Source organism: Orcinus orca, chromosome 13, assembly GCF_937001465.1.
Source record: "Orcinus orca chromosome 13, mOrcOrc1.1, whole genome shotgun sequence".
In the NCBI taxonomy this organism is placed as follows: Eukaryota; Metazoa; Chordata; class Mammalia; order Artiodactyla; family Delphinidae; genus Orcinus; species Orcinus orca.
Genome location: NC_064571.1, coordinates 24932383 through 25076561, shown reverse-complemented (window position 1 = coordinate 25076561; position 144179 = coordinate 24932383). Strand labels below are relative to the sequence as shown.

At 39.8% G+C, this 144179-nt stretch overlaps 1 protein-coding gene across 1 annotated transcript; it reads right to left on the bottom strand.

Annotated features, from left to right (window-relative positions):
• Positions 1–43995: 43995 nt before the first annotated feature.
• TACR1 (tachykinin receptor 1) lies at positions 43996–142813 on the bottom strand. The gene is made up of 5 exons (XM_004277124.3): positions 141776–142813; positions 120096–120290; positions 55999–56149; positions 48713–48909; positions 43996–47162 (listed from the first exon to the last, which is right to left on the bottom strand). Exons 1-5 carry the CDS (start codon positions 142162–142164, stop codon positions 46871–46873), a joined length of 1224 nt encoding a protein of 407 aa, XP_004277172.1. The 5' UTR covers positions 142165–142813; the 3' UTR covers positions 43996–46870.
• Positions 142814–144179: the final 1366 nt, after the last annotated feature.

Sequence of the window (144179 nt, the reverse complement as noted above, 5' to 3'; positions counted from 1 at the left end):
TTTTTGCTCTGATCTTTATGATTTCTTTCCTTCTGCTAACTTTGTGGTTTTTTTGTTCTTCTTTCATTAGTTCCTTTAGGTGTAAGGTTAGATTGTTTACTTGAGATGTTTCTTGTTTCTTGAGATAGGCTTGTATAGCTATAAATTTCCCTCTTAGAACTCCTTTTGCTGCATCCCATAGGTTTTGGATCATTGTGTTTTCATTGTCTTTTGTCTTGAGGTGTTTTTTTATTTCCTCTTTGATTTCTTCAGTGATCTCTTGCTAATTTGTTAACGTATTGTTTAGCCTCGATGTGTTTTTTACCTTTTTTCCCTGTAATTGATTTTTAATCTCATAGCGTTGTGGTCAGCAAAGATGCTGGATATGATTTCAATTTTCTTAAATTTACTGAGGCTTGATTTGTGACCCAAGGTGTGATCTATCCTGGAGAATGTTCCATGCGCACTTGAGAAGATAGTGTAATCTGCTGTTTTTGGATGGAATGTCCTATAAATATCAATTAAATCTATCTAGTCTATTGTGTCATTTAAAGCTTCTGTTTCCTTATTTATTTTCATTTTGGATGACTGTCCATTGGTGTAAGTGAGGTGTTAAAGTCCCCCACTATTATTGTGTTACTGTCAATTTCCTCTTTTATAGCTGTTAGCAGTTGCCTTATGTATTGAGGTGCTCCTATGTTGGGTACATATATATTTATAATTGTATCTTCTTCTTGGATTGATCCCTTGATCATTATGTAGTGTCCTTCCTTGCCTCTTATAACATTCTTTATTTTAAAGTCTATTCTATCTGATATGAATATAGCTACTCCAGCTTTCTTTTGATTTCCATTTGCATGGAATATCTTTTTCCATCCCCTCACTTTCAGTCTGTATGTGTCCCTGGGTCTCACGTGGGTCTCTTGTAGACAGCATATACATGGGTCTTGTTTTTGTATCCATTCAGGAAGCCTGTGTTTTGGTTGGAGCATTTAATCCATTCACATTTAAGGTAATTATCAATATGTATGTTCCTATGACCATTTTCTTAATTGTTTTGAGTTTGTTTTTTTAGGTTCTTTTCTTTTCTTCTGTTTCACACTTAGAGAAATTCCTTTAGAATTTGTTGTAGAGCTGGTTTGGTGGTGCTGAATTCTCTTAGCCTTTTTTTGTCTGTAAAGCTTTTGATTTCTCCATCGAATATGAATGAGATCCTTGCTGGGTAGAGTAATCTTGGTTGTATGTTCTTCCCTTTCATCACTTTAACTATATCATGCCACTCCCTTCTGGCTTGTAGAGTTTCTGATGAGAAATCAGCTGTTAGCCTTATGGGAGTTCCCTTGTATGTTATTTGTCATTTTTCCCTTGCCTCTTTCAATAATTTTTCTTTGTCTTTAATTTTTCCCAATTTGATTACTACGTGTCTCGTCATGTTTATCCTGTATGGGACTCGCTGCGCTTCCTGGACTTTGGTGGCTATTTCCTTTCCCATGTTAGGGAAGTTTTCGACTATAATCTCTTCAAATATTTTCTCTGGTCTTTCCTCTCTCTCTTCTCCTTCTGGGACCCCTGTAATGTGAATGTTGTTGTGTTTAATGTTGTCTCAGAGGTCTCTTAGGCTGCCTTCATTTCTTTTCATTTTTTTTTCTTTATTCTGTTCCGTAGCAGTGAATTCCACCATTCTGTCTTCCAGGTCACTTATCTGTTCTTCTGCACCAGTTATTCTGCTATTGATTCCTTCTAGTGTAGTTTTCATTTCAGTTATTGTATTGTTCATCTCTGTTTGTTTCTTCTTTAATTCTTCTAGTTCTTTGTTAAACATTTCTTGCATCTTCTCGAGCTTTGCCTCCATTCTTTCTCCGAGGTCCTGGATGATCTTCACTATCATTATTCTGAATTCTTTTTCTGGAAGGTTGCCTATCTCCATTTCATTTAGTTGTTTTTCTGGGGTTTTATCTTGTTCCTTCTTCTGGTTCATAGCCCTCTGCCTTTTCATCTTGTCTATCTTTCTGTGAATGTGGTTTTTGTTCCACAGGCTGCAGGATTGTAGTTCTTCTTGCTTCTGCTGTCTGCCCTCCGGTGGATGAGGCTATGTAAGAGGCTTGTGCAAGTTTCCTGATGGGTGGGACTGGTGGTGGGTAGAGCTGGCTGTTGCTCTGGTGGGCAGAGCTCAGTAAAACTTTAATCTGCTTGACTGCTGATGGGTTGGGCTGGGTTCCCTCCCTGTTGGTAGTTTGGCATGAGGCAACCCAACACTGGAGCCTACCTGGGCTCTTTGGTTGGGCTAATGGCAGACTCTGGGAGGGCTCACGCCAAGGTGTACTTCCCAGAACTTCTGCTGCCAGTGTCCTTGTCCCCACAGTGAGCCACAGCCACCCCCTTCCTCTGCAGGAGACCCTCCAACACTAGCAGATAAGTCTGGTTCAGTCTCCCTTGGGTCACTGCTCCTTCCCCTGGGTCCCGATGCGCACGCTACTTTGTGTGTGCCCTCCAAGAGTGGAGTCTCTGTTTCCCCCAGTCCTGTCAAAGTCCTGCAGTCAAATCCCACTAGCCCTCAAAGTCTGATTCTCAAGGAATTCCTCCTTCCTTTGCCAGACCCCCAGGTTTGGAAGCCTGACGTGGGGCTCAGAACCTTCACTGCAGTGGGTGGACTTCTGTGGTATAAGTGTTCTGCAGTCTATGAGTCATCCACCCAGCAGTGATGGGATTTGATTTTACTGTGATTGTGCCCCTCCTACCAACCCATTGTGGCTTCTCCTTTGTCTTTGGATGTGGGGTATCTTTTTTGGTGAGTTCCAGTGTCTTCCTGTTGATGATTGTCCAGCAGCTAGTTGTGATTCTGGTGTTCTCGCAAGAGGGAACGAGAGCACGTCCTTCTACTTCACCAGCTTGGTTCAGGCTCTGCTCCTAGTGCTCTTAACACTTAGGAAATTCTAAGGGTTTTAAGAGCTCTGTGCCAGGAATGGGGACAAAGACCAAATATACAAATTATTATAAATTACAATATCACATGCACTTACTTCTTCAGAACTGTATGTTCTCTGAGTCATTACATGTCTGAAAATGTCTTTATTCCAGCCACATGTTGACTTGATAGTTTGGCTCGGTACAGGCTAGGTGCTAGGTTGAAAGTCATTTTACTTTTCAATTCCTATATTCCCAGAAAAGAAATCAATTGTATCTGCTGGGATAGTGGGGGATATTATTTACCTTGGCAGGCTTGGGGAAGGGATGTAGGGGATTTGGATCTCCCTGTAAATAAAATTTCAACTAATGTCTATGTTTTTAGCCCCTTGCCTCATCTTTGCCTTCCTTAGAACTTTGTTCCTCTGTGTCCTGAGGTTTTCCAGGGTCTATAGGGGAAAACCCCTCCTCATTCTTATCCCCCTCTACTCCATAAAGCACCCATTTTATAGCTTCCTCTCTTCCTCCCATTCTCTTTGGATTTTTGGTTTATAATTTTATTACTTCACTGTTCTTTTGGTGGTGTTTCAATGGTTGTGTTTGCTCAGAAGTTTGTCAAACGGTTTTAATTACCAGAACAATACAAAATTTTCTGCTCTCTGGTTGGCCTAAAAGAGTTTTCCTAGTCCACCTTTAATTTTTATTTTGTATATGAATTTTATAATCAACTTGCCTAGTCTCCCCCCCTTACATCCCTCCAAAACCCATTGGGATTTTATTGAGATTGTATACTTTTATTGTTTAATTTAGGGAGAATTGACATCTTTAAACTATTAAGTCTTTCAAGAACAGAATATGTTTTTCCATTTATTCAATTATTCTATTATGTTCTTCAGTAGAATTTTAAAGTTTACTTTTGACAGATTTTGCCCTTGTCTTGTATTTTATCTCTTTGGTTGCTATTATAAATGAGATCATATTTTCTAATATATTTTGTAATTGTTTGGTGTTTTACTTACCATTGTATCAATGAAGTTTTCTTTGATCTTGAGGTATAAAAATCTCTCTAGTATTTTAAAATGTACTAACTAGATTTTTGTTTAGTTTTAAAAGTAATACATGCCATTATAAAAATGATTAAAAATATAGAAGGGTATACAATGAAAAGTAAATTTCCCTCTCATCCTGGTCCCCCAGTTAACCCTCAGAGTTTATCACTGTGGGTGATTTCTTGTATAATCCTTCCAGAACTTTTTTTCTTTTTTGCTTATACATGGATATATGGATATGCAATAAGATGTTGAAGTAGTACTCTTTCTTCCTTTTGAGTGAGGCCTAAAGGCCTGCAAAAGTACTGTAGATGCTTTATACTTACACTGGGTCAACTGCCTTTGTAGGTTGTGCTGAGAGATGGTGAGAGAGGGTTGGCTGTATTAGCAGCCTTCTCCTGGCCAATAAGAGTAGTGGGCGTAGAGGCTGAGAGGTTTCTTCAGAGGGTGTTGTCAGTGTGCTTGGCCAAGTGAGAGGGCTTTAAGTCCGTCTCCCAGAGGGCTGGACCTTGTTACCTGGTATCTGTTAGAAATAAAGATGCATCTGTTTCTGTCTGCAGAAGGTGAGAAGGCTGTTTTGAACTGTCTACCTGGGGGTTGAATGAAGAGAGGTGGCTACCTTAGAACTGGGCTGCCTTTTCAGTAGCTGTGTAGCAAAAATGCATGTTTTGAGGGGACCAGACGTGGATTCTCTTGGGTTTGGGAGTAGCTTAGGGTTGCTTTGGGTTTCACCAAGGAAGATTTCCTGGTAGGACCATGAGATCCCAACAGAGTGAATGTGTGGGCCTGAGGAAGACGTCTACAGCTAGATAAGAGACAGCTCCTAGAGTAAGGGAGCCATAACTATCAGTCCTCAGTGCGAGGAGCTTCAAAAAGGGAGGGAAAAAAAGAAAAATCAAATCTTATAATAGCTCTCTGTAAAACATCTGGAAACTGCATCTGTCACACTCAGAGAACCAGGCTCCATTACCTCTGCATCAGCCACAGAAGACTACCCTCTCCCTATAGGCCCTCTTCCCCTGCACTGTAACGTGGGGTGGGTGGGCCAGAAACTGCAGCTAGCAAGCGACTGGGGAAGGTGAGTGGGGAAGAGAGAGCAGCCAGATTCGCCCCACCATAGCCCCACCCCCAACAGCACCGACCGGCAGACAGCAGGCCTAGACTGCCAGAGAAGGGAAGTTTGACATTGGATGAGACTGGAGTTTTAGCTATTATACTCGATGGATTGTTAAATGACTAAAATGAGGTTTTTCTTACAACTGAATGTGACTGGGGGCTTTTAAATTATCTAGGAGTGGCTGGAAACTATAGGACCTGCCAGCAATTTCATCTGGAGTGCAGAAAAAGAACAAGTACACAAGGTGAGTTTAAGCAGAAGTGGTGGGAAAAAATGAACTTACTTTTTTCATGGCCCATATTCTACTTGATTATGGCTCCATCCCCAAAAAACCAACCTCCACCCCCCCACCCCAAAACCCAAAAACCTCCACAAATAGGGCCGTACTATACCTATTGTTCTGTACATTGCTTTTTATGTAATAACATATCTTAGAGATGTTTTCTCACAAGTACAATATGTATCTATTTTTTGAGACTGTTATGTAGTATTACATTGTATGTACAAACCATATTTATTTAAACATTCCTCTATTTTTAAACAATTAGGATTTTTCCAATCCTAATCCCAAATCCTTATTTCTACATACAATTTGGAAACGAATATCCTTCTTGAGTTTTTTGCTTGCAGGTGGGAGAGTATTTATAGAAAACCTTTCTGGAAGTAAGATTGCTAAATTAATGAATATGTAAATCTTAAATTTATGATCCTCCAAAGAAATTTCATCAATTTATATTGCTACCAATAGTTTCTTCATAACCATGCAGGTATTGTGTATCATTGAATCTTTTAATCTTTTCCAGTATGAGAGGTTTAAAAAAATAGTACCTTAGCAATTCATAAATTATGAGATTGAGCATGTTTTCATATGTTGGTAAGTCATTTGTATTTCTTTGTCTATAAATTGCCTATTTATGTCTTTATGGGTTGATTTTAAAAATTGTGTTATTAGCACTATTTTTGAGTGGGAAATCAGCCAGTGAGTGAGAGGGTAGGAAAGGAGAGAGGGAGCTGTACCCAGTGCTGGGAGCACTAAATGTGGCCAGGAAGATCTGTCTTGCTCAGATCTTTAATCTGCCTTCTTTGGGTTTGTGTCTCAGTGTCTGGGTTTGAAACTCTCATAGGTTACCTTAGTCTTCCCTCCCCTTCCTACCCTGTCACGAGCACCGTGGGCACATATTAGTCAGCACTATGCAGGTGAGTGATGTTCAGTTACCAAGGGCAGGGGCACCGTGCTGGTTATCATCCACCTGCACCCTTCTCCATGCTGCCCTGTGCCCTGGGAAGCTGACCTGCATGCCCTTACATCAGTTCGCTTCCTTCAGTCTCCACAGGAGATGGGAGGGAGAGAGCGAGAGTCAAGCCAATGGACATTTCCTTTCTCCCTGTGTGATCGCCACAAGTAGCTGTGGCCCTTGACCAAAGGCCTCAGCTTTTGACAGACCTCCTCTCAACTTAGCCTCCTCATCTTCGAGTTCCGTTAATTACACCTCCTTCACCCCTTCAGTCCTAGGGGTGAGATGATGGCTGTTTCTGACTTGGGCTACCACACTACTCCTTGTGAAGTCCTTACTCCTTGCCTACACTTTTGTAAATAGTCCCTTAGTAAACTGCTCTCAAATTATCCAAAGTTGCATGTGACATCTCAGTTCAGGATGCTGGGGCCTTGACTGATACAGGCATCTCATGCTTAGCTGTATCCAGGGAGTCCTAAATAGGAAGAAAATTAAGCAGCACCCAAGGCTGGTTTTAGATCCTTCAGCTACTCTCAAAAGGGGTCACACAGAGTGGTACCAGGGACTAGTCAGCCCCACACTACACCATATTAGAGGGACCCTAAGAGCTGTATTTTGATAATGATGGCACCTAGGACCAGGTGGAGGAAGGTTATAGTACCTGAGCAGTGAGATGCTCCTGGATTTACTTTAGCCCCTGGTGACCAACATAATTGAAAAAATTGTATTGGATGGAGCTCTGGGCCAACAGAGGTGGCTCTGTGCTTGAGGAAGAGGTGTCAACCACAGTAGAACTCTGTGATCCATCCCTGGGGCTTGGGTGAAGCTGGCTTCAGTGGGGATCCTAGGAGTGAGGGTGGCAATAACTCTAGGAGGGGCAGGGCATGAGGAAGATGGGATGGATTGGGGGATGGAAGGTGACCAGAATGTCTCAGCTGTAGGAGGACTCTGGGTAATGTTGGATTCAAGTCCAAAGCGTCCCCAAGAGGCTGCCTGTGCCACAGTGCAGGTAGTGGAGCCTGGCTGGGTAGAAATCTGAGAAGATGCTGGGGTCAGGGAAGAAGTTAGGGTTGTAGCCAGTGGTCCAGCCTTTAGTACGTGGCTCACAGCCTGTGGGAGTCCAGGCTGTGAGAGAATTCCTTTCATTGCTGTTTCTGAGAGGTTCCAGGGAATGCTCACATGTCCTCCATATCCTTTCATTCCCACATGCAGCCGTAGCCAATAGCTGCTCTGCTGGTCATTACTTCTCATTACTCTTTTTCCAGGTGACTGTGCTTTCATCATAGTCCAGAAGTGACCTACTTTTTCTCTCCAAAGAACAGCCTAGAGCAGGCTTTACCTGAAGACTTGGTGAGAACAGGTGGTAATTACCATGCAGAAAAGGAAAATTCAGACTGCATGGTAGAGATCATGCCTCCTAGAGTTCCTTCCCGGAGGTTTTTCCCTTCCTCCACTCTGTCTTTAGCTCCTTAGCTGGGCTGCCTTTTAATCTTTAATTAATTAATTAGTTTATTTTTATTGTGGTAAAATGTACATAACATCAAATTTACCATTTTCATCATTTTAAGTGTACAGGTACAATTTAGGTGGCATTAGTTATATTTACTATGTTGTACAACCATCACCACTATCCATTTCCAGAACTTTTTCATCACCTGAACAGAAATTCTATATGCATTGAACAGTGACTTCTCATTTCTTCATCCCTGCCGCCTCTGGTGACCTTTATTCCACCTTCTGTAACTGGGTCATCATTTTGCAGGATCCACCTCTGCTGGGTCTCGAGAGAAGAAAGTAACTTCTTCCTCCTTTCTTCAAGGATAAAATAAAAAGATGAAAATAAAACAAAAAAGAGATACGGCTTAGCACATAAACCAGTATCTTTAATCTCTGAATTATTATGACAAATCTGTGATTTAAGCGGAGAAAACTGGACATAATATAATCATTTTGCGCTAATTACTGGAAGCTACTGTTAGGAAGTGGAATAGTTTAATGCTATACTACATGGCCGCAACTTGTGCTTTGTGAGTTGACCTTATGTCTCTTTTATAATGTTTGGTCTCCTTTCCCTGATTTTTTGCTTCACATTTGCTGTGGACTGATAAACCAGACAGTTAAACTTGTTACTGTGTGGTGTAAAATAAGATCAATAAATTCTGAATGAGAGATTGAAGACTAATCCCATAAGTAGAATGCAGTAACTTTAACACCATTATTTTTGTTGTTTGGAGACCTTTATGCATGTATTTTCTCAGACTTTATTTTCACCTATATTCCAAGGAGGTGAGGTTACCAGCTAATCTAGTTCTAGATTCGGGATTTGCACTGTACACTCTAGAAGGGACATGACTATGATGGAATGGAGGGAGAGCAAAGAAAAGCCCCAAAGGTAGCTCCTGGCTTTGTTGACTCTGTATATTGGGTACAGGATATGATTAACTATTATGGCCAAAGGGCAGTGTGGCCAACAGATTTAGAAGAGACACTGTGGGCAGATGACCACCCTGACAGACTGGATCCCCAAGCACAGTTCTGTGGGGGTCCTGGGCTGTTTGTTTTGGTGCACTCCTTAGTACTGATGACATATTTAAGATCATTTAAAAATCAACATGGAGTAACTGTGGTTCAGGCATCCAAAATGGAGCCAGGTAGCCATTGTGGATATGGTTTCAGACATGTTTCTGCATCACTGAGAAGTTGAATTTTCTCTAAACTGTATCAAACTCAAGGACACTACCAGCCATTTTCAAAACAATACCTGTTAAGCTGCTAGTTATAACCTTGTAGTTTCAAAGTCACCCCAATTCTGTCCTTTGCAACTATGTAATCATTTCAGACCCCAGCCAATCCTTGTTTAACAAGCACCCATACTTCTTGCCAGCTCCAATCCTAATTCTTGACAAACAACTTATGCAACCTTGTGTTTTTTTGCCTTTATAAACCTCCTCCGTTTTGTAGTTCAGCAGAACATAATTTAAGTGCTTTTTGGATCTCCTGGGCTGCAGTCCTAACAAACCTCAAATGAATGCCTCTTTATTTCAATCAGGTCTCCATTTCTGAAGTTTTGGTTAACAATACCTAGGCCATCCACCTCTGTTTTTTTTTTTTTTTAATATGTCCCATCTTTTGTCCTGGTCCTTGGTTCCTCACCTGAATCTTCTATTTCTGAGTCATATCTGTTTCTATATATCTCATTACCTTCCTAGTTCATTTTGACTCCAGCCTTCATAGTAATGCACAAACAAATCACTGCTTTTGGCTCTGATGTCTTGGCACTTGCTTGGATCTGGTGGGCCTGACTTTCCTGGGCTGGGATAAAATCACATGGGACAGTCAACTGGTATATAAAAAGAGGTATATATCCCACAGGATGGTTGTGTTGTAAAGGTCCGTCAAGAAGATTGTCAGAAATGTGGGGGTTAATGAAAAATGGCTGATGCCACACAAACAAGCACTTATTTGTGGTCCCCGATCCAGATTCCCAGTAAGTGGGCAATGGAGCTTTGGTACCATCCTTCCTAATTCTGAGAGAAGAAAACACAAGTCTCTGGGAAGAAAGATACATGTCCTAAGGTGAAAGAGCAGAATCTTTCTTGAGGAGCTCTTTGTCTCTCCTTTAGTCTAATCGGTATTGCCAATTGGCCTTCTAAGACCTTTAAGGAATGGGTGAAGTTGGGTGGGGGGGCAAAGGACTTTTGAATTTCTATTTTTTCTTTTGGCTGCACCACATGGCATGTGGGATCTTAGTTCCCCCACCAGGGATTGAAGTCAGGCCCCCTCTAGTGGAAGCATGGAGTCTTAACCACTGGACCACCAGGGAAGTCCTGGACTTTTGAATTAGAATTGCATTGTCTGGAAAAGGGGAAGATATATCTCCAGTATTTACTAGGTAGCTTCCTTTTTAGCCACTTACCCTCCTGTGGGCAAATGCTATCCTATGGACTGGTACATGGTCTTCCTGTGGAGTCCGTAAGCAGATCTGTTAGCTCTACCACGTGAGGACTTGACTCAGAGTCACACCACTGCCTTTAGGGCCCAGGTAACGAGGGGACCCTGTTATCATCTACTGCCTAGATAATTTCAAATCTAGTCTAGACCAGCACTGTCCAGTAGAACTCTCTACAATGATGAAAAATTTTGTCTGCCACTAAAAGTGTTTTCCTAATACCCTAATCTGTGTTGGGGACTGCAAATGGGTATTTGCTGGTGTAGCTTCAGCAATTTTTCAGTAAACCCCATGTTTCTTAGAATCTTTTGGTTAGATCTTGACAACCCAACCATCCCCTGTCCAGCTGGCTATGAGATCAGTGGGCTGATCTGGCTCCTTGCAATGGCTTCCAGCATGCTCCTGGCACTTCAGTTCAGAGCCCACATGTGGAACAATTTGCTCTTCCCTCCTTGTACCCCACTTCTTGCCCAGTCCCTTATCTTCCTCAATTTCTAACCATGTTCCATCTTTTTTTTTTTCTTTTGGCTGCATTGGGTCTTTGTTGCTGCACGCAGGCTTTCTCTAGTTGCCGCGAGCAGGGGCTACTCTTCATTGCAGTGCATGGGCTTCTCATTGCGGTGGTTTCTTTTGTTGTGGAGCACGGGCTCTAGGTGCACGGACTTCAGTAGGTACACCACGCAGTCTCAGTAGTTGTGGCGCGCAGTCTCAGTAGTTGTGGCACATGGGCTTAGTTGCTCCGCATCATGTGGGATCTTCCTGGACCAGAGATTGAACCTGTGTCCCCTGCATTGGCAGGCGGATTCTTAACGACTGTGCCACCAGGGAAGTCCCTAACCATGTTCCATCTTGAATTCACTGGCAGGACCTTGGGAAAATTGTACCTCATAATGTGTAAAGCAGAAGAGTCTCTAAGGACAAAAACCACTTGCTCTCATGTGTATAAGGTGATTTGCCAGATTCTTCCAGCCCTGTCCTTGGTCTCTGTTAAGCAGAGGTAATAACCAGGATAATAACAATAACACAAATGGAAACAATCCTTCCTGCACTCCTGCTAGAAGAATACAAAGATATAATACATGTAAAATTACTTTGAAAATTTAGAAATGCTCTAAAATTTAAAGTATCATAGTTATTAAATCCTTGTTTTCCTCTTGGGTGGGCCAACAATAAGTACTGCTCATTTTAGCCATCCCTTTTTGCTTTTTATTTTTCTCTTCCTTATTTTTTCTGGGCCAAGTAGAAGGTAGCTGATTAAAAAGTATCTTGGATTGAATGAGCTTTCCCCTCATGGTCTCCTTCAAAGTGCTTTCCTGTTGTCTTCTTTTATCTGAGTCACATTCAGAAATAGTTGGCTTTCTAGCTGGTTTGAAGAAACCACTTTCAAATTACTTGATAGAATAAAAAAAATCCAGACTCTGAAAACCCGCAGGGCCTTGTGCATCCTATTGGCCATTTCCTTAAATGACATGAAGGAGGGTATGAATCTGATGACAAGCATGGCTTCAGTGAACAAATCCACCAAATTTGGACAAGTGACAGAGGACCCAGGATACTGAGGGTGATTTTAAAAGTACTCAGGGCTCCAGTAAACACATTTTGGAGGAGGGCATTTTATAGGGATTTTTATACTGAATGTCACCAGAAGTGCACTTTAAAAGATAAACAGAATATTATATTTTTAAATATTTTATAGCACAGAGCAAGAATTATTTTAAGTGAGTAGACACTGAGGTGCAGTGTATAAAGAAAGAAAATTCTCCATAACCCATTTATCTTGCTGGACTTAGAAGAGTTGAGTGACAGTTACAAATGACAGCCCTCTTAGGTATTCAGTTTCCTGTGGTATTTAAATGAGAAAATATATTTTGGGGAATATTTACACAATAATACTAAAGTGGTGTTCAATTGCAGATGACAAAAACCAGGGTTGATTAAAATATTTTAATATGTGAATTGGATTTGTAAATTTTGTTTAAATATTTTCTGTTCATTATTGACATTAAAGAGGACAGAAGTGAAATCAAGAGGAAGGAAGGCCATCTAGGTGCTGAGATCAGGACCCCAGAGGTGTCAGGCCATTATATTCCTGGTTGGGTCTTTGCTTTTTTTGCCAGAAATTCAGAGACAGTCTCAGAAAAACCAAGTCCAAAGGAGATTTATGCATATGAGCACTCCATACTCCTGCAAGAGTGAGGACCTTGAAGATTGTCCCTGCAGAGGGCTGTGGACAAGGATGAGTGTCAGGTGCAGTCCATTGCCACTACTGTGGCCCTTGGTCTACCTCTCCTTGGTCTAACTGGGGCTTCCTCTGGCTGAGGTCCCTGGCTGGGCCATTTGAAGAACCTGTGTCTTCTCCTTCATCTCAAGTTTCTGTAGCCAGTGTTGCCTAGGTTTCCTATCAGAATCTACCCTCTGCGCCCCATGCCAAGAATTCCAGATAAACATGCTGCCTAGGGGAAGATGTTCCCAGATATAAAGAGAAAGAAGTGACCTCTGTTCTGTTTAGGACTGTACAATTGATCTGGTGCTCCCTCCTGAGCTTGAGGCCAAGGTTATTGGCAAGTCATTTGCACTTGCTCATGGAATGGGCTCATCAGGCTTTCCCTTTCTGCTAGTCAAGATGCTGACAAGGTGTGGGAGCTTCCTGGTTAGTTGAAGGCGTCTAGTGATTCCTGGATAGGCTTCATGAAAATTATGGTGTTTTGTTCCTTACTTTCCACCCAGTCTTCTCTTGTAACCAAGATCCTTAAGAGAGAAAAGGTGGTGGTGGTGTTCTGCAGTTGCAGAATTCTAGTGGCCAAGACAGCTGAAAACATACAGATCTTCACTAATTCTAGTTTATCTGATCCCACCCAGGCTTGCATGGCCAAGGCCAATGCCCACAGCACAGCACTGGGAGCCATATTATCAAGGGAAATCTCAGGTCTGGCAGTCTCTGTCCTGTTGCTTCTTTTCTTGGGAGCTGGTCCTGGTAGAGGTCAACCATCTGGTGTGGGGCTGAGAGTTGCTTACTATCCAGCTTGCTTCCATCTTCCAAAGAGTCTACCTTGAGGGTACCTGAACCATGTAAACTGGGAGAGCCATGCTGGATATGGCCACAAGTTACAAGTCTTAGTTTCTTGAGTTCACTCTTTATTATTTGTGTGTATGTGTGTATGTGTGTGTGTGTGTGTGTGTGTGTGTGTGTGTATATATATGTAATATGACATAGTAAATACAGCCTATATATTATATATAATATATACAGTATATATATATATATATAATATATTTGGATAGTGAGGTTGTGAGAGAGGAGGGGAAGAATGCAGGTATACACTGTGTATATGTTATCATCTTATCTGAAATCAAGGATATATAACTTAATGTTTTTATTTATTTATTTATTAGTTCAAACAAGTATTTATTAAATGCTTGAAAGTGTATAACACTGTGCTAAGAATGAAGGTGGGATACAGGACTTCAAAAGGTAAAAACGACATGTGTCCTGTCTTCAAAAAGCTCAGCATCTATGGGGGAGACAGGCATGTAACTTATCAAATTTTACATCTTACAAAAATTAAGTATCAAAAGAGAGATATAAACTAAATATTGTGGCAGTTTTGATGAGAAAAGGATCAATTCTGTCGATGGGGATTAGAGGCCATGTTCCTGAGGAGGTAACCTTTGAGGTGGCCTTGAGAATATGAATAAAATTTCATTTCAATAGTTATGAAAAGAGTTAGTCTTGGCAGCAACACTCTTAACAACTTGTGTTTATTTAGCAGTTCCCCACTGACTGAGTAGCCTCACACACTTTGTTGTATTCAATTAGAACAATAACTTTGCAAAGTTAAGTAAGGGGGTATTATTATTATTTTAAGGTCAAATTTTGGCTTAGAGAAGTTGTATGACTTGCCTACGAGGACACATTATTTAGTCGGGGTGGGGAAATGTAGATGTGGAACCAATATCTTCTATCTGCAAGTACTGTGAGAGCCCTTCCCCTGCCCACCCCTGCTTTTAGCAGGCTAACTAGAGGTGCATTCCCGGAGTTTACCAACTGTTGGTCATTCACAGCCTTACTAACTAGCCTCAGCAACTACTGATGGTGCACAAAGTGTGGTCGCCAGACAGCAGTATCAACATCACCTGGGAACTTGTTAGAAATATAAATTCTCAGACCCCTTCCATACCTGCTGAATCAGAAATGCCAGCAATGTGTTTTAACAAGCCCCTCAGGTGATTCTGGTGCAAGTTTAAGTGTGACCTAAACACTACACATTTGAGGATTCTTTTAACTTAAAATAGATGATATGAAACCATGAGAGCTGACTCTAGAAAAAAAAAAAAAGCCCAATTAAACCTTACAGTATCTAGAAATTAAATTGTGTTCTCCTTTTCCTTCTGAGGATTGTTATTGAACAGGATGATGTGGCATATAGGGCTGGAATAAATTTGGCATTAAAACTGCATTTACTTCTTTCTCATTGAGAAAACAGATACATTCAAAGCCACAGGGAACATGGGACTCAGCCTGCAAAAGTCAAGGGCTCCAAGAGCTGAAGTACAAGGTCACACATTGCTTCAGAAAACAAAGGGTTAGATTTCTGACAGGGGTTACCCACAAAAGAGAGGCCTTAACCCTGAGAATTCATGAATCTGCTCTTGCAAACATGCAGTTTCCAAAGAAATTCAGCTGAAAATGGGAGACAGGCTGGTGTCATGGCATTTCATTCCTTTGAATAGTTTGTGAGAAAAAGCAAGAGAGAGAAAGTTATTCTGTTACCGTGACAACTTGGAGAGGCCCAGGCTGGATAATGATACAATGGAGCTGACAAAGCTTGGCATCCTGATTCTAGATGAGAAAAATGGGGCTGTGGAGGCCTGGAGATTATGTAGAATGAATATTCTTTTCTTCCCTTACAGTTCTGCCACATTGCCTGATTTTAAAAAAATAACCCATTAAACAGTGCACATAGTGACTATGACTGATGTACATCTATTCATGTGTTTTCCTGGAAGGCACTTCTCCCCTTTGTCTTGTTTCTATCTATCCTTTGCTGCATAGCTCCAAACGTGCTTCCTTAGGGAGGGTTCCTCATTGACTGGCCCTCAGTGAACCACAGCATTGAAAGGCTCAGTCATGCATTTAGTCCCATTTTGCAATTTTTTTTTTTTAACACATACAAACTCTTTCCTTCAGGGGAGAGAAAGACAATAATGTTACTTCCTTGTGACTTCAGGGTCTAAAAATAGCAAAACTGTCTATAATCATTTTTTTTCCTCTTTTGTTTACAATAAAAATAGCTAAGAGTTATTGAGTGCTGATTGTATACCATTCCAGTACTACTCTAAAGCGTGGTTGAAGACCAGCAGCAATAGCATCACCTGGGAACTTTTAAAAATGGAAATTTGAGGGCTCTACCCCAGACCTGCTCAATCTGAAACTCTAGAGGGTGGGGCCCAGGAATCTTTTTTTAATAAACGTTTAATAAATACCAAGTTTTCAGAATCACTGCATTAGACGCATCTAAGTGCATCATATTTTTTCTCACTTAATTTTCACAACAACCTGGGAATTAGTATCATCTCCCTGTACAGGTGGGGGAACTGAGGCACAGAAAGTATGAGTAAATTGCTCAAGGTCCCTGTAGTGTATTGTTTCCAAAGATTGTGGCAACAATCTCTTCTACTTTTTCAAAGTGACTTTGTCACTTCTATCAAGAGGTGTAGTCTATTTCTCTTTTCCTTAAACTGGACTGGTCTGTGACTTGCTTTGACCAATAGAATGCAATGAAAGAGATATGGTACAACTTCTTTTTTTTTTTAATTGAAGTATAGTTGATTTACAATGTTGTGTTAGTTTCAGGTATACACCAAAGCGAATCAGTGATTCGCTGTATATATATATTCTTTTTCAGATTCTTTTCCCTTTTAGGTTATTACAAAATATTAAGTAGAGTTCCCTGTGCTATATAGTAGGTCCTTGTTGGTTATCTATTTTGTACACAGTAGTGTATATGTGTTAATGCCAAATTCCTAATTTATCCCTCCCCCCATACTTTCGCCTTTGGTAACCGTAAATTTATTTTCTATGTCTGTGGGTCTATTTCTGTTTTGTAAATAGGTTCATTTATATCATCTGTTTTTTAGATTCCACATATAAGCAATATCATATGATATTTGTCTTTGTCTGGCTTACTTCACTCAGTATGATAATCTCTAGGTCAATCCATGTTGCTGCAAATGGCATTATTTCATTCTTTTTTATGGCTGAGTAATATTCCATTGTGTACATGTACCACATCTTCTTTATCCATTCCTCTGTCAATGGACATTTAGGTTTCTTCCGTGTCTTGACTATTGTAAATAGTGCTGTAATGAACATTGGAGTACATGTATCTTTTCAAGTTATGGTTTTCTCTGGATATATGCTCGGGAGTGGGATTGCAGGATCATATGGTAGCTCTACTTTTAATTTTTTAAGGGTCCTCATACTGTTTTCCATAGTGGTTGCACCAATTTATATTCCCACTGGCAGTGTAGGAGGGTTCCTTTTTCTCCACACCCTCTCCAGCATTTATTATTTGTAGACTTTTTGATGATGGACATTCTGACTCATGTGAGGTGATATCTCATTGTAGTTTTGATTTGCATTTTTCTAATAATTAGTGATGTTGAGCATCTTTTCATGTGCCTCTTGGCCATCTGTATGTCTTGTTTGGAGAAATGTCTGTTTAGATCTTCTGCCAATTTTTTGATTGGGCTGTTTTTTTGATATTGATTTGATTTTATTTTTGCTATGAGCTGTTTGTATATTTTGGATATTAATCCCTTGTCAGTCACATACTTTGAAAATATTTTCTCCCATTCTTGTGGTTGCCTTTTCATTTTGTTTATGGTTTCTTTTGGAGGCCTTGCAGAGTCTGTTTTCATTCTCCTACTAACTTGACTCCCATGTAAAGTCCAGGCTGCTGGAGACAGAGGCCATATGATAATAGGGACCATGTGGAGATAGAGACCATGTGGAGGAGAACCAGAGTGTGCTAGCTGACAGCCCCACCTAAGCCTTGTCCTGTGGGTGAAGCCATCTTGGACCTGTTAGCCCAGCCTAGTCACTAGCTGAATGCAGCCACGTGCAGGGGCCTTGCTAATGCCACATGGAGTAGAGACTTGCTTGCTGAGCCCTGCCCACATTTCCAACACGAAAAATTGTATGCAATAAAATGGTGGTGTTTTAAGCCACTGACTGTTGGGATAGTTTCTTATAGAGCAATAGATAATGGAAATAGTCATATAATTTGTCAACCATAGATCCTGGAGTCCAACCCATGTACCTTGAGCTTTAGAGGTATCCATCTTAACCATTGCTCTTTTTTTTTAATTTAAAAATTTAAATTAATTAATTAATTAATATTTTGGCTGCGTGGGCTCTCTGTTGCTGCACGTGGGCTTTCTCTAGTTGCAGTGAGCGGGGCCTACTCTTCGTTGCACAGGCTTCTTATTGCAGTGGCTTCTCTTGTTGCAGAGCACAGTCTTTAGGCACATGGGCTTCCATAGTTGTGGCATCCGGGGTCAGTAGTTGTGGTGCACAGGCTTAGTTGCTCTGCTGCATGTGAAATCTTCCTGGACCGGGGCTCAAACCTGTGTCCCCTGCATTGGCAGGAGGATTCTTAACCACTGCACCACCAGAGAAGTCCTTAACCATTGGTCTTTGCTTTGTTTCATTTTTTAAAAATTAGAATTGCTATTTTATTAACATATCAGGTTTTAAACTCACGTTCCAGGGCAGACAATCTGGTAAGTTTCTTTCAGTAAACCATGTAGCATATATAACACCCATTTTTACCCTAAGCTAGGTAATAATAATAGCTAACACTTTATGGTACTTGCTATATACCAGGCTAATCATGCTTTGATTATGTTTTAATTTGCTAATTTTTCTCTAACTTTTGAAATACATACTTAGGTAATCAATTTTCAGCCTTTTTTCTAATGCAAGTATTTAAAGGTCTACATTTTCTTCTAAGTACTACTTTAGCTGCACCCTAAAATTTTTGATATGTTATATATTAACTATCATTTCATTTAGAATAATTTTTTTCCATTTAGAATAATTTCTAATTTCCATTGTGATTTTTTTGACCCAGGAGTTTTGTTTTAGAAATATATTGCTTACTTTGGGATTTTTCTTACTGTCTTTTTATTAATATTTTCTTCCTAAAATAATTCCATTGTGGTTGGAGGATATATATTCTATATGATTTCAAACATTTAAAATTGATTGGTGGACTTTCCAAGATGGCAGAGGAGTAGAAGGACATGGAGTTCATCTCTCCCCACAAATGCGTCAAGAATACAACTACAAATGGAACAATTCTCACAGAGCCCCCGCTGAACACTAGCAGAGGACCTCAGACACCTAAAAGGACAAGAAAGATCCCCACGTAACCAGGTAGGATGAAATAAGGAAGAAATGAAAAGGAAGAGGAGAGGAAGCAGGATGGGACTTGAGCCCCTGGCAGAGAGCTAAAGGTGAGGAGAGGTTCCTGTATCTGTGGAAGCCCCCTCACTGGTTGGGGGATCAACTGGGACAGAAGGGGAGTTTCAGGGGCTTGGAGGAGATCCTAGCAACCAGTCTGTGGCAGACAGGACAGAGTGAGACCTACCCAGATTGTCCATGCCACAGCACTGCACACCCCAGGCTGAGACAGTTGTCTACCACTGTGCATGGGGGCTGAGTACTGGAACATGGGGTTTGGAGAGCAAACCCAGGGAGGGGACTGCTGTTGGCTGTGAGGAGAGAGCCTGAGGGTATGGTAGTGACGAGCTCCACAAATGGGAATGCTCGTGGAGGAAACCCAGACTGCCACAGAAGAGAAGTGCCATCATTGAGTGATGTACAAAGGGCTGGGCCACCATTGCAGCCTCTTTCCTCACATGCTGGCCCTGCCTCCATGGGCACTAGGGAGGGCTCCCACCAGAGCAGGCTCATGTTCCCCTGCCATTGCCTCCTCTGCCCCCACCTGCCCCGCCTGGGTGACCCACTCACCCTGATTGCCACCTCAGGTCCTTCCTGCCTGTTGGGCTTGTGTGCTCCAGCAACCTCTGGGGCAGACTGTGGTGGGAGGAAGACATGCAGAGGAAGGGCTGAAACCAGGGGTTGGCCATGTGACTAAGGAAGAAGAGCTGGAATCTCTCCTCATGGCTGCGCAAACTGTGGAGTTACACCTCCACTGACGGCTTCCTAAATTCAGCGCCTGAGAAATATTGAAAAGGACAACAAGTGCTCCAGCAGCTGGGATGGGTCTGGCTTTAACAGCTATGGGCTTTGTGGGCACATATATGCAGGGGTTGGGCTAAGCCAGAGTCTGAGCTGCCTCCATAGCTCTCACAGCAGGTCCAGATGCACAACTACTGCAGTCCTGGGACCTGATCTCAGTGTATCTGTGCCAGTGGCCTGGTGAAAACAATGCCTGAGAGACACCAGGGCCAATTGCCGGCACACCCACAGTTAAGGTGGGACCAAGAGCAGTGCCAACAACAGTATAATTTTTGAGCCCACACTGTGGGTGAAAGGGGACACAACAGAGCACATTCACAGGTGAACAGCTACAGAGGAGGAATACTCAGTGGCTTCTTTCACAGTGGAAGTACTGAAATCCCACCTACCTCACACGACAGATCAGAAACACAATGAAGACACGTATCTGGGGGCCTCTATTCCAATAACCAGAGAGCAGACCCTGACCCTGACAGGGCAGGGACAACCACAGAGCAAAGGGGAGGCCCCACTTAATATCCAGGGCAGACTCTTGTAACCACAATACCAGTCAAACCCTCTATCAAGGGGATAATGGCATAAGCCTCTGGACCAACCTCACCCACCAGGGGACAGACACCAGAAGCAAGAGGACCTATGATCCTGCAGCCTGTGGAAAGGAGACCACAAACACAGTAAGTTTGACAAAATGAGATGACAAAGAAATATGTTGCAGATGAAGGAGCAAGGTACAAACCTACAAGAACAACTAAATGAAGAGGAGATAGGCAATCTACCTGAAAAAGAATTCAGAGTAATGATAGTAAAGATGATCCAAAATCTTGGGAAAAAAATGGAGGCACAAATGGGAAAGCTCACTGGTAAAGGATTGAGAAGATACAAGAAACATTTAACAAAGGCCTAGAAGAACTAAAGAACAAATAGAGATGAACAATACAAAAACTGAAACAAAAAATACATTAGAAGGAATCAATATCAGAATTACTGTGGCAGAAGAACAGATAAGTGAGCTTGAAGACAGAAGGGTGTAAATCACTGCCATGGGACAGAATAAAGAAAAAAAGAATGAAAAGAAATGAAAAGAGTCTAAGAAACCTCTTGGACAACATTAAATGCACCAACATTTGCATTATAGGGGTCCCAGAAGGAGAAGGGCCTGAAAAAATATTTGAAGAGATAACCACTAAAAACTTTCCTAACATGGGAAAAGAAACAGTCACCCAAGTCCAGTAAATGCAGAGTCTCAGGCAGGATAAACCCAAGGAGGAACACTTTGAGACACATAGTAATCAAACTGACAAAAAATTAAACACAAAGAAAAAATATTAAAAGCAACAAGGGAAAAATGACAAATAACATACAAGGGGACTCACATAAAGTTATAGGCTGATTTCTCAGCAGAAACTCTGCAGGACAGGATTGGCACAACATATTTAAAGTGATGAAGTGGAAGAACCTTCAACCAAGAATACTCTACCCGATAAGACTCTCATTCAGATTCGACAGAGAAATTAAAAGCTTTACAGACAAGCAAAAGCTAAGAGAATTCAGCACCACCAGACAAGCTTTGCAACAAATGCTAAAGGAACTTCCCTAGGCAGGAAAGAGACCAGCAACTTAAAACAACCCTGTACATATATAGACTGCTATAGCAAAACCTCTTTGGAACAGCAAACCCCAGAACTACAATAGATACACACACAAAAAAGAAAAATCAACACCAACACAACACTAAAGATGGTCATCAAACCACACGAGAAGAGAACAAGAGAGGAAGGGAAGAAAAAAGACCTATGAAAATAAACCCAAAACAATTAAGAAAATGGCAATGGGACCATACATATTAATAATTACCTTAAAAACAAATAGATTAAATTCTCCAACCAAAAGACATAGACTGGCTGAATGGATGCAGAAAATAAGACCCATATATATGCTGTCTACAAGAGACCTACTTCAGACATAGGGACACATACAGACTGAAAATGAGGGGATGGAAAAAGGTACAGTAAGTCCCCTACATACAAACATTCAACTTGCAGACTTTCAAAGAGGCAAATGTGCGTTCACATGTCCAATCATGTAAGTTAGTTCATATGTCTGGTGTACATTGTCATGTGTGTGCATCCTCTACAAGTGGTTGTGCTTTTGTGTACCTTACTGTACAGTACTGTATAGACTACAATAGTACAGTATCTTTATTTCAAGCCAAGGATGTATGGAAGCAAGTGTAAAAGCAGTGGTGATGTAGTTGGTACTGCTAAGAAGCACCGAGTGCCAAGAAAGGATGAGAGAGACAGGAGGAAGAAGAAGTAACTGAAAAAAGAAGAGATTCATGACACAGAAAATGGCAAGGGGATTTTCTTTATTTGAGGAGGCACTGTTAGTTTTTGAGGCACCCAAACATAGAATGGTACACAAAGGTTGCAGCAGCTGTTCAGAATGCAATCCAGTGCTACCATGTCATTATGATGAGACAAAAAGATCTACTACCCAGACATCACTGGATCATTTTTTCAAGAGGGTAGATAGAATTGAATCCAGCAAGGAACCAGAACCTGTGCCATCAACGTCAGGTATGAGTGAAATTTCAGCTTGTCCTCCATCTCCTATTGCTGATGATCCTTCAGCTCTACCACCTCCCACCTCCTCTCCCTTCCAGTCAGTAACTCTTCTTGCCTGTTCACTCGCTGCCAGCCCCTGTATGCCAGCTGTTGTACTGTACTAGTCTACTTTTCAAGGTACTGTACTGTAAGATTTTAAATGTTTTCTTTATTTTTATCTGTTTTTTTATGTATTATTTTGGTGAAAAGTATTATAAACCAATTACAGTACAGTACTATATAGCTGATTGTGTTAGTTGGGTATCTAGGTTAACTTTGAGGACTTATGAACAAATTGGACTTATGAACGTGTTCTCGGAACAGAACTTGTTCATATGTAGGAGACTTACTGTAGTCCATGCAAATGGAAATCAAAGGAAAGCTGGAGTAGCAATACTCATATCAGACAAAATAGACTTTAAAATAAAGAATGTTACAAGAGACAATGAAAGGCACTACATAATGATCAAGGGATCAATCCAAGAAGAAGATAACAATTGTAAATATATATGCAGTCACAGGAACACCTCAATATATAAGGCAAATACTAACAGCCATAAAGGGAGAAATCAACAGTGACACAATAATAGTGGGGGACTTTAACACCCCACTTTCATCAATGGACAGATCATCCGGACAGAAAATCAATAAGGAAACACTGCCTTAAATGGCATATTAGACCAGATGGACTTAAATGATATTTATAGCGCACTCCAACCAAAAGCAGCAGAATACACATTCTTTTCATGTGCACATGAAACATTCTCCAGGATTGACCACATCCTGGGCCACAAAGTGAGCCTTGGTAAATTTAAGAAAATTGAAATCATATCAAGCATCTTTTCTGACCACACCGCTTTAAGATTAGAAGTAAACTACAAGGAAAAAAAAATGTAAAAAACACAAACACGTAGAGGATAAACAATATGCTATTAAAGAACCAATCACTGGAGAAATCAAAGAGGAAATCAAAAAATACCTAGAGACAAATGAAAATGAGAGCACAATGATCCAAACCTATGGGATGCAGCAAAAGCAGTTCTAAGAGGGAAGTTTATAGCAACACAATCTTACCTCAGGAAACAAGAAAAATCACAAATAAACAACCTAACCTTACACCTAAAGCAACTGGAGAAAGAAAAACCAACAAAACCTAAAATTAGTAGAAGGAAAGAAATCAAGAAATCAGAGCAGAAATAAATGAAATAGACATGAAGAAAACAACAGCAAAGATCAATGAAACTAAAAGCTGGTTCTTTAAAAATATAATATTTATAAACATTTAACAGGACTCATCAAGAAAAAAAGGGGGAGAACACAAATCAATAACATCAGATATGAAAAAGAAGTTACAATTGACACCACAGAAACACAAAGGATCATAAGAGAGTACAACAAGCAACTGTATGCCAAAAAGATGGACAACCTGGAAGAAATGGACAAATTCATAGAAAGATACAATCTCCCAAGACTGAACCAGGAAGAAATAGAAAATATGAACAGACCAGTCACAAGTACTGAAATTGAAACTGTGATTTAAAAACTCGCAGCAAACAAAAGTCTAAGGCCAGATGGCTTCACAGGTGAATTCTATCAAACATTTAGAGAAGAGCTAACAGCTATCCTTCTGAAACCATCCCAGAAATTTTCGGAGGAAGGAAAACTCCCAAACTCATTGTATGAGGCCACCATCACCCTGATACCAAAACTAACCAAATATATCACACAAAAAATTATAGGCCAATATCACTGATGAATATAGATGCAAAAATTCTCTACAAAATACTAGCAAACAGAATCCAACAACACATTAAAAGGATCATACACCATGATCAAGTGGGATTTATCCCAGGGATGCAAGCCTTCTTCAACATATGCAAATCAATCAATGTGATATACCATATTAACAAATTGAAGAATAAAAACCATATGATCATCTCAATAGATGCAGAAAAAGCTTTTGCCAAAATTCAACACCTGTTTATGATGAAACTCTCCAGAAAGTAGGCAAAAACGGAACCTACCTCAACATCATAAAGGCCATATATGACAAACCCACAGCAAATATCATTCTCAATGGTGAAAAGCTGAAAGCATTTCCTCTAAGATCAGAACAAGACAAGGATGTCTACTCTTGCCACTTTTATTCAACATAGTTTTGGAAGTGCTAGCCTTGGCAATCAGAGAAGAAAAAGAAGTAAAATGAATCAAAATGGGAATCCAAACTGTTACTGTTTGCAGATGACATGATACTATACATAGAAAATCCTAAAGATGCTACCAGAAAACTACTAGAAATAATCAATGAATTTGGTAAAGTTGCAGGATACAAAATTAATACACATAAATCTCTTCCTATACACTAACAACGAAAGATCAGAAAGAGAAATTAAGAAAGCAATCACATTTACCATTGCAACAAAAAGAATAAAATACCTAGAAATATGCCTACCTAAGGAAGTAAAAGAACCATACTCTGAAAACTATAAGACACTGATGAAAGAAATCAAAGATGACACAAACAGATGGAGAGATATACCATGTTCTTGGATTGGAAGAATCAATATTGTGAAAATGTCTATACTACCCAAAGCAATCTAAATATTCAATGCAATCCCTATCAAATTACCAATGGCATTTTTCACAGAATTAGGACAAAATTTTTACAATTTATTTGGAAACACAAAGCACCCAAAATAGCCAAATCAAGCTTGAGAAAGAAAAACGGAGCTGGAGGAATAAGGAATCAGGCTCCCTGACTTCAGACTATACTACAAAGCTACAGCTATCAAGACAGTATCATACTGGCACAAAAACAGAAATATAGATCAATGGAACAGGATAGAAAGCCCAAAGATAAACCCACACACCTATGGTCACCTAATCTATGACAAAGGAGGCAATAATTTACAATGGAGAAAAGAGAGTCTCTTCAGTAAGTGGTGCTGGGAAAACTGGACAGCTACATGTTAAAGAATGAAATTAGAACCCTCCCTAACACCATACACAAAAATAAACTCAAAATATATTGAAGAGCTAAAAGTGAGACCAGACACTTTAAAACTATTAGAGGAAAACATAAGCAGAAAACTCTCTGACATAAAGCGCAGCAAGATCTTTTTTGACCCACCTCCTAGAGTAATAAAAATAAAAACAAAAATAAACAAAAGGGACCTAATTAAACTTAAAAGCTTTTGCACATTAAAGGAATCCATAAACGAGACAAAAAGAGAGCCCTCAGAATGGGAGAAAATATTTGCAATCAAAGCAACTGACAAGGGATTAATCTCTAAAATATAGAAACAGCTCATGCAGCTCAATATTGAAAAAACATACAACCCAATCAAAAAGTGCACAGAAGACCTAAATAGACATTTCTCCAAAGAAGACATACAGATGGCCAAGAGGCACATGAAAAGATGTTCAACATTGCTAATAATTAGAGAAATGCATATCAAAACTACAATGAGGTGTCACCTCACACCAGTCAGAATGGCTATCATCAAAAAATCCACAAAGAATAAATGTTGGAGAAGGTGTGGAGAGAAGGGAACCCTCAGACACTGTTGGTGGGTATGTAAATTTGTATAGCCACTATGGAAAACAGTATGGAGGGTACTGAAAAAACTAAAAGTAGAACCACCATATGACCCAACAATCCAACTCCTGGGCATATAACCAGAGCAAACCATAATTTGAAAATATACTTGCACCCCAATGTTCATTGCAGCACTATTTACAATAGCTAGGACATGGAAGCAACCTAAATATCCATAAACAGAGGAATGGATAAAGAAGATGTGGTACATATATAGAATGGAATATTACTCAGGCATTAAAAAGAATGAAATTATGCCACTTGCAGGAACACGGATGGGCCTAGAGATTGTCATACCGAGTGAAGTAAGTCAGACAGAGAAAGAGAAATATCGTATGATATTGCTTATATGTAGATTCTAATAAAAATGATACAAATGAACTTATATACAAAACAGGAACAGATTCACAGACTTAGAGAAGGAACTTATGGTTACTGGGTGGGGGAAGGTGGGGGGGAGGGATAGTTATTGAGTTTGGGATTGACATGTACACTGTTATATTTAAAATGGATAACCAACAAGGACCTACTGTATAACACAAGGAACTCTGCTCAATATTATATAACAACCTAAACGGGAAAAGACTTTGAAAAAGGATAGATACATGTATATGTATAACTGAATCACTTTGCTGTGCACCTGAAACTAATACAATATTGTTAATTATACTGCTGGGCTTCCCTGGTGGCTCATTGGTTAAGAATCCACCTGCAGAGGGGGAGACCTTCAAGATGGCAGAGGAGTAAGACATGGAGATTACCTTCCTCCCCACAAATACATCACAAATACATCTACATGTGGAATAGCTCCTACAGAACACCTACTGGACACTGGCAGAAGACCTCAGACTTCCCAAAAGGAAAGAAACTCCCCACGTACCTGGGTAGGGCAAAAGAAAAAAGAGATAAGAGAATAGGGACAGTACCTACACCTCTGGGAGGGAGCTGTGAAGGAGGAAAAGTTTCCACACACTAGGAAGCCCCTTCACTGGCAGAGATGGTGGGTGGGTGGGGGAAATCTTCGGAGCCAGGGAGGAGAGCACACCAACAGAGGTGCAGAGGGCAAAGCAGAGAGATTCTCTCACAGAGAATCAGTGCTGACCAGCACTCACCAGCCCAAGAGGCTTGTCTGCTCACCCGCCAGGGCGGGTGGGGCCTGGGAGCTGAGGCTCAAGCTTCAGAGGTCAGATCCCAGGAAGAGGACTGGGGTTGACTCCGTGAACACAGCCTGAAGGGGACTAGTGAGCCACAGCTAGCCAGAAGGGAGTCCGGGAAAAAGTCTGGAACTGCCTAAGAGGCAAGAGACCATTGTTTTGGGGTGTGCGAGGAGAGGGGATGCAGAGCACTGCCTAAATGAGCTCCAGAGATGGGCTTGAGCCGTGGCTATCAGCTCAGACCCAGAGATGGGCATGAAACACTAAGGCTGCTGCTGCAGCCACCAAGAAGCCTGTGTGCAAGCACAGGTCACTAACCACACTTCCCTTCCTGGGAGGCTGTGCAGCCGGCCACTGCTAGCGTCCTGTGATCCATGGAAAATGTCCCCAGGAGACCACACAGCATGCCTCAGGCTGTTGCAACGTCACCCCAGCTTCTGCCATGGCAGGCTTACCCTGCATTCTGTACACCTCCACTCGCCCCACTTCCCCCAGACTGAGTGAGCCAGAGCCCCCTAATCAGAGGCTATTTTTACCCCGTACTGTCTGAATGGGGAACAGATGGCCTCAGGCAACCTACATGCAACGGTGGGGCCAACCCCAAGGTGGAACCCCAGGAGCTGTGCGAACAAAAAAGAGAAAGGGATATTTCTCCCAGCAGCCTCAGAAGCAGTGGATTAAATCTCCACAATCAACTTGATGTACGCTGCATCTCTGGAATACCTGAATAGACAACAAATCATCCAAAAACTGAGGTGGTGGACTTTGGGAACAACTATAGACTTGGGGTTTGCTTTCTGCATCTAATATTTTCTGGTCTTATGTTTATATTAGTTTAGTATTTAGAGGTTATTATCATGGGTAGATTTATTGATTTGGTTGCTCTCTTCCTTTTTTAATATATATATAGATATGTATATATTTTTTTCCTTTTTCTCTTTTTGTGAGTGTGCATGTGTATGCTTCTTTGTGTGATTTTGTCTGTATAGCTTTGCTTTTACCAATTGTCCTAGAGTTCTGTCTGTCCTTTTTTTTTTAGCATAGTTTCTAGTGCTTGTTATCATTGGTGGATTTGTTTTTTGGTTTGAGTGCTCTCTTCTTTCTTTTATTAAATTACTTTTTAGTTTTTTATTTTTAATAATTTTTTATTTTAATAACTTCTTCCTTTCCTTCTGTATTTCCTTCTTTCTTTCTCTTTATTTCTTCCTTCCTTCCTTCCTTTCTCTCTTTCCTTCCTTCCTTCCTTCCTTCTTTCTTTCTTTCTTTCTTTCTCTCTCCCTTCCTTTCTTTCTTTCTTTCTTTCTTTCTTTCTCTCTCTCTTTCTCTTTCTTTCTTTCTTCTTTCTTTCTTTCTTTCTTTCTTTCTTTCTTTCTTTCTTTCTTTCTTTCTTTCTTTCTTTCTTTCTTTCTTTCTTTCTTTCTTTCTTTCTTTCTTTCTTTCCTTTCTTTCTTTCTTTCGCTATTTTCTCCTGAGTTCTATGGCTGACAGGGTCTTCTTGCTCCAGCCAGGTGTGAGGCCTGTTCCTCTGAGGTGGGAGAGCTGAGTTCAGGACATTGGTCCACCAGAGACCTCCTGGCTCCATGTAATATCAAAAGGAAAAAGCTTTCCGAGAGATCTCCATCTCAATGCTAAGACCCAGCTCCACTCAACGACCAGCAACCTACAGTGCTGGAAACCCTATGCCAAACAACTAGAAAGACAGGAACACAACACAACCCATTAGCAGAGAGCCTGCCTAAAATCATAATAAGGTCACAGACACACCAAAATGCACCATTGGACAAGGTCCTGCCCACCAGAAAGACAAGATCCAGCCTCATTCACCAGAACACAGGCACCAGCCCACTCCACCAGGAAGCCTACACAACCCACTAAACCAAACTTAGCCACTGGGGGCAGACACCAAAAACAACGGGAACTATGAAACTGCAGCCTGTGAGAAGCAGACACCAAACACAGTAAGTTAAGAAAAATGAGAAGACAGAGAAACACACAGCAGGTGAAGGAGCAAGGTAAAAACTCACCAGACCAAACAAACAAAGAGGCAGGCTACCTGAAAAAGAATTCAGAGTAATGATAGTAAAGAGGATGCAAAATCTTAGAAATAGAATGGAGAAAATACAACAAACGTTTAACAAGGACCTAGAAGAAAAAAAGAGTAAACAACCAATGATGAAAAACACAATAAATGAAATTAAAAATTATCTAGAAGGGGGCTTCCCTGGTGGCACAGTGGTTGAGAGTCTGCCTGCCAATGCAGGGGACAAGGGTTCATGCCCCAGTCCAGGAAGATCCCATGTGCCGCGGAGCAGCTGGGCCCATGAGCCATGGCTGCTGAGCCTGCGCATCCGGAGCCTGTGCTCCGCAACGGGAGAGGCCACGTACAGAAAAAAAAAATTCTCTAGAAGGAATCAATAGCAGAAATACTAAGGCAGAAGAACGGATAAGTGACCTGGAGGATAAAATAGTGGAAATAACGACCACAGAGCAGAATAAAGAATGAAAAGAATTGAGGACAGTCTCAGAGACCTCTGGGACAACATTAAATACACCAACATTCGAATGATAGAGGTCCCAGAAGAAGAAGAGAAAAAGAAAGGGATGAGAAAATATTTGAAGAGTTTATAGTTGAAAACTTCCCTAATATGGGAAAGGAAAGAGTCAATCAAGTTCAGGAATCACAGAGAGTCCCATACAGGATACATACAAGGAGAAACACGACAAGACACATATTAATCAAGCTAACAAAAATTAAATACGAGGAAAAAATATTAAAAGCAACAAGGGAAATACAAGAAATAACATACAAAGGAAACCCCATAAGGTTAACAGCTGATCTTTCAGCAGAAACTCTGAAAGCCAGAAGGGAGTCGCAGGACATATTTAAAGTGATGAAAGAAAGAGAAAAACCTACAACCAACATTACTCTACCCAGCAAAATTCTCATTCAAATTCGACAGAGAAATTAAAACCTTTACGGACAAGCAAAAGCTAAGAGAATTCAGCACCACCAAACCAGCTTTACACAAATGCTAAAGGAAATTCTCTAGGCAGGAAACAAAAGAGAAGGAAAAGACCTACAATAACAAACACAAAACAGTTAAGAAAATGGGAATAGGAACATACATATCGATAATTACCTAAAATGTAAATATATTAAATGCTCCAACCAAAAGACATAGACTGGCTGAATGGATACAAAAGCATGACCTGTGTATATGCTATCTACAAGAGACCCACTTCAGACCTAGGGGCACATAGAGACGGAAACTAAGGGAATGGAAAAAGATATTCCATGCAAATGGAAATCAAAAGAAACCTGGAGTAGCAATTCTCATATCAGACAAAATAGACTTTAAAATACAGACTATTACAAGAGACAAAAAAGGACACTACATAATGATCAAGGGATCATTCCAAGATAATCCAAGATATAACAATAGTAAATATTTATGCACCCAATATAGGAGCACCTCAATACATAAGGCAAATGCTAACAGCCATAAAAGGGGAAAATGACAGTAACACAATCATACTAGGGAAATTTTAAAACCACACTTTCACCAATGGACAAATGGATGGACACCAAGGTGGGAAAGCGGGGTGGGGCATGGTGGTGGTAATGGGATGAATTAGGAGATTGGGATTGACGTATATACACTAATATGTATAAAATAGAGAACTAATAAGAGCCTGCTGTATAAAAAATTAAATTAAAAAAGGGTGAAAATAGCAAAAAAAAAGAAAAAAGAAAAGAAAAAAGAAAAGGTAGAGTATCTTATTAGACAAGAAATTGTTTAAACCAGACACATTGATAGACCCTAATCAAGCATTCTGAGCAGAGTTTTAAGAGGTGGTAAATTGGAAAAATCAGGTTTAAAATAAAACTCACAAATTCATGACAAATTGGACTGATCAGTTGAAGCATAAACTTTCAAGGGAAGAATCAGAACTCCTTTGACCTGAAAATCTGAAATCAATTTTCAGAATGCAAGCACCATTATGGAGAATGGTTAGAGCCTTTAGAGTGATCACAGATTTGATGTCATACAGAATTCTAGAAGTCCTGCCCCTAAGCCCAGTATGAACCGGCTAAGGAAAATCTAAAGGAGTCACAGGTTTCAAAGTCTTTCTCTCCGTTTGTGTTAAATGTTTTTTTCTGGTGAAATTTGGATAGTAATTGACATTTCTGATTAAACATTAAACTATCTCTCCCAAGGAATTTTTAGAGTCTTAATGAGGGGAAGGACATATTTCTGTGGTCACCACAGCTGCTAAAATGAAACAACTGAGGTAAACTGACAATACCAAACCTCTTTTAGATGAAAGGAAAGGGTTGTAGTATGCCTATTTTGTTCTGAATGCATTATTCTTTTTGGATTTTTCTCATATGTTGAATCTCATGGATAGCTGTACTCATTTGCCAGAGGAATCAGAATACAGTTGTTACCATGACCCCTGGGCAACACATGCATATTTAAGTTCAAGTTATTTTATAAATTAAAAAGATTCTTTTAATTACATACTCCTATTAGAGTAAGAGGCACATAATAGATGCTTATGTATAGCTGCTTCAAGAGTGGTTTCTATAATAGAGGATTCTTCCATTCTCTTTAAAGACCTCTAATGTTCTCACCAAAGATATTTTCATAGATTTCAGGGCTCTCCCTGGGTAGGAATCCAATAACTCCATTCTCCTTAAAACATATGAACATCCACCATATCCTGGAAGGTCCAGGAAAAGATATTTGGCTTCCAGAATTGTTTAAATGTTATCCCAAGTTGTGGGGTTTTTGCTCTCAATCTCCATTCACCGATTCCTCAGACAGTGCTCTCAGCATAAACTCAAAGTGTATTTTTTTTGTTTGTTTAATTAAACATGTCTACTCTTCCTCTTTCCAAAAAGTTTTGAAGCAATTAGTAGCAACAAAGCAAATAAAACGGAAATGGAAAGTGTTGACTGGAAGAAAAAGGCACAATGTGAGTGTTGTGAATAAAGGTTTATTCAGGGTCTTATTGAGGACCATAAACTGGGAGATAGCCTCTCAGATAGCTCTGAGGAACTGCTCCAAAGATGTAAGGGGGAAGCTAGTTTATATGTGATTTTTGTTAGGGAGTACATGCAGTTGAATATAATCTTGGTGAAAAATTACTGAGAGTCACAAAGAACAGATATCTCAAGTTAATGATTATAGTGCTTTTCTATGTATGGCAAGATGCAAGAAGTGAGGTTCATTAAAATTCTTCTTGAAAAGCATCTAACGATCTAAGGCCTGTTTGTCCAAAGCACAGACCATCCTGTTATCATCTTTAATTTCTTCTCTCTGAATCACAGAGTGCTTCATCCTGTTATTGCCTTAATCTCTTTTTCTGAAGCACTGAGTATATTGTCAGTCAGTGACTGCAGCAGGTTAATATTTGTAGACTTGGATAGTGAGTGAAAAGCTCTTTGCTTTTCTTTTGTTTGTAGTTCCCCCATTTTGGTCATAAATTCAGCCAAAGTTTGGGAGGCATTTCTTGACAAATTTGTCCCATGGCCCTAGGAAGGCTAATTCCTAGGTCAAGAGAGTACTTCATTGATAGACCACTCGATGTGCTATGACTGAACTGGGCCCTATTAATTGTAAATGTCTCTGGACCGCCTGTCTTACTAGTCTGTTATGGTCCAGGAAATGATTCTCCCTTGTTGCTTCTTCCCCTATCTAGAGTTTACACTATTACAATCAATCTTTTACTGTTATATAGAATTATATAGCTGGACAATTGTTTCAATTCACTTAGTCATCATTATTTTTGTCACAGATTCAGTTGCACATTGTGTAATACAAGAAAAACAGTGTTGAGAGGAGGGGAAGATGGAGGAGGAGTAAGACACGGAGATCACCTTCCTCCCCACAGATACACCAGAAAAACATCTACACAGGGAGCAGCTCCTACAGAACACCTACTGAACACTGGCGGAAGACCTCAGACCTCCCAAAAGGCAAGAAACTGCCCACGTAACTGGGTAGGGCAAAAGAAAAAAGAATAAAGAGAGACAAGGGGATAGGGATGGGACCTGCACCAGTGAGAGGGAGCTGTGAAGGAGGAAAGGTTTCCACACACGAGGAAGCCCCTTCACGGGCGGAAACTGCGGGTGGTGGAGGGGGGAAGCTTCGGAGCCGCAAAGGAGAGCACAGCAACAGGGGTGGGGAGGGCAAAGTGGAGAGATTCCCTCACAGAGGATCAGTGCCGACCAGCACTCACCAGCCCGAGAGGCTTGTCTGCTCACCCGCCGGGGCTGGCGGGGCTGGGACCTGAGGCTCGGGCTTCGGTCGGAGCGCAGGGAGAGGACTGGGGTTGGTGGCGGGAACACAGCCTGCAGGGTGTTAGTGCACCACTGCTAGCTGGGAGGGAGTCCGGGGAAAAGTCTGGACCTGCCAAAGAGGCAAGAGACTTTTTCTTCCCTCTTTGTTTCCTGATGCGCGAGGAGAGGGGATTAAGAGCGCTGCTTAAAGGAGCTCCAGAGATGGACGCGAGCTGTGGCTAAAAGCACGGACCCTAGAGACGGGCAAGAGACGCTAAAGGCTGCTGTCGCCACCACCAAGAATCTGTGTGCGAGCACAGGTCACTATCCACACCCCCGTTCCAGGGAGCCTGTGCAGCCCGCCACTGCCAGGGTTCTGGGATCCAGGGACAACTTCCCCGGGAGAACGCACGGCACGCCTCAGGTTGGTGCAACATTACGTTGGCCTCTGCTGCCGCAGGCTCACCCCACACTGCATGCCCATCCCTTCCCCCGGCCTGAGTGAGCCAGAGCCCCCAAATCGGTGGCTCCTTTAACCCCGTCCTGTCTGAGCGAAGAACAGATGCTCTCCGGTGACCTACACACTGAGGCAGGGCCAAATCCAAGGCTGAGCCCCTGGAGGCTGTGAGAACAAAGAAGAGAAAGGGAAATCTCTCCCAGCAGCCTCAGAAGCAGCGAATTAAAGCTCCACAATCAACTTGATGTACCCTGCATCTGTGGAATACATGAATAGACAACGAATCATCCCAAATTGAGGAGGTGGACTTTGAGAGCAAGATTTATGATTTTTTCCCCTTTTCCTCTTTTTGTGAGTGTGTATGTGTATGCTTCTGTGTGAGATTTTGTCTGTATAGCTTTGCTTCCACCATTTGGCCTAGGGTTCTACCTCTCCGTTTTGGTTTATTTTTAAATATTTTTTTCTTAATAATTAATTTTTATTTTAATAACTTTATTTTATCTTCTTTCTTTCTTTCCTTCCTTCCCTCCTTTAGAAAACGAATCATCCCAAATTGAGGCAGTGGACTTTGAGAGCAAGATTTATGATTTTTCTCCCCTTTTCCTCTTTTTGTGAGTGTGTGTGTGTATCTTCTGTGTGAGATTTTGTCTGTATAGCTTTGCTTCCACCATTTGTCCTAGGGTTCTATCCGTCTTTTTAAAATTTTTTTTTCTTAAGAATTACTTTTTATTTTAATAACTTTTAATATTTTATCTTATTTTATTTTACTATATCTTCTTTCTTGCTTGCTTTTTTCCCTTGCTTCCATCCTTCCTTCCTTCCTCCCTCCCTCCCTCCTTTCTTTCTTTCTTTCTTTCTTTCTTTCTTCCTTCCTTCCTTTCTTTCTACTTTGACTAATTCTTTCTTTCTACTTTTTCTCCCTTTTATTCTGAGCCACTTGGATGAAAGGCTCTTGGTGCTGCAGCCAGGGGTCAGTGCTGTGCCTCTGAGATGGGAGAGCCAACTTCAGGACACTTGTCCACAAGAGACCTCCCAGCTCCACAGAATATCAAATGGCAAAAATCTCCCAGAGATCTCCATCTCAACGCCAGCACCCAGCTTCACTCAACGATGAGCAAGTTACAGTGCTGGACACCCTATGCCAAACAGCTAGCAAAACAGGAACACAACAACACCCATTAGAAGAGAGGCTGCCTAAAATCATAATAAGTCCACAGACACCCCAAAACACACCACCAGACGTGGACCTGCCCACCAGAGAGACAAGATCCAGCCTCATCCACCAGAACACAGGCACTACTCCCCTCCACCAGGAGGCCTACACAACCCACTGAACCAACCTTAGCCACTGGGGACAGACACCAAAAACAACAGGAACTATGAACCTGCAGCCTGCAAAAAGGAGACCCCAAACACAGTAAGATAAGCAAAATGAGAAGACAGAAAAACACACAGCAGATGAAGGAGCAAGATAAAAACCCACCAGACCTAACAAATGAAGAGTAAATAGGCAGTCTACCAGAAAAAGAATTCAGAATAATGATAGTAAAGATGATCCAAAATCTTGGAAATAGAATAGAGAAAATGCAAGAAACATTTAACAAGGACCTAGAAGAACTAAAGATGAAACAAGCAATGATGAACAGAAATAACTGAAATTAAAAATACTCTAGAAGGGATCAATAGCAGAATAACTGAGGCAGAATAACGGGTAAGTGACCTGGAAGATAAAATAGTGGAACTAAGTACTGCAGAGCAGAATAAAGAAAAAAGAATGAGAAGAACTGAGGAGAGTCTCAGAGACCTCTGGGACAACATTAAACACACCAACATTCGAATTATAGGGATTCCAGAAGAAGAAGAGAAAAAGAAAGGGACTGAGAAAATATTTGAAGAGATTATAGTTGAAAACTTTCATAATATGGGAAAGGAAATAGTTAATCAAATCCAGGAAACACAGAGAGTCCCATAGAGGATAAATCCAAGGAGAAACATGCCAAGACACATATTAATCAAAGTGTCAAAAGTTAAATACAAAGAAAACATGTTAAAAGCAGCAAGGGAAAAACAACAAATAATACACAAGAGAATCCCCATAAGGTTAACAGCTGATCTTTCAGAAGAAACTCTACAAGCCAGAAGGGACTGGCAGGATATATTTAAAGTGATGAAGGAGAAAAAGCTACAACCAAGATTACTCTACCCAGCAAGGATCTCATTCAGATTTCATGGAGAAATTAAAATCTTTACAGACAAGCAAAAGCTGAGTGAGTTCAGCACCACCAAACCAGCTTTACAACAAATGCTAAAGTATCTTCTCTAGGCAAGAAACACAAGAGAAGGAAAAGACCTACAATAACAAACCCAAAACAATTAAGAAAATGGGAATAGGAACATACATATCGATAATTACCTTAAATGTAAATGGATTAAATGCTCCAACCAAAAGACACAGACTGGCTTAAAGGATACAAAAACAAGACCCATATATATGCTGTCTACAAGAGACCCACTTCAGACCTAGAGACACATACAGACTGAAAGTGAGGGGATGGAAAAAGATATTCCGTGCAAATGGAAACCAAAAGAAAGCTGGAGTAGCAATTCTCATATCAGACAAAATAGACTTTAAAGACTATTAGAAGAGACAAAGAAGGACACTACATAATGATCAAGGGATCGATCCAAGAAGAAGATATAACAATTGCAAATATATATGCACCCAACAAAGGAGCACCTCTATACATAAGGCAAATACTAACGGCCATAAAAGGGGAAATCGACAGTAGCACGTTCATACTAGGGACTTTAACACCCCACTTTCACCAATGGACAGATCATGCAAAATGAAAATAAATAAGGAAACTCAAGCTTTAAATGATACATTAAACAAGATGGACTTAATTGATATTTATTGGACATTCCATCCAAAAACAACAGAATACACTTTCTTCTCAAGTGCGCATGGGACATTCTCCAGGATAGATCATATCTTGGGTCACAAATCAAGCATTGGTAAATTTAAGAAATTTGAAATTGTATCAAGTATCTTTTCTGACCACAATGCTATGAGACTAGATATCAATTACAGGAAAAGATCTGTAAAAAATACAAACACATGGAGGCTAAACAATACACTACTTAATAACGAAGTTATCACTGAAGAAATCAAAGAGGAAATAAAAAAATACCTAGAAACAAATGACAATGGATACACGATGACCCAAAACCTATGGGATGCAGATAAAGCAGTTCTAAGAGGGAAGTTTATAGCAATACAAGCCCACCTTAGAAAACAGGAAACATCTCGAATAAACAACCTAAACTTGTACCTAAAGCAATTAGAGAAAGAAGAACAAAAAAACCCCAAAGTTAGCTGAAGGAAAGAAATCATAAAAATCAGATCAGAAATAAATGAAAAAGAAATGAAGGAAACAATAGCAAAGATCAATAAAAGTAAAAGCTGGTTCTTTGAGAAGATAAAAAAAATAGATAAACCATTAGCCAGATTCATCAAGAAAAAAAGGGAGAAGACTCAAATCAATAGAATTTGAAATGAAAAAGGAGAAGTAACAACTGACACTGCAGAAATACAAAAGATCATGAGAGATTACTACAGGCAACTCTATGCCAATAAACTGGACAACCTGGAAGAAATGGAGAAATTCTTAGAAATGCACAACCTGCCAAGACTGAATCAGGAAGAAATAGAAAATATGAACAGACCAAACACAAGCACTGAAATTGAAACTGTGATTAAAAATCTTCCAACAAACAAAAGCCCAGGACCAGACGGCTTCACAGGCGAATTCTATCAAACATTTAGAGAAGAGCTAACACCTATCCTTCTCAAACTCTTCCAAAATATAGCAGAGGGAGGAGCACACCCAAATTCATTTTACAAGGCCACCATCGCCTTGATACCAAAACCAGACAAGGATGTCACAAAGAAAGAAAATTACAGGCCAATATCACTGATGAACATAGATGCAAAAATCCTCAACAAAATACTAGCAAACAGAATCCAACAGCACATTAAAAGGATCATACACCATGATCAAGTGGGGTTTATTCCAGGAATGCAAGAATTCTTCAATATATGCCAATCAATCAATGTGATAAAACATATTAACAAATTGAAGGAGGAAAAACCATATGATCATCTCAATTGATGCAGAGAAAGCTTTCAACAAAATTCAACACCCATTTATGATAAAAACCCTCCACAAAGTAGGCATAGAGGGAACGTTCCTCAACATAATAAAGGCCATGTATGACAAACCCACAGCCAACGTCATCCTCAATGGTGAAAAACTGAAAGCATTTCCACTAAGATCAGGAAGAAGACAAGGTTGCCCACTCTCACCATTCTTATTCAACATAGTTTTGGAAGTTTTACCAATAGCAATCAGAGAAGAAAAGGGAATAAAATGAATTCAAATTGGAAAAGAAGAAGTAAAGCTGTCACTGTTTGCAGATGACATGATACTATACATAGAGAATCCTAAAGATGCTACCAGAAAACTGCTAGAGCTAATCAATGAATTTGGTAAAGTTGTAGGATACAAAATTAATGCACAGTAATCTCTGGCATTTTTTACACTAATGATGAAAAATCTGAAAATGAAATCAAGAAAACACTCCCATTTACCACTGCAACAAAAAGAATAAAATATCTAGGAATAAACCTAGCTAAGGAGACAAAAGAACTGTATGCAGAAAATTGTAAGACACTGATGAAAGAAATTAAAGATGAAACAAATAGATGGAGAGATATACCATGTTCTTGGATTGGAAGAATTAACATTGTGAAAATGACTCTACTACCCAAAGCAATCTACAGATTCAATGCAATCCCTATCAAACTACCACTGGCATTTTTCACAGAACTAGAACAAAAAATTTCACAATTTGTGTGGAAACACCAAAGACCCCGAATAGCCAAAGCAATCTTGAGAACGAAAAACGGAGCTGGAGGAATCAGACTCCCTGACTTCAGACTATACTACAAAGCTACAGTAATCAAGATAGTATGGTACTGGCACAAAAACAGAAAGATCAATGGAACAGGATAGAAAGCCCAGAGATAAACCCAAGCACATATGGTCACCTTATCTTTGATAAAGGAGGCAGGAATGTACAGTGGAGAAATGACAGCCTCTTCAATAAGTGGTGCTGGGAAAACTGGAAAGGTACATGTAAAAGTATGAGATTAGATCACTCCCTAACACCATACACAAAAATAAGCTCAAAATGGATTAAAGACCTAAATGTAAGGCCAGAAACTATCAAACTCTTAGAGAAAAACATAGGCAGAACACTCTATGACATAAATCACAGCAAGATCTTTTTTGACCCACTTCCTAGAGAATTGGAAATAAAAGCAAAAATAAACAAATGGGACCTAATGAAACTTCAAAGCTTTTGCACAGCAAAGGAAACCATAAACAAGACCAAAAAACAACCCTCAGAATGGGAGAAAATATTTGCCAATGAAGCAACTGACAGAGGATTAATTTCCAAAATTTACAAGCAGCTCAGGCAGCTCAATAACAAAAAAACAAACAACCCAATCCAAAAATGGGCAGAAGACCTAAATAGACATTTCTCCAAAGAATATATACAGATTGCCAACAAACACATGAAAGAATGCTCAACATCACTAATCATTAGAGAAATGCAAATCAAAACTACAATGAGATGTCGTCTCACACCAGTCAGAATGTCCATCATCAAAAAATCTAGAAGCAATAAATGCTGGAGAGGGTGTGGAGAAAAGGGAACACTCTTGCACTGCTGGTGGGAATGTGAATTGGTACAGCCACTATGGAGAACAGTATGGAGGTTCATTAAAAAACTACAAATAGAACTACCATATGACCCAGCAATCCCACTACTGGGCATATACCCTGAGAAAACCATAATTCAAAAAGTCATGTACCAAAATGTTCATTGCAGATCTATTTACAATAGCCCAGAGATGGAAACAACCTAAGTTCCCATCGTTGGATGAATGGATAAAGAAGATGTGGCACATATATACAATGGAATATTACTCAGCCATAAAAAGAAATGAAATTGTGCTATTTGTAATGAGGTGGATAGACCTAGAGTCTGTCATACAGAGTGAAGTAAGTCAGAAAGAGAAAGACAAATACCTTATGCTAACACATATATATGGAATTTAAGAAAAAAAATGTCATGAAGAACTTAGGGATAAGACAGGAATAAAGACACAGACCTACTAGAGAACGGACCTGAGGATATGGGGAGGGGGAAGGGTGAGCTGTGACAAAGTGAGAGAGAGGCATGGACATATATACACTACCAAACGTAAGGTAGTTAGTGGGAAGCAGCCACATAACACAGGGAGATCAGCTCAGTGCTTTGTGACCGCCTGGAGGGGTGGGATAGGGAGGGTGGGAGGGAGGGAGACGCAAGAGGGAAGAGATATGGGAACATGTGTATATGTATAACTGATTCACCTTGTTATAAAGCAGAAACTAACACACCAGTGTAAAGCAATTATACCCCAATAAAGATGTTAAAAAAAAAAAAAAGAAGAGAGGAGGGTTATGAAAAGGCAAGAAGCGAGAGTAGAAAAAAAAACAACAGCAATAAACGCAATTGAAAAATCAACAATTGAAAGAGGGTTAAAGAATTTGGAACTTCACAACCTAAAAAAGTAAGGATGTCTATCTGATATGAGAAAACTTAGGAGTTTGTGGAAGTCAGTCAGTGAGACAGGAAAACATTTTCTGTGAGTGATTGTATGTGCGTTGCCACTGAGGAAAACCTTGGGCTTAAGATTTTGTTGTCTTTCAACAACATTTGGTGTGGTAAAACATCAAGGTTTCTTTCCAGCATCTCTACTTTGACATTCCTCCCACTGGACTGTGGTGAAACTCTGTCTACCCCTCTGGACTGTAAGTTTTTTGAGGGCAGGGACCATGTGCTATTGAAATTTATATTTCCAACCCCCCCACAGACTGACTGCTACATCATGGCAAATCTTCAGTGGATGAAGTTGAATTACCAGCTGCCAAGTCCTTATAGGTATAAGGTATAGGTATAAGCAGAAAAGTGCTGCCTCTCTTTTTGAGATAGTGTTTGGGTTGTCCCCAAATTTCTGAGGTGAACCCAGAATCATGTTCATAATCATCCATAACAACATCTCTTTTTGACTATCTGGACCAGCCCAGGTGGCTGCCATGTTTCAGGAATAGTTATTGTCTCGTAGGACGCTTTTGCCAAAACAGGTACTCCTCCAGGTGGTGGTTATGGAACAAGAGGGCAATGGGCATGGGTCAATGAGTCAGAAAAGGGACGAGGAGCACGACCAAATCCAGAAGGAGCTTTCTGGGCAGTGAGCATGCACTGCCTGGCCTCTTCATGCACTAACATTCTTCTTTAAATTCATGATTGGCATGGTTAGGAGATGACAGCACTGGAACCTGGCATCCCTCTGGAGTCTGCTGTTCTCCCAGCCCAGCCTAGTGGCTGGATCTCTTGCTTCAGCTGCTTCTTTTGAGTGTTGGCACTAATTCAGGAGTCCTGCTCTGAAAATCTTCTTAATTTCAGAAAATGGGTGAGTGGGAGGTGAGGTTAGGGGGTGAAAGAAAAGAGTGGGTGTGTGGGTACATGAAGTGGGCAAGAGGGTACTAGAGATAGGAAACGAGAATTTGTTAGTGATGGTGGGTTTTCACTATTCCACCAAATACGCTCTTTATTAAAATGTGTACTAAGAAGGCATCCAGAGTAGTGGGATTAAAACCTAGAGATTTCAGCAGGGAGTATGTTAGGAGGAGAGAGTTTCTAGGGATGAAAATAATTTTGGACTAAAGAGTGGAGTACAAAAGGATACTGGACATAAAAAGAAGAGGAAAGAGACAAAGGACATGTGAACACAATGCAGAGGACTTGGGTTTGAATCTGTCTGTGTGAAAATCTCTGAAGCTCGTGAAATAGATGCTAACATTCCAGCAGGCAGTGGTGAGGCAAGGGCAGCACCCCCGGTGGGGCTTATGTCATTGTTGATACACTTTGTCACTTGTTTCTAATTAGCAGCCTTTTCTCCTTGCTAGCTGCACTGCTTGAGAAAGAAGCCATAACCAAAGGTTGAATTTTATGTTGAATTTGGTGTTCATGAGATGTGCCCTTCCATGCCTCATTCCACTTCCTCCCTGTTTTCCTAACTGGTAAAGATAAATGAGGGTGTCTCAGAACATTGCCTGTGGAGTTCAGGAAAGCAGTTTCTGCAGTTAAGTGTTCCCTTCACTTTTGAAAATGGAGAGGAATGCTCTTGGTGTGTCCCTACCTTGCCTGCCTCTGTTTGAGGCCTTGACTGAAACCCCCTCTTGGGTTCCAGAGCTGAGGAAATCCATTTACTCATGAAAAGAATCTGAGGCAGCTATGCAGGGAGAATTACCAAAGCCAGACTGGCTCCTAAAGCTAAGCACCTTCAGCGCGTATGAGGTCACATGTGCCTACACAGGACTAAATGAAAACGTGCTTGCATTTCCACAAGAATGTCAATACTCCACAGCTGATATTATATGTTGACCTGTAACTAAGGTTAGTCTTTCTTCAGCTAACAAATATTCATATTTCCATGGAAGAGTGAGCACACCCCTTAATCATGAATTTGGTGTTTTTACTGCCACAAACATCTTTAAGGATGTTCTACAGTTTTAACACATCTGGGCGCCTGAGGTGAATTATGATTTTGTTCCAAAGTTGTTTCAAGTTTCATGGCAGCCACTCTGATTCTCCCAGGGCTCACCTACCTCCCAGTGTGCTCTGAAGGCCTCAGGGCTCCTCACCCCTCTCCCATAAACAATTTATTTTCTCTCCTTCTCTAGAGAGTGGAGGATGAATGATTTCTTCTGAGAAGATTCAGGTTTTGCACCCTTTATTACACACACACACACACACACACAGTGTTTTACATATGATTTGTGGAGACCTTGAAGGGAAGATGTGGATTTCTTGAAGCTTATCCAGGCACCTCAATTTAAGATGCCTTAGTTTAAACAGAAACATCTTTATTATTTGTTTCTGATACTCATCGTGTTGCGACGCTATCTAGATTCTCCTCAAACCTCCCTGTTTTAACGCGGACATAGAGAATGGACTTGAGGACACGCGGAGGGGGAAGGGTAAGCTGGGACGAAGTGAGAGAGTGGCAAGGACATATATACACTACCAAATTGTAAAATAGCTAGTGGGAAGCAGCCACATAGCACAGGGAGATCAGCTCAGTGCTTTGTGACCACATAGAGGGGTGGGTTAGGGAGTGTGGGAGGGAGGGAGACACAAGAGGGAGGAGATATGGGGATATATGTATATGTATAGCTGATTCACTTTGTTATAAAGCAGAAACTAACACACCATTGTAAAGCAATTATACTCCAATAAAGATGTTAAAAAAAAAAACCCAAACTCCCTCTTGTAAGCTTTACAATCTTTGTCATTGCAAGTTTGCTGACAGCTGCTGATCACTCTTTTGAGGATGCATGCCTGAGGGGTGAGGTGGTGCAGGGTGGCCCCTACTTCCTGGGCTTCCGTTCAGGTTTGCTGGGCTTACAGAGATGAACCATTGAAGTTTCTAATACTGCCAAGGGTTTCCTGATATGTGTTTTCAAACAGAGGGGGCTGGACCAAAGCTCTGGTGGAAGCTGTGGAAGTGATGTTACAGATCTCCCTTCAGGAGAGGCCCTGCAGTGGGTGTGCCATCAGCTGCCTGCCTCCAGCTGCTGTGATTTCAGGGACCACCACAGTGTTCAAGAGCAGACCACCCTCTCCCAGGAGAGCTCCCAGTCAGTGACCCAGCATGTTGAGGGTACCAGGCCTGGCCATTTCTGCCTGCTGGGGCTTTTCTCTGGGCACCCTTTGCACACTGGTGGGCCAGCTGAGACTTTCTCAAGGCTGCTCCTCATATGGAAGCTCCTCCTGCCCAATCTTACCCTCCCCCTTTTTTCACAGGTGTCAGATCTGCATAGTGGTCTCAAGGCCTCCCCTGCTTACCTTCCTCACCCCTTATCTTTCCCAAGTGTTCCCTCAATAAATCTCTTGCACTTCTGACTCTGTCTTGGTGTCTGCTTCTAGGAGGACTTGAACTGACACAGCTCTACTCATAGGTGACACTGTTGGTCACTTCATACAATCCCATATTACCTTCCCAGATTCCCACCTGGAAACAGTTCCCACATCTTGCCAACCCATTTTGTCACAGAGTTAGGAGTTTTCTGGGTGTTGGGTTCCATTCTTTGGTCTTTGCAATTTATTAAGATTCATAGTACCACCCCATTCAGTGTCTTGTAGGTTGCTTAGTTTCCCTGGAGATGAGACAGAGGCATGAGACAGTTAAAAACATACTTTATTTCTATATGGAGATTCTTTCTATGATCTCAGGTTGGAAAACATAGAAACTTCAAGAAATACCCCTCTCCACTTACATGATTCTTCCTGAAACCAGGTCAATAAGGTTAGCTCCCAAGTCCCCTTTTCCAAGGGTTCCACTCAGTCCTTCCAAGAGAAAGGACATTCCAGTATGTCTTAGCACTCCAGTGGGAGGTGAGGAAGACAAGGACCCCTATCCTTTAGTTCTTGCCATATAGTGTCCCTCCCCAACCCTCAGTTGCTATGGTACTACTGTGAGTCCATTATATACATCAGCTTCTCTCTGTGAAAGAATGAGGAGGAATCAGCACAATACAAATAGCTCATTGACAGCAACTGGATCCCACATTTTAGAAGTAACATAACAGTGATAGCCCCATGATGCCTTACATTCTATTACTGCTGAACAGAATATCAAGGAAAAACACTTAGGAGATAACACAGGATGACAGATTTCTATAAGAATGAGACCAATGCACAGTGCAGATCATGGTGTTTCTCACACATGGGAGGAGACAACAATTTTATAAGTTAAACGGGTGTTGGAGAGTGAGTTAGAGGAAGACTTGCTGGGCTCTCTCAGAGGAAACGTTCTGCCATATTTGAAACTGTACACTCCTATTATGTGCAGTGATGATGCTGTCCAAACACACCCCTTCAGTTCCCCTGGATTGGCTGGTGCTCTCTTTGGAATTATCTCAGAGAGCTCTCATTGCAAAAGGCTATCTTAAGGTCTTTGGCCCGATTACCCATGTTGAGTGTGGGTCTTTAGAATCCTGTGGAAAATCTGCTTCTCAACTTCCTCCATGCCTGCTGGGCAGCCTAGACCCACTAAGACTGGTGAGTTAACAATGGCCTGTTGGTAGGCTCCTCAAGAACAGAAGGAGCTGTGCATCCCCAGCTCAGGGCCAAGTCCAGAGCAAGTGCTCCATAAACCTTGTTGAATTCAACTCTAACCTCTTCCATAGAGGGGATGTCCCCTACTCATTAACACTTTCTTCTTAGGTACTTCTCATAATCATGCCAGTTCTTTACATCCCTCTGAAGTGAATAATCCATACATGGTATGATTCTTTATCAGAAGTAAGACTAATGCTTTGGGCACTGACTTTTGTTGCCCCTAAATTATGTTTTCCATTCATATATTTGCACTGAGTTGGTTTTCTTAGTTTATTTAATCCTTCTCATGCTGCTTTGGAGGATATCTTTCTGGCTTATACTGTTGCTATATAACTTCTTCCTGGCCTGTCAATGCCCTGGTAGGGTTAGGGCCAGCACAGCTGGTAACGGCTGTAAACCTATGTGCAGCACAGTTCTCCCTCAACATGATGGATGCAGAATATGTCCATGCATTCTTCAAACCACAAAGAAGGCATTTATGGTAGTTACATGAGGTTTCTGCTTTCAGCCACATCTGTACAAAGCACAGATCTGGGAGACAGAAAGAAACTGCACACTCACCTGCTATAACCCCCAAACTGTCAGGACACGAAGCTTTAAGTTCAGACTCTCTGTCAACTGACTCTTCTGTAAGGTTGATTGATCATCCCACCTCTTTTAGACAGGAGGCCAGCAAAGCTGGTGGCAGGAAGGGGAGATTCAGAGAGTCTAAAGGGAAGATGCAAGGTGGCCTCTTCCCACAAGTGTTGTTGCAGGGTGCAGCCTCCTCAGTCACTGAACTCATGCCTTATGCTAGTATAAAGCTAAAAATCTAGGTGAGTGCCCCTGCCCTAAGATACCCAAAAGTCCAGAGCAGGGAGCCTACATGTTTTTCTTCCCTGGTGGCATTCTCCAGCTGGGAGACTTAGCCTGTTAAATCCTTATAGAGAGATGTAGGATTTGACACGAAGTCCTCTGCTCTGTCAAAGGCCAAAATCTTCAGGAGAAGGAAAGTGCTCACAGTTTTAGGATAAATCAGAGAATGTCATATATGGATACTGATACATGGTCTTAGCAGTTGCTACATCTCTAGGTATTAATTCGCTGGACTTACTGCTTCTATTCTTCCTGAGACTACAAATTTTTGGTTGAACAACAAAAAAAGACTCATACAATCATTGAACCAATGAATGTTAACATTCAAAAGGACACCTAGATGATGTAGTTCAGCTCATAGTTTTACAAATAAGGAAAGAGAGGATCAGATAGATTAAGTATTGCACAGTTCTCCTGAGTCTTGGTTCATAACAGACATTAGCTAGTATCAGTGGACATATTCTATCAGCATTGATTGCTCAGGACAGTCACTGGGGACATAATACAGATAAACTTGAGGCTCTCAATCCCATACTGCACTGAGATATTGAGATGCCAAAAAGGGGCAGAAGTATGCCTTCTTTTCATGGGTCCTTAGAAGAGAGTGTTACATCTTTCATTCAGATTTTATGTGGTTCCTCCTTTTGTTCACCTTATCAAGGAGAGGCTGATGCAGTATGAGCCACCAGCTAAAGGGAAATAATCTAAGCAAGACTGAGAACACCTTTATTGAAATAAGATAGCAGCCTTAGGCAAACAGATCAGTTGGATCTTTTGCTGCATTGCAGGAATTACCCTGAAATGAGTGCCAACATGCAATTAAAGTTAATTCTAGAATCTTGGAATGGATTGTAGAGAAAATCGAGCCTAACCTTCCCATTGTACAGGCTCAGAGAAGTTCGATGATTTGTTTTGGGTCACACAGCATGTGGGTGGCAAAGACATAGAAGAATGCAGGTTTTTGACTCCAGAATAGAATGTTTTTCCTAAACTATTCTGACCTTTTCACAAGCCGCAAAAGCGTTTCTTATGGTCTCTATATTGAGGATTTATCCATGCATGAAATGAAGCAAGACAAACACAAAGGTGACTGCGCCTACTGAACGCCCCATAGTCTAGGAGAGCATGTTGGAGTAGAAGCTGAAGTTCTCCGTCGTGGTCTTAGAGTCGCTGCGAGGGGAGTCATTGGAGGTCTTGTCCAGGGATGAGGGCATGGCCTTGGGGCCTTCCTCCAGGTCTTCCTCATGGGCCCCCACCACTGTGGAGACAGTGGTCTCCAGGCGGCTGACTTTATACACACTGCCCTGCGTCTGGAGGTACCTAGTGGATTTCATTTCGAGCCCCTCATAGTCACCAGCACTGATGAAAGGGCAGCACCGAAAGGCTTGCTTGAAGCCCAGACGGAACCTGAAGAGAGAGTAGAAGGAGAGGTAATCCTTGAGTATGGCCTGCTTTCAGAGGTGTTCCCATCATTGTGGTAGCTCTTTAATACGTGGACATACCCAAATGAGACACTGTGTTATTAATTTTTTTAATTAATTGACAGCTGAAGATGCTAAGGGCAAAAAGATTCAAAGGTCAGTGATCAAGGTCAAATCCAGGACTAGAACCCAAGTTCATGTGAAATGCATGTCTGTACTTAGGGTGGCTGTTGAAATATACTGCCTCCACTGGTTCAGGGTCAGCTGATTTTGGGTCAATTCAACATCAGTAAAAACATTCACCAAGTGTTTACTATATGCACAATACTGTGTCAAGACTCAGTCCTTTCCTTCAAGTAGCCCACTGACTTTCTGCCAATCATGTCCCTTCAGAATCAGCTTTTGGGAGATTAAACTTAGAAGTGTTTAGGTATGTTGTGAGGCTCCTAGAAGAAAGATAAATCCATGAGTTAGACAAGCAAGACCATTTGGACAAGTCCCAGGGGATATCTGTCCCCAAATTCATAGCACCTGAGTGTCTCATTCAGAGAAGTCACGTTATAGGCTGATAACTGTTGGCTATAAATGTGACAAGCCTTTTTTCCTTCCCCCTCCTTCTCCTGCCTCCTTTTTCACAGAGGCTGAGATGGTGCTCCAGATGAGTGAGCTGCCACCATGGCATACCAGCTGCCTCTTGGGGACTCTGCACACAGTGGTGAATTCCCTATTACTGAACACCATTCTAGATGGCTCTCCCTTCTCTTACTTGTCTGAGGTTGGCTTCCACTTCAGGGAAGGCTCTCCTGGCCCCTGTGGCCAAGTAAAGGCAGAATCAGGCCTTTGAGGCTCTGACTTCTTTTTGCTTACCCTGTCCTGCTGGAAGTGCTGGAAGAAACTGGACAAAGCTGCCCAGATTTTATGATGGGATGGGAAGAAGAAAATGAGAGACCAGAGAAGGGAAAAGATGCCATGTGGTGGATAATTATTCTAGGGGCATCAATCTCTCTCTTTCTCTCTTGTTCTCTCTCTCACTATCACTCTCTGACTCATTCACTCTCTGACTCCTCTCTCTCTCTCTCTGATTCTCTTTCTCTCTGTCTGCATGGACAACCCTCTGTGCATGGAATCCATAGAGCAGATTGAGAAATTCATGAACTTGATCCAGCTTGCAACCTGCTTTATATATATTAATCACAGAGGTTTCTTTTATCTGCCCCTGCGCCCCACCCTCTACTACTGACTTAGTAACGAGTGTTTAAAAGTCAGAAGATTTCACATAAAAACATGGATTTCTGGTTCATCTTGGAAAAGAAAAAAAAGTCTCCTCAGGGCTCATATTCCTGCATGGTGACAAGAAGACCATTTGTCTTTGTAGTTCCCAAGTAGCCAACCTAAATGAGGAAAGCCAGCTGTGAGACAAGAGGGCGTGGTAAAGACTACAGAGAACTAATCATCGCATGGTTCAGTCCGCAGGGATTGAACAGTGTGATGATTAGTTTCTTGTCCTGGAGAGAGTATGGGGGATGGGGTTCTTACCTGTCATTGAGGCAGCAGTAGATGATGGGGTTGTACATTGTAGAGCTCATGGCCAGCCACATGATGGCCAGGTAAACCTGCTGAATAAACTTCTCCAGGTAGAGATCAGGGTTGATGTAAGGCAGGAGGAAGAAGACGTGGAAGGGCAGCCAGCAGATGGCAAAGGTGCATACAACAATAATCATCATCTTAACCACCTGGCAAGAGGGTGAGACAGGTGAGACCACCAGCACATCCTCTCTTTCTCATGTTATTTTCTCTCTTATCCTGCCCCCTGACTGTGCACAATGTGATATGGAGTGTAAAGTAATTATAATAACACCTTTCAAGGTGGAGGAAGGACCATTTATATGTGGTACCAAAGGACTTTGTTTATGTCAGTGATTCTCAGAGGGTGGCCCCAGGACCAGCAACATGGCCATAACTTGAGTACTTGTCAGAAATGCAAATTCTTGGACCCCATTCCAGGCTAACTGAATCAAAAAGTTTGAGTGTGGGACCCAGAATTCAGACTTTGACAAGCCCTTCTGATTGTTCTGATGTGCACTCATGTTTGAGAACTTCTGTGTTATACCATACTTCTGGGCAATGACTGGAGAAGCCAAGGGAGACCAGATAAATGAGCAAAGGGGAATGGGTGTTCAGGAGGTAAAGACCCAGGAATGGGGAGGAAGCAGCAGGGGGAAAGGGGTCATGAGCCAGAGCAGGCTTCTAGGTGTGAAGACTCAGGGAGAGGGAAAGAGAAGGGGTGGGATTTGGACAGCAGCAGCAAGGGAGTGTCAGATGTTTAAAGGGGATATTAATAAAATGGTTTTATGAATACTGGGTGATATAACCCATTCCTTTTTATTCCCAAGAAACCTTCAGAGAAAAAATGACCTAAGAGAGGTGTGGCCAAGATAGTGGAGTAGGAAGACACTGAGCTCACCTCCTCCCATGGGCACACCAACTAGTTACAGAGAAACTATTAATGAGAATGACCTGAAGACTAGCAGAAAAGCTTTTCTTGAACTAAAGATATAAATAAGGAATCACAATGAGATGGATAGGAGGGACAGAGATGCAGTATAGTCAAGACCCACACCCCTGGGGAGGTCACCCCCAAATGGAAGGATGATCACAATTGCAGAGGTCCTCCCCAAGGAGCAAGAGGTCTGAGCCCCACATCAGCGGGGTATGCACTGGGAAGACAAACCCTCAGAATCTCTTGCTTTGAAGGCAAGCAGGGCTTGCACACTGGAGGGCTAGAGAGCTGTAGGAAACAGAGATTCTGCTCTTAAAGAGTGCACAAAAAATCTCACATGCTCTGAGTCTCAGCACAGAGGCAGTGATTTGAGAGGAGCCTGAGCCAGACCCACTTGCTGACCTTGAAGAGCCTCCTGGAGAAGAAGGAGGCAATTGGGAACATCCCTGGGGACAAAAACACCAGTGACAGCTGTTTGGGGGAGCTCATTCTACCATGAGGACACTGGTTTTGGCAAATGCCATTTTGGAGTTCTTCTTCTAGTCTATTAGCTCTGGGAGGTTACCCACCCACCAGTGGGCTGGTACCAGCCCCAGGGCCCTCATAGACCCACAGCCAGCTGCCCCAGGACCTGGCCCTGTGCACAAGTGCACCAACAGTCACAAGGCAGAGTCGGCAGTGAACTGGGCTGGGGGCCAGCCCCACCTACCAACATGCCCACAGTAGTCAGTCCCAACACAACAGAACGGCCCACACAGCACATATAGGGGGCACCCCTAGAGCATATAGCTCTGTTGATCAGAGGAGAGTGTGCTGCTGGGCCCCACAGGACAGCTCCAACACAAGGCCACTTCTCCAAGATCAGAACATGTAACCAACTTACCTAATGCATAGAAATAAGCACAGAGAAATAAATACACACAATTTGAGGAGACAGAGGAATATGTTTTCAACAAAGGCACAAGACAAAACCTCAGAAAAAGAACTAAATGAGGTGGAGATAAACAATCTACTTGAAAAAGATTTCAAAGTAATGACAATAAATATGCTCAATGAACTTGAGAGAAGAATGGATAAACACAATGAGAATTTAAATAAAATTAGAAAATATAAAGAAGAACCAAACAGAACTGAAGAATACAATAACTGAAATAAAAAATTCACTAGAAGGAATCAACAGTGGATTAGGTGATACAGAGGAGTGGATCAGCAAACTGGAAGACACCCAAGCTGAACAAAAAATTTAAAAAGAAAATAATTAACAAAAAAATGAGTGTAGTTTAAGAGACCTCTGGGACAACCAAAGTGTACAAATATTTGCATTGTAGGGGTCCAAGAAGGATAAGAGAGAGAGAAAGCATCAAAGAACTTATTTGAAGGAATAATAGTTGAAAAGTTCCCCAATCTGGGAAAGGGAACAGACATCCATGTCCAAGAAGCACAAAGAGTCCCAAACAAGATGAACCCAAAGCAGTCCACACCAATACACATTATATTAATATGGCATATATTAAAGATAAAGAGAGAATATTAAGAGCAGCAAGAGGAAACAAATAGTTACACACATGGGAACTCCCATAAGACTGTCAGCTGACTTTTCAGTAGAAATTTTGCAGGCCAGAAGGGAGTGGCACCATATATTCAAAGTGATGAAAGGATAAAACATGCAACCAAGAATACTCTATCTGGCAAGACTATCATTCAGATTTGAAGGAGAGATACAAATTTTAAGACAAGCAACAGCTAAAAGAATTCAGCACCACTAAACTGGCTTAACGAGAAATGTTAAAGGGACTTCTCTAAGGGGAAAAGAAAAGACCATAGCCAGAAATATGAAAATTATGAGAGGAAAAATCTCATTGGTTAAAGCAAACATACAATAAAGATAGTAGATCAACCACTTATAAAGCTAGTAGGAAGATTAAAGACAAAAGTAGTAAAATCATCTATATCCACAATAAGTAGTTAAGGGATACACAAAACAAAAAGATGTAAAATATGATGTCAAAACATTAAATGTGGGGGGGGGGAATAAAAATGAAGGGTGGTTAGAATGAGTTCAGACTTAAGTGGTCACCAACTTAAAAATAATCACATGTGGGACTTCCCTTTTGTGCAGTGGTTAAGAATCTGCCTGCCAATGTGGGGGACAAAGGTTCGAGCCCTGGTCTGGGAAGATGCCACATGCCGCAGAGCCCATGCACCACAATTACTGAGCCTGCACTCTAGAGCCCGTGAGCCACAACTACTGAGGTTGCATGCCACAACTACTGAAGCCGGCGCACCTAGAGCCCATGATCCACAACAAGAGAAGCCACTGCAGTGAGAAGCCCTCACATCGCAATGAAGAGTAGTCCCCACAACCCACAACTAGAGAAAGTCTGCATGTAGCAATGAAGACCCAACGCAGCCAAAAAAAAAAAAAATCACATGTGTATGTATATATAGTTTGCTATATATAAACATCATGGTAACCACAAACCAAAAAAATCTCTAATAGATACACATGAAAAAAGAGAAAGGAATCCAAACATAACATTAAAGGCAGACATTAAACCACAAGGGAAGAGAGCAAAAAAGAGAAGAAAAGAGAACTATAAAACAACAAAATGGCAATAAGTACATTACAGACCAATATAACTGATGAACATGCATGCAAAATCCTCAACAAAATATTAGCAAACAGAATTCAACAATACCTTAAAAGGACCATACACCATGATTGAATGGAATTTGTGCCTGGGATGCAAGGATGTTTCAACATCAGCAAATTAGTCAATGTGTTACATCACACTAACAAATTGAAGAATAAAAATCATATGATCATTTTCATAAATACAGAAAAAACTTTTGACAGAATTCAGTATCTTTTTATGACAAAAACTCTCAACAAAGTGGGTATAGAGGGAACATACCTCAACATATAAAGGCCATATATGACAAACCCATAGCTAACATCATATTCAGTGGTGAAAAGGTGAAAGCATTTCCTCTAAGATCAGAAACAAGAAAACGTTGCCCACTCTCACCCTTTTTATTCAATGTAGTATTGGGAGTTCTATTCAAAGCAATCAGACAAGAAAAAGAAATAAAAGATATCCAAATTAGAAAGGAAAACTTCAAACTGTCACTGTTTGCAGATGACAGGATACTATACATTGAATATCCTAAAGAACCCACCAAAAAACTATTAGAACTAATAAACAAATTCAATAAAGTTTCAGGATACAAAATTAATATACAGAAATCTGTTGCATTTCTATATACTAACACTGAAATATCAGAATGAGAAATTAAGAAAACAGTCCCATTTAGGACTGCATCAAAAAGAATAAAATACCTAAGAATAAACCTAACCAAGGAGGTAGACAACTTGTACTTGGAAAACTATAAGGCACTGATAAAATAAATTGAAGGGGACACAAGCAAAAACCAAAATATAGCATGCTCACAGATTGGAAGAATTAATATTGTTAAAATGACCATACTACCCAGGGCAACCTACAGATTCAATGCAATCTATCAAAATACCAAAGGCAATTTCACAGAACTACAACAAATAATTCTAAAACTTATACAGAAACACAAAAAACCCCAAGTAGCCATAAAAATCTTGAGAAAGAAGAACAAAGCTGGAGGCATTATGCTCTTGATTTCAAAAACATACTAAAAGCTACAGTAATCAAAACAATATGGTACTGGCACAAAACAGTCACAGAGCTCAAAAGAACAGAATAGAGATCCCAGAAATAAATCCACACCCATATGGTCAATTAATCTATGACAAAGGAGGCAAGAATTATAGTGGGGAAAATACAGCCTCTTCAAAAAACAGTGTTGGGAAAAGTTGACTGCTACATGCAAAAAAATAGAACTGGATTACATTCTCACATCATATATAAAAATAAATTCAAACTGGATTAAAAACTTAAATGGAAGACCTGAAACCACAAAACTTCTAGAAGAAAACAGGAAGCACCCTTTTTGACACTGGTCTTAGCATTTTTTAAAAAAAATTTGTCTCCTCAGGCAAGGGAAACAAGAGCAAAAATTAACAAATGGGACTACATCAAAGTGAAAAGCTTTTGCACAGTGAAGGAAACTAAAAACAAAAAGGCAGCTTACTGAATATTTGCAAATAATATATCTGATAGGGGATTAATATCTAAAATATACAAAGAACTAATATCACTCAACATCAAAAAAACCAAACAACTGCATTAAAAAATGGCAGGGACCTGAAGAGATGTTTCTCCAAATAAGGCATACAGATGGCCAAAAGGCACATGTAAAGATACACAACATTACTCATCAAACCAAAACCGCAATGAGATATCACTTCACACGTGTCAGAATGGCTATATCACAAAGACAGCAGATAACAAGCATTGGCAAGGATGTGGAGAAAAATGAGCCTTTGTAAACTGTTGGTGGAAATGTAAATTGGTGCAGCCATTCTGGAAAACAGTATGGAGATTCCTCAACAAATTGAAAAGAGAACTACCATATGATCCAGCAACTACACCCCTGGGTATTTATCCAAAGGAAACAAAAACACTTTGAAAAGATACAAGTACCCTGATGTTTATAGGAGCATTATTTACAATAGCCAAGATATGGAAGCAACCTAAGTGTCCATTGATAGAGGAATGGGTATAAAAATATATTTTATGTATATATATATATACACACACATACAATGGAATATTACCCAGACATTAAAAAATGAAATCTTGTCATTTGGGACAACATGGATGAATATAGAGGGTATTATCCTAAGAGAAAGTCAAATATCACATCATCTCACTTATATGTGGAATCTAAAAAACAAAACAAAGAAACAAACAAAACAAAAGCAGACTCATAAAGATGTAGAGAATAAAAGGGTGGTTGCCAGAAAGAAGGGGGATGGGTAGGTGGGTGAAATGGGTGAAGGGGATTAAGGGGTACAAACCTTAAATAAGTCATGGGGATGTAATAAGCAGCATAAAGAATATGGTCAGTAACATTTTAATAACTTTGTATGGGGACAGATCGTTACTAGAATTATTGTGGTGCTAGTGGATGCAAATGTCAAATCATTATGTAATACACCTGAAATTAATATACTATTGTAAGTCAACTGTATTTCAATAAAAAAGAAAAGCTATCTAGCATCCACACAATGAAATACTATGCCAAGAAGTACCAAAAGAGAAAAATAAAGAATGAGAAATCTCTTTCTATATTGATTTTTGAAGATTTTGTGGATATTGTTAAATTTAAAAATAAGAGGAAGAACAGCGTGTATTTACTATTTGTGTAAGAAAGAAAAGAATATATATTTATTTGGCTTACAAATAAATTTGGCTTACAAATAAATTTATTTGCATTACAATATCTGAAAGGATTAACAACAACTGTGGTTATCATACTGTGTGTGTGTGTGTGTGTGTGTGTGTGTGTGTGTGTGTGTGTGTGTGTGTGTGTGCATACACATTTGGGAACTATGTAGATGGAGGACCTAGAAAGGAGGGAGACCTTTCATGGTAAGACTCAATATATTTCTTGACTTTTAATTTTCGAATAATTTAAGACTCCCAAGAAGTTGCAAAAATAGGTCAGAGAGTTCCCAGGTACCCATCACACAGCTTCTCCCAATGATATCATCTTACATAACTATGCCACATGATCAAAATCAGGAAACTGATGATAGTGCAGTGCTATTAACGGACTGCATTTGGATTTTGCCAGTTTTTACATGCATTTTTTTTTTGATGTATAGTTCTATGAAATTTTATCATATGCAGAGATAAGTGAAAAACCCACAGCAATCAGGATACATAGCTGCTCCATCATCACAAAGAAACTCACTCATGCTGTCCCTTTGTAGACAGACTCTTCCCCCAGTACTAATCCTGGCAACTCCTAGTCTGTTCTCCATCACCATAATTTTGTTTCTTTTAGTACTTTTTGATGTTTGAACCAAGTAAATGTACTATTTTGTCAAATTTTAATAATAAAAGAGAACTGAATAACTCTTCATGCTTTTGTAGTTAAATATGTGTGTTTGTGTTGTAATGACTTGACAGTTTTCAATTAGCCTTAAGGCGAGAGTGAGGTGGCTTATGCCTGTACAGGCAGGCCTAGGTTACGAAAACATTGAAGAAAGATCTCTTCCCTCCCCTCCCTTCCCCTTTCCTCCACTCCCTTCTATTGTTCCCAGGACCCAGGGATGTTTTGTGCCTGCTGCCTCTGGGTCTCCTGAGGCTCTGGGGCTCATAAACTTGCCGGTCTGTCACCTATGCCAGGGTGGGTTAAGTACTGCCTGCCCTTTGCTCACCTTGCGCTTGGCAGAGACTTGCTCGTGGTAACGGTCAGAGGAGTCCCCAGGGATCTCGCTGGCCCACAGTGTGATACCCACTACAGTGTACGCATAGCCTATCACCAGCAGGGGGAGGAAGTAGATCAACACAGTCACACAGATGTGGTACCTGCAACAAGGTGGATGGAAGGGGTCAGTTCAAGAAATAATAGGGTTGGTCAAGCCTTGATGGTTACATTTCTCAGCATTTGCCATTAATAAGCTTTGATAATAAGGCTAGCCACCTGCATTGGAGAGAAGGGTGATATGTTAATGGATAAAGTAGAGAAAGCAAATCTCTTCAACTTATGTTTTTCTTATGGACTTTTTCCATAATGGAGATTCCTATTCAGAATGAAAAGAGAAGAACAAACACTGATCAGAGGGAACTGAATCTGTTGTATACCTACAGCAATTTTAGTTGATGTTAAGTTCAATATTGCTTACCTCTCCCTCCAAAGAGAAAATGAAATCTTAGGCTGCATTAATGGAAGTATAGTCTCTAGAATAAAGGAGGTGATTTTACTGCTCAATACATACTTGTCAGATTTAAACTTAGGGTCAATTTTGGTGCAGGAACATAGACCAACTAGTACATTCAGATGAGAACCATTGTGGTGGTTAATGAGACAATCTATCCTAAATGACAAATGGCTTCACGGATATAAGCATAATTATCTTGGAGAGAGATAAGACTTATCCTAGAATTAAGATCAGTAGGTGAGAGCCACAAAGTTTAAGCTACTTCTAGGCCTGGTCCTTAAATATATATCTCCAGATGGAAGCTGTCTGGGTCTCTGAGTTACCACTTGGAGGACAGATACCAAATGATTTGAGTCTGATTGGAATATGAGAAAGAAACAAACCTTTGCAGTGTTAAACCACAGATTTTGAGGTTTCTTACAACAGCACAACTTATCCTATTCTGTTTAAGATGAAGCTCATTGTAAGTTGGACATTTTAATAAGTTATTTGAATTTTGAGAAAGAGTATTTTTTCTCAGATGGTCCTTGGCATGTCTGGCTAGTTATAGGACTTTCCCCCTGATGTGAGTTTAATGCAAAGCCTCAGCATTCCTGATAATAATAATAAGAAGAAGAACAGCTAATATTTTGAGGGTTTTACTCTAGGTCACTGTGTTCATAATAACATTAATGATAGTATTAATAGCTGAACTGGAAGTTAGATTTTATTGAGTGAATAACACAGTGCCATGCACTTTACTGGCATTATCTTCTTTAATCCTCAAAACAAATGATTAGGTAGATACTATCATAATCCCATTTTGTAGATAAGGAAACCAAAGCTTAGAATTTAATTAACTTTCCGAAATTCATAGCTGGTAAAATGAGGAGCTGAGATTAGAGCCAGCCACAGAGCCAGCTTCTTTTCACTGGAGAAAAGTCACCCAGTGATATATATATATTTTAATATTTTAATTTAATTTTATTTATTTTTTTATACAGTAGGTTCTTATTAGTTATCTATTTTATACATACTAGTGTATACATGTCAATCCCAATCTCCCAATTCACCCAACCACCACCATCAGCACCACCACTTTCCCCCCTTGGTGTCCATACGTTTCTTCTCTACACTGTGTCTCTATTTCTGCCCTGCAAACCGGTTCATCTGTACCATTTTTCTAGGCTCCACATATATACGTTAATATACGATATTTGTTTTTCTCTTTCTGGCTCACTTCACTCTGTATGACAGTCTCTAGAACCATCCACGTCTCTATCAGTGACCCAATTTCATTCTTTTTTATGGCTGAGTAATATTCCATTGTATATATGTACCACATCTTATTTATCCATTCATCTGTTGATGGGCATTTAGGTTGCTTCCATGACCTGGCTATTGTAAATAGTGCTGCAAGGAACATCAGGGTGCATGTGTCTTTTTGAATTATGGTTTTCTCTAGGGATATGCCCAGTAGTGGGATTGCTGGGTCACATGGTAATTCTATTTTTAGTTTTCAAAGGAACCTCCATACTGTTCTCCGTAGTGGCTGTATCAATTTATATTCCCACCAACAGTGCAAGAGTGTTCCCTTTTCTCCACACCCTCTCCAGCATTTGTTGTTTGTAGATTTTCTGATGATGCCCATTCTAACTGGTGTAAGGTAATACCTCATTGTGGTTTTGATTTGCATTTCTCTAATAATTAGTGATGTTGAGCAGCTTTTCATGTGTTTCTTGGCCATCTGTATGTCTTCTTTGGAGAAATGTTTATTTAGGTCTTCTGCCCATTTTTTGATTGGGTTATTTGTTTTATTAATATTGAGCTGCATGAGCTATTTATATATTTTGGAGATTAATCCTTTGTCCATTGATTCATTTGCAAATATATTCTCCCATTCTGAGGGCTTTCTTTTCATCTTGTTCATTGTTTCCTTGGCTCTGCAAAAACTTAAGTTTCATTAGGTCCCATTTGTTTATTTTTGTTTTTATTTCCATTACTCTAGGAGGTGGATCAAAAAAGATCTTGCTGTGATTTATGTCAAAGAGTGTTCTGCCTATGTTTTCCTCTAAGATTTTTATAGTGTCTGGTCTTACATTTACATCCATTTTGAGTTTATTTTTGTGTATGGTGTTAGGGAGGGTTCTAATTTCATTCTTTAACATGTAGCTGTCCAGTTTTCCCAACACCACTTATTGAAGAGACTGTCTTTTCTCCATTGTGTATCCTTGCCTCCTTTGCCATAGATTAGTTTACCATAGGTGTGTGGGTTTATCTCTGGTCTTTCTATCCTGTTACATTGATCTATATTTCTGTTTTTGTGACAGTACCATATTTTCTTGATTACTGTAGCTTTGTAGTATAGTCTGAAGTCAGGGAGTCTGACTCCTCCACCTCTGTTTTTTTTTTCCCCTCAAGACTGCTTTGGCTATTCAGGGTTTTTTGTCTCTATACAAATTTTAAGATTTTTTTGTTCTAGTTCTGTAAAAAATGCCACTGGTAATTCAATAGGGATTGAATTGAATGTGTAGATTGCTTTGGGTAGTAGAGTCATTTTCACAATATTGATTCTTCCAATCCAAGAACATGGTATATCTCTCCATCTGTTTGTGTCATCTTTGATTTCTTTCATCAGTGTCTTATAATTTTCTGAGTACAGGTCTTTTACCTCCTTAGGTAGGTTTATTCCTAGGTATTTTATTCTTTTTGTTGAAATGGTGAATGGGATTATTTCCTTAATTTCTCTTTCTGATCTTTCATTCTTAGTGTATAGGAATGCAAGAGATTTCTGTGCATTAATTTTGTATCCTGCAACTTTACCAAATTCATTGATTAGCTCTAGTCACCCAGTGATATTTTCTTCCACTATTTATGCTTATTTTCTGCAATATTTTTTTTCCAAAAAGGAAAACCCACTTACTCACTCACAATTTCTCCTTTATCAATAGTTTGTTTTCAATCACTTCTTTGCAAAGCCCCACAGTTTTACCACTTATTCTGCCTCCTCTGAATGCTAAAATTTGAAACTTGAAGAAACTTGAAGAGTTCTTAAAGTAACAAGCCACAGATTCAGCAAAGCAGGGTGTTTAGTGCAAGCTGTTATGTACAGACTGGCTGTTCCATGCAGACAGGCTGTTCTGTGCAGACAGGCTCTTCCATGCAGACAGGCTGTTCCAGTCTTACCAGACTTTCAATGTTCACTTTGATTGTCTCCTCTAGAAGACTTCTTGGGAGCCTCAGTTCTCTAGTCACCACAGCAGTGACTGCATACTTGTTTCCTACTTGATCTCAGTCCCTCTTCCTGATTGCTGTATAGATACTGCTTGAAATCAAAATGTTTGAGGACTATGGTGTCAGGGAGACCCTGGGAACCTGCAGGTTGCACCTATTTCTTCTATCTGTAAGAACAGCCCTCCCTTTTGAAGACCAATACTTACTTGGTGATAAAAACATGTTAACTGAGCTTTGTGGGGTCTTTCTCTCAGAGCGCTGAGCATCTTTTTGGAGTCAGGGATATGATGAGAGAACACTGCAGTCAAGTCACAGATGCTTCTTACCTTGGACCAGTGGTTCTCAAACTTAAACCAGCCTCAGAATCACCTAGAGGGCTTGTACAAATATGGAGGGCTAGGCTCCACTCTGGGCCCCACCCAGTTTCCAACTTAGCATGTCTGAGGTAAGTCTGAGAATCTGAATTTATAACAAGTTCCCAGGTGACGCTGATGCTGGTTCTGGTTCAGACTTTGAGAAACATTTAGACCACTGGTTCTCAAGCTCAGAATCACATGAGAAACATCGGGGGAGATTTTTAAATGATCAGTGTCCAGAGATACTCATGTAATTGGTCATGAGTGTGGGAGCAGAAAACCACAGTTTAGAAAATTCCCCAAGCCATTCTGGAATACAGCTGACATTGAGAATCACCTTTTCAGATCCAAGGCCTACAAGCCTGTTGGAACTACTATATTGTTGTTGGAGATTTAATTACATCACTAAAGTATGTATTAACCATATTTTCTAGTTTCTGTATCTGATGCTTTGACATCTTGGGTCTTGCTGATGAATCTAGGAGGGACTGCCTGTCCAGAGCTAGCTAACTCCTAGAGATAACTCCTGCTAGTGTGACTTCATATTCAAACTAAACAACCCAAGGCCCCTACCTGCCGTCTATCTGCTTTTTCGGGGCTCTTACACTACAGGATACTATCCTTCTGCCCTAATCACCCCAGGGCCACCTCAGACATCTATGGGCAGCCCCTACACTGGAGCCCACTGAAATGATTCAAACAAGAAAATGCTAGGCCTGTTTACCCTGCCTCACTGGTTGCTTCCCTCAAAAACATAGTAAAAGACTTTCCTACAGTTTCCCCATGCTCTCTGCCTGTGACCCTCTGTGGGGTGGTGTGCACCTTCCTCTTGGGAACTATGAGTAATAAACTATATTTTCAATGGAAATCACATCCTGATCTGTTGGCCTCACTGTACGTGAATTAAAAAAATGAAATCTATACTTTAAAACAAAGTGCTCCAGGGAGATCAACTCGATGCTTTGTGACTACCTAGAGGGGTGGGATAGGGAGGGTGGGAGGGAGATGCAAGAGGGAGGAGATATGGGGATATATGTATATGTATAGCTGATTCACTATGTTATAAAGCAGAAACTAACACACCATTGTAAAGCAATTATACTCCAATAAAGATGTTAAAAACAAAGAAAACCCCCACAAAGTGCTCTTTGGAAAATCACAGATCAGACCATTAGGAAAATGCTAAGCTAAATCAGTAAACATAAATTATCAGTTTCTTTTTTTTTTTTTAAGAAGGAAAAGTTATTTTGTTATTCATTTGTGGGAAAGAAAAAGTATGGACTTAATTTCAACTAAAATGAGTTATAGACAGGTCCATGCTCTAACAGAGATAATTAAGAATAACAGGAATATGCCCCAGCAATTCCACTTCTAGATACATACCCAGAATTGAATGCAGGGACTCAAACAAATACTTGTACACCAATGTTCATAGCAGCATTATTCACAATAACTAAAGCGTGGAAACAACCCAAATGCACCTCAGTAGATGAATGGATAATCAAAATGTGGTATATACATAAAATAGAATATTATTTAGCCTTAAAAAGAATGAAGTTCTGATACATGCTACAACTGGATGAACCTTGCAAACATTATGCTAAGTGAATAAGCCAGACACAAAAGGACAAATATTGTATGACTCCACTTACATGAAATATTTAGAACAGGAAAATTCATAAAGACAGAAAATAGAACAGAGGTTACCAGGAGCTGGGATATGGGGATGGGAGTTACTGTTTAATAGGTACAGAATCTGGGATGATAAAAAGTTCTTGAAATGGACAGTGGTGACAGTTGCATAACATTGTGAATGTAAAATGATAAATTTTACATTATGAATATTTTATCACATATGTAAATGTCATACACACACACATATATATTACATAATATAATAAAAAACCATAAGAACATTTAATCTGACCTGGGGTCCCGGGTCTCCAGATTTTCAGCCTTCTATTCCCCTCAGATACTCCTCAACTACCTCCAAAATAATAAAAATCCTCCACTGTGATCAAAGGGTAAGTAAATCTTGCTCATATAAACCCCTTTCACATGGAAGTTGCAAGTGCTCAATCCAATGTCCAAGTTATCAAAAATTCTAAATGAATGTAGGTCAAGTGAATGAAATTTAATCACTAGAAAATATGAAAATAAATATATTTCTTCCATCTTGACACATTCTTGGAGAAGTTTTACCTATTCTTGCAGTTAATTGGAGATAAACCTGCATTTTAATATTTTGCCCAAATCATTATTTTAGAGAACTGGTCAATAGGACCTAGTATAATCTTATTTTGTACAGCTTCATGGGTTTTTTTGGCTCTTGAATCTGATAGCTCTCAGAAGTAATATCTGCCTTGGGAGAAGAGATCAGGGATCAGGGATCAGGGATGTGCCAAATGTGAGCCAGGGAAAGAATCAGGAGTGACTGCAATAGACTGTGACTGAAAGGACAGCTTGGTTCCCACATGATGAGATAGATGAGACATGTGCATTGATTTTTTTGTGTTTTTTATTAAGTCTTTTTAAAAACTGAGGCATAGTTGATTTATAAAATTATATGTTTCAGTGCAACATAGTGATTCACAATTTTAGAGGCTATACTCCATTTATAGTTATTATAAAATATTGACTATATCCCCTATTCTGTACAACATATCCTTGTAGCTTATTTATTTTATACATAGTAGTTTGTACCTCTTAATCCCATACTCCTATCTTGCCCCTCCACCCTTGCCTCTCACCACTGGTAAGCACTAGTTTGTCACTATATCTATGAATCTGTTTCTCTTTTATTATATTCACTAGTTTGTTCTATTTTTTAGATTCCACATATAAGTGATAACATACAGTATTTTGTCTTTCTCTGTCTGACTTATTTCACTAAGTACCTTCCAAGTCCATCCATGTTGTTGCAAGTGGCAAAATTTCATTCCTTTTTATGGCTGAGTAATAGTTCATTGTATTAATATTTATATACCACATCTTCTTTAGTCATTCATCTGGTGATGGAAACTTAGGTTGCTTCCATGTCCTGGCTATTGTCAATTATGCTACTATGAACATTGGGATGCATATATCTTTTTGATTTTTGAATTAGTGTTTTTGTTTTTTTGTATATACATCCAGGAATGGAATTGCTGGGTCATATGGCTAATTCTGTTTTTAGTTTTTTGAGGAACCTCCTTTCTGATTTCCATAGTGGCTGCACCAATTTACATTCTCACCAACAGTGTAGGTTTCTTCACATCCTCACCAACAGTTGTTATCTGTAGACTTTTTGAAGATAGCCATTCTGACAAGTGTGAGGTGATATCTCATTGTGGTTTTGATTTGCATTTCTCTGATGATTAGTGATACTAAGCATGTTTTCATGTGCCTGTTAACCATCTATATGTCTTCTTTGGAAATATGTCTAATCAGGTCTTCTGTCCATTTTTAATTGGGTTGTTTCTTGATATTGAGCTGTATGAACAGTTCATGTATTTTAGATATTAAACCCTTATTGGTTATATCATTTGTAAATATTTTCTCCCATTCAGTAGGTTGTCTTTTCATTTTGTCCATGGTTCCCTTTGCAGTACAAAAGCTTTTAAGTTCAATTAGGTCTCTTTTGTTTATTTTTGATTTTATTTCCTTTGCCTTAGGAGACAGATCCAAAACAATATTGCTATGATTTATGTCAAAGAATGTTCTGCCTATGTTTTCTTCTAGGAGTTTTATGATTTCAAGCCTTGTATTTAGGTCTTTAACCCTAATATCATTTTCTTACATGTAGTTGTCCAATTTTTCCAGCATCACTTATTGAAGAAACTGTCTTTTTCCAATTGTATATTCTTGCCTCATTTGTCATAGATTAATTGACCATAAGTGCATGGGTTTATTTCTGGGCTCTCAATTCTGTTCCATTGATCTATGTGTCTGTTTTTGTGCCAGTACCATACTGTTTTTACTATTATAGTTTTGTAGTATAGTCTGATGTCCAGAAGCATGATCCTCCAGCTCTCTTCTTTTTCAAGATTATTTTGGCTATTCAGGGTCTTTTGCGTTTCCATACAAATTTTAAAATTATTTGTTCTAGTTCTGTGAAAAATTACCCCAGCTTTCTTTTGATTTCCATTTGCATGGATTACCTTTTTCCATCCCCTACTTTCAGTCTGCGTCTTTAGATCTGAGGTGAGTATCTTGTAGGCAGCATTATATACAGGTCTTGTTTTATATTCTTTCAGCCACTCTATGTCTTTTGATAGGAGAATTTAGTCCATTTACATTTAAAGTAATTATTGATATGTACTTTCTTACTACTATTTTGTTTATTGTTTTTGCGTTGTTTTTGTAGTTCTTTTTGTTTCTTCTTTTTTTCTCTTCTACTGTGATTTTATGACTATCTTAGTGTTATGTTTGGATTCCTTTCTCTTTTGTGTGTGTATCTATTATAGAGTTTTGGTTTGTGATTATCATAAAGTTTATATATATATAATTATCTATGTCTATATATGATTGTTTTAAGTTGCTGATCTCTTAATTCAAACACACTTTAACAACCCTGCATTTGTACTCACCTCTCTTCTCGATTACTGTTTTTGACTTCACATTTTACATCTAATTGTTTGAGGTATCCCTTAGCTGCTTATTGTGGATATAGGTGATTTTACTACTTCTGTCTTTTAACCTTCCTACTAGCTTTATGCATGGATCATTTCCTACCTTTATTGTATATTTGCCTTTACTAATGAGTCTTTTCCTTTCATAATTTTCATGTTTCTATTTGTGACCTTTCCTTTTTTTACTTAGAGAAGTCCCTTTAGCATTTCTATTAAAGCTGGTGTGTTTGCTGAACTATTTTAGCTTTTGCTTGTCTGTAAAATTTTTGACCCCTTCATCAAATCTGAAGGAGAGCCTTGTTGGGTACTGTGTTTTTGGTTGTAGGCTTCTCCTCTTTTATCACTTTAAATATATCATGCCACTCACTTCTGGCCTGCAGAGTTTCTACTGAAAAGTCAGCTGATGGCCTTATGGGAGTTTCCTTGTATGTTATTTGTTGCTTTTCCCTTGCTGCTTTTAATATTCTTTCTTTAACTTTAATTTTTGTCATTTTAATTAGAATGTGTCTTGGTGTGTTCCTCTTTGGGTTAATCCTGTATGGGACTCTCTGCACTTCCTGGACTTGGATGACTGTTCCTTTCCCAGGTTAGGGAAGTTTTCAGCTATTATGTTTCCAAATATATTATCAGCCCCTTTCTCTTTCTCTCTTCTCCTGGAATCTCTATAAAGCAAATATTAGTGCACTTGGTGTTTTCCCAGAGGCCTCTTAAACTGTCCTCATTTCTTTACATTCCTTTCTTTTTTTTTCTGTTCAGTGGCAGTGATTTCCACTACCCTGTCTTCCAGCTCACTGATTCATTCCTCTGTTTCATTTAGTCTACTTTTGATTCCTTCTAGTGTATTTTTCATTTCAGTTATTGTGTTCTTCATCTCTATTTGGTTATTCTTTATATTTTCTAACTCTTTGTTAAAAACTTATAACTTCTGACTCTGTACATCTATTCTTCTCCCGAGTTCATTACCCTGAACTCTTTCTTGGGTATAGTGCATATCTCCACTTCACTTAGTTCCTCTTCTGGGGTTTTATCTTGTTCCTTCATTTTGAACAAGTTCCTCTGTTGCCTTATTTTTCCCAACTTGCTGTTTTTAATTCCTATGTATCTGGAAGTTTGGTTATATTTCCTGACTGTGGAAAGGTGGCCTTTTATAGGAGATGTCCTGTGTGTCTGGCAGCACACTCCTCTCTCATCACTAGAGCTATATGTTCCCCTATATGGGCTTTGTGTGTTCTTCTGTTGTGGCAGGTTGACTACTGTGAGTGGTCTGGTAGGCTTGGTTGGCCCTGGTCTGGTTGGTTGCTAGGCCCTGCCTTGTGTGAAGGTTGCTGGACACTAGTTTGTGAGGCTGGGTTACAAGGCAGTTGGCTTCAGAACCCAAGGAGGACCAAGGGCTAGTGCTGATGCACTGGTGGACGGAGTTGGGGTCCAGGAGACTCCAGCATTGTTACCTGCCCACTGGTGGGTGAAGCCATGTTCTGGGGCTAATGCTGGTCCACTGGCAGGCAGAGTTGGGTCCTGGGATCTATCTTCAAGACCCAGGGGTCCCAGAGCTTGTGTCAGACTGCTGGTGGGTGGGGTCAGTTTCTGACACAGTAGGCTGTTTTGTCGGGTGTGTCCCAAAGCGTCTGTTGGCCTGCAAGTGGGCAGGGCCTGGGTTCAGTCAGACCAAGGGCCTGGGTTCAGTCAGTCCAAGCAGGTGCTGGACTGGTGGTGAGTGGGCTAGGTCTTCAGGCTGTGGGGTTGCTGTTGTCCTATGGCTGGTTGTCCTATGGCTGTCCTATGGCTGTTGTCCACCTGTGGTGGGTTATGCTTGTCCTGAGGAGAACATTCTCACTGGTGGGCAAAGCTGGGGCCCATCTTGTCCCAGGGCAGGATCTGGCCTGCTATTGTGTGGACTGGGTCCTCAGGCTATGGGGCTGTGTATGTTCTGTGGCTCATGTCTACCTGTTAGTGAGTGAGGCTGGTCTCAAGGCTAGAGCAGGGTTGGTGGGGCCAGGGGTTCTGGGGAATGGGTCTGCCTACTGGTGGGTGAAGCTGAGTCCTGAGGTCTCTGAGTGCAAGGCCCTGGGGGTCCCAGTTTTCGTTCTTGCACTCTGGTGTGTGGGGCCAGGTCCTGGACATTTTGGTGGGCCGGACTGTGTCCAGTGGTGGCTGTGGGCTCAGGGGGTTTTAAGGCACCCTGTTGTAAGTGGGGTGTTAAAGTCCCCTACTATTATTGTATTGCTGATTTCTTTTTTTAATGTCTCTTAATATTTGCTTTATATATATAAGTGGTCCTGTATAGAGTGCATATATGTTAATGTGTGTAGTACCCTCCTCTTGCATTGATCACTTTATCACTATATAATGCCCTTATTTGTCTTTTGTTATAGAATTTGTTTTAAATTCTATTGTGTCTGATCTGAGTATTGCTATCTGCTTCCTTGTCATTTCCATTTGCATGAAATATCTATTTCTATCCCCTTAATTTCATTCTGTGTGTCTTTGGTTCTGCAGTGCATCTCTTGTAAGCAGCATATAGATAGGTCTTGTTTTTTTTCTTTATCCATTCAGCCATTCTATGTCTTTTGGTTGGAGCATTCAGTCCATTGACATTTAAAGTAATTATTGATAGATATGCACTTATTGACATTTTATTACTCATTTTCAAGTTGTTTTTATAGTTTTTCCCTATTCTTTTCTTTTTCTCTTAGTCTCTCCACTTGTGGTTTGATGATTTCCTTAGTGGTATGCTTGTCTTCCCCTCTCTCTTGTTTTTGAGTATTTACTGTAGCTTTTTGATTTATGCTTACCATGGGGTTCATATATGTTCACTTATAACTATATCTATTTGTTTTAAGCAGGTAGTCCTTTAAGTTCAAACATATTCTAGAAGATCTACATTTTTTATTCCCTTCCCCCATACTTTGTGCTTTTGATGTCACATTTTACACCTTCATATTTATCCCTTTACTGATTATTCTAGTTATACTTGATTTTACACTTTTTTGTCCTTTAATCTTTGGATTAGCTTATTTAAGTTATTGATCCTTAGACTTTCAGCTGTTCTAGTGGGATTTTCCCCTTTCCTACAGAATCTTCATGTTTTAGCCTTTTCTTTTCCCTTTAGAGAAGACCCTTTAACATTTCTTTTAGGGAAGGTTTAGTATTGATTGACTCTTTTAGTTTTTGCTTATATGAAAATTTCTTTACCTCTCCTTCTATTTTAAATGATAATCTTTCTGGGTAGATTATCCTTGGTTGCAGGCTTTTCCCTTTCAGTAATTTAAATATATCATGCTACTCCCTTCTGGCCTGCATAGTTTCTGCAGAAAAAGCAGCTGTTAACCTTATGGGGGTTCCCTTGTATATGATTCTTGGTTTTTATTTTGCTACTTTTAGAATTCTCTCTTTAATTTTGCCATTTTAATTATATGTCTTGGTGTGGGTCTATTTAAGTTTATCTTGTTTGGGATTCTCTGTGCTTCCTGTACCTAGATATCTGTTTCCCTCTTCAGGCTTGGGAAGTTTTCAGCCATAATTTCATTAAATATATTTTTAACCCCCTTCTCTCTCTTTCCTCCTTCTGGGACCCCTATAATGCAAATGTTGGTATGTTTGCTATTATCCTAAAGATCCCTTAAACTATTCTCATTGAAAAAAAATTTTTTTTTTTGCTATTTTGATTGGGTGATTTCCATTATTCTATCATCTAGATCACATATGCATTCTTCTGTATCATCAAGTCTGCTGTTCATTCCTCTAGTGTGCTTTTCCTTTCATTTATTGTATTCTTTACTTCTGACTCATTCTTATTGATATATTCTAGTTCCTTGTTAAATTTCTCACTGTGTTCATCTGTTCTTTTTTCTAAATCAGTTAGCATTCTTATTACTAATGCTTTGAATTCTTTATCTGGTTTATTTCCATTTTATTAGTTGTTTTTCCATGGATTTTCTCTTGCACTTTCAATTGTGACAAATTCCTCTGTCTTCTCATTTTGCTTATCTTTCTCTGTCTCTATGCAATTAAGTGAAACAGTTACCTATTGTAGTCTTGAAGATGTGTCCTTGTGTGGGAGTGTCCCTATACAGTCTCCCTATGTCCAGTGGCTTTGGTCAGAGAGCTGGATTTGATGTGAACACAAGTCACATCTTCTTCAGGGTGTGCTGGCAGCTATCATCTTGTAAAGAGCTGGGGCTGGAGATGGAAAGACTAGGGCCAGAGCCAAGTGTGAAGCAGGGCTTCCCCTATGCTCAATGGTTATTTCTGCCCTATCAGTTGTGGGGTCAGGTCCCAAGTTGCTGGAGCAGAAGAAATCCTGTAGGTTGGGTCTGAGCTGGCTCTGTTCCCTTTAAGTGTGTGTTCTTCTCCCTCCCAGCTCCTGCACCCAGCAGTACTGGTACAAGAGGGACTGTTGAGGGTAGTCAGCAAGGTTTGGGATGTGGGTTGTGGCAGTCTGGCTGCTGTCAGAAATCCAGACTGCCTCTGATGTGCCACCTGTACAATTGCCAATAATGGCTGCCTTTTCCCTGCTCAGACGCTACTTAGGGTTTGAGCTTCTTCAGCATCTCACAGCCCAGCTTTTCCCTTGGTTGTAGCAGTCCTTGCTCCAGTTTGGAGATGCAATGCAAGGCAAGCAGTGTTGGAGCATTTGCTCAGTTCAGGCTGGGGTGCATGCCGGGGAGGTGGCGGAAAACCAGTCAGCCACCAGTGTGATTTAAATTCTCCCTCTCTGCCCGGCTCAGGAGCAAGCAAGTGTTTATGTATTCCTCATGACTGGAGTTCAGGCTTCCCTCTGCTCTCCTGTTAGCGCCACCAGCCCTCCAACCAGCCAAGGGTGTTCATCTTGCTGGCATCAGACTCCAGGGTTGGGGTGGCCAATATGTGGCTCAAACTGCTCACTCCCCAGGGAGGATCTCTGCCTGTGTAATTGCCCTTTTCCTCCTAGTCCCCTCCCAAGGGTACTGACCTGATCGCTTCTCTTCCCTTCCAACCCAATTCCATGTGTATCTTTCTTACAGCTTTGATTGTACAGGAGTCTCTCTGCCAGTTTCCAGATAGTTTCCAGTGAGAATTGCTCCACACGTAGATGTATTTTTGATCTGTTTATGGGGGGAAGTAAACTCTGTGTTCCCTTACTATGCAATCTTGATCTCCCTCCCCATATCTGCTTGATTGGATGATATGGTCCTTAGAGGGAGAGCCCAGTGTTATTTCTCTTTAATTCCTTTTACAACACAGGCACCAAGGAAATATTGGGTTGGCCTGAATGAACTTTTTGGCCAACCCAATACTTCACAGAAAGGTATAATCTCAGGCTTCAAAGGACATTAGAATTCTCACCTCATCCATTCCGTACAGCAAGAAATCCCTCCTGATGTTATCCACCACAGGAGGGGATTCATTGTAAGTTGAAATTTTACAATTATGCTATAGTTATTGTCATTTCTTTTTTGTGAATTGACCACTTGCATAATTTACTTAATTTTACATTGGGGTGTTCATATTGTCTTTGCTAATTTGTAAGAACTCTTTATGGATTCTATCATATCATAGTTAAAATGTCTTTTCCATATAAAAATCATGAAAACATTCACTTATGCTTTCTCTTAGCTTATTTATTTATTTGCATTTAACTATTCAGTCTCTCAGAGATCTACTTTGGTATTATGAGAAAAGGCTCCAAATTTGCTTTCTCCAACAATTGTTAATAGTTTCCCAAGTACCACTATTGGATACGCCATCCTTTCCCTGATGATTTAAAATTGCACTTCTGTCTTATACACTCACATGGCTCTGTTTCTGGGCTTTTGCTCTGTTTCCTGGGTCTATCTCTCCTTTCTGGTATCAGCTTCACACCATCTCAATTTCTGTGGCTTTGTAGTACATTTTTTTAATCCTATGGCAGTACAAATCTCTTATTATTTTACTAAGTTCCAAAAAATAAAGTATCTCCATTCCTGCACATTTCTTAAGAAGAGGGTCAAGGGATGGTTTTAGTTATTTGCAGCCAGGTTTGCAGCTTCACAAAAGATATCATATGGTCAGTTCACTGGCCCATCCCAGCACTGATTCTCATGATGAAGTTCAGTGGTGGATGCTATTGATCTGCCCAGGGCCTTATGTCCTTGTTTCAGATTCTTTCTTGGTCAGCTCTTTCAGGCAAACAGAAAGGTTCTATAAGGATGTGTTGCCAGGAATGGCTCCAGAGTTTGGAAATGCTCTAACAAGAAATATTTAAATACTGGACTCCAGCAGAAATAAACTCAGTTCCCTTATCCACACCCCACCTCCATCCAGCCTGCTTAGGGGCAGGGCAGGGATTTGGGTGGAGGCAGGTGACTAGTAATCCTGCCTGAAATTTTTATTCGGTGGATATGTTAAAGAAAAAAAACAAACCATAAATTACAAAGCTTCTGCAGGCTTCATATATCTGAGAAAGAGGAACAAATTAGTAGTTGGTTTGTTGGTTGTTGGTAGTTGGTAGTTGGTTTGGCTGAGGATCTTATTGTGTTTTGCGATAAGAAAAGATAGGCCAATAGCTTAACTTAAGGTGGGGTGAAAAATGCCAAACTACTGTCTGTGAGGAAGAAAAATATCAAGAGTACCAGTAACAAGAAGGAGAGGGAAAAGGAGAGATTGAGATAGAGAGAGAGAGAGAGAGAGAGAGAGAGAGAAAGACATTGAGACCCCTTGGTTGGTAGCAGGGACTTGTAAAAGGACACATCTAGCAAGAAATTTTCTATGGTAAGGACTGCTCAGTATACTGCAGGAACCGTGGTATCGGAAAGTCAATTCAAGAAAGTACAATCCTGTCCTATACTGTAAATCTCTGATTTCTCTAACCACTCCCAAAATCTTCTGTAAAATATGCCTCACCCAACAATTCCATGTCAGTGGGGCTTTGAGATATGAATGAAGAGGACTGGTTTCCAGAGTGGAACCAAGTGGGCTGGCCAGAAATAGTGGTGGCCACAAAGTTCCCATTACCTTGTGTGGGGTAGGAGATGTGGTGGAGAGGAAGTCTCTGTCTCAGGAAGCAGGGAGACAGAGACAGATTTCCTGAATCTGTATTATGTTCCCTGGTCAATCTTCCCAGTCTGGCAGATGACATCAAATCATGTAGATATTCCTTGAATCCCCATGGTAGTTCTGGAAACCCCAACCAGCCACAGGGCTCAGATAATTGACGTCTGAACAGACATTGCCACCATGTGGTGCCAAACTGCAGCTGGCACCTGGACCATTCAGTATTTCACTTAGGTGACTGGTATTTCTGTAACCTATTAATAAAATAGCATGCATTTTATGTGCTTGAATTAATTGTAAACTGCATACCCCTCCTCCCAATCCCTTACCATGTCATGATGTCATTTTCCGGTATGTACCTTGGCCTGGTCTTTACCAACATGGCTTGGGCTTTGCAAACCTCCTCGGATAATTACAAGCCCATTGAGAACAAGATTGAATTTTATCTGTAATTTGTTTTTTCTGAGTGTCAGTGGACATTGATAAATGTTTTGTTTATATAACTTACCCACTTTCAACCTCTCTAGATAGTGCTTAACTCTATGTGTTTTGCTCACCTCGAGGTTGGCTTCACTGACTATCACTGCAGTGGAATATTCCTTGCTGTATAAGCAAGCAGGGACAGATCTGGGATGAGCTTATGCCTTGGCTGCTGAAGCTTGTGATGAATGCTGAGCCAAAGAGGACTCAGATACATGTAGCAGAACTGAAGCTTGTACTTTACCATTCTGTTGAGCATTTAAAATACTGTTTTTTTTGGTAGGGCATTGTTTAAAATTTGATTGATGCTAACTGGTATTAGTAAACATTCCCTTATATAAGTAAGTTGCCTATAAATGTGGGTGTTTTTATACTCTAGTCCTTGGCATCTGAAAAATGCAAAATAATCAAAACAATCGTAGTCACAAGAGCCTGCAACTAATAACCATTCATGTCCCCAGGTCTGGACTAAGTGCTCAGACTCATGGCCCTCATGCTGAGTGCCCACTTTCCTTGCTATGCCCTGATAGTATTTTCTCTCCACAAGGAAAATCTTGGCATAACAACCACTAACAAATGGCCAGGTAGTGGCCATTTTTCTTTTGATAAAGTCTGATGAAATTTAGTTTATCAAGTGCGGTACAACATAAACAGCCATTTGCTTGTAGAAGATGTAGAAATTTTACATTTTCTATGTGCAGTAGTTTTATTGTAAAGGTGTTTCTGAAAAGTGGATTTGACTTCATCTATTACTTCTGGAACTTGGGGTAAGGGACAGTTATTGCTAACCCCATTTTAAATTGAAAAATAAACGTACAAGGAAGATAACTGCTTTGTTCAAGTCACTCAGGGTTGAAATGGGAATAGAAAACAGATATGTTCTTTTCTCATTTCAACCCTTTGCATTTCTATTATTTCTGTTTAGATGAGCTTGAAAGAAGAATGGATAAATGTCTCTTAGAGCAGGGAAAACACAGTTTTCAAGAATAAGCATGTATATTAAGCACAAAAATTATTCACAGCATTTAATAATGCAGATAATTCACTGAAAAATATCATAACTTAAAATATCAGACACAGAATTCAATTCCATCTACATGGGTGACTTGGAATGTGGCCAAGTCTTGGATTTCAGCTTACATCTGGATTCCTTTTTATATTTCCACAGCCTTTTCCTGTCTTGAACCCTGAGCCCAAAGACTCTCAGTTGGCTGAAATATGTGGGAAAGACAAACACTTTACTTTCGGTACCTCAGCCAAAATTTCTCAGCATAGACAATAGACCGTTATGCTGTGAACCACACAAGCTGCTAGTCTATAGTTTTCATTAACAAATTGAGCAATGCAATTTGTGTGTTTCACAAGAAATTGTCAAGGAGACTACATTAATCAGTTTGAAGTCTGCCGTGAGTTATATGTGAGAGGACAAACATTTTTAATGAAGGAGTGTTGACAGCTTTTCATACCTCCTCAAGCTGGTCGAAGAGAATCTAGTCAATAGATGCTTTCATGCTTCTGTGGCTGAGGGGAATAGTTGTGACAGAGATCATAGGGCCTTCAAAACATAAAGTATTTACTACCTGGCCTCTTAAACTCTGCCCACTCTGTTCCACTGTACTGCAAAGAGAAGAGGCTATTACTAGTACAGAAAAAAAAGGGAGAGTATGCAAATCAATAAAATTAGAAATGAAAAAGGAGAAATCACAACTGATACCACAGAAATACAAAGGATTATAAGAGACTACTACTAACAACAATATGCCAATAAAATGGACAACCTTGAAGAAATGAACAAATTCTTGGAAGGGTACAATTTTCCAAGACTGAACCAGAAAGAATTAGAAAATATAAACAGCTCTATCACAAGTAATGTAATTGAAACTGTAATTAAAAATTTTCCAACAAAGTCCAGGACCAGATGGCTTAACAGGCGAATTCTATCAAACATTTAGAGAAGAGCTAACACTGATTCTTCTCAAACTCTTGCAAAAAAATTACAGAGGGAGGAACACTCCAAAATTCATTTTACAAAGCCACCATCACCCTGATGCCAAAACCAGAAAAAGATATCACAAAAAAAGAAAATTACAAACCAATATCACTGATGAACATGGATGAACAAAATACTAGCAAACTGAATCCAACAACATATTAAAAGGATCATGCACCATGATCAAGTGGGATTTATCCCAGGGATGCAAGGATTTATCAATACCCACAAATAAATCAGTGTGATATACTATATTAACAAATTAAGGAATAAAAACCATATGATCATCTCAATAGATGCAGAAAAAGCTTTTGACAAAATTCAACACCAATTTATGATAAAAAATAAAACTCTCCAGAAAATGGGCACAGAGGGAACCCATCTCAACATAATAAAGGCCATATATGACAAACCCACAGCAAACATCTTTCTCAATGGTGAAAAACTGAAAGCATTTCCACTAAGATCAGGAACAAGACAAGATATCCACTCTCACCAATTTTATTCATCATGGGTTTGGAAGTCCTAGCCACAGCAATCAGAGAAGAAAAAGAAATAAACTGTATACAAATTGGAAAAGAAGAAGTAAAGCTGTCACTGCTTGCAGATGACATGATATTATACATAGAAAATCCTAAAGATGCCACCAGAAAACTACTAGAACTAATCAATGAATTTGGTAAGTTTGCAGGATACAAAATTAATGCACAGAAATCTCTGACATTCCTATACATTAACAATGAAAAATCAGAAAAAGAAATTAAGGAAACAATTCCATTTACCATTGCAACAAAAAGAATAAAGTACCTAGCAATAAACCTGCCTAAGGAGGCAAAAGACTTGTACTCAGGAAACTATAAAACACTGAGGAAAGAAATCAAAGATGACATAAACAGACAGAGAAATATACCATGGTCTTGGATTGGAAGAATCAACATTGTGAAAATGACTAAACTACCCAAAGCAATCTACAGATTCAATGTAATCCCTATCAAACTACCAATGGCATTCTTCACAGAATTAGAACAAACAATTTTACAATTCGTATGGAAACACAAAAGACCTCAAGTAGCCAAAGCAATCTTGAGAAAGAAAAACTGAGCTGGAGGAATCAGGCTTCCCAACTTCAAACTATACTATAAAGCTACAGTAATCAAGACAGTATGGTACTGGCACAAAAACAGAATTATAGATCAATGGTACAGTGGGAGAAAATATTTGCAAATGAAAAAACAGACAAAGGATTAATGTCCAAAATATACGAATAGCCCATGGAACTCAATATCAAAAAAAACAAACAACTCAATTAAAAAATGGGCAGAAGACCTTAATAGACATTTCACCAAAGAAGACACACAGATGGCCAAGAGGCACATGAAAAGATGCTCAACATCACTAATTATTAGAGAAATGCAAATCAAAACTACAATGAGGTATCACCTCACACTTGTCAGAATAGCCATTATCAAAAAATCTACAAACAAGTGCTGGGGAGGGTGTGGAGAAAAGGGAACCCTCTTGCACTGTTGGGGGGAATGTAATTTGATACAACCACTATGGAGAACAGTATGGAGGTTCCTTAAAAAACTAAAAATAGAAGTACTGTATGGCCCAGCAATCCCACTGCTGGGCATATACCCTGAGAAAACCAGAATTCAAAAAGAGACATGTACCACATTGTTCATTGCAGCACTATTTACAATAGCCAGGACATGGAAGCAACCCAAATATCCATCAAGAGATGACTGGATAAAGAAGATGTGCAACATATGGAATGGAATGGAATATTTCTCAGCCATAAAAAGAACTGAAATTGAGTTATTTGTAGTGAGGTGAATGGACCTTGAGTCTGTCATACAGAGTGAAATAAGTCAGAAAGAGAAAAACAAATACCATATGCTAATGCATATATATGGAATCTAAAAAAAAAAGGTTCTGATGACCCTAGTGGCAGGGCAGGAATAAAGATGTAGACATAGAGAATGCACTTAAGGACCCTGGGGGAAGGGGAAGCTGGGGCGAAGTGAGAGTAGCATCGACATATATACACTACCCAATGTAAAATAGCTAGCTAGTGGAAAGCAGCAGCATAGCACAGGGAGATTAGCTCGGTGCTTTGTGACCACCTAGAAGGGTGGGATGGGGCGGGGAGGCTCAAGAGGGTGGGGATATGGGGATATATATATGCATATGGCTGATTCACTTTGTTGTACAACAGAAACTAACACAGTATTGTGAAACAATTGTACTCCAATAAAGATGTATTAAAAAAAAAAGAAGAAAGTAGTATAGATCAATACTGTGCCTTCACTGGTCTTATTAGTGCTATCGTGATGCTCTCCCTTCTTCTGGCACCAACCCAACTCCTACCCTTCTTCAAGGTCCATCTCCTGATGCTGAGAACTTCTCTGGACGAGTCTAGTCTTCACAATTCCTCCTATTCCTTTGATCTCCAAGACCACTTAACATCTAAGTTTTTGATTACTTGATGCCTTGTACAGTTCTTCATTTCAGGCAGCTTAGCTTTGTCTTCCAAGTTACCTGTAAACTCTGTGAAAGCACAGACCATGGGTATCTTTCTTCTCCCTACATTATCAACCATGGATTAAGTTTTCTACTACTCAGCTCTGATTGTTGATACAAATGTCCTCCCTGTTTAGGCTCCCTATTACCTACCAGATTAAGCATGAACTCCTTAGCACAACATTTAAAGCTCTCTATAATCTTCAGCCCCCATTCTTACTAGCTAACTAGTGCCCAGAGTGGCTGCTCAGGAATGGTCTTTTCTGCTTTCCCTTACTTTGCTTTCTCTTATGCTCTTACTTCATTGGAAGAGGCCTGAGAACAGTTCTGGATTTGATAATGATGAGGTCAGTCATGAGCAATTTTAGTGTTAGGATGGGGACAAAAGCCAGAAAGCAGGAACAAAGGAATATGTCAATGAAAAAAATAACTGTAGCAGGCATAGTGTAGATGTTTGTGCTGAGAAGGAAGAAGTGGTGAGGCAGCCAGAAGACCAATGTTTAGTCTAGGGTGAGTACTGCATGGATTTGTGGGTGAATGACAGGAGTCAACGGCAATATGAAGAGGAAGTTAGCTAGGAATAGCTCAGAAGGAGCAGAAAGAGGGCTCAATTGCAGAGAGGGAGAGAGAAGAGGAGGGAGGTCCAGTTTCTGTCTTCTCAGTGTGGTTGACATGAGCCATCTACTGAATCAAATATGCAGGACAGGATTAGAGATCTGAGGAGACTGGCCACAGGAAGGCAGCTGCTGACATCAGTAAGAGAAGATTGCCAAGTAGCATGAATTAATATGGACACAATTAGCCTCATTTCCTGGCTTTTGCTAGCATTCCTGGGAGATCTGAGTCTGATAATATCAGGACTGATAATATCAGGATAATATCAGGGGAGAAAATATCAGGAGAAAATATAAGGTGGGAGAGTTGAAGTTGGGGATGGCCATAGAATCCATGGAAAACCTTGGGAACAATGCCTAGGTGAACACATTGGATTGAGCGACCTTTGATTTAGCACCAACTGCAGTCCAGAAAATTACCATGTCTTACCCTGTTTAACCAATTCTGTTAAGATTGGGGTTCATCATCCTAATTTTTCAATTTAATTTGAGGTTCAAAAATGTTCCTTGACTGATGTGGTTTGAGCTGGAACTTTAATCCAGATATTTATTTCCTTTTCCACTCTATCATTGTGCCTTCGTACTATAGAAATGGTGTGTCAAGAGGCCCCAGGGTACCACAGATTGGGTGGGGGGGTAAGTGGAGCCTTGAACGGTTAAGATTCTTTAGCACCTTCATTTCTATCGAATCACATATCCTTCCTCATTGTGACACCATTCATCTAACCCCTCCTGGTCCACCCAGCCACATGAGTGGTGTTTGTTCTCTGCTGAATTTGTCTGTGAAAAGCAGAGTCCTGAGGGTACCAGTGTCCATCTAGGGGAACCATGGGTAGCACAGGTCACTCCTTGCTTTACCCTCTCTCCAGTAGAAGAAAATCAGGAGTGGGAAGGGGACTAGCAAGGATCCAACCCCAAGACCCCTTTCCTCTTCACTATGACTCTCCAAGAAAGACCTCTGTTAGGGACTGAATGTCTGTGTTCCCCAAATAGACCTGTTGAAATGCTAACTCCCAGAGGGATGATATTAGGAGACCGGAGTCTTTGGGAGGTAATTAGGTCATGAGGGTGGAGCTCTTATAAGAAGAGAGAAATAATCTCTCTTTCTCCGCAGTTGAGGATATAGCAAGGTGTCCCTCCACAAACCAGGAAGAAGGTTCTCACCAGGAAAAGAGTGGGCCGGCATCTTGATCTTGCATTTACCAGCCTTCAAAACTGTGAGAAATAAATGTTTCCTGTTTAAGCCACCTAGCCTATGGTATTTTGTTGCAGCAGCCCAAATTAAGATAACCCCAGTTTATTCCAGACTCAGATCTCTCAGTACAATTCTCTGGTGAAAACCTGTTTTGGTGCCATCTTGACAATAACAACAAAAAGTGTTTTTAAAGATAAGAAGACAGTTTCCTGGGTCTAGAAGCAGAAAGACAAGAGACTTTCCCATCATATTTAAACTCATTTCTTCCATCTTCATGGCAGTTAGTCTCAACAGAATGTTTAAAAAAAAATCACTGTGAGCCAACTTTAAAAATGATTTCTGGGCCCTACCCTAGGGATTCTGAGGGAAGTCCTGGGAGCACGAATTTTAACAAGTGCCTCAGTGATTCTGAGGCAGGTAGTTCTTCCTACATGTGAAAAAACGGTGCTCAGAGAGGGACATTGTGTCTGTTGTACACAGTGGTGTCTCAGCGGATGGCTGGTTGGCCAGGCACCAAGAGACCCTCAAGGGCATTTTCCTTAATAAGTTTTCTCTAGTGCAGGGGCTTGCTCCAGTCTTTGAGCCTCAGAACCCTCATTTGTCAGCATGCATAGCCTCACAGGCATGGACATACTAACCACACTCTCAGGAATCTGATTTGTAAACCATTTTTAAGGGAGAAATATGACCGCTAAGTAAACTCGGTGTTGGTGCTGGCCAAATCAAAAGGCTGCAGATCACGTAACCAGATTCAGCACCAGGAGCGTTGGCTGGCTGAACCCAGGGCCTCCCTGGCATCAGACTCTGAGAGCCTGAAAGGCAGGTGCACCCACTTCCACAGTGAGAATCTATTTGTCAGAGGGATGGACACACCTGTTCCTGAGGGGACACCTGCCCTTGCATAGTGCCTGGCACACAGTTGGTGTCCTGAAGGTGACTTAGCAGGGTGAGACCAGCTTCAGAACTCTTTCGTCTAAAATCTCAAGATCTATGGTTCCCAGACTTCTGCATTTCATGGAAAAATTTTAAATAAAATTTGGGAACTAATAGATGGAGAGATATACCATGTTCTTGGATTGGAAGAATCAACATTGTGAAAATGACTCTACTACCCAAAGCAATCTATAGATTCAATGCAATCCCTATCAAACTACCACTGGCATTTTTCACAGAACTAGAACAAAAAATTTCACAATTTGTATGGAAACACAAAAGACCCCGAATAGCCAAAGCAATCTTGAGAACGAAAGAAGGAACTGGAGGAATCAGGCTCCCTGACTTCAGACTATACTACAAAGCTACAGTCATCAAGACGGTATGGTACTGGCACAAAAACAGAAAGATAGATCAATGGAACAGGATAGAAAGCCCAGAGATAAACCCATGCACATATGGACACCTTATCTTTGATAAAGGTGGCAGTAATGTACAATGGAGAAAGGATAGCCTCTTCAATAAGTGGTGCTGGGAAAACTGGACAGGTACATGTAAAAGTATGAGATTAGATCACTCCCTAACACCATACACAAAAATAAGCTCAAAATGGATTAAAGACCTAAATGTAAGGCCAGAAACTATCAAACTCTTAGAGGAAAACATAGGCAGAACACTCTATGACATAAATCAAAGCAAGATCCTTTCTGACCCACCTCCTAGAGTAATGGAAATAAAAACAAAAATAAACAAATGGGACCTAATGAAACTTCAAAGCTTTTGCACAGCAAAGGAAACCATAAACAAGACCAAAAGACAACCCTCAGAATGGGAGAAAATATTTGCAAATGAAGCAACCAACAAAGGATTAATCTCCAAAATTTACAAGCAGCTCATGCAGCTCAATAACAAGAAAACAAACAACCCAATCCAAAAATGGGCAGAAGACCTAAATAGACATTTCTCCAAAGAAGATATACAGACTGCCAACAAACACATGAAAGAATGCTCAACATCATTAATCATTAGAGAAATGCGAATCAAAACTACAATGAGATATCATCTCACACCAGTCAGAATGGCCATCATCAAAAAATCTAGAAACAATAAATGCTGGAGAGGGTGTGGAGAAAAGGGAACCCTCTTGCACTGCTGGTGGGAATGTGAATTGGTTCAGCCACTATGGAGAACAGTATGGAGGTTCCTTGAAAAACTACAAATAGAACTACCATATGACTCAGCAATCCCACTACTGGGCATATACCCTGAGAAAACCAAAATTCAAAAAGAGTCATGTACCAAAATGTTCATTGCAGCTCTATTTACAATAGCCTGGAGGTGGAAACAACCTAAGTGCCCGTCATCGGATGAATGGATAAAGAAGATGTGGCACATATATACAGTGGAATATTACTCAGCCATAAAAAGAAACGAAATTGAGCTATTTGTAATGAGGTGGATAGACCTAGAGTCTGTCATACAGAGTGAAGTAAGTCAGAAAGAAAAAGGCAAATACCGTATGCTAACACATATATATGGAATTTAAGAAAAAAATGTCATGAAGAACCTAGGGGTAAAGCAGGAATAAAGACGCAGACCTCTTAGAGAACGGACTTGAGGTTATGGGGAGGGGGAAGGGTGAGCTGTGACAGGGCGAGAGAGAGTCATGGGCATATACACACTAACAAACGCAGTAAGGTAGATAGCTAGTGGGAAGCAGCCGCATGGCACAGGGATATTGGCTCGGTGCTTTGTGACAGCCTGGAGGGGTGGGATGGGGAGGGTGGGAGGGAGGGAGATGCAACAGGGAAGACATATGGGAACATATGTTTATGTATGACTGATTCACTTTATTATAAAGCAGAAACTAACACACCATTGTAAAGCAATTATACCCCAATAAAGATGTTAAAAAAAAAAAAAATTTGGGAACTGATGTAGGTTTTGTTTTCAGTTTCTTATTGTTCCAAGTAAGGATGGAACAACAAAATTAACCTAACCTAAACTAAGGTAAGCTAAACTAAGCTACTGATGATTGTCTTCATCATTCCATTTGGCAAAGTATATTTTAATAACAGAAAAGAAGGATGGGTATAATTTCCGCATGAAAACCAGACCTTTAAATGAAAAAAACCTCATTACCCACAGGTATACACACTGGGTATTTGGAAACACCTGACACGCTGGGCAATCAGTCTCTTTCTTTGCCTGCAGTCACCCTCCAGACAAGCTACAATCGGATTCATTTTATTTCCATCTACTCACAATGACAGTCCAGCCCAACCTCTGAGATCACCCTGATTGGGGTTTTAGGTGTTCTCAAACTGGGCAGTGTCACTTTCACAGACAAGCTCCTGATGTAAAGACAGCTTTGGCATCCTCTGTGTGTGGAAGCTCCCAGTGAAAGTCTCAGAGGGTGATTTTATTTCCAAGAGTAGGCATTTGAGGAGAAGTGTGATGACTGCCTGGTGCTGGTCACCAGGGCTCGGAGCTTGCATCTTCACTCTGATCTCCCTCTTAGGGAGGGTGTGTGATAAGGGGGCCACATGATGTTGGTGTTGGCTGGTAAGACAGTAACTGGTTTGAGTCCAGTTTCTAAGTGGGACCAAGACAGAAGAAATAAAGAAACAAAAAGGAATAAAGGATAAGCTCATGGTGGTTGCTCACAGGTGAGAGTGCAGCTTGCGGCTTTCCCTGCCTGGAGTCAGGTGGGCACCCACTGGGGCTGGCCTGGGAGGAGGGAGCAGTCAACCAGTGGGTAACGAGGCTCCTCTGTCTGGAGACCAGTCACGGAGGAAATAGGAGAACAGAGAAAGGAATCTCTCCCACTTCCATTTAATGGAATTTTCCACAGCCTCACATAGGAATGGCCACCTCTTACCAAGAGACATAAGGCCAAATAAAGCAAGGCTTCCCAAACCCACCTGGAGGACCATTTCTGCTGGGCAGAGTGAGACATTTACAGAATAGGTTTCCTCAGCTCAGCTTTGAGGCCCTTTCCTACCCAAGGGCAACTTCACAAGCCCTGAAATAAAGGATACCTGCACCACCCCTCCCATTTTGTGTTCTTTCCAAACCCAAAACACATCTTGGAATTATATGACATGTATAGTGTCCGAGATGAACCACACATATTAGAGTTTATATTAGTGTATATTATTAAGTGGTGTGTTTTTTTTTTAAAAACACCTACTATGTAATATACTATCTACTAAATGGAAGGAAGTGTCAAAATATTTTCACAACTTGTGCAGCTGTGCCTGTTTGTTTCTGCTGAATGCCAGCCCAGCTCATGAGGAGCACCCAGCTTATCTGCAAGGTAAGAAACGACTGACACAAGTGTTGGCTGGTACTGTCGTAACTTGCTGCAAAGGAAAAAAATTGACAATGGGGGTTTTGTCATTTTTGTTCCCTGAAACTCCAGCCTCTAGCAAGAGCCCTATTAAATCTCTTAACTGTTAAGCCCTGTTAACAGTCCATCAGGAGCTCTTGGGCATACTCTGCCTTGTGGGGGAGGCAAAACTCAAACTTCATGTCCAAGTAACATGGCTCTATAGAATGTGGCTGATTTTCCCAGGTAGACTGGCCCTGGATCCTGCATCATTTTTGAGATGTCTTTCCCCACTATGGAGAAATAAGAATTTTGTTTTTGTTTTTGTTTTTTTGCGGTACGCGGGCCTCTCACTGTTGTGGCCTCTCCCGCTGCGGAGCACAGGCCCCGGACGCGCAGGCCCAGCGGCCATGGCTCATGGGCCCAGCCGCTCCGCGGCATGTGGGATCTTCCCGAACCGGGGCACGAACCTGCGTCCCCTGCGCCGGCAGGCGGACTCCCAATCACTGCGCCACCAGGGAAGACCAGAGAAATAAGAATTTTTATAAAAATAGCTACTGAAGAATATACTGACATGAAATGCAATATGATCCAGATTTCTCTTTAAAACTCTTCTTACGGATTTCTCTTTTAAAATGAGAAGTAAAATTATTTTATTCACCTTATTCACTAATAACAACAGTATTTTCAGGCAAGACGGTAGCTTCGAATTGTAGTCTATATGCTGCCATCTGCCATACAGAGGCCAGGCTAATTTGGGGTGTGTGTGCATGAGGATTAGTCTTCCTTCATGGAATAAAATGTTTTAGTCCTAATAGGGTTGGAGAGCATCTATATATGCAGTGTAAGTAGGTGACCAAATTGTCTTGGCTTGCCCGGGATTTTCCTGATTTTAAAATGAAAAGTCCTACGTTCAGGGAAACCCCTCAGTTCCAGACAAATCAGTATCGTTGTTTACCCTAGATGTGGAGTTGCTGTGAGCCTGCTCCTCTTCCCAGCTGTCCCCTCTTTCAATGGCTATAATAGGGCTGATTGTACACTATTTAAAATCCATTCTTTTGAGTTAAAACACTGTCCATATTAAAATGTAGGCATCTTTGAGAGGGGTGAACCATTAAACCATTATAACTGGAAGCAACATTCTATGCAGCTGATCACTCCCTCTTCTTGAAACAACTATCTTCTTCCTCATAAAGATGCAAATTAAGATCACAACAAGATAGCATTTTACATTTACTATGTAGGCAAAAAATAAAGAAGTCTGGCAACACCAAGTGTTGACAAGGACACAGAACACCAGGAACTCTTATTTACTGCTGGCAGGTATGTAGGTTGGTACACCCACTTTGGAAAACAATCATCATATAGACTCTTATAAAGTTGAACTTTATAACTTATAAAGTTCAACTCTTATAAAGTTGAACATGTGCGAACTCAAGTTAATTTCACTTTAAGATATATGTCCTAGAGAAACTCTTCTACTTGGGTCTCAGGAATCATACACAAGTATTTCATAGTAGCAAAAAATTGGAAACCACCTAAGTGATGACAAGTAATACAATGGGTAAATGAATTATAGAGTACTTATACAGGAGACAATATGGAGCAGTTAACACTAATGAACCGCAGCTACATAATGTCAAGCAAAAATGTTAAACTAATTATGAAAACTAAATGCAGCCATTTCCATAAAGGTGAAAATCAAGAAAATTCCTATTTTTTAGGAATCCATACAGACCACCTATGGGAAGGAAGCAGAGATGGTTTCTATAGCTTAATAATGTTCTAGTTCACAAGATGAGTGTTAGATTCTTATATTATAAATTATTAATATGCCCAATTATTTACATATATGTTACATACATTTATTTGTAAAAATAAAAAATACATAACAAATGTTTTAGGAAAATAAAATGTGGAAATAAATCAAAATATTGTCAATGAATACAATAAACATAAAGAGACTAAATTCACTGGCTAAAAGGCCAGTAAGATGGTAAGATTATATTTTAAACAACAACAATTATGAGAAATCCAGGTAAGTGCTCTTTATGAAAGTGACACACAAAACAAAAGAACACAGAAAAATTGACAGTAAAAGGGCAGAAGAAGATATTACAAGCAAGAGGTAACTATGTTAACATCAGACAAATAGACGTTAAGCCAAAATTTAGGAATATCCAATATCCTAATATCCAATATTAGGAATCGAGTCTCTGTAAAATCACCAGAAAGTTAAAACTTATTTTAATCTGTATAACATAGCTTTACTATGTTAGAAAGGTATAAAGCAATACACAACATAAGTACTAGGAGAAATGGATAAATTCACAACAACACTGGGTGGGAGATTTTAACACAAGTGAATGGGAGATGCAGGTTTGTGCTTCAATCTGCCTCTGCTATTCTGTCCCTACTAATTTTTATGTAACCATGAGCAAGTCTCTTCCTCTTGTTAAACCTTAGTTTCTCATATCTGAAAAGAAGAGACTGGACCATATGGATAGGAATTCCATGAAATACCCACAATCCTATGCCAGGCAGTGTTTGGAAAAAGACCTTGTCATATGATGGATGCTTTTAAGAATCTACCACGTACTGTTTTCCCTGACAATGTCACCTCCCAACACCCCACTGCCTCTCACCCCCATCCCAGGCAGCTTTACAAATACAGAAGCTTATATTTGTTAGCTGAAAGGCTAAGAGAGTGAGAACACAGTCCAGTCGATCCAGCTTCTGGGAGCTGTACTTGTGGTTTGCCTCTTGCAGCTAATTAGAGTGAGGTAGGCAGTCCAAGCCACCTCCACTGGAAGGCTGGCATTAATACAGGACAAATGCACCTGCAAACCTGGAAGCGGCCATCTGTGAAAGTTGGGAGTACAGCTTCCTTCAGTGGCAATTCCAAGTGCAGCATAAAGGGACTAGTTGGACAGTGCTGGTGTGTAATAGAGGTTGGTTTTGCTGGCCTTGACAATCACTGGTGCAACATTGGGCTGACTGCTGCTTATCTCTGTATCTCTTTCTCTTCTCTAAAGTGATTGGACTGGGTTCTAACCTCCAAGGCCTTCCCAGCTCTGGAAGAGACTGAGAACTCTAAGTCTTGGCAAGATAACTCTTTTGTTAATTGACATTTTTACTCAGTAGGAAAAGGGGAGTGTACTAGCATTTACTAGGTGCTACGAGGTTCCAACTGCTTTACATAAGTAATTTCATATAATTCTCACCATATACCTATTGTTATTTTAGTTTTACTTATGAGAACTGAGGCTCAGAGAAAAAATACAGTAATATTAACAGGATTCAAACTCAGGTCTTTTGACACCACAGAGTGTGATTTTTCTATGCCAACAAACCTACAGTAGCTAATTCATCTCCAGTAAAAGATTGTTCAGATTGTTCTGCTGTGAATTTTTCTTCCTATAAGGTAGAATTCTTCCCGAAGAAGCTAAAAGAAAAGAGAGGTTTTTGGTAAATTGCTGACACAGGACTACAAAAATTCCACAAATATCTGATGATTGACATGGGAACAACTCAAATACACAAACATTCTGGCAAGGGATGTGTAGGAGGTCATCCTGAGGCAGAGCCTTGTAGTCAACAAGGCAGCACGTGCATTCATTCATTCTTACATCCACTTTTCAAATACTTTCTCAGCATTTATTGTGGGACAGGTCTGGAATGCTGAGGGTACAGTGATGAGCAACATAGACCCAGTCCCTGCTCTCTTTAGTTCTGCTAAATTCTCAGTAGCTCAGGTCTACTGAGAATTCAGTCACTGGATAATGCATTTCAATATGGTGTGAAAGTGCTGTGATGGGAGAGTACATGTATCATGGGGAGCTTTTGGCTGGTGCCTGCTCCTCCAGACAAGAGGGTTCAGGGAAGGCTCCTAGGAACATAACCCATTAATGATCTTGTCCTCTTCTCTTTATCCTTCAATCTTCCTATTTTTCTTGGTCTCAGCTCTGTGCTGTTCTCTCTTTCCTCCAATAATCAAACTCACATCAATTAATTCAGGTTGGAAAGCTCATCCACATCTATTGTGTTGCCCCTTCTGGAGAATCTACATTTTGATTTGGGACTCCTGATATCAAATGAACCAATTCTCTATTGGTGTGACTTCTACTATTAGAGCAGGGAGATGTTCCAGATTGGGAGTGAGATGGACTCCCCTAGATCACCCAGGTAGGGCCTCTGACCACCAGCAGGGAGGAAAGAACAGGGGTTATTCATTTAAAGTGCTTAGCATAGTACCTGGCTCATACAAGAGCTTGACAAAAAATTAATGTCATTCAAAATAATAATTTCATTTCTATTAGTTCCCCTTTGCTTCCATTTTATTATTTCTCCTTTCTATGAAGACCCTCTGCTTCTAGGCAAAATGTCCAATGGCATCTTGGTTTGCTTTTCCACGTTCCACTCTAATATGTTCCAATTACACCATCTATGCCACTTCCAACATCGTGGAGGTAGCACAGAGATGCAACCAGGGTCCTGGAAGTGATATATTCAGAGGAACTAAGGATCCTCTTTGGGCACCAAAAAAGCACTCTAAGTGGTTTTCAAACCATGCATATTCTTGTCTGCCTTTGTTCCTTTTCTGATAGGAACAAAGTCATACTGTGTGCAAAATGTTTAGCACCATGACTTGTCTCCTATAGGCTCTTAGTAAATGAGAGTGTCTCTTTTTTGGTAGTTCTTCCACTACCCACCATATATTTTTAAAAATCTATTTAGTAACAAATCCTGAAGATTCTCAGAATTATTAAGGGGAAAATATGAAAAAATAATTCTAAAGTTCATGTAAAGTGAACACAGACATTGAATCATGCACCCACAAGCTCTCTGACAAATGTGTTAAAGCATCAAAATCCTGTCTGTGCTTGAGGCCTTACCAATGTCAGGGAGCTCACACTTCACAAGGCAGTCTATACCATTACTTCTCAGTAGTAATTATTCCCAAAGTTGTCTTTACATGGATGCCACATAACATGCCTTCCTGCCACTTCCATTCATTGGTCCTAATTTTGCTCTCTGGAACAACCCAAAGTAAGTCCCTTACCTCTTCCATGTGAAAGGGCCGTAGGACTGTAGTGTTGTCTATCACAGTTGAAGGGGCTATTATAATAAGTCTTCTTAGCATATCTTTCTGTGTCTAGTCTCTCTTCCAGAGAGAGTACATTAGTGCTCCCAGCCCCACCTTATACCTAGGCAAGAGGGGGTCATTATCCCATGTCCTTTGCTATAGGAGCCCCTGTCAGGCCCTTTCATGACCAGGGCAACCCCATAAAGCAAGGAGTCTGTGCGTTTCCTGGGGGTCAAGAAGACATGCCTGTAGGTGACCCCTCCACCCTCATCATGTTGTACTTGGAACCCTGGAATTCCCTAGACCCTATTTCTAGGGCCTATGTAAGCCTCTTCCTTTGGGTCAGTCTCCCCAAGGGTAGACAATGCTGCTTGTGTTGCCTGTGAGGTGGCCAAGGGACAACTGCTTATAGGGACTGGATTTAGAAAGAACTTGGATGCAGAGATTGGGGTGTCACTGTGTGAGACCCCATCTCTGGGTAGGGGCAGAAGCAGTGGTGAGAAGGAAAGTAGACCAGTCTGCAAGCTAGAGGCTAGGTTGTCCTGCAAGATCATTTTCTCACAGAGAACGTCAAGGAGTAAAATGTTCAAACCTGGGCTTCAGGTCAACATTAAGGCATAGTATTTTCAAGATAAAGGATAAAGATGTTAATGAATGGTTTATTAGCTTGATTTATAACTTTTAAATATTTAGACATATTATGCAAGATGAACTCTTGTTTTGGCAGGCCTGAGTGCTACAGTAGTTTGGAGAAGGAAGAGACAAACATTTGCTAAGCAGCTGTATCACCTCAGGCAGGTTGCTGCATCACAAGATGCAGAGAAGGTTTTCAGAAGCTGGTTTTGAAGCAATTAAGTGGATCTGACCACAGATCACAGCATTAACAGAAGCAGTTACTCTCCAATTTTGCAAATGGTTGTTACATGTTTATTACTTATACTTCAGGATATTAAGATTGTGAGGAAAATAATTCTAGCATAAGGAAGGACCTCCCCTAGGAGATAAGGTTTGAATTTTGCCTTGCAGTATTTGTCAATATTGGGAAGGAATTCCAAGGCACACAAATTATTGAGCAAAGTCCTGGAGGTAATGAGGGTGACCTGGCTGGAGTCAGTCATTGTTGATTTCTTCCAGCCCCAACCACTCTTTATAGTCCCCCATGTGGCTAAATTCCTGACCTTTCTTCAAATCTTACTGAAGTTCCTCTTCTTCCATAGAGCTTACTTGGATTTCCTCATTTCATAATCACCTTTCTTTTCTGCTTCCATTGGAATACTTTATCTACACCATCAGCATGTACAAGCATTTTTAGAAAATCTACTGTACATGGGCACTACTAGTTGGCACTAACCAGTTTAGAATTTAATTGTGAACTAATACTTTTGGGAGTGTTATTTTTGACTCCAAAAACTAGAACTCGTGGGGATCAAGAGCCCTTCAGTTAGAGAATGACAATAAAACTGGTCTGTGGCAAGGTCATTCTGACAGTTCTAAGTTGTTTGGGTTGAGGAGAGAGAAAACGAAGGAGGGGGAGCAATTATCAGTCTTCTCAGACTTTTTGATCAAAGTTGCTTCTTGTAGTACAGGAACTGGGGACATGTGTATCCTCTGGGGAATCTGAGGGCATAGCCCTAAGCTATGCATGTCAAGCTCAGACATTTATGTAAAGCCTCTTGCTTTATCTTAAAACTTCATGCAGATTTTATATTTTATGCCATGATACATTTTTGTATCTGTTAAAATTAAGTTTTAAATTACTTATCACTGAGTAAAACCAACTCTCCTGGAATATTTATCATGCCAGTTTTATAAAACATGAATTATTCTCAGGGCCAAGCACAGCACTTGACACATAGTGAACAATTGATAAATATTTGTTGAATGAATGAATGAATGAATGAATCATATTGGGGAGTCTCATATGCCCAGTCCATTGCACTATATTCCCAGGAGGAAGCATGGCTGCATTTGAGTAGCTGGAGGTTAGATCACTATTTCAATGGTCATATCAGGTGTGAACAAAGAATGTTGCCTGCCATTTCAGTAAACAAAAGATGTTGCGGCCATCAAGCTATCAGACATTACGGTGCACCCTGAGGGGATTCAGGATGGAGAAAAACAGGATACTGGCCCTAGATAGTTAGGGTGCATATCAAAGGAATAACTTCATTAAGCCCAGACTCTTGCATCTTCCCATACATAGAAAAGTGCTAAATTCATTAAATTGAGATGTCTGGTTTTTCTTTAATTAGCAGTAATGTTTTGATGTTGGCTTACCTGTTTTTGTTTTTGGTTTCTTTGCAAAAATTCCTATATATCCTGTCTCCTCCCTTACCTCGTTGGAAGAGTCCTTCAGAGCTTTTTGAGAGGCTGTATCCCAGGCTTAAGTCCTCAGTAATACCCCGAATAAAACATAATTTTCAACTTTTAGGTTGTGCATTTTTTTCAGTTGACAGTTTTAGCAACCAATGAAGGGACCCAGAGCAGACTTCTCTCCTTTGCCTGAACTCTATGAGGACCTGGAACCTTGGCATTGAGAAATGGAATATTTCCTGCCATATCAGTAAACAAAGGATGTCACAGTCATCAGGGATTGCAGCCACAGCCTATGGTGAACTGGTGAGCCCTGAGGGAACTCAGGAAGTAAAGAATACCTGCCATCTAGCAACCAAAAGACTTCAGCCACTTCCTACGGTGAGCCCTGAGGAAACTCAGGATATGAAAACAGAGGATACTGGCCCCAGATAGCTGAGGTGCCTATCAAAGGAATGATTTCAGTGAGCTCAGACTCTTGCATCTTCCCATACATAGAAAAGTGCTAAATTCCTTAACCTGGCATATCTGGTTTCCTTTAATTAACAGGAATCTTTTGATGTTCTCGACTATCTGCCCTTTGTTGCAAAACTCCTGTATATACTAGCTCCCCCTTCGCCTCGTCGGAACAGTTCTCTCAGGGTTACTTGAGATGCTGCCTCCCAGCCTTGAAGTCCTAAAAATTCCTGCCGAATAAAACATAACTCTCAACTTTTAGGTTGTGAATATTTTTTAAGTCGACAGTATCCGCAGAGGCCTCTTGTGCCCATCTGCCTTCTCAGAGAGTCCAGACAAATTTGGGTGAGTCTCTTCCGGTTCTTGGATTTTCAGATTATTGGCAGATGATCCTGAATTTTATGTGGTGGTGTATAACAGGTACCTGGCTCCCCAGTTGAAAGATACTGCAGGAATCTGGTTGAAAGACACTGGGAGTTGTTCATTTGCGAGACACTGAACAGTCTGGACTGGGTGATTATTTGAGAGGCTGGCTTAAATGAGGGGCACCAGAGAGCCAACCTCCAACTAACACTCCAGCTAGATTTATGTATGTACAAAACTTATACTTAACAAGTACTTACTTAATTGGGTGTTAAAGGAAATCTCCCCATGAAAATAGCCAATATGGGGCTCTTTTATCGCATACACATTAAGTTAGAGAATCTGATGGATGGAACATCTTTTCAGAATTCTGACCTTAAAGAAACAAAAGCCCTTCTGGGGGAACTTGTACTAGGTGGCTACAAAGACCAATTATCATTCACTACACACATTTGATAGGGTTTACTGTTGAGAAAAGCTGTAGAAGTGTAAATTCAAATGGAAACTAATTAAAACCCTTGCCTAAAGAAGCCCCATCAGTCCCAAACAACTTCAAGTAGAGACCTTTGATTAAAGTCACTTTTGTGCTAGTCAGTACTTCTCCAGCTTTATCTCCAGGTTGTCACTGATTTCCCCACCCCTTTCCATTTTAAACAAATAATTGGACACCTGTTTATCTCCTTACCATTCCTAATCACTTCTCCCCTGCTGAGACCTGGTCCTTTAAACTAAGTAGTCTATTCACCTGGAGGAATTGAAGAATTTTTGATACTGTTACCAAGTCTAACTGCAGCTCTAGCAGGGTCAGGATTCTAATTACCTAGTTGCTATTTGTGGTATTTTCATGAGGCAAAGTGCTACATGCAGTTACATAGAGACCTACTCATTGATAAGGAACTTGACCCCCAGGGGCAGGCATTTAGTTATTGTTTTTGGAATCCTTCCAAGGGAAGCTCTCCTCTGTGGTAGAATGAACTTCTCTCATCTGCAGTCCTGCCACACCTGAGTCCTTGCTTGATCCTTGGTTTGATCCTGCAGCCTGAAGTTCCACCTATCCCTTTTGGTGATGGATAAAGACCTAGACCCTCAACTGGCCAGCAATGCATTGTCTGACTTGGCCCTGCCCCTTTCTGCAGCCACATCTCAAGCCACTCTCCCATGAACCTTGTTCCAGCCATCCTGGCTGGACTTGGTCCTTGTTCTTGATCAGGTCCTACTGCTTTCAGCCTCAGGACAATTCCTTGCAGCCTCTCCGCTTGGAATAAGTCCCCCTACTCTCCTTTTTCATTCACAAACTCCTCAAGGCTTAGCCCCGCTGGGCATCTTCCTCGAAACCTCCAGCCTTTTTATTTATTCTCAAGGTATACTGTCTTTCAAATGCTTGTCACAGTTGATGATATTATATTGTTAGATGATTATTTGATGTGTGTCTTTGCCACTTGATATTAAGCACATGGAAGATAGGGATAATCTTTGGTTTGTTCACTGTTGTATATCCAGGGGTTGAGACTCAATAAATATTTGCTGAATGAATTCATAAAAGTGTTTGCTTTGTGGCATGGTCATTCTGACAGTTCTGTGTTGTTCAGGTTGAGGAGAGAGAAAACGAAAGCGGGGCGGGAGGCAATTACTGGTCCTCTCAGACTTTTTGATGAAAGTTACTTCTTGCAGCAGAGGAACTGGGGACATGTATCCTCTGGAGAATCTGAGGGCATAGCCCTAAGCTATGCATGTCAAGCTTAGACATTTATGTGAAGCCTCGCTTCATCTTAGACTGATGAAATTGCATTGGTGAGAGTGCTAAGGTGCATGTGCACGTGCATGTATGTGTGGTGTGTGTGTGTGTGTCTCCCTCCTCTTCCCTTCTTCTTCCATAAGGTGGAGACCCTTGTACTTTAGACAATAGCTGCCATGTGTATGGCAATGGTGGGTTAGGTGGGTCATTTACAAGGAACATGGAAGCAAAATGACTTACGGTGTCCTCCCAACCCACAAACCTTAAATCACGTCTCCCTTCTTAATTCCCTTGACGTGAGCTACCTATTCTCACTTCCTGAGATTCCTTATCTCTGGATTTCAAATCTTCTCCCTCTTCCCCAAAGCTCTTCTGCTTTAGCTGCTCACAACTCCTTCTCCCCCCTTTCCATGTGCTGCCCCCATCTTCTTGCTAGTCTGATAGATTCCCTTAGAGAATATCAAGCTCTTAGCCTGTGGCAATTTTCCATCTGATTATAGTGGTTTCCAGTTTTAACATACCCACGTAAGATAGCCCAGGCTCAATTAGATGCCATGGAGGCTTATCACATGTTCCTCTCTTTGGCCTAGAACACAGAACTGGGGGCCAGGTACAGAGTTTCAGATGAGGCCACTGGTCAGAGAGTTCTTCATGTTCAGAGATCACATCTGCCACAATTTTACATAGGAAGTACGGAAGTACACATGACTCATCTTTTGCATAAATATAAGATTTTTCATCAGCAAAATCTACTAGCTCTCCTTTCAAAGATATATCAAGAATCAGACCACTTTTCACCACCTCCACTTGCAGCATTTTGACCTAAGCCACTTCCATCTTTCTCCAGAATTACTGCCATGGTCTCCCTGCTTCTCCCTTAAGTCCCTATTTCAACACTGCATTCTGAGTGATCTTATTGACATTGTAATTCAATCATGCTGCTCCTCTGCTTAATGTCCTCCAATGGAAGGAAATCCTGCCATTTGAAACAGCATGGATGGACTTTGAGCACATATTCCCAGGTGAAATAAGTCAAAGAAAGGCAAATGCTGTATGATCTCACTTATATGTGGAATCTGAATAAAACCAAACTCACAGAGTATAGATTGGTGGTTGCCAGAAATAAGGGATAGAGAGTGGAGAAAATGGGTGAAGGTGGCCAAAAGGTACAAATTTCCAATTGTAACATAACTCCTAGGGACATGATATACAAAATGTGACTATAGTTAAAAATATTGTATTGTATTTGAAAGTTGCTTAAAAGTTCTCACCTCAAGAAAAAAAAATTGTAACTGTGTGAAGTGATGAATGTTAACTAAACTTACTGTGGTAATCATTTCACAGTATATACATATATCAAACCATTATGTTGTACACCTAAATTCTTTAAATTTCATTTCAGAGAAATGAAATGTATAACCATGTGAACATGTTGGTAGGGGCAGAGGTGTCACTCTCTTAGCTGACAGATTGGGAAAGTGTTGCCGAGAGGCTAAATTCTTAATGTAGAAGCTGGAAGCAGTTAAGGGAGCCTGAGTGGAGACGGCTTGGCTTTGTCACCACCACCACTCCTACCTTCCCCCCACCCAACCATAGTGCATTACAAGGGTTTTATCAATACTAAAAGAAATAAATTTCTGGAAATCACAGCACACTGCCTGTCTTAAAATGAATGCACCAAATATGGCAACTCATCATTTCATCAAAATCATTATCAACACCATTCATCTAATTATCTATATTGCACCGTTTTTTTCCATAAGTACAGTGTGAGGACTTATCACAGCATTTGTTGAAACAAATATATTATTGCCTCCTCAGGTCTGCTCAAAGATCACTTCTCAATGACATGACCATCCTACTGCAAAGTACAACCCACTCCTTTCCTGTCCTCTGAACTTCCATCTCCACTCTGATTTTATTTTTTTCCCCCATATTGCTTTTCACCTTCTAACATGCTATACAATTTACTTATTTTTGTTTATCTATTGCTTAATTTCTACCCCCCCACCCCCACTAGAATGTAAACTAAGCATGGGTATCTGCTCTGCCCATTAGCATTCCACTCTCCCTTCAAGTTCCAATCAAGTCCCAGCCTTCTTTCCTGTCTCTGGTTTGCACTGATTCTGCCTCCCTTGGTTACTCATGGAGTAAATTTTTTATTTCACATCTCAGTGTTTGACAGAATTCCTTTTTGTAATCTTCTATTTCTTATGTGCTTGGAGGTAAAAAATAATTTCACACTGGGCTATTACTCTTAATTTAGTCATAAGTTAATGATGACCTTGAAAAATTACCCAACCAGTCTAGACCTCATTCTCTCCATTTTACAATAAGGGGCTCAATTAGGTGATATTCAAGTTCTCCTCAGATTTTATGTTCTAAGACATGATAAGTAGTTTGACAGCAGGGTCCATGGCCAATAATAATAATGACAGTTCTCATTCACAAGTTCCTGCTTGCTACATTGTTTCCAATCCTCTCAATAATCCTATAAGGGAGGTACTATTATACCCATTTTACAGATTAGGAAACTAATACTCAGAACTGTTAAAAAAAACTTACTTAAGTGACTGTTAGTGAGACAGTCACTAACAGCAGTGACTGATAGGCTGGAACTCTATCTTAAGCCTGTCTTACTTCAAAGGCTGTGTCCATTTCCCACTTCTAAATGGCTTCTTGCCTTATATTTCTTTTATATTACTCTTGACCATGGATGACATACCCGGGTACAATAAATGATCTGAGGTGAAATTTGAATTGTATTTCAAAGCTCAAAAAGAGGAATCTGTTTGCATTTTCTTGTGTGGCTCTGACACCTGCCTGCTGTTTGGGCTGGGGCTTACCCTCAGAAGCTCCTTGATCCTGGCAGTTGGACAGAAGACAGCCCACCTGGTGAAGAAGTTGCTCTCCCACCCACTGATGTATGACTGTGGGCAGGTTACATAAGTTTTATATGCCTCAGTTTACAAATTGTTTTCATTCATTAAATAAGGATAATAACACCTACCTCCTGGGATTTTTAGGAGAAATTTAAATGAAGAATGATTATAACATCAGCATGTGATGCTTTAAAGATTTTTTTTAAAATTGTGGTAAAATATATATAATATTTACCATCATTTTTTAAATATTTACCATCTTAACCATTTTTAATGTACAGTTCATTGGTATTAAATACATTCATTTTGTTATACAACCACTACCACTCTCCACCTCCAAAACTCTTTTCATCTTGCAAAACTGAAACTCTATATATGGTGGTTTTTTTTTGTTCCAACTTAACCTGGATGCAGAACTCAGCACACCTTCCAATTCTCTCAAAAGAATACACAAACACCAAACATACACTCACATCAATGAGCAGCAAAGACCTCCCTGATAATCTGACAGGGTGTTAGGAGGGAGGGTTTTCATCACACACACTGTAGTAAACAATTCCATATTCACATATTCTGAGTCACCTTTCCTGATATGATGCCAATCCTCTGGTTCCCATCCTTCTCATCCCTCCCCCAACTTCAAATCCCTCCTCCATTGATTGTGCAGAATGCAATACCACCAGCTTTCTTTTCCAAATTCATGTTTCCAACTTATTATGGTGCTCAGAAAACAAAGTCCTTTCCAGTTAACATGGCATTTGTTGGGGTTCTAAATAATAAAGATTATTTTCCTTGTACATTATCATCATCACCTACATCATCAAAAACTTCTGTTGTGAAGAAGAGACCAAGATGACGGAGGAGTAGGAAGCAGAGTTCACCTTCTTCCACAGAAACATGGAAAATACAAGTGGAACAATTGTATTTGTACAAGTGGAACGATTCACACAGAACAGCTACTGCGTGTTGACAGAAGACCTCAGACATCCAAAAAGGGAAGAAAACCTCCATGTAACTGGGTAGGAAAAAAAGAAAAGGAAAAAGAACGAATCAGGATGGGACCTGTGCCCCATGGAGGGAGCTGTGAAGGAGGAAATGTTCCCGCACCTTGGGAAGTCTCCTCACTGGTGGGGAGATCAGCCTGGAAGGATGGGGAGCTTCAAAGCCTAAGAGGAGAGAGCAGCAATCAGTTTGTGGAAGGCAAAAGTAAGAGTAACCTGCACAGAGGGTTGGCACCACCACCCTGCGCTCCCCAACCTGAGACATTCCTCTCTCAGTGTGGGGGGGTGTTGGGGAATGAAGCTCAGGCTCTGAAGGTCAGTCCCAATGAGAGGACTAGGGTTAGGTGTGGAAACAGCCTTAAGAGGTTGGGCAGTGGCAACTGAGGGTGTACTAGGAAGAAACCTGGACCCACCAGAGAGGCAAGTCACAGTTATTGGAAGGCACATGGAGAGGGGTGGGACCACCATAAGAACTTCTTTTCCTGCGAGTGTTCCCAGGCAACAGGACACCACCGACAGGAGCTCTGGGGGCAGGCGCAAGTCGCAGTAGCCATCTTGGGCTCCAGAGGTGGGCACTGGCCACCTCTTCCAAACCCATGGGCAGACACCAGGACATGCCCCTGCTGACCCAGAAGGTCAGGGATAGCTTCTGAAACTAGGAAATCTGTCAGTGGGCACTGCGACCCGCCCTGCTCTCCTGAGAGGCATGGATAGCTGCCCCCACTAAGAAATCAGCCCAGAGGAGGGGCTGAAACCACAGCAGAACCACAGGGGCCATATGACTAAGGAAGAAGAGCTGAAATCTCTCCTCATGGCTTCATGAACTATGGAGTTACAACTCTGGTGACAACTTCCTAAATGCAGCACCTGTGAAACATCCAAAAGGACAACAAGTGCTCTGGCAGCTGGGATGGGGCTGGATTTAGCAGCTATGGGCTTTGTGGGCATGTACATGTAGGGGTTGGGCAAGGCCAGAGTCTGAGCTGCTTCCATAGCTCCCACAGTGGGTCCAGGTGTATGACAACTGCAGTCGTGGGACCTGATCTCAGTGGATCTGTGCTAGTGGCCTGGTGAAAATGAAAGTCACCAGGGCCAATTACTGGCACATGCACAGTTAAGGTGGGACTGAGAGCAGTGTCAACAAGAGTGTACCTTTTGAGCCCATACAATGGGTGAAAAGTGACACAACAGAACACATTCACAGGTGAACAGCTCCAAAGGAGGAATAGTCAGTGGCTTCTCTCCCAGTGAGGGTGCTACAATTCCATCTACCTCACACCACAGGTCAGAAACACAGCTAAGAAACAGATATGGGGGCTTCTACTCCAACAATGAGGGAGCAGCCACTGGCCCTGAAGGGCAGTGAGAACCACAGAGCAAAGGGGAGACCCTGCTCAATATCTAGGGCAGGCTCTGGTCTCCACACCAGTCAAAACCCATATCAAGCGGATAATGGCACAAGCCTCTGGACCAACCTCACCCAACAGGGGGCAGACACCAGAAGCAAGAGGAACTATGATATTGCAGCCTGTGGAAAGGAGACCACAAACACAGTAAGTTTCACAAAATGAGATGACAAAGAAACATGTTGCAGACAAAGGAGAAAGATAAAAACTTACAAGAAAACTTCTTCCTTTGAAGAGATGGGCAATCTACTTGAAAAAGAATTCAGAGTATGATATTAAAGATGATCCAAGATCTCGAAAAAAGAATGGAGGCACAAATTGAGAAGATATAAGAAATGTTTAACAAAGACCTAGAAGAACTAAAGAACAAACAAACAGAGATGAACAATACAATCACTGAAATGAAAAATACACTAGAAGGAACCAACAGCAGAATAACTGAGGCAGAAGAATGGGTAAGTGAGCTGGAAGACAGAATGATGGAAATCACTGCTACAGAATAGAACAAAGAAAAAAGAATAAAAAGAAATAAGGACAGTCTCAGAGACACCTGGGACAACATTAAATGCACCAACATTGACATTATAGGGGTCCCAGGAGAGGAAGAGAAAAAGAAAGAGCCTAAGAAAATATTTGAAGAGATTCTAATTGAAAACTTACCTAACATGGGAAAGGGAATAGTCACCAAAGTCCAGGAAGTTCAGAGAGTCCCATATAGGATAAACCCAAGGAAGAACACACCAAGACACACATTAATCAAACTAACAAAAATTAAATATAATGAAAAAATATTGAAAGCAACAAGGGAAAAGCAGCAAATAACATACAAGGGAATTCCCAGAAGGTTATCCACTGATTTTTCAGCAGAAACTCTGCAGGCCAGAAGGAAGTGACACGATAAATTCAAAGTGATGAAAGGGAAAAACCTACAACCAAGGATACTCTACCCAGCAAGGCTCTCATTCAGATTCGAAGGAGAAATCAAAAGCTTTAGAGACAAGCAAAAGCTAAGAGAATTCAGCACCACCAAACCATCTTTACAACAAATGCCAAAGGATCTTCTCTAATCAAAGGGGTTGGGGAGAGAAGCCACAACTAGAAATAAGAAAATCACAAATGGGAAAGCCCACTGGTAAAGGCAAACATACAATAAAAGCAGGAAATCATCCACACACAAATGTGATATCAAAACCAGTAACCATGATGAGAAGAGAGAACAAAGGTAGGAAATGGGAATTGCATTTGAAATTAAGAGACTAGCAACTTAAACAACCTTGTACAAATATAGACTGCTTTATCAAAACATCATGAGGATGGGAAGAAAAAAGACCTATGAAAACAAACCCAAAACAATTAATAAAATGGCAATAAGAACATACATATCAGTAATTACCTTAAATGTAAAAGGATTAAATGCTCCAACCAAAAAGCACAGACTGGCTGAATGGGTACAAAAACAACACCTGTATATATGCCGTCTACAAGAGACCCACTTCAGACCTAGGGAAACATACAGACTGAAAGCAATGGGATAGAAAAAGGTATTCCATGCAAATGGAAATCAAAAGAAAGCTGGAGTAGCAATACTCATATTAGACAAAATAGACTTTAAAATAAAGACTGTTGCAAGAGACAAGGAAGGACACTGCATAATGATCAAGGAATCAATCCAAAAAGAAGATATAACAATTGTAAATATATGTGCACCCAATATAGGAGCACCTCAATATATAAGGCAAATGCTAATAGTCATAAAAGGGGAAATTGACAGTAACACAATAAGAGTGGGGGACTTTAACACCCCACTTACACCAATGGACAGAAAATCCAGACAGATAATTAATGAGAAAACATAAGCCTTAAATGACAAACTAGACCCAATAAACTTAATTGATGTTTATAGGACATTCCATCCAAAAACAACAGATTACACTTTCTTCTCAAATGCACACAGAACATTCTCCAGGATAGATCACATCTTGCATCACAAATCAAGCCTCAGTAAATTTAAGCATCTTTTCTGACCAAAATGCTATGAGATTAGAAATCAATTACAGGGAAAAAAAATCTGTAAAAAACACAAACACATGGAGGCTAAACAATATGTAACTAAATAACCAATGGATCACTGAAGAAGTCAAAGAGGAAATCAAAAAGTACCTGGAGATAAATGACAACGATGATCCAAAACCTATGGAATGCAGCAAAAGCAGTTCTAAGAGGGAAGTTTACAGCAATACAATCTCACCTCAAGAGAGAAGCAAAATCTCAAATAAACAACCTAACCTTACATCTAAAGCAAATAGAGAAGGAAGAACAAACAAAATCAAAAGTTAGTAGAAGGAAAGAAATCATAAAGATCAGAGCAGAAGTAAATGAAATAGAGATGAAGAAAACAATAGCAACAATCAATGAAACTAAAAGCTGGTTCTTTGAGAAGATATACAAAATTGATATACCTTTAGCCAGACTCATGAAGAAAAAAGGGAGAGGACTCAAATCAATAAAATTGGAAATGAAAAGAAGTTAAAACAGACACCACAGAAATACAAAGGATCGTAAGAGACTGCTGTGAAGAACTATATGCCAATAAAATGGACAACCTGGAAGAAATGGAAAAATTCTTTGAAAGGTACAACCTTCCATGATAGAACCATGAAGAAACAGAAATTATGACGAGGCCAATCACTAGTACTGAAATTCAAACTGTAATTAAAAATCTTCCAACAAAATAAAGTCCAGGATGAGATGGCTTCACATGAAAATTCTATCCAACATTTGGAGAAGAGTTAACACCTACCCTTCTGAAACTCCTCAGAAAATTGCAGAGGAAGGAACACTCCCAAGCTCATACTAGGAGGGCACCATCACCCTGATACCAAAACCAGACAAAGATATCACACACAAAAATTATAGACCAATATCATTGATGAACATAGATGTAAAAATCCTCAACAAAATACCAGCAAACAGAATCCAACAACACATTAAAAGGATTATACACCATGATCAAGTGGGATTTATTCCAGGGATGCAAGGATACTTCAATATATACAAATCAATCATTGTGATACACCATATTAACAAATTGAAGAATAAAAATTATATGATCATCTCAATAGATGAAGAAAAAGCTTTTGACAAAATTCAACACCCATTTATGATAAAAAAAACTCTCCAGAAAGTAAGCATAGAGGGAACCTACCTCAACATAATAAAGGCCATATACGACAAACCCACAGCAAACATCATTTTCAATGGTGCAAAACTGAAAGCATTTCCTCAGAGATCAGAAACAAGAGAAGGATGTCCACTCACGCCACTTTTATTCAACACAGTTTTGGAAGTCTTAGCCATGGCAATCAGAGAAGAAAAAGAAATAAACTGTATAGAAATTGGAAAGGAAGAAACTAAAGTGTCACTGTTTGCAGATGATGATACTATACATAAAAAATTCTAAAGATGCTACCAGAAAACTACTACAGCTCATCAATGAATTTGGTAAAGTTGCAGGATACAAAATTAATACAAGAAATATCTCTCATTCTTATACACTAACAACAAAAAATAAGAAAGATAAATTAAGGAAACAATCTCATTTACCATTGGAACAAAAAGTATAAAATACCTAGGATTCAACCTAGATAAGGAGGCAAAAGACCTGTACTCAGAAAACTATAAGATATTAAGGAAATGAATAAAATATGACACAGACAGATGGAGAGATATACCATGTTCTTGGATTGGAAGAATCAACATTGTCAAAATGACTGAACTACCCAAAGAGGTCTACAGATTCAGTGCAATCCCTATCAAATTACCAATAGCAATTTTCACAGAATTAGAACAAAAAATTTTTACAATTTGTATGGAAACACAAAAACCTCCAAATAGCCAAAGAAAACCTGAGGAAAAAAAAAAAATCAGAGCTGGAAGGATCAACTCCTTGACTTCAGACCATACTGCAAAGCTACAGTCATCAAAATAGTATGTTACTGACATAAAAACAGAAATAGAAATAAATGGAACAGAATAGAAAGCCCAGAAATAAACCCATGCACCATGATTACCTAATCTATGACAAAGGAGGCAAGAATATACAATGGAGAAAAGGCACTCTCTTCAATAAGTGGTGCTGGGAAAACAGGACAGCTACATGTAAAAGAATGAAATTAGAACACTCCTTAACAAGATACACACAAATAAACTCAAAATGGATTAAAGACCTAAATGTGAGGTCAGACACCATCAAATGGTTAGAGGAAAACATAGGCAGAACACTCTATGACATAAATCACAGCAAGATCTTTTTTGACCCACTTCCTAGAGAAATGGAAATAAAAACAAAAATAAACAAATGGGACCTAATGAAACTTAAAACGTTTGCACAGCAAAGGAAACCATAAACAAGATGAAAAGATAATCCTCAGAATGGGAGAAAATATTTGCAAATGAAGCAACTGACAAAGGATTAATCTCCAAAACATACAAGCAACTCATGCAGCTCAATAACAAAGAAACAAAAAACCCAATCCAAAAAGGGCAGAAGACCTAAAGAGACATTTCTCCAAAGAAGATATACAGATTGCCAACAAACACATGAAAGAATGCTCAACATCATTAATCATTAGAGAAATGCAAATCAAAACTACAATGAGATATCATCTCACACCAGTCAGAATGGCCATCATCAAAAAATCTAGAAACAATAAATGCTGGAGAGGGTGTGGAGAAAAGGGAACCCTCTTGCACTGTTGGTGGGCATGTGAACTGATACAGCCACTATGGAGAACAGGATGGATTTTCCTTAAAAAACTACAAATAGAACTACCATATGGCCCAGCAATCCCACTAATGGGCATATAACCTGAGAAAACCATAACTCAAAAAGAGTCATGTACCAAAATGTTCATTGCAGCTCTATTTACAATAGCCAGGGCATGGAAGCAACCTAAGTGTCCATCAACAGATGAATTGATAAAGAAGATGTGGCACATATATACAATGGAATATTACTAAACCATAAAAAGGAATGAATCTGAATTATTTGTAGTGAGGTGGATGGACCTAGAGACTGTCAAACAGAGTGAAGTAAGTCAGAAAGAGAAAAACAAATACCATATGCTAACACATATATATGGAATCTAAAAAAAAAAAGAAGAAAATAGAAAATGGTCAGAAGAACCTAGGGGCAAGACTGGAATAAAGATGCAGATCTACTAGAGAATGGACTTGAGGATATGGGGAGGGGGAAGGGTAAGCTGGGACAAAGTGAGAGCGTGGCATGGACATATATACACTACCAAACGTAAAGTAGATAGTTGGTGGGAAGAAGCTGCATAGCACAGGAGATCAGCTTGGTGTATTGTGACCACCTGGAGGGGTGGGATTGGGGGGGTGGGAGGGAGGGAGATGCAGGGGGGAAGATATATGGGGACGTATGTATATGTATAACTGATTCACTTTGTTATAAAGCAGAAACTGACACACCATTGTAAAGCAATTATACTCTAATGAAGATGTTAAAAAAAAAAAACAAAAAAAACCTCAAAATGGGTGAAAGACCTAAACGTAAGACCAGACACTATAAAACTATTTGAGGAAAACATAGGCAGAACACTCTTTGACATATATCGCAGGAAGATATTTTTTGATTCACCTCCTAGTGTAACAAAAATTAAGAAAAATAATAAGCAAATGGGACCTAATGAAACTTAAAACTTTTACACAGCAGAGGAAATCACAAACAAAACGAAAAGACGACCCTCAGAATGGCAGAAAATATTTGCAAATGAAGCAGCTGACAAGGACTTTATCTCAAAAATATACAAAGAGTTCATGTAGCTCAATATCAAAAAAACAAAACACCCAATCAAAAAATGGGGGGAAGATCTAAATAGACATTTCTCCAAAGAAGACATACAGGTGCCTGAAAAGAACATGAAAAGATCCTCAACATTGCTAATTATTAGAGAAATGTAAATCAAAACTACAATGAGGTATCACCTCACACTGGTGAGAATGGCTATCATCAAGAAATCTACAAACAATAAATGCTGGAGAGGGTGTGGAGAAAAGGGAATCCTCCTCACTGTTGGTGGGAATGTAAATTGGTTCAGCCACTATGGAGAACAGTATGGAGGTCCCTTAAAAATTTAAAAATAGAACTACCATATGACCCAGTAGTCCTACACCTAGGCAGATACCCAGAGAAAACCATAATTCAAAAAGATATGTGCACCCCAATGTTCATTGCAGTATTATTTACAATAGCCAGAACTTGGGAACAACCTTAATGTCCAACAGAGGAATGGACAAAGAAGATGTGGTACATATATACAATGGAATATTACTCAGCCATAAAAAAGAACTAAATAATGCCTTTTGCATCAACATGGATGGACCTAGAGATTGTCTTTTCTCCATTGCATATCATTTCCTCCTTTGTCATAGATTGGGTGACATATATGTGTGGGTTTATCTCTGGGCTTTGTATCCTGTACTATTGATCTATATTTCTGTTTTTGTGCCAGTACAATACTGTCTTGATTACTGTAGCTTTGTAGTATAGTCTGAAGTCAGGGAGTCTGATTCCTCTAGCTCTGTTTTACTCTCTCCAGATTTTTTTGGCTATTTACAGCTTTTCTGTTTCCATGCAAATTGTAAATTTTTTTTGTTCTAATTCTTTGAAAAATGCCATTGGTAATTTGTAGGGATTGCATTGAATCTGTGGATTACTTGGGGTAGTACAGCCATGTTGACAATATTGATTTTTCCAATACATGGTATATCTCTCCATCTGTTTGCATTATCTTTGATTTCTATCATCAGTGTTTTATAGTTTTGTGAGTACAGGTCTTTTGTCTCCTTAGGTAGGTTTATTCCTAGGTATTTTATTCTTTTTGTTGCAATGGTAATTGGGAGTGTTTCCTTAATTTCTCTTTCTGATCTTTCATCATTAGAGTATAGGAATGCACGAGATTTCTGTGCATTAACTTTATATCCTGCAACTTTACTAAATTCATTGATTAGCTCTAGTAGTTTTCTGGTAGCATCTTTAGGATTTTCTCTCTCTATATAGTATTATGTCATCTGTGAACAGTGACTGTTTTACTTCTTCTTTTCCAATTTGTTTTCCTTTTATTTCTTTTTTTTTTCTCTGATTGCCATGGCTAGGACTTCCAAAACTATGTTAAATAAAAGTGGAGAGAGTGGACATCCTTGTCTTTTTCCTCATCTTGGAGGAAAGCTTTCAGTTTATCAACATTATGAATGATGTTTGCTGTGGGTTTGTCATATATGGCCTTTTTTATGTTGAGGTAGATTACCTCTATGCCCACTTTCTGGAGAGTTTTTATCATAAATGGGTGTTGAATTTTGTCAAAAGCTTTTTTTTTTTTGCATCTATTGAGATGATCATATGCTTTTTATTCTTAATTTGTTAATATGGTGTATCACACTGATTAATTTGTGTGTATTGAAGAATCCTTGCATCCCTGGGATAAATCCAATTTTATCATGGTGTATGCTCCTTTTAATGTGTTGCTGGATTCTGTTTGCTTTATTTTTTTGAGGATTTTTGCATCTATATTCTTCAGTGATATTGGTCATAGAATTCGCCTGTGAAGCCCTCTGGTCCTGGACTTTTGTTTACTGAAAAAAATTTTTTAAATTTATTTTATTTATTTTTGGCTGCATTGGGGTTTTTTTTTGCTGTGCATGGGCTTTCTCCAATTGTGGTGAGTGGGGGTTAATCTTGGTTACAGTGCACGGGCTTCTCATTGTGGTGGCTTCTCTTTGTTGTTGAGCATGGGCTCTGGGTGTGTGGGCTTCAGTAGTTGCAGCATGCAGGCTCACTGCTTGTGGCTCACGGGCCCTAGAGCACAGCCCCCACAGTTGTGCCACATGTGCTTAGTTGCTCCGCGGCATGTAGGATCTTCCCAGACCAGGGCTTGAACCTGTGTCCCCTGCATTGGCAGGCAGATTCTTAACCACTGCACCACCAGGGAAGCCCTACTGGAAGATTTTAATTACAGTTTCAATTTCATTACTTGTGATTGGTATGTTCATGTTTTCTAATTCTTCTTGGTTCATTTTTGGAAGGTTGTACATTTCTAAGAATTTTTCCATTTCTTCCACGTTGTCCATTCTATTGGCATAGTGTTGCTTGTGTAGTCTCTTATGATCCTTTGTATTCCTGCATTGTCAGTTATAATTTCTCCATTTCATTTCTAATTTTATTGATTTGAATTCTATCCTTTTTTCTTGATGAGTCTGGTTAAAGGTTTATCAATTTTTTTTATGTTCTCAAGGAATCAACTTTTAGTTTTATTGATCTTTACTATTGTTTTCTTCATTTCTATTTTATGTATTTCTACTCTGCTCTTTATGATTTCTTTCCTTTTATTAACTTTGGGGGTTTCATTCTTCTTTCTCTAGTTGCTTTAGGTGTAAGGTTAGATTTTTTATTTGAGACTTTTCTGGTTTCTTGAGGTGAAATTGAATTGCTATAAACTTCCCTCTTAGAACTGCTTTTGCTGTGTCCCATAGGTTTTGGGTTTTCATGTTCTCATTGTCATTTGTTTCTATGTACTTTTTGATTTCTTCTGTGATCTCTTAGTTATTTAGTAGCATAATGTTTAGCCTCCATTTGTTTGTGTTTTTTACAGTTTTTTTCCCTGTAATTGATTTCTAATCTCATAGTGTTGTGGTCAGAAAAGATTCTTGATATGATTTCAATTGTTTTAAATCTACCAAGTCTTGATTTGTGACCCAAGATGTGATATATCCTGGAGAATGTTCCATGTGCACTTGAGAAGAAAGTGTATTCTGCCACTTTCGGGTGGAATGTTCTATAAATATCAATTAAATCTATGTGGTCTATTGTGTCATTTAAAGCTTGTGTTTCTTTGTTTATTTTCTCTCTGGATGATCTGTCTATTGATGTAAGTGGGGTGTTAAAGTCCGCCACTATTATTGTGTTACTGTCGATTTCCCCTTTCATGATTATTAGCATTTGTCTTATATATTGAGGTGCTCCTATGTTGGGTGCATGTATATTTACAATTGTTATATCTTCTTTTTTGATTGATCCCTTGATCATTATGTAGTGTCATTTCTTGTTTCTTGCAACAGTCTTTATTTTAAAGTCTATTTTTTCTGATATGAATATTGCTACTCCATCTTTCTTTTGATTTCCATTTGCATGGAATATCTTTTCCCATCCCCTCGCTTGCTGTCTGTATGTGTCCCTAGGACTGAAATGGGTCTGTTGTAGAGAGCTTATATACGGATCTTGTTTTTGTATCCATTCAGCCAATCTGTGTCTTTTGGTTGGAGCACTTAATCTATTTACATTCAAGATAATTATTGATATGTATGTTCCTATTGCTATTTTCTTAATTGTTTTGTGTTTGTTTATGTGGGTCTCTTTCTTCTCTTGAGAAGAGAAGCTTAGAGAAGAGAAGCCACTTAGAGAAGCTCCTTTAGCATTTGTTGGAAATTTGGTTTGGTGGTGCTGAATTCCCTTAGCTTTTGCTTGTCTGTAAAGCTTTTCATTTCTCTGTTGAATCTGAGTGAGATCCTTGCTGGGTAGAGTAATCTTGGTTGTAGGATTTTCCCTTTCATCACTTTAAATATATCCTGGCACTCCCTTTTATCCTACAGAGTTTCTGCTTAAAAACCAGCTGATAACCTTATAGGAATTCTCTTTTACATTGTTTGTTGCTTTTCCCTTGATGCTTTTAACATTTTTCCTTGAATTTATGTTTTTTAGTTTGATTAATATGTGTCTTAGTGTGTTTCTTCTTGGGTTTATGCTGTATGGGACTCTGTGTTTCCTGGACCTGTATGGCTATTTCCTTTCCCATGTCAGCGAAGTTTTTGACTATAATCTCTTCAAATATTTTCTCAGACCCTATCTTTTTATCTTCCTCTTCTGGGACCCCTATAATTCGAATTTTGGTGAATTTAATTTGTCCCAGAGGTCTCTGAGGGTGTCCTCATTTCTTTTCAGTCTTTTTTCTTTATTCCATTCCATGGCAGTTATTTTCACCATTCTATCCTCCAGTTCACTTATCTGTTCTTCTGCCTCAGTTATTCTGCTATTGATTCCTTCTAGTGTATTTTTCATTTCAGTAATTGTGTTGTTCATCACTGTTTTTTTGTTCTTTAGGTCTTGTATGTCCTTGTTAAACATTTCTTTTATTTTCTCAATCCATGCCTCCATTTCTATTACTACTTGGATCATCTTTACTATTGTTGCTCTGAATACTTTTTCAGTTATGTTGCCTATTTCCTCTTCATTTATTTGCTCTTGTAGGTTTTTACCTTAATCCTTCATCTGTAACATATTTTTTGGTCATCTCATTTTTTTGATGGGTGCAGCTGTGTTCCTGTCTTGCTGATTGTTTGGCCTGAGGCATCCACCACTGGAGTTTGCAGGCAGTTAGTTGGAGGCAGGTCTTGTCGCCGAGATGAGGGCCTCTGGGAGAGCTCACACTGACTAATATTCCTGGTACCTGAAGATCTCTGTTAGTCCAGTGGTTTGGACTTGGTGCTCCAACCACAGGTGCTCAGGTCTCCTCTATGTTAATTATGTCAATGGTTTGTCTCATACATTGTGGGTTTTTCCCTCAGTTTGTCATTTGCCAAACTCTCTCATGGAGTTTCCTGGCATACAGTATTTAACAAATATATCTATACCTGTATCTATATCTATGTTTATACTCAAACCAACCATCTCTTCATTTTAGTTTTGTCTTGAGTGTTATTTTTTGAAAGTTTTCACTCCTTTCCAATATATTTGGAATTTATATTCATTTTAAGATGTCAGAAAGAAACACATTTTTTTGATTAGTGCAGAGTTTCACCAGAATATATATTATGGACACTATTTCTGTGGGATGTTACCAGGGTTAGTCAAAAGAAGGATTCTATGATCAAGTAAATTTGGGAAACACAAGGTTTAACCAAAACCATCAGGTTTCTTTGCTGAAAAATTATCAGAGTGGAGCCTATTCATTACAATATTATTTGAAATAGCAAAGCACTAGGAGCAATCCAAATATAAATCAATATCATGCCAGATAAATAAGTTATGATTTTTCTATACAAAGTAGTACTATGCAGCTGTAAAGAAAAAAATGAGACTATTTGCTTAATACTAAGGGGAAAGAATATCTGAGTTAAACTGTAAGTGGAAGAAACAAGAATATGGTATGTCATATATGACACTTTGTGTTAAGAAAGGAGACAATTAGAATATATAGTCAAACCCTTTTTGATAAGCAGAGAGGAATTTTGGAAAGCTCACAAGAAACTGAGAACAAAACAGATGGAGAGATATACCATGTTCTTGGATTGGAAGAATCAATATTGTGAAAATGACTATACTCCCCAAAGCAATCTACAGATTCAATACAATCCCTATCAAATTACCAATGGCATTTTTTTTTTTAAAGAACTAGAACAAAAAAATCTTAAAATTTGTATGGAGACAGAAAAGACCCCGAATAGCCAAAGCAGTCTTCAGGGAAACAAACGGAGCTGGAGGAATCAGACTCCCTGACTTCAGACTATACTACAAAGCTACAGTAATCAAGACAATATGGTACTGGCACAAAAAGAGAAGCATAGATTAATGAAATAAGATAGAAAGCCCAGAGATAAACCCACGCACATATGGTCAACTAAACTATGAGAAAGGAGATAAAGATATACAATGGAGAAAAGACAATCTCTTCAATAAGTGGTGCTGGGAAAACTGGACAGCTACATGTAAAAGAATGAAATTACAACCCTCCCTAACACCATACACAAAATTAAACTCAAAATGGATTAGAGACCTAAGTGTAAGACCAGACACTGTAAAACTCTTAGAGGAAAACATAGGCAGAATACTCTTTGACATAAATCACAGCAAGATCCTTTTTGATCCACCTCCTAGACTAATGGAAATGAAAACCAAAATAAACACATGGGACCTAATGAAACTTAAAAGCTTTTGCACAGAAAAGGAAACTACAAACAAGATGAAAAGACAACCCTCAGAATGGGAGAAAATATTTGAAAATGAATCAATGGACACAGGATTAATCTCCAAAATATATAAACAGCTCATGCAGCTCAATATTAAAAAAAAACAAATAACCCAATCAAGAAATGGGCAGAAGACCTAAATAGACATTTCTCCAAAGAAGACATACAGATGGCCAAGAAGCACATGAAAAGCTGCTCAACATCACTAATTATTAGAGAAATGCAAATCAAAATTACAATGATGTATCACCTCACACCAGTTAGAATGGACATCATCAGAAAATCTAAAATCAAGAAATGCTGGAGAGGGTGTGGGGAAAAGGGAACCCTCTTGCACTGTTGGTGGGAATGTAAAATGATACAGCCACTATGGAGAACAGTATGGAGGTTCCTTTAAAAAACTAAAAATAGAATTACCATATGACCCAGCAATCCCACTACTGGGCATATACACTGAGAAAACCATAATTCAAAAAGACACATGCCCCCCTATGTTCATTGCAGCACTGTTTACAATAGCCAGGTCATAGAACAACCTAAATGCCCATTGACAGAGGAATGGATAAATAAGATGTGGTACATATATACAATGGAATATTACTCAGCCATAAAAAGGAATGAAATTGGGTCATTTGTAGAAATGTGGATGGATCTAGAGACTGTCATATAGAGTGAAGTAAGTCAGAAAGAGAAAAACAAATATCAAATATTAACGCATATATGTGGAACCTAGAAAAATGGTACAGATGAACCGGTTTGCAGGGCAGAAATAGAGACACAGATGTAGAGAACAAACATATGGACACCAAGGGGGGAAAGTGGTGGGGTAGGCGTTGTGCTGTGATGAATTGGGAGATTGGGATTGACATATATACATTAATATGTATAAAATGTATAACTAATAAGAACCTGCTGTATAAAAAATAAATTAATTAACATTTAAAAATTCAAAAGAAACTAAGAACAGTGGTTAGAGGGAGAAATATTTTTTCTGATTACTTTTGAAACTTACTGGTTTTTAAACCACATGAATATATTATATTAAAAAAGTAAATAAAAAATTTAAAAATGGAAAGCCTCTTAGAGGCTTCAGTACACTAATGTAATTTTGACTCTCTAAGTTGTGGGTAGCTGTGAGTTATGTGGTTACCCATAATGGTTACTTATAAACTCATTCAAGTTACAAAATCCTACAGAATTTGGGGTTCTCACGTTTCCAAAAAAATTATGGAAAAATCGTTTCAGAATTCACATGTTATCTGTAGCATATACTATATATAAAATTTTATATTCTTGGGTTTCTGTGTGTGTGTATGTATGTGTGTGTGTGTGTCTGTGTGTGTGATTTCTATTCTGTTTTTTATTGACCAATTCTATCCTCAGTATTGAGTATTTTCATATCTGAAAGAACAAGCCACTTCTTATATTTCTTTTTTGTTATTTTGCTGATATCAAAATTAATTCTTCTTTTTCAATATTTTCTTGAACTATTTTTATCCAGTTATTCTTTCAGATGATTTGCTTTATCAGCCACCTAAACATACTGGTTGGAATAGTTTGAGAAGAACTGATATCTTCATGGAATTACATAAAGACAGAAGGGCGTTTCCACCTTTTTGGCTATTGTGAATAATGCTGCTATGAACATTGGTGTACAAAAAAAAAATGTATATAGAAGGGAGACTGTTTCCTATATACCCTTAGATAATTTCCAGGTTTTGGATCATGTGAAATGTTTCTCAAGTATTCTGTTATGCCATTCAGTAAAGTCTAAAATAGCATGATTTTTTTGTTTTTCTTCATATAATGCCTATTTCTTAATTTTCTGGGGTTTTCTTTGTTTGTTTCTGTTGTAAAGAAGATGTGTTATTCACTTTATTTTCTCAAGGATTATTATTGATATAAACTATTTTTTTTCTTTAATACATATTACCTTTTAAAAATTTTATTTTTGACATTTATTGAGACAAATATATACTTCCCTTTGACCAATTCATTTGATAAAATAAAATAACAATTTACTGATAACTTACTAATGTTATTGTTGGAAGAAGTCATGCTCAAAAAATAAAACATTGTTATTTTAATATAATTTTGAATTCTTTTGTGTGGATCTCTTATCTATAGTTGGAAATGGAATTGGCCTAAATGTTTGTTTTTGGAGCTTAGTTTGTCAACTTTTTACATTTAGGTCATACCAAATGCATATAATAAATTAGCAAGTTCTCCATATGGTTCTGAACTCATTAAGAGTTTATAAGGTATTTGAAAGAAATTTTCTGCACAAATTTTGATTCCATTGCCTTTTATAATTGTAACTCTTGAACAGTATTTTCATTCTTCGCCTCTCAAGCTGCATTAATGTGATTTACAGTTTTGTAGAAAATTGTCCATTTAATCTTACATTCAATTACACTTTCAGGCCTGGTTGTGTTTTCTCTTTCAGTAAGGTCAGCTATCTCTGGAAATTTAACATGACAGCACAAAGGAATCCCAAATTTGGTAGTCCCATCTTTTTCAAGCTTACACTTTCACCTCCAAATTAGGCGTTGCCATATGTATTGCACATGACTTCCCATGGTGGCTACTGCCTCCTCTTTGTCTCTATCTGTGCAATATCTACCAGAAAGGTAGTGAAATTTATGGCATTTTTATGGCAACCTTCCTAGTTTCTGCATTAATGTAGGCTTCTTCTCCTTCTCCTTCTTTTTTTAAAATTTTATTTACTGGAAATTTTTTGTCTGAGTGTCAGGGTTAAAGACTTGCTTTTGTGCAACCATTTTCCCCTGAAATATCAATGCACTTTTCATTATCAGTTTAACTGCTTTCCATCAACAGCAGTGACAATACTAGGAGTGCTGGGCTATATAAATGTCGTGGGTGTCAGGGAGGAGATTAATCATACAAGCTAGCATAAACAGTCCTGGAACCACTAATATGCTGACACCCTTTTGGCAAGGCCTGGAGCAGCTTGGTAAAGGATCCACACTTGTTTTTTTATTTGTGAAGTAATCAAGAATGTGGAAAATTGGGGAAGTAAACTACAGGTACTTTTTCTAATATTCTTTTTTCCTTCTTATTCTCCACCAATTAGTTGATTTTTAATTTTCATTATTATTAATGAAACTAAAGGATATGTATAAATGTAAATATTTCAGCTAAGATGACGGGATATGACATACAAAAGACAAAATGCTATAAATAAAGACAGTCTTCTGTTACAATTGGTACTAATAAAGAATTATATTAGAGGACCTCCCTGGTGGTGCAGTGGTTAAAAATCCACCTGCCAGATGTAGAGAATGGACTTCAGGACACAAGGAGGGGGAAGGGTAAGCTGGGACGAAGTGAGAGAGTGGCAGTGACATATATACACTATGAAATGTAAATAGATAACTAGTGGGAAGCAGCTGCATAGCACAGGGAGATCAGCTCAGTGCTTTGTGACCACCTAGAGGGGTGGGATAGGGAAGATGGGAGGGAGAAGCAAGAGGGAAAGGATATGGGGATATATGTATATGTATAGCTGATTCACTTTGCTATACAGCAGAAACTAACACAACATTGTAAAGCAATTATACTCCAATAAAGATGTTTAAAAAAAAAAAGAATCTGCCTGCCAATGCAGGGGACTAGGGCTTGGAGCCCTAGTCTTGGAAGATCCCACATGCCACAGAGCAACTAAGCCCATGTGCCACAACTACTGAGCCTGCATGCCAAAATTACTGAAGCCCATGCACCTAGAGCCCATGCTCTGCAAGAAGAGAAGCTACCACAATGAGAAGCCCGTGCACTGCAGCGAAGAGTAGCCCTCAGTCGCCACAACTAGAGAAAGCCCAAGGGCAGCAACGAAGACCCAATGCAGCCAAAAATAAATAAAATGAATAAATTTATAAAAAATAAAAGAATTATATTAGAGTTAATATATCCACATTCATGTACACTTTCACAAAATCTCCAGGTAATTATAGTCATGAGTGATGCTGTTTTCTGACATAGTTTCCTTTCCCAGGACTATTGGTAATATTTGTAATTCAGATAAGCACATCTTACTTCATGCTAAAACTTTACCACAAAGTTATGTACAAAGAAGTTTAATTAACAGAAAATGACATATGACCAATATTAATAAATGATTCAGGGAAGCTGAAATTCCCCAGGCTGCCTAAATCTCATTCTTTGGGATGTATTTCTCATTTTTCATCCTTATTATAGACTTTTTCTTGGCCATATTGGTGAGCCCTCTGATAAAGAAATATTGACTCATTCATCTTCCTTGTCCTCAGGGGTATTACCCCATAACCTTCCAGGGCCACGGCAACTTGACACCCTGGATAGCATCCTCAAGAGTGGGCTTGGATCCAAATAATTTTGAAAGCTACTGAATTTGCATTTTTCAAAGCCAAATATTTCTTCTTTATACTTTAATTTTTCTTTTACTGTGCTTTTTTTCTCCATCGGGAAGAGTTACTTTTGGTTACCCGTGAAATTTTTCTTCCTCACCAGTCAATCACTCTACCATTACAGGACTTCCTAGGTAGTGTCACAGTTTCACAAGAGCAGTCACAGCTGCCAAGTTGCTAAAATTATGGCAGGACTCAATCACAAACTATGACAATACTATATTAATAATGAACTCAAGTCTCCAGTTTCATGAATAATTTTAGAATAACATTCCATAACTGCAGATTGTAGACATAAACAGTGGATGACAGAAGACATTGAACCTGTCCCTGCAGGGATCTAGGGATGTAGCTAGAAGCAGCCTGCTTACGAAGTTTGCTGTTTTATCTTACTAGTCAGCTAAGGGAAATCACTAATCAATTTTCAAAGAAGGAGATTAGTTAAAAAAACTATTATTTACATATGCATACACACATATATGTTCACATCAAATTGTACAAGCATGTATAATGACATAAGAAATTCTTTATGATATGGTAAATGGCGGATTATAAAATGTAAATACAAATGATTCAAACTATGAAAAAAATTCAACCCCGTTCCAATAAGAGAAATGCATTTTTAACTTTAGTGGGTAAAAATCTAAAATCTTGACAATACAGTCTGTTGACGAGGCTGTGGAGAAACAGAGACTTTCACACATTTCTGGTGGGAATGTAAATTAGTATGGAAGGCCAATATAAAAATTTGACCCAGCAATTCCATTTTGGGGATTTTTATGCTCCACATAGCCTTACATTATAAATGTAAAGGTTATTCATGACAGCAATCCAATAGCAAAAGGCTGGAGACAATCCCAAGTTCACTAAAAGTGACTGGTTAAATAATATTGTACATTTATAACATGGAGTACTGTGTAGCTGAAAAAAAGAATAGAGAAGCTTTTCATGAACTGATATGAAAAGATCTCTAAGACGTATTAAGTTAAATAAAAAACAGAACAATGTGCATAATAAGCTACATTTTGTGTTACAAAAAGGGAAACAATCTATATTTGTGTTGACCTGTAGGTACACAAGACACTTCAAAAGAAACTAAGAACAATATTTCCCTGGATGGAAATTCATCAAAATGTTAGAGCCTTTGTAAATGATGGGAATATGGGTGATTAAAGAAATTATAAGAACTTTCATTATACCCCATAATTTATTTATATTTTTAAATGCAAAATGAAGTTTTAAATGATTTTCCAGGAAGATGAAACAAGTCTATCTGTAGCATTTTGTAGCCCAGATGTACATGCTTATGAATAATAGCAGCAAGGGATGAGTGCTGTGGAGAGTCTATGGGCTTGTTCTCTGGTTAACATTTGTCACATCCTTCCAGGGACAATAATTTGTCCTAACCCCCATTAGACCAATTGGAAAAATTCCAAATGGGCTGACACATAGGAGTTAGCAAGGCAAAATGCAAATAAACATGAGAATGAAACGGGGCCCATCCATACTTCGGCTAATTCAGAGATGAGTACTTATGAATGTCACCCCAGGCACAGCCCACACTTCAGAAGATAATTTCTTATGGAGGAAATTTGGGGTTATCCCAATGGAAGTAGTATCTTGAGAGCTTACAAAAGCAAAAACCTTTGGATAGCATTTAATTTTAAGTTAAATAAAAATGAAACATAAATTCCAGACAAAGTGCATAAGTCAAACTACTTGGTATTACGAGTAATTTTAAAGCAAACACTCATGCTACTACCATTGTGCTGGAGAAATATAATGCCATATCCTCAGAAGCAACTCCAAGTGTCCCTTCTTGATCACATCCCTTTCTCTCCCTTGAAAGATAATCACAGTCTTCACTTTCATGGTAACTACTTCTTTGCTTGCAGTTGTAGTATTACCACCTTTCATTTTGCTTGTTTTAAAACCTTATTTACAAGAGCCATTTATGCTGCATGGAGCTACATTTTGTTCATTCTGCCAACTACATAATATTCCATGGCATGCTTGTACCACAGTTAAAATATCCATCTAACTGAAGACGGACATTTGGAATATCTCCAGTTTAGGGCTTTAAGAATGATGCTGATATAAACAATATCTAGATGTATGTGGGTTCATAGCATGAGTTTTTCTAGGGTAATTAATTACCCCTGAGTGAAATTGCAGGGTTATGGGGTATGAATAGTTTCTTCTTTTCTAGATACTACAAAATGTTTTCCAATGTGGTTTTATCAATGTATACTTTTAGCAGTCTACTAAGGTTCTTCACCAAAAGTTCTAAATGCTTAGTTTAGTCAGACTTCTGAACATTTGCTAGTCTAATAGGTAGATAGTAAGATCTCATTATGGTTTTAATTTTCATTTCACTGTTGATGAATGAAGTTGTGTGCCTCCTTATATATTAATTGGCCATTTAATATATAAGGATATCTTTTGCCTGTCCTTTTATTGGATTGCGTTTCTTTAAAAGTGTTTACTTTAATACATGTATTAATAAGAATCTAAATGATAAGTGATCAGGGTTAGAGGTTAACCATGTAGCCAGAAGGCAAATGCCAGATTTTCAAAGATTTTCAAAAGACCCAGATTTTCACAAAACCTTTTAGCGTAATTATCTGGCATAAATTATTCATCAGATGAATTGGGCCTAAGCATTTGCCCATCTCACTCCCTGCTGCCAGTTTTCTGCCCATGTACCCAGATCAATGAATGACGCTAACAACAGTAGGTAACATTCACTAGATTCTTTCCAATGTGCATGGCACTGAGCTAAGCAAGTACCTTATTTACTTCTCTCAACACCTCTATATGGACTGTACTATTAGGCTTAGGAGCTTGAATAACTTGACTATTACGACTCAACTAGAGAGAGATGTAGCTGGGAGTTGATCACTCATTTAACTCTCAAGCCTATGCTCTTACCCTGTCTCAAAATAAAATTTCATTATGGTTTCAAATTTGGAATTACTGTGTACTGTGGAAATGGCAATCATTAGTTCTAATAAAAGAGAATATAATAAAGTACTTAGTTTAGAACTGATGGAATTTAAATTCCCTAAAAAATATATCATGATGCATTATGACAGATACTGACAAAAATAAAATAGGTTTGCATAAAGCTTACACTTATGTTTGTATCACAGACAATATGTGAATGGCAAATGTGGATGCTTTCAACTTACCACTGCATCTATAAACATTTTATACATCTTGAATAGATAAAATCAGGAGCTCTTATTCCAGGCCCATTTGTTTTTAGGTTAAAATCATGAAATAAACAATAATGGCAAACCTAACCATGCATCCAGTAGCAGTTACCCAAAATTCTTTAAAGGTAACTTGAAAGGACAGTCCAAAACATTGAGTCTCAAAGGGACTTTCTAATCATTAGTAAGCATAAAACAGAAAAATGTTTAAAAGTAAAACACTACTGTTTCTTGCATGAGATCCCAGAGATCTGTGAGAAAATAAACCTTTATTTCCAAGTTAAAATTTGAATTTGTTGGAAGATAAAAGAACTGTGCTTATTTGAAGCAAAAAGTTTCAGAAAGGTGATCAGACTTTGAAAAGCTCACAAGAACTAAGAACTGAGCTAAGGTCCATGAAGTTGACGGCAGTTTCTGAAGCAGTTTATATAATGAACTTTAATTCAGAGGGTTTTCTTTTCCCCCTTTTGAGGGAAGCTTCTGGCTTGAACATGTTCATGGGTCCCGTACAGCTTGTAAAGCTATGTTCTTTCTCCCACTGTGACTCTGCTCAGGCTTGTAGTTTCACTTGAAAGAAAAATGTTCAACATCTCCTAGGCTAAGCATTAATCCTCCCACTGCCTGATCAATTAAATCCCGCTGTCTGTGTCTGGAAGGCAAAGTCTGAACTTTATGTATTGCTTTCTGACAGGCTACATTTCCATGCTCCATGGAACAGATGCAGTAGTGTAACTCTGTGTGCAACAGGATTTTGGACCCTCAAATCTAGAGGGCCAACAGGTACAGTGTCTCATTTTACCATTTAATAAGTTCAAAGGTCTATAATGATTATATTATACTATCTAATGAATTTAGTTCAATAACAGTATCTTATCTTTCGTATGGCATTTAATAGCTTACAAGGCGAGAATACATTATCTTGTTTGCTCTTCAAAACAGTTTTTTATGTGAGGCAGTGCTTTATCATATTCCATTTAACAACGAGGAGAGACTGTGCTCTTGCCCAGGGTCACATAGCTAGAAACTGGCAATCTTGTAATTAACACCCAGATCTTCTGATTCTAATACAAGTGGTCTTTCTTTTACAATTCACTGAATAAACCCAAGATTGGAAAATTATAGAGGACTTTCAAAAGGAGCCATATTATCAATGTGCTTTGAATCCAGAAAACTGATGATAATATAAATGTCAAATTGCTGCTCACTTGAATAGAACAAAACAAAGAATAAGCCATTTTAATGTTGCCTCTAAGATAAGAAATTTTGGAAAATGTGCCAAGATAGCTTTAAAAAGCCCTAAATGTGATCGGTCAGGCCGCTGGAAGAGAAACAGGCTTGTCCTGTGGGGGACCTGTTACTCATAAGGTCTCAATGTTCTGGCCTTGCCTTCCCATGCATTTCACATGTATAGGTATTTTTCCAGCTGCAAAATCCTAGAAGGTAGGTGTTTTGGTTTAGTTTTCCCCAGAGACACATCCTGAGATAAAGATTCAGGTGCAAATGACTTATTTGGAAGGAGAAAGAAACACTAGTAGGGAGTGGGGCTAACAAAGCGTGTGTCATTGAGCCAGCTGCTACCAGGGTGACTGGAGCTTAATCCCAAGAGGAAACCCTGAACACAGTAAAACACACACCTCAGAGACCTCCCACCTGAAGGGGGAGGGAGCTGGGGTGTTCATATGCCAACTCCCATCAGTTTGTGTGTGGTTTTTTTTTGGTTGAGTTGGGTCATTGTTGCTGTGTGCAGGCTCTCTCTAGTTGCGGTGAGCGGGGGCTACTCTTCATTGCAGTGTGCGGGCTTCTCATTGCGGTGGCATCACTTGCGGAGCACAGGCTCTAGGCGTGTGGGTTTCAATAGCTGTGGCTCGCAGGCTTTAGAGCACGAGCTCAGTAGTTGTGGTGCACTGGCTTAGGTTGCTCCATGGTATGTGGGACCTTCCCAGACCAGGGCTTGAACCCCTGTCCCCTGCATTGGCAGGCGGATTCTTAACCACTGCACCACCAGAGAAGTTCCCCCATCAGTTGTTTTTGAGAGCTGCTGGGAGTGTGGAGGGAAGGATAATTCCCTTACCCTCTGGCATGCTGTGCAAGAGGGCAAAATGGCATTCTATAGGGTAGGAAAAAGTTCCCAGGCAAAGAAATGCAGACACTGGCAGGGCAAAGTCACTGGTAAGAGGGACACGGTAGTGTGCCCAAATGGTATGCTATATCAGGATCCAGGTCTTATATTTTAAAACTTTTCATTCAAAGTCCAGAATAGTATTTGGGACATAACAGTCTCCTGAAAATTATGGACACATCAACCTGACACAGAGTGGTTGTGAGAAATGTTTACAAATTAAAACCTAACATACAAATTAAATCCTAACCACCAGAAGAACAAAAGAAAGAAGGAACAAGAAAGGGCAAAGAAGGCACTGAAATTCATCTCTACTCACACTTTCTCATAAATCTTGTTGGGATGCTCCGGCCAATCGATCATGCACACCACTCGGTTGGGCATGGTCTCCGTGGTTGAGTAGTAGCCCTGGGGGAAGGCCAGGAGGAGAGCCAGGACCCAGATGACGCAGATGACCACCTTGGTGGCTGTGGCCGACAGTCGGGGCTGGAGGGGGTGGATGATGGCCATGTACCTGGAACAGAGAAGAAAGGACAAAAATTCCAATTTGGTCACCAAAATCTGCATTAGTGATTATGTATTGTTCCTGCCCAGTGAAAAATTCTCCAGAAGCCCTTTGAGTCCTGGTGATTTTTACAATTATTTTCTTTTTCATATTCTATCCTTAAGTTTTATGACTTTTATGACATAAATGCTAAACTCAGCCATATATTTTTAATATTTTAGAACCCATCTAGCAACATTTCAGGAGAGAAATTTTCATCCTTGTCCTTATGCTAGGGACATGATGCCTAAGTATATGTCAGTGGTTTACAGTGAAATAAGAAAAATAAGAACAACTTTGTGAACTTAGCCAATGTAAAGCCTATCTTTACCTTTTTTGGATTAAGGAATAATGGTGATAGAAATAGTAGTTTTTAAAGTCCTGGTGTGGCAATTTTAAAGGCTAGCAATCCTGTACAGGTCCATACAATTTGAAGGGAAGTGAATGTGTACAAATGAGAAAGCAGTGGCCTAAAGCTAACAAAAAACCAATAGCTCCTGGAGAAATCTTCACCAATTCTTTGAACATCTAGAAGTCAGTGTATGGCTAACAAAGTATGCTTCATGAAGAGAAAGAGACTCTCCACCTCCTGAGACAGACACACTTGAGCATATCAAAGCCCAGGGTAGATGAAACCTCTCTGCAGGAAGAGGGAAGCAAAGTGAATGATGACTTTAGGTCTGGAGCCATTTCTCCATCTCTTACTTGGGATCAAGCACTGAGTGGTGTCATCTGAATGAGTGTCCACGTCTGAATTTGTGTATAGACTTTGAGATTTTAGAATTAACAAATATTCCAATCAGCATTTCATATCAGTTATAGTCACATCAATTCTGCCTCCTGCATTGAAAAAATCACCTACCTTTTAAAGGAATAGGTTTAGCCCAGTCCCCTAACACCCCTGCCCCGAGCTTTTGAGGTGTGTGGTGGACAGGAACGAAGCAGCTTGGGATGGAACACAGCTCACGCCCCTTCTAGGGTACTGCTCCCTTCCCCCATGTTGTGAGGACCCCTCCTGCCTGGAATCTTGTTCTCCAGTGGATGCTGGACTCAAAGTGGCTGAAGTCAAGTACTCCTACCTCACTGGCCTGGTTACAGGGTCCTCACTTGGGGAAGGGGAGCCATGCCAACCTCTTTTCCCATCCCTTTGTTACTATTTTGCACTCTTAACACCTGCCAGTAAATATTGTCTACACTGAAAACAATTATTTTTTGCAGAGTTCATGGATCCATCCCTTAAAATATGCATTTTTTTTTTCACAGTAGGAATTATGTCTTATACCGCCTTTTGGGTTTAAGTATCTGACAAAGTCTCCGAATCATGCATTTGATTCTCTGACAGGCAGGTGTTTCTGGCTTCCATGGGACTGAATAGTCAATGGAGACTTCAGAAATGAGCAGACAAATAGAACAGCTGTCAGCTGGCTCCAAATAATTCCACATAATTCTTTTCTACAGTCTTTGGACTCTAGGATCTCTAGGCTGGAACTGGGGCCAGGCTTACAAGGAAAGCAATTTCATTCAGTATGTGCACTACAAATTCACACTGTGCACCTGCCGCACGCAGAGCACTGTGTTTCCTTGTGAACTCCGAGCTTCTAATTTCTCCAAGGAGAAAACGCATATAAATAAACAGCCACAAAACATGACAGTAGGATATGTGACCTCAAGTGGTAATCTGATAAATACCTCAGAGCCTTAGGGAGGCTGCAGATTCGGAATGGCAGGTGGATTATTGAAGAGGCTTAAAGGGGTGTGCTTGGCTGGATTTGGGGTGAGCCTGCTGAGCATCTGGCTTGAAGGGCAAGAAGCATTCAGAGACTTCCTCCCTTCTCCATGTTATGATTAGTTAGATCTTCCCTGTCTGAGAAGCGTGATGGCTCAGTTTTCATGAAGGCTTCCCTGATTGTCCTTTTATAGAATACCTTTTAGAATAACTTTTCCTAGATTTTCTTGCTAGGGACTTAGGCTTTCCTTCTCTGGTCTGTAAGAGCGATGGCACAGACAGTGTTCAGTATATGAAAGAATATTAGGATGCCTCAGGTCAGCTTTTACACATGTAATCAGAACTGATGATAGCTCCCCGGAAGGAAATCCCCAGGATCTTTTCCTTCTCCCTCTTTTGGAAAGTGGTTAGGTAGTCTTTTTTAAAATTTATTTTATTCAAGTATTGTTGATTTATAATATAGTGTTAGTTTCTACTGTACACCAAAGTGGTTTATATATATATATATATATATATATATATGTACATTCTAAGGGTTGATAGTAATTTTTTTCCTTGTGATGAGAGCTCTTAGGATTTATTCTCTTAACAACTTTCATATATAACATACAGCAGTGTCAATTATATTTATCATGTTGTACATTACATCCTTAGTACTTTTTTATCTTATAATGAAAATTTGTACCTTTTGGCTACTTTTACCCAATTCCCACTCCCCCAACCCCCACCTCTGAAAACCACAAATCTGATCTTCTTTTTCTATGAGTTTGTTTGTTTTTGAAGTATAACACTATGTTAGTTCCTGGTATACAGCATAGTGATTGGATATTTCTATGCAGTTCAAAATGATCACCATAAGAAGTCTGGTTGTGATCTGTCACCATAAAAAGATATTACATAATTATGGACTTCCCACACTGTACATTTCATACCCATGTCTCTACTCTTATTTGAATATTTTAGTCATGACATATCAGCAAGTCACTGTGCCCCTCCTTTGTCAAACACACAAAAGTGTCAGCATGACTCTGAAAATGTTATCACCTATTTGGGAAATATAATTATGCTTTAACAAAAGGACACTAAGTGTAGGTAGTCTTGAAGTCAGGAGAGAGCGGAATTAGGAATAGACTTGCAAAAGATATTGTGGTGGAGGTGAGTAGTAATCTATAAATCTCTGGGCAAATTTCCCTGGTTGATTTGGTGGCTATAAAGTCTGTTACTCAACTACCATCTACAGAGCATTGAAAGGGCAAAGACAGGGATTTCCCTGGTGGCACAGTGGTTAAGAATCTGCCTGCCAATGCAGGGGACACGGGTTTGAGCCTTGGTTCGGGAAGATGCCACATGCCACGGGGCAACTAAACCTGTGCATCACAACTACTGAGCTTGTGCTGTAGAGCCCGTGAACCACAAATACTGAGCCCACACGCCACAACTACTGAAGCCCGCGTGCCTAGAGCCCGTGCTCCGCAACAAGAGAAGCCACTGTAATAAGCCCACGCACCCCAACGAAGAGTAGCCTCTGCCTGCCGCAACTAGAGAATGCCCGCACGCAACAAGGAAGACCCAACGCAGCCAAAAATAAATAAATAAATTTATATATAAGAAAGAAAGGGCAGGGCTTCCCTGGTGGCGCAGTGGTTGAGAGTCCGCCTGTCGATGCAGGGGACACGGGTTCGTGCCCTGGTCCGGGAAGATCCCACATGCCGCGGAGCAGCTGGGCCCGTGAGCCATGGCCGCTGAGCCTGCGCGTCCGGAGCCTGTGCTCCGCGGCGGGAGAGGCCACAACAGTGAGAGGCCCGCGTACCGCAAAAAAAATAAAGAAAGAAAGAAAGAAAGAAGGCAAAGACAACTCTTAACCTGCAGTGAATCAAGCATTGTCTGGCTACTTCCAACGGAGGTCCAGTATACTGCAGACCTGATGACCTTCTATACTTGGGGTGGTGTCCTGAAAAGAATCCTGAGAAGTCTTAATTTCCCTCTTGGTTCTGCCTCTTTCCTGCTGCCTGACAGCAATGAAACCTTTGTTTCCTCTTTAGTCATGGGGTTGTTGTGGCAATCCTAGGATCAGAGCCAGTGGATGTGGATTTGTGCAATCACTATTGTCTTCTTTCCAATTTGCTGAAGGGCTGGACCTGGTTGGTCATGACTAGAGTCTCTTTTGAGTGTTTGTATTAAAATTGTAGAATTGCTTACTGAAGCATTTCCCAGAGACAAGATCTTTCCCCTACAAAGCTGGACATGCAGCCGTGAAGATGCCTGTCTCAGCTTCAGCACCTCCCAGGCTCCTGCTTTCACTGTGTCTGTACATTCTCAGACTTCACAGGAGCTTAGAGAGGATGCACAAGGGAGAATGTGGTGATTACACTGTGTCTTTTGGATATTATTTCAAATGCAAATTTTTAATTTACTTTTAACTCAGAATAAATGTTCAGACTTTAATAAATTTAACCTAACAGTCATCCTCATGGCCGAATTGGTGATACATGGCTCAGAATCTAATGTGACTGGGGCTTAAGGGGGATCGCATAAGCATATCAGTGCTGTAGCTCCAAATGGGTGGCAGAAAGCCATATTTTATTTTTATTGCAAAAATTGTAATTTGGAAGCCCATTTCAGTTAACTCTGCCATTTCCTGAGTGTAGGCGCTATTTCAGTGACAGATAAAAGTATTGTACACATAAAGCCAGAGAGACTAAAAAAGATTGACTTTAAAAATGTATATATTTTCATTTGTATGAAATAGAGCCATTTATAAATCTCCTTCCTCCCTTTTTTTCTTTCTTCTTTCTCTCTCTTGCAATTCTCACTTCTGGGGCTTGTGTAATGCACTTCTTTCTTATTTACCCTAAATCTAGTACCACTTGGATGACTTGTCTGCAGAAGGATACATATTTCCTTTCTTACTGTCCATTTGTATTTTGGATTCCATTAACATACATTTATATATTTATTTGTAACCACCCTGAACAATTCTTGCTTATTCGCTTGTAAGTTATCACAGAGTAAGTGCTGCAAGCCCCAGGAAATTACATTCAATAAATATTTATTGACTACATTGCGCTCATGGGACTAGAAGGCAGTCAATGAAATGTCTTTCTAGTTTATGCATTAATCATCAGGCTACCAGAGAGACTGTCTGGAGGCTGTGTGGGATGTAGATTATGTTCTCCACTTCAGGTTGTTTCAGTTCCGTGGTGGGCCATGAGTTCTGATTTGAATTTTATGTGGCCTCTCTGATGAAAACTTGAGGTGCTGTCTTCCTCTTGCATAATTTTGCTTTATAAAATGAACTCTCCATATAGTGCTTTAAGTCTGGCAAAATATAAGCCTGCACATTTTTAAAAACACAGAATGAAACAATCCTATTGTGAGAAAGAATTCCAATCTTCTGACAAGCTGCAGTATTCTCATAACTTTCACCTATACCAGCCCTAAGTCATTTGGCAAACAGAATGTCTTTCCTCTACTAGGATATCTGTCTCACCACATCCTTCTTCTACATTTCCCTTCCAATTCCAGTCCTTGCTCTCCCTTATCCACACTCACTTCTTCCTGTGATGGTACAAGTTTCCTTTGAGGGACTGCATCTCCCTGGGTTCAAATGACCAGGAGGGGTGACAGCTAAGAGCATGGCTATCTCTTCTCTCTTTATCCTCCACAGATTCTTTGAGGATGGTAGTTGCTGTGACTTATTCATGCTGGTATCCTTGGCTTCCTCAGTGCCTAGGATATAGTAAATACTCAATGAAAGCTTAATTTAATAAATGAATATACAAATTTCTTGGCACATGGCAGGGGCTCTGTAAATGGTTGTTGAATAAAAATACATGCAGCAGGAGAAGTACATGCATATTATACCTTTGTTTCTCCCAGTCTGAACATATGTGAGAATAATTATTGCTCAGTGTTTTCTGTTGTACAGACATCCAGGATCATCCTGCAGGAGTGATCTCACTGGACCCAGGTCTTCAGAATTTCCTAGATCTTGACATTAAGCCCTTAAATTCTCAATAATTATTTGTCAAATAAATTCTGCATTGACCAGCATGTTGGGAACTGTACAAAACAAAACTCAGTCTTTCTACATGGCATCACCCTTTGGCTCTTCCTCTGAACAAGAGGTCACTTCATCCTTTCTCCTACTCCCCTCCCTTCCATTATAAGGAGCACATAGTCCTTCTACCTGAGGTCACTAACATTTCATCAGTTGGGGTTTTCTTCCAGGACATTTCCTTAATCATCAAAATTCAGGGAACTTATTTAGCCAGATCATTTGACCAGCAACTTTATCTACTCAACTAAGACAAATCTCACAACTTATAACCAAAGAGGTCTTTGAGCAGCCAATAGAGATGACACAGAGTCATCTACTAAATCATTGTGGTAATGGCAGAGCCTCTCACGTTCTCACTGCTGTTATGTACAACTCTAAATAGCATGAATTTTTTGCCTCCAAGCCCAAGTAGATTCATAACACTGTTGGTGGACTCATTTCAAAAAGTACCAAATAACAACAAGATTTCAGTAAACAAGACCATAAGAAATGGGTACAAAGACAGATGAAACCAAGAGCCTGTGACAATTTAGAGTGAATTGAAGGAGGGGATGTGGCTGACTGTTGTCCAAGTTGTCCTATTCAGGTGGACCCATGTGGTTCAAATATGATTCAGATGTAGAGTCTCCAGCCAGGGTTACCATAAAAGTATACATGACTAAAGACTGAAATGGACTATGGGTAAAATGCAGTAAAGGTCTAAACCAAATATAATATCCTGAGTGTTTTGAGGAACAGCCAAGATGACAGAGTAGGAAGACCCTGAGCTCGACTCCTCCCATGGACACACCAAAATTAGTGAGAATGACATGAAGATGAACCAAAAAGATTTTCCACATCTAAATATATAAAGAAGGAACCACAAGGAGACAGGTGGGATGGGGGGCAAAGACATGGTATAGTCAAGATCCACAATCCTGGCGAGCTGACCAACAAATAGGAGGATAATCACAATTGAAGAGGTTCTTCCCAAGGAGTGAGGGGTCCAAGCCCCACAGAGGGCTCCCAATCCCAGAGGTCCTTTACTTGGAAGGTGAGTCCCCAAACATCGGGGTTTGAAGGCTAACCAAGTTTGCATATGGGAGAGCTGGAGGCCTTTGGGAAACAGACTCTGGGCTTGAAGGGTACATGCAAAATTTCACACTCTCTGAGACCCACTGCAGAAGCAGTAATTTGAAAGGAGACCAGGTCAGACCCACTTGTTGATCTTAGAGAGCCCCTCAGAGAGGCAAGAGGGAACTGGGACTCCCACTGGAGACATAGACAATCAAGGCAGCCATTTTTTTAAAAATGGGCAAAGATATTTATTCCATATTAAAAACAAACAAAAGGAACGGCAAACAAGTTAAAACCACACACCACCTGATGTCAGTAGGGATGCTGGTATTTTAATCTACCAATCTGTTTGTAATGAAGGCTTTTAAGCAATCCCACTTTCTATAATGGAAGCTTTCAAAGGAGCTGGGGTAGCTGGTATGGGTAGGTTAACATTTAATAGGCTCTGGATCATTCACATCCAGATATCAATCTCTGTGGGTTTTTTTAAAAATTTTTATTTTACTCTATTGGAGCATAGTTGATTAACAATGTTTTGTTAGTTTCAGGTGTATAGCAAAGTGATTCAGTTATACATATGCATGTGTCTATTCTTTTTTAAAATTCTTTTCCCATTTACATTATTACAGAGCATTAAGCAGAGTTCCCTGTGCTATACAGTAGGTACTTGTTGGTTATCCATTTTAAATACAAGAGTAGTATGTACATGTTAATCCCAAACTCCCAATCTATCCCTCCCACCCACCCTTCACCTCTGGTAACCATAAGTTCCTTCTCTGTTTCTGTTTTGTAAATAAGTTCATTTGTATCATTTTTTAAAGATTCTGCATATAAGCGATATCATATGGTATTTGTCTTTCCCTGTCTGACTTCACTTACTATGATAATCTCCAGGTCCATCCATGTTGCTGCAAGTCACATTATTTCATTCTTTGTAATGACTGAATAATATTCCATTTCATATATACTACATCTTCTTTATGTATTCATTTGTTGATGGACATTTAGGTTGCTTCCATGTCCTGGCTATTGTAAACAGTGCTACAATGAACATTGGGGTGCATGTATCTTTTTGAACCATGTTTTTCTCTGGATATATGCCGAAGAGTGGGATTACTGGATCATATGGTAGCTCTATTTTTAGTCCCTTAAGGAACCTCCATACTGTTCTCCACAGTGGCTGTACCAATTTACATTCCCACCAACAGTGTAGGAGGGTTCCCTTTTCTCCACACCATCTCCAGTATTTACTGTTTGTAGATTTTTTGATGATGGCCATACTGACAAGTGTGAGGTGATATCTCATTGTAGTTTTGATTTGTATTTCTCTAATACTTAGTGATATTGAACATCTTTTCATGTGCCTCTTGGATATCTGTACGTCTTCTTTGGAGAAATGTCTGTTTAGGTCTTCAGCCCATTTTTTGATTGGGTTGTTTGTTTTTTTCATATTGAGTTACATGAGCTGTTTGTAAATTTTGGAGACTGATCCCTTGTCATTGCATTGTTTGCAAATACTTTCTCCCATTCTGTGGGTTGTCTTTTTGTTTTGTCCATGGTTTTCTTTGCTGTGCAAAAGGTTTTGAGTTTAATTAGGTCCATTTGTTTATTTTTGATCTGTCTAGGAGACATATCAAAAAAGATATTGCTGTGATTTATGTCAAAGTATGTTCTGCCTAATTTTCCTCTAAGAGTTTTATAGTAACCAGTCTTACATTTAGGCTTTAATCCATTTTGAGTTTGTTTTTGTATATGGTGTTAAAGAATGTTCTAAGTTCACTTTTTTACATGTGGATGTCCAGTTTTCCCAGCATCATTTATTGAAGAGACTTTCTTCCATTGTATAGTCTTGCTTCCATTGTCAGAGATTAATTGACCATAGGTGCATGGGTTTACTTCTGGGCTTTCTATCCTATCCCATTGATCTATATTTCTGGTTTTGTGCCAGTACTATACTGTTTTGATGACTGTAGTTTCATAGTATAGTCTAAAGTCAAGGAGCCTGATTCCTCTAGCTCCGTTTTTTCCCTCAAGATTGCTTTGGATATTCGGTGTCTTTTGTGCCTCCATACAAATTTTAACATACTTTGTTCTAGTTCTGTGAAAAATGCCATTGGTAATTTGATAGGGATGGCATTGACTCCGTAGATTGCCTTGGGTAGTAGTCTTTTTGACATTATTGATTCTTTCAATCCAGAACATGGTATATCTTTCCATTTGTTTGTGCCACCTTCAATTACTTTCATCAGCATCTTACAGTTTTTGGAGTACAGGTCCTTTGTATCCTTAGGTAGTTATATTCCTAGGTATTTTATTCTTTTTGATGTGATGGTAAATGGGATTGTTTCTTTAATTTCTCTTTCTGATCTTTTGTTGTTGTTACTGTAGAGAAGTGCAAGAGATTTCTGTGTATTAATTTTGTATCCTGAAACGTTACCAAATTCATTGATGAGCTCTAGTATTTTACTGGTGGCATCTTTAGGATTATCTACGTATAGTATCGTGTCATCTGCAAACTGTGAGAGTTTTACTTCTTCCTTTCCAGTTTGCATTTATCTTATTCTTTTTCTGCTTTAATGCCATGGCAAGGACTTCCAAAACTATGTTGAATAAAAGTGGTGAGATTGGACATCCTTGTCTTGTTCCCGATCTTAGAGGAAATGCTTTCAGCTTTTCACCAGTGAGCATGATGTTAGTGGTAGGGTTGTCATATATGGCCTTTATTATGTTGAGGTAAGTTCCCTCTATGCCTACTTTCTGGAGGTTTTTTTTTTTTAACCATAAATGGGTGTTGAATTTGTCAAAAGGTTTTCTGTATCTATTTAGATGATCATATGGGTTTTATTCCTCAATTTGTTATGTGGTGTATCACACTGATTGATTTGTGGATATTGAAAAATCCTTGCATCCCTGGGATAAATCTCACTTGATCATGGAGTACATCATAATGTATTGTTGGATTTGGATTGCTAGTATTTTCCTGAGGATTTTTTACATCTATGTTCATCAGTGATATTGGCCTATAATTTTCTTTTTCTGTGGTATCTTTGTCTGGTTTTGGTATCAGTGTGATGGCGGCCTCATAGAATGAGTTTGCAATTATTCCTTCCTCTGCAAGTTTTTGGAGGAGCTTGAGAGTGATAAGTGTTAACTTGTCTCTAAACGTTTGATAGAATTCTCCTGTGAAGCCATTGGGTCCTGGAATTTTGTTTATTGGGAGTTTTTAAATCACAGTTTCAATTTCAGTACTTGTGATTTGTCTGTTCATATTTTCTATTGCTTCTGGGTTCAGACTTGGGAGATTGTACCTTTCTAAGAATTTGTCCATTTCTTCCAGGCTGTGCATTTTATTGGCACATAGTTGCTTGTAATAGTCTCTTATGATCCTTTGTATTTCTGTGGTGTCCGTTGCAACTTCTCCTTATTCATTTCTAATTTTATTGATTTGAGCCCTCTCCCTTTATTTCTTGATGAGTTTGGATAAAGGTTTATCAATTCTATTTATCTTTGCAAAAACCAGCTTTTGATCTTTTAATTTTTTTAACAACGTTATTGGAGTATAATTGCTTTACAAAGGTGGTTACATTCTGCTTTATAACAAAGTGAATCAGCTATATATATATATATATATCCCCATATCTCCTCCACCTTGTGTCTTCCTCACACCCTCCTTATCCCACCCCTCTAGGTGGTCACAAAGCACCAAGCTGAACTCCCTGTGCTTTGCGACTGCATCCCACTAGTTATCTATTTTACATTTGGTAGTATAAAGAAGTCAATGCCACTCTCTCACTTCGTCCCAGCTTACCCTTCCCCCTCCCCATGTCCTCAAATCCATTCTCTACATCTGTGTCTTTATTCCTGTCCTGCCCCTAGGTTCTTCAGAACCATTTTCTTCTCTTTTTTTAGATTCCATATATATGTGTTACCATACGGTACTTATTTTACTCTTTATGACTTACTTCACTCTGTATGACAGTCTCTAGGTCCTTCCACCTCACTACAAATAACTCAGTTTCGTTTTATTTTATTGCTGAGTAATATTCCATTGTATATATGTGCCACATCTTCTTATTCCATTCATCTTTTGATGGACACTTAGGTTGCTTCCATGTCCAAGCTAATGTAAATAGAGCTGCAATGGACATTGTGTTACACGACTCATTTGGAATTATGGTTTTCTCAGGGTATATGCCCAGTAGTGAGATTGCTGGGTCATACGGTAGTTATAATTTTAGTTTCTTAGGGAACGTCCATACTGTTCTCCATACTGGCTGTATCAATTTCCATTCCCACCAACAGCGTAAGAGGGTTCCATTTACTTCACACCCTCTCCAGCATTTATTGTTTGTAGATTTTTTGCTGATGGCCATTCTGACTGGTGTGAGGTGATACCTCATTGAAGTTTGATTTGCATTTCTCTAACGATTAGTGATGTTGAGCATCCTTTCATGTTTGTTGGCAATCCGTACATCTTCTTTGGAGAAATGTCTATTTAGGTCTTCTGCCCATTTTTGGACTGGGTAGTTTTTTTGTGTTTTTTTTTGATATTGAGCTGTATGAGCTGCTTGTAAATTTGGAGATTAATCCTTTGTCTGTTGCTTCATTTGCAAATATTTTCTCCAATTATGAGGGTTGCCTTTTTGCCTTGTTTATGGTTTCCTTTGCTGTGTAAAAGCTTTTAAGTTTCATAAGGTCCCACTTGTTTATTTTTGATTTATTTCCATTTCTCTAGGAAGTGGGTCCAAAAGCATCTTGCTGTGATTCATGTCATAGAGTGTTCTGCCTATGTTTTCCTCTAAGAGTTTTATAGTGTCTGGCCTTACATTTAGGTCTTTAATCCATTTTGAGTTTATTTTTGTGTATAGTGTTAAGGAGTGTTCTAATTTCATTCTTTTACAGGTAGCTGTCCAGTTTTCCCAGCACCACTTACTGAAGAGACAGTCTTTTCTCCATTGTATACTCTTGCTTTCTTTATTAAAAATAAGGTGACCATATATACATGGGTTTATCTCTGTGCTTTCTATCCTGTTCCATTGATCTATATTTCTGGTTTTGTGCCAGTACCATACTCTCCTGATTACTGTAGCTTTGTAGTATAATCTGAAGCCTGGGAGCCTGTTTGCTCCAGCTCCACTTTTTCCTCAAGTTGTCTTTTGCTATTTGGGGTCTTTTGCATTTGCATACAAATTGTGAAATTTTTTGTTCTAGTTCTGTGAAAAATGCCATTGGTAGTTTGATAGGGATTGCACTGAATCTGTAGATTGCTATGGGTAGTATAGTCATTTTCACAACATTGACTCTTCCAGTCCAATAACATGGTATATTTCTCCATCTATTTGTATCATCTTTAATTTCTTTCATCAGTGTCTTATAGTTTACTGCATACAGGTCTTTTGTCTCCTTAGGTTGGTTTATTCCTAGGTATTTTATTCCTTTTGTTGCAATGGTAAATGGGACTGCTTCCTTAATTTCTCTTTCAGATTTTTCACTCATTAGTGTGTAGGAATGCAGGAGATTTCTGTGTATTAATTTGTATCCTGCTACTTCACCAAATTCATTGATTAGCTCTAGTAGTTTTCTGGTAGCATCTTTAGGATTGTCTATATATAGTATCATGTCATCTGCAAAGAATGATAGCTTTACTTCGTTTTTTCCTATTTGGATTCCGTTTATTTCTTTTTCTTCTCTGACTGCTGTGGCTAAAACTTCCAATACTATGTTGAATAATAGTGGTGAGAGTGGACAACCTTGTCTTATTCCTCATCTTAGAGGAAATGGTTTCAGCTTTCCACCATTGAGAATGGTGTTAGCTGTGTGTTTGTCATATATGGCCTTTATTGTGTTGAGGTAAGTTCCCTCTATGCCTGCTTTCTGGAGGATTTTTTATCATAAAAGTGTATTGAACTTTGTTGAAAGATTTTTCTTTATCTATTGAGATGATCATATGGTTTTCTCCTTCAATCTGCTAATATTGTTTATCACGTTGATTCACCTGCGTGTATTCAAGAATCCTTGCATTCCTGGGATAAATCTCACTTGATCATGCCGTATGATCATTTTAATGTGCTGTTGGATTCTGTTTGCTAGCATTTTCTTCAGGATTTTTACATCTATGTTCATCAGTGATATTGACCTGTAGTTTTCTTTCTTTGTGACATCTTTGTCTGTTTTTGTTATCATGGTGATGGTGACCTCAGAGAATGAGTTTGGGAGTGTTCCTCCTGCTGCTATATTTTAGAAGATTTTTAGAAGGATAGGTGTTAGCTCTTCTCTAAATATTTTAGAGAATTCTCCCGTGAAGCCTTCTGGTCCTGGGCTTTTGTTTGTTGGAAGATTTTTAATCCAAGTCTCAATTTCAGTGCTTGTGATTTGTCTGGTTATATTTTCTATTTCTTCCTGGTTCAGTCTTGGAAGGTTGCGCTTTTCTAAGAACTTGTCCATTTCTTCCAGGTTTTCCATTTTATTGGCATATAGGTGCTTGTAGTAATCCCTCATGATCCTTTGTATTTCTGCACTGTCAGTTGTTACTTCTCCTTTTTCATTTCTAATTCTATTGATTTGAGTCTTCTCCCTTTTTTTCTTGATGAGTCTGGCTAATGGTTTATCAATTTTGTTTATCTTCTCAATGAACCAGCTTTCAGTTTTATTGATCTTTGCTATTGTTTCCTTCATTTCGTTTTCATTTATGTCTGATCTGATCTTTATGATTTCTTTCTTTCTGCTAACTTTGGTTTTTTGTTCTTATTTCTCTATTTGCTTTAGTTGTAAGTTTATGTTGTTTAATTGAGATGTTTCTTATTTCTTAAGGTAGGATTGTATTGCTATAAACTTCCATCTTAGAACAGCTTTTGCTGCATTCAATAGGTTTTGGTGTTTTCATTGTCATTTGTTTCTAGGTATTTTTTGATTTACTCTTTGATTTTTTCAATGATATCTTGGTTATTAAGTAGTGTATTGTTTACCGTCCATGTGTTTGTATTTTTTATAGATTTTTTTCCTGTAATTGATTTCTAGTCTCATAGCACTGTGGTTGGAAAAGATACTTGATACGATTTCAATTTTCTTAAATTAATCAAAGCTTGATTTATGACCCAGTGTATGATCTATCATGGAGAATATTCCATGAGCCCTTGAGAAGAAAGTGTATTCTGTTGTTTCTGGATGGAATGTCCTATAAATGTCAATTAGTCCATCTTGTTTAAAGTATCATTTAAAGCTTCTGTTTCCCTATTTATTTTCATTTTTGATGATCTGTCCATTGGTGAAAGTGGGGTGTTAGAAGCCCCTACTATGATTGTGTTACTGTTGATTTCCCCTTTTATAGCTGTTAGTATTTTCCTTAGGTATTGAAGTTCACCTATGTTGGGTGCGTAAATATTTACAATTGTTATATCTTCTTCTTGGATTGATCCCTTGATCATTTTGTAGTGTCCTTCTTTGTTTCTTCTAATAGTCTTTATTTTAAAGTCTATTTTGTCTGATATGAAAATTGTTACTCCAGCTTTCTTTGTTTTCCATTTGAATGGAATAACTTTTTCCATGACGTCACTTTCAGTGTTTATGTGTCCCTAGGTCTGAAGTGGGTCTCTTGTGGACAGCATATATATGGGTCTTGTTTTTGTATCCATTCAGCCAGTCTATGTCTTTTGTTGGGAACATCTAATCCATTTACATTTAAGGTAATTATCGATATGTATCTTTCTATTACCATTTCCTGAATTGTTTTGAGTTTGTTATTTTAGGTCTTTTCCTGTCTGCTGGTGGGTGGAGCTGGGTCTTGTCCCTCTGGTGTCAGGGATGTGCTCAGGAAGACTTTAAGCAGACTGTCTGCTGATAGGTTGGGCTGTTTTCCTGCCCTGTTGGTTGTTTGGCCTGATGCATCCCAGCACCAGAGCCTAAAGTCTGTTGGGTGGGGCTAGGTCTTGGGGGAAAATGGTGGCCTCCAGAAGGGCTAATACCAATGAATACTCACCAGAGCTTCTGCTGCCAGTGTTTTTCTCCCTGCAGTGAGCCACAGCCACCCCCTGCCTCTGCAGGAGACCCTCTAATACTAGCAAGTAGCTCTGGCCCAGTCTCTTATGATGTCACTGCTTTTTTCCCTGGGTCTTCCTGCACAATAGACCTTGGGTGACCCCTCCAAGAATAGAGCTTCTGTTTCTTCCAGTCCTGTAGAATTCCTGCAATCAAACCCCACTGGCTCTCAAAGCCAGATTCTCTGGGACTCCTCCTCCCATTGCCAGACCCCCAGGCTGGGAAGCCTGATGTGGGGCTCAGGACTTTCACTTCTGTGGGAGAACTTCTGTGGTATAATTGTTTTCTGGTTTGTTGGCCACCCATCTGGCGGGTATGGGATTTGCTTTTATTGCAATTGCACCCCTCCTACTATCTCATTGTGGCTTCTTTTTTGTCTTTGGACTTAAGGTATCTTTTTTGGTAGGTTCCAGCGTTTTAGTTTTTTAGATGTTTTTTCAGCAGTTAGTTTTGATTTTGATGCTTTTGTAAGAAGGGATAAGCTCTCAACCTTCTACTCTGCCATCTTGCTGGCAAGTCTCTAAAGACAGCTATTTTTGAGAGCTCACTCTACCACAAGGACACTGGTTCTGGCAAGGACAATTTTGACATCTTCCCTCTAGCCTATTAACACTGGAGCCAGGTCCCATGCACCAGTAGTCCAGAACCAGCTCTGGGACTCCCTGGGCTACGCAGTCAACTATGCCAGGAACCAGAAATGCCCACCAGTAGGATAGGATCAGCCCAGTGACTTCCTGGGCCACATAATCAACCATGCTGGACCCTATACCACCCACCCATGTACTAGGAACAGCCCCATGGCCTCCTGGCACACACAGCCATGCTGGAATTTAGCACTGCTCACCAGCAGTACTGCAGTAGCTCCAGGACACCCAAGGCCATAACCCTGTCCACTAGTGGGCCAGTATCAGGGCTGGGACCCCCAGCACATGTAGTCAGCCATCCCAGGACCAGGATGTACCCACTAGTGACTGGCAGCATACACACAAGGCAGGACTGGCAGCCAGCTGGGTTGGAAAACAGCTCTGCCAACCAGCACACTCACAGTAGTTGGTCCCACTACAACAGATGGGCCCATTCAGCCCACACAGAGGGCACACCAAGATAATATATCTCTAGTGTCCAAAGGGGAATGTGCTACTGGTACCCAATGGAATCTGCTACATAAGTTCTTTTCTCTAACACTGGAAAAAATAACTGACCTAACCAATATATACAAATAAACACAGAGTCTTGGGCAAAATGAGACAACAAAGAAATATATTCCAAATGAGGGAACAAAATAAAACTCCAGGTGAAGGACTAAGTGAAGTGGAGAAGAGCAAAGCACTGAATAAAGGACTGATACTTATACAATAATAGAAGGGGACCTTAACACCCCACTTACATTAATGGATGATCTTTGAGACACAAATCAACAGGAAAACACTGGCAACAATGCATTAGAGAAACAACACATTAGATCAGATGAACTTAATAGACATATATAGAACATTTCATCCAAAAGTAGCAGAACACACATTCTTTTCAAGGGCACATGGAACATTCTCTAAAAATAGATCACATACTGATCCACAAAACAATCAATAAATTTAGAAAAATTGAAAACATATCAAGCATCTATTCTTTTTTACTATTTTATTTATTTATTTATTTGGCTGCATCAGGTCTTAGTTGCAGCATGCAGGATCTTTGTTGTGACATATGGGATCTTTAGTTGTGGTGTGCGGTCTCTTTGTTGCAGCACACAGACTTCTCTATTTGCAGCATGTGGGTTTCTCTCTAGCTGTGGCTTACGGGCTCCAGAGTATGCGGGCTCAGTACTTGTGGCATGGGGGCTTAGTTGCCCTGCAGCATGTGGGATATAAGTTCCCCAACCAGGGATTAAACCTGTGTCCCTGCATTGGAAGGTGAATTCTTAATCATTGGACCACCAGGGAAGTTTCCAAGCATCTACTCTGACCACAATGGTATGAGACTAGAAATCAACTACAAGAAAAAAACTGCAAAAACACAAACACATGGAGTCTAAACAATATGCTAGAAAACAACCAATGGGTCACTGAAGAAATCAAAGAGAAAATAAAAAATACCTGGAAAGAAATTGAAAGTGGATCCAAAAATCTATGGTGTGCAGCAAAAACATTTACAAGAGGGAAGTTTATACAAGTGTACATCAGGAAACAAGAAAAATCTCGAACAAATAATTTAACCTTAAACCTAAAGGAACAAAATCCAAAGTAGTCGAAGGAAAAAAATAAAAAATATCAGAACAGAAATAAATGAAATAGAGACTGAAAAACAATAGGAACAATCAATGAAACTAAGAGCTGGTTCTTTGAAAAGATAAACAAAATTGATAAATCTTTAGCCAGACTCATCAAGAGAAAAAGAGAGAGGACCTAAATAAACAAAATCAGAAATGAAAAAGGAGAAGTTACAGATAAATACTTCAGAAATACAAAGGGTAATAAGAGATTACTATGAAAAATATACACCAATAAAGTGGACAACTTAGAAGAAATGGAAAATTCTTAGAAATGCATGGTCTCCCAAGACTGAATCAGGAAGAAATAAAAAAATATGAATAGACAAATTAACAGTAGAGAAGCTGAATCAGTAATTTTAAAACTCCCAACTAACAAAAGTGAAGAATCAGGCAGCTTCACAGGTGAACTTTACAAAACATTTAAAGAAGAGCTAACATCTAACCTTCTCAAATTATTCCAAAATACTCAAGAGGAAGGAACACTTCCAAATTCATTATATGAAGCCAGCATCACCCTGATATCAACATCAGACAAAGATAACACAAAAAAGTAAAATACAGGTCAATATCACTGATGAACATAGATGCAAAAATCCTGAACAAAATGCTAGCAAACTGAATTAGACAATACATTAATAGTACCATTCATTATGATCTAGTGGAATCTATCACAGGGTTGCAAGGGTGGTTCAATATCAGCAAATCAGTCAATGTGACACCCAAGTTAACAAATGAAGAATAAAAATTATAAGTTCATTCATTAGATGTAGAAAAGTTATTGGCAAAATTTAACATCCATTTATGATAAAAACTCTCAACAAGTGGATATAGAGAGAATGTACCTCAACATATAAAGGTCATATATGACAAGCCCACCACTAACATCATACTTAATGGTGAAATGCTGAAAGTATTTCCTCTAAGATCAGGAACAAGGCAAGGATGTCCACTTTTTCCCCTTTTATTCAACATAGTATTAGAAGTCCTAGACACAGCAATTAAACAAGAAAAATAAATAAAAGGAATCAAAATTGGAAAGGAACAAGTAAAGTTGTCACTGTTTGCTGATGACATGATATTATACATAGAGAATCCTAAAGACACCACCAATAAATATTCAAATTAATAAATTAATTCAGTAAAGGTGCAGCCTCCAAATTAATATACAATAATCTGTTCTGTTTCTATGTTATAGCAATGAACTATCATAAAGAGAAATTGAGAAAACAATCCTATTTAAAATCACATCAAAAAGAATAAAATCCCTAAGAATAAAGTTAACTAAGACAGTTTTGTACTCCAAAAACTAGAAAACTCTGATGAAGTAACTTTAAGATGACACAAACAGATGGAAATATATACCATGATCACAAATTGGAAAAATTAATATTGTTATAATGATCATACTATCCAAGGAAATCTACAGATTAAATGCAATTTCTATTAAAATACCAATGGCATTTTTAAAAAATTTCATTTCATTTTACCCAGTAATTCTACTTCTGGGAAATCTACCCTAAAGAAATAATCAAGAAAGCAAAATAAAATTATCATACAGAAATGTTTATTAGTACCTTAATCATAATGACAAAACAATCTAGACATCACCTAGGTTCCCAGCATTAGGGAGATGGTTAAAGTAATAATGGCACATTCAAAAAATGGAATAATAGGAAGCCACTATGATTATGTGACTGAAGACATTTTAATAACATGGGAAAATATTATTAATGTTTTCCATTAATATCAATGGAAAAAAGTAAGTTACAAAATTATCTAGAATCTGACTTCAATTATGTAGTGTAATAGTCATAAAAGAAATTCAACTGTTAACAGGTGTTATTTTTACATTGCAAATTAATGGTTGATTTGTATTTTTGTTTCTATGTCCTTCATGAACAAGGTTTAATTTTATAATCTGGAAAACCATGTTGCTTTCATTTTTAATATGATTCAAAGGTTATCTGTTAAAAATTCAAGGAGCATACAAAAAGATAATTTAACATTTCCTCAAAGTCTGCATTGTCATGGTGGAGAAAGAAGCAATCATTCATATGGAAAGAGCTCGAGGTCTCTTCCTTTCTAAAGCATTCTTGGGAGAGAATGGATGACCATGCCTGTGGTGGAGCTAGATTCATCAGAGGGCCTGAGGAGATTAATTTACTCAGCTCATGAGGCTGAGCAAGGAAAAACAGAAGGAGCACTTGGAGGACTTGGAGACACAGCCTTGAGGCATCATCCCTCACTCTACCTTGAACTCTAACCCTGAGCATGCCATTGATAATCTACACATCAGGCACAGATGACATTTCTTGTTGTCATTGCTCTCAACTCTGACACCAGAGATCCTCTGACCTCACTGAGCAGGTGTCATGAAGGGTCAGGGTCTATGGTTTGCCTGGAGAGAAACAGTGGAGCCTGTGATGCCAGAGTCAAGGCAGCCAAAATCTGGCTCCTTGCCCAACCCACTGAAGAGTTTGACCCTGTATCTTGCCCCTAACCTTCTAAGTTCAAAGGGAAAGAGAAGGGCTGTGGAACATGTCATTTCTGTGTAAGCCAAAGCAAGAGAGCTGTCCTCTGGTGTTCCATCAGCTACTGAATGCTTGGGCTCATGCTGACTGTCAGGTCTCCCTTGAGCTCACACAAGTACCTGATGCAGTAAAAATACCAACTTCCCCTCTAATTTAGGGATAATCAAGACAGCGTTTGTAAGGCCGAAAAGGCACCAGGTTTCACTGCACATATAATCAGTTATACATCATGCTGTGAGTTTTCTAAGTTTAAGAGGGCTGATGTGAAGTTAAAAGAGCAAGTTAGTGCAGAAAGATTACAGGTACCTCACTTTCAGCAAACCAAATATCTAAAAACCAGAATAGCGTAAGAGATAAATTTACAAAAGAATTCATTTCACTACCACTTTGAGTAATTGGTTTCCCTTCTACATTTAAAATATAAATTGATTCACCACAACTTATTTTACACACAACATATTAAGCACTTAAGAGTTGCATAAAGGGAACTTAAAAATTAGCATTTGGACATCACTGCAAAGAAAACATAGTTTTCTCTGATTTTAAAAGTGATCATTGACTACAGAACCTGCAAAAGACCTCAAATCAATTGCAAATCTCTATACAAAAGAATTCAGTAATTTGGGAATGATATTTTTTGAAGTTTTTCTCTTAGCTCCTTCTTTGGGCTTCTCATATTCATTTATCTCAGCAAGGCCATCAAAAGAACTCATTTTAAAATCACAGTGGTAGGTGTTTTAAACATACCTCCACATCCTAGGTAAACATTTAACACTTGTACACCCAGAGATATACACATTAGAGACCTAGTACACCCACCAAAAAGTCAATACAAATAGAGCTGTGCTCTAATGATCAATTTTCCATCATGCCACCTGAGGACACTTTCATTCCAGAACTGTAGCTCTAATGTGTGAAAATGCCAACACTTTCACTTTTAATCAGCTTCTGAAACCCTAGCCTGTTGGGTGAGGGAAAGAAAGAGCTTTCAATTGCCTTTAATTGCCTTTGCCAAGCATGTTTATCTGTAGATGTAGAGAGGCTAAAAACATTGACCTCACATGGCCAGAGAAGTTTAGAAAAACTCCTGGATCCTTAAGAACAGCATAGCTGCCTCTCATTTCTGAATGAGAACCCCTAGCAGCATAGAGAGAGCTGAATTAGAATCCTGAGTATTTTATGATTCTAATAAAATGCTTTTCACATCCAAATAATATTGGAGAGTTGTGTTGGGAGCAGAAAGCTCCTGAATATTCAGGAAAAATTGAAGATGAGAAAGTTGTCCTATGGGTACTTAAAACTGGAAGGTATCAAAAGGCTGTATAGCTGAATAGCAGGCCTGCAAGGATTCACAAAGCCCTAGCCCGGGGTTGGCCCCTTGGCCACATCCTGGGTATCCCCTTCAGGCTTTAAAGGCAAAAGAGAGAAGGAATATATGGAAAGAAGCAAAGTAGGAGTTGAACGGAAAATGTCAGGAAGATGAGTGGAGAAGGGAAAAATAAAAGAGAGAAATGAAGAAAAAAGGTAGGATGTATACATAAAGGAAGGGAGACTGGTGATGGGTGAAAAAGAGTAGAAAAAGAAAGAAATAGAAAAGAAAATCGTGAGATAAGATAAAATACCCCATCAACAACTGACTCAGCTGACTGTCAGTATAAATCCAGGGGTTCAGGTGGCCAATCTCCACCTTGAACCAGGCACTATCCAACCCTGAAGCTGCATAGCAATGCTATCTTCCTTTAAGGATTTTTTCCCCTTTTCCACAAAGGGCAAGCTCACCTATCGAAGGCCACAGCTGTCATGGAGTAGATACTGGCAAAGACAGCAGCAATGGGGAAGAAGTTGTGGAATTTGCAGTAGAACAGGCCATAGTACCACTCGTTGTGGACAGCATAAGTGAAGTTCACCACTGTATTGAATGCAGCCATGGAGGCCTCTGCGAAGGCCAGGTTCACCAGGAAATAGTTAGTAACTGTCCTCATTCTCTTGTGAGCCAAGATGATCCACATCACCACCACGTTGCCCACCACGGAGGTCACCACAATGACTGTGTAGGCAGCTGCCCAAAGGACAATTTGCCAGGCCGGCTGCACAAACTGGTTGGGCTCCGAGGTGTTGGTGGAGATGTTTGAGAAGAGGTCTGAGTCCACAGGGAGGACGTTATCCATTTTTCTGCTAAGCGATTAAACCTTCCTCTCTGTACACACACACAAATCCTTTGCAGCAGGGTCCTGAGCCAGCGCCTGGGGTCAGAGTCCTGTTTAACCAAGACAGGAGGGCTGCAGGCTCTTTCTAGACAGAACTCTTTCCTTGTAAGCAGAAGACTTGACGCTAAGATAAAAGCTTCTAGATGTGCTGTATACCCTTGGTGGCTTTGAATTCCTCCACTTTTGAGCTTCAGAAAGCACTTGAGTTCTGTAATCTGGAGACAGCGTCTCTCCTGCGTTGAGCTGGAAAAGAGAAAGAAATTCCAGGGGTCGCTGTTCCAGGAGGCAGAGATCCTCCACCTTACTGCACCTGCTGCTGCTTGCAACTGCTATTCCTCCTATCTGCAGCGGGAAAGGCAAAGTCCTGTGCTGCGTGAGGACTTCGGGGCGAAGGTGGGCGTGGGAGGTATTAGTCACAGCACGACCTGTCAAAGTTCAGAGCCTGTGGCAGGAATTCTGGGGCCCTGCGTCCAGCTGGAGATTTTTTCCTTTGCTTTCACTACAGCCGCCGCCGCCGCCGCCACCGTCTGCAGCTTTGCAGGCGCCTCTTGGCTCGGGTCCTGCTCGGCTCGGGAGTTAGCAGAACCTTGGCAGGCTGCGCGTGAGGTCTTTATAACCCACTGTAAAGACGTCACTGGGAAGGGGCAGTACCTGGCTACGTGCTCGCCAGTCCCCTTGCGCAGAGCTGCAGCTGCATCATCTGTTAACAACAGTCTCACTGCACCATCTCAGCCACTAAGCTTTTTGCTGCTACCTGCTGTGAGAGTCTGCAAGCCGGGTTCCCCACGCACTCCTCGAGGGGGCGCTAGCTAGGTCCCCTCGGAGTAACTGCGCCAGATGGGGTCCGCAGCTGGAACCCCAGATGAACCAAGGGGAAAGGAAGGATTCGCGAAAGAGCTGTAGCGATGGACGCTCAACATCCAGGGAGGTCAGGAATGCTGCCATAGCTCTGCAGAGGCCCCTGCTTCTGGAGGTCGGAGTTGGCCAAGTGTGGGGGCGACGTGCCAGCGCTCGCTCCGGGCCTCGCTCCAGCCCGAAACGCTCCCAAAACACCTAGTTCCTTTCCCTAGCAGGCCGATTCCCCTGGGAAGCAGTGATAGGTTCTAAGCTTTGGGGACACCTTCCCCAGCCACCCTTGTCCCATGAAAATCTCCAGTAGCGCTCTCCAGATGAGGCCCCCGCGCAGGCGGTGGGGACTGGGCTGAGCTCCCTGCGAAGGGGTATGCCTCCCAGGCACGCATCTCTGGGCTCTCTGCCAGCAACCACTGCGGCCTCGCGTTGGCCGTCCCGAGACCAGCAGCCTCTGTCTCCGCGCCTCTCCGGCCTGTGGGCCAGAGCCGGTCCCGGGGTGGCGTCGGGGGCTCTTCCTCCTCTCCCCACCCGGCTGCCAGGTTTGCATAAATACTGGAGGGCATGTCTGCTCGTCTTATCTCCCCACCCCAGACCCGCCCCTGGCGGGCTTCGAGGCCTCGTCTCCTAGTCCAAGACCATTTCAAATGGCCAAGCTGGTACAGGGCGCTGGGAGAAGCTGGGAGGGGCTCGCCAGTAGGTGCCAACCGTTTCGCAGAAACCGAGGTGGACTGAGGTTCTGAGGGCGTTCCAGCCAGACGCCCTGGGAGATGAGGTTCCGTGGGCACTCGAGTCTTCCGACCCTTTCTGGGGGCCATCTACCCCTCTGCCCGATACCACACCTTTCACTGCGGGGACTCGGAACTGTGGGATGTGGGCTGAGATGGGCGCGGAAGCTCGGGTTTGAGTAAGCCGGCACTCTACTGGGAGCCGAGTTTATGCACTCGTTCTGCCTGGCTGAGCGCTTCTCCTGCGAGGGAGAAAAGTATCTCCAGGGAAGCGCTTTAATGTTCAGAAAGGTTTTTGTTTGTTTGTTTGTTTTTAACATCTTTATTGGAGTGTAATTGCTCCACAATGGTGTGTTAGTTTCTGCTTTACAACAAAGTGAATCAGTTATACATATACAC

Coding starts and splice junctions, on each gene's coding strand:
- TACR1 (XM_004277124.3), bottom strand. CDS start 142,164: ATGGATAACGTCCTCCCTGTGGACTCAGACCTCTTCTCAAACATCTCC. Junction 120,291..141,775: donor ACAGCTGTGGCCTTCGATAG/GTGAGCTTGCCC, acceptor TCTCTGTTCCAG/GTACATGGCCATCATCCACC. Junction 48,910..55,998: donor AAGTCTCTGCCAAGCGCAAG/GTGAGCAAAGGG, acceptor CCCTCTTGCCAG/GTGGTTAAGATGATGATTAT.